The sequence below is a fragment of the Grampus griseus genome (genome assembly GCF_964374135.1).
Source record: "Grampus griseus genome assembly, chromosome: 2".
In the NCBI taxonomy this organism is placed as follows: domain Eukaryota; kingdom Metazoa; phylum Chordata; class Mammalia; order Artiodactyla; family Delphinidae; genus Grampus; species Grampus griseus.
In genome coordinates, this window is record NC_139018.1 from 151,877,709 (window position 1) to 152,020,110 (window position 142,402).

Consider the following 142,402-nt stretch of genomic DNA (forward strand, 5'->3'; position numbering starts at 1 on the left):
TTTGGAAGAAAGTCACTGTGCACAGCCCACACTTAAGGAGTAGGAGGTATGTTCCACCTCCTTAGAGTGGCGTAGCTATGTAAGTTATTTGGAGCTCTGCATGGAAGTTTTATCTATTTGTTTACTTATTCAGCCATTTATATCAGTATGAACATATGGCTATTTATCTTACACTTTGGGTTATAATCCAATATTACTCTATGTTGTTGCTCAAATTGTTCCAGCCTTGGCAATTGGAAGCTTTTGCAGTTGGCAGCTGTATCCCTTTAGCTTTCGACGTCCCATTGCAGTGTGTTGTTTGTTTTTTTAGCACTTCCTTACTTTCTGGAACTACACGATGCTCCAGGCTCACCTTGTCTGTTTCCTGCCATGGTTCCTTTTACTGGAGAGTGGTATTAGGAACCAAGGTCTGGGCATTAGGTGTGCTCATTGCTAATGGGGTGTCACTGCGTCTAGGCCCTCTCATCTGATAGAGCAAGGAAATATATGTGTGTAGATATGTAACCATCTGTATCTATATTAAGGTAAACATGAGTTCATACTGATGTCTGATCTGATTATTCTAGCCTCCTCCACTTGCTCAACAGTAACTTCACACTGCCACGGGGAGAAGCCCCCACTTCTGCCGTCCACTTACTTGTTCAATTCCAGTATACATACGCAGCACCTTCAGAATCGTTCGTCCATGCCCTGTGGGAAACAACTCTATCAACTAGAGTACAGTGCTTTATGTACAGTTTATCATGCCCTTAGTCCTACAGACTACACACATTTCGAAAGTTACTTAGCACTTTATTCCCCTACCCCAACCTTCAGTAGTATTGTTTTATTTGTTTGTAATATATTTAGATTTATTTGTCCCATTCTTCATTTCATCCTGGGATCCCCCAACCTCCTAAATGAGTTTTTAAGAATTTATATACATTAAGGCTTACTCTTCAGGCTGTAAAGTTTTATGGGTTTTTACAAATGCTTAATTTGTAAATTACATTACACTATCATACAGAACGGTTTCGCTGCCCTAAAAATAAAAAAAAATGCCCTGTGCTGCACTTATTCAGATTTCTCCCCTCCCCCATGCCTGCCAGATACTCCTCTATTTACTGTCTCCATAGTTTTGCCTTTTCCAGAAGGTCATGTAGTGAAGTCATATGGTACGCGGCCTTTCAGACTGGCTTCCTTCATGTAGCCCTGTGCATTTTAGAGTCATCCATGTCTTTTTGTGGCTGGATAGCTCATTTTTTATTCCATTACCTGGATGTACCAGTTTGTTTAGCCATTCCCCTATTGAAGGACATCTTCTAGGTTTTGGCGATTATGAATAAAGCTGCTATGAACATTTGTGTGCAGGTTTTTTGTGGACATAAGTTTGTACACTAGTTGGGGGAATATCTAGGAGTGTGATGCTGGATTGCATGGTAGGGCTGTTTACTCTTGCCTCTCCTGTATTTTCACACTCTCCCTGTACTGACAACTTTTCTGAATCATATAAGCATTCTGAAATCTCTCGCTTCTTTGGGGTAAAAAAGTCAAACCCTTGAATTTTAACTCACTCTGCTACTCCCCAGTGCCCCTGCTCGCTCTTCTTTTCACAGCCAGGCTTCTCAGAATCACCTGCACTCTACTGCCTCCTCTTTACTTTGCTCACCCCTTCGATTCAGCCCACACTCAAGGAACGGGGGTTGTAACTGACTACAAGCTAGACCTGTACTTCCAACAGGCCTCCTCCTCAGTTGCTCTGTTAAAGATCACTGTGCCCCGCGTCTCATGGGATCTATTCTGTTCTCTTTCTTGACCTTTTATGACATTTGACACTGTTAACCACTCCCTTCTTGAGGCCTGTGACCACTCTTCCTGTTAGTGTTTCCCTTTATCTCTTACCCTTCTCCCTCTTCCTAGGTGTTTTTTTCCTACTCTCCTGGCCTTTAGTTACTGCTGTGGCCGACACGCATCTTTATCTCTGCCAGTTGTCATTACAAAACTTCAGATCTCAATCCAACTGCCTATTAGATGATCCCTTCCCATCCCACACACTTGTCCCAAACTTCACTCACTTTTCCCCTTTCATACCTGCCAGGTTCTCTAATTTGGGGGAAGCATCACCCAAGTCAGAAGCCTAGGCATCATCCTAGATTACTCCCGTCCCCTTACATCCAGTCCAATCTGTAGTTGAGACCTGTTGATTCTATTTCTTTTCCATCTTTCATGTTAACCCGGAGGAGTTCCTTGATTTCAGACCTCATCATCTCTTGCCTGTAACAGACCCTGGTCTCCGGCTAGACTCCCTGCTCTAATCTTACCCTCCTCTAATCTGCCGAAGCGATACCCCAGCCATTCAAGTTACCCCCAAATATCAGAGTCTTTCGACCATTCTCCACAACCACTCTAGACTCTGTACGTGAGTAAACTGGGGAGTTCTCTCTACCCCGTGCTTACGCTTCCCCACGACACCTTCACCTTATGTTCCAGCAGTGGAAACACTGGCAGGGCTTTTGCTCATGTCCTTCCCTCTGCCTGGAGAACTGGCCCTTCCCCGCTAGTCTTCCAACAATTATTTTGCACCTAGTGAATTGCTACTCATGCAAGGTATTGGCACCATGAGGCTTATAATGGAAAACAACCGTCCTCTGCTCTATACCTCTCCTGCGGTAACTGCTTTTAACTGTTTTAGCTGGTTGCTTCTGGTGTCTGCCTCTGTATTTCTAAATATACCCTCATGAGGGTGTATTTAGAAATATACTGCCCCCCCACTGCCCCTATTCTTCATCCTTCTCTTCCTGAGCAGCCGTCTAAGGAGAATAGTCTGAACTCAGTCTCCACCTCCTTAATTCCCACCACAGCTCAAGGAGTAAATCCAGAAAAGATGACATTGGCTCAGGGAAGCAGGGGACCCAACACAGGAGAGGAGGAGAAGTATTTCCCAGGATGATGGGAAAGGAAGTCTTGGTCCAGTAGCTGTGACGTGCAGAAGGCCTGGAGAACTCAGTCCCCACTGGAGCAGGAAGAGGAGGGCTCTCAGACCGATGTCTCTGGTGGGGTGGGGTGGGGAATGGAATTGATTTATTACATACTCTGACTCAGTTCCAGGAAAAACTTGATGCAGTTAATCACAAGAAAAGTTGTATAATGATGAAAATTAGTCACCGTATACAGTTGGCTCAGCTGAGAACAATATGCAGAATGTCTTAAAAATATAAATACTAGGGCTTCCCTGGTGGCGCAGTGGTTAAGAATCCGCCTGCCAATGCAGGGGACATGAGTTTGAGCCCTGGATCGGGAAGATCCCACGTGCTGCGGAGCAACGAAGCCCGCTTTCTGCAACTACTGAAGGCTGCATGCCTAGAGCCCGTGCTCTGCAACAAGAGAAGCCACCGCAATGAGAAGCCCACGCACTGCAACGAAGAGTAGCCCCCGCTCGCCGCAACTAGAGAAAGCCCGCACGCAGCAACAAAGACCCAACGCAGCCAGAAATAAGTTAATATTTAAAAATATATATATAAATACTAATTTCTGAATTGTTTATAGTGTTGTTGTATGACTAATTTGAAAGAATGAACAGAGAGGGTTAGAAGGAGTGTTTGAAGGCTGGACCCTTTCATTTTCCAGGAAGTCAATGGATTATTAAAATTCTCTCTCGTCTCTCCCGTGTTGGGTCCTCTGTGCTGGATCCTATATCTTCATTTTCTTGATTTCCTCTATCTTTTTGCTGGAGCTTATCCTCTAGTAGTTTCCTAAGAAAAGAGACTTGGGAGATACAGTTTTTTGAAGCTTTGCATCTGAAAATATCTTAATTCTGTCATCATACTTAATTGCTTATTAGACTAAATAGGGACTCCCTGGTTAAGACCCATTTTCCCTCAGAATTTTGAAGGTGTTGCTATACTATTCTCTTCCTATATTGCTGTTGAGAGAATCAATATCATCCTTTATGATTTGTTTTCTTCTCTCTGGAAGGGTTTGGAACCACTGTTCTCAAGTGTCATGATTATGTGTCTTGATGTGCCTCTCTTCACGCCTATGCTGGGTGTTAGAGATGGACTCTTTCAATCTGGAAATTCATGTCCTTTGAATTCATATCCTGGAAATTCTTCACAACATATTGCTTTGATAATTCCCTCCCCTTCCTTCATTGTATCTCTTTCTGGAGCTTGTATTAGTCAGTTTCTGGATTGGTCTTTCTATCTTTTCTCTGTTGTTTGCTGACCTCTGATTGAAGGCAGTAAGGTACAGAAGTGGTTGAGTCCTGGACCTTGAGTCACGATGGATCTAAATTATGGAGCTGCATGTGTTGTTTTATTTTTTTTTTAAGCAGAATATTCTAAAGATTTTTAGATCTTTTGAAGAACAATGAATTTAATAATGATGTTTTATGTAAATGCACATATATTGACAGTATGGGAAAATTAGCAATTTCCTTTTAGAAGTATGTTCTTCTTACTCAGTACTCAGTTATTAAGAGATAGATATTATTTGCTAAACGAAGGGCAACACATAGACCCTATTTTGTGAAATGCTGTTTAGTAAGTTTCCTTCGTTTATCAGCTAGACATTCACAAAATAAGTTTAATTTTTTAAACGTAATCTAAAACTTTTTTGGGGGAATATTTTACGTGTAGAGCGCCTTGGGTTCATACAACTATAATAATAGAGAAAGAGTGTTGTTACATTATTGTCCCTTTAAAAGTTATATGGTCTGCAAATATTTTAAAATATGTTTCAGGATAACAGCAACTTCTGGATTTGGTGACAGCTGGGTCTTTTTCTTTAGCAACCACCTTTTTCCCTCCTCTGCACTCTCACATGATATTAAAAATACCTCTTATTAAATCTCTTCTGTTATCTGCTTCCTGTTGCCCTTTTCTCCCTCTCCGTAAGTGTCTGTCTAAGCAGTGAACACATGAAGTCTTCAAAGTTCTGATAAGCCACATACTGTCCCCATGGGTGGGTTTGGAGCAGAGCCCATGAGTGCGTCTGTGTCCTGCTGAAACCAGAGCTCGTGATGGGAGGAAATGGGTGGACAAGTTGCTAAAGGGAATTCATTACTGGTTTATCTTGGAAAAACAGAAGGAACAAGTGGAATCAGAGCAAGAATATGGCAAAAAATCTTAAACTAGCAAAGACACACTTTGCAGTTTCTTGCAATTCTGTTCTTAGGGTCATAATCAAGAATTAAGAAACAAAATCATGCCGGCTCTGTGTCACTTCGGAAGTAAACGCATGGCCAGTCAGTAAACCACCTTCGATACGGGTGTGAATATGGGTCGTTTACAAGGGACCAACTGTCCTGAGTCATTCTGAACTGAATTTTGCATAATTACTACAAAAATTTGGGTTGGAAAGTAAGTTCAGGGCTGTTGTTCCTATTTTCAGAGCAATTTAAATTGTAAAATTAAGTGCTCAAAGGTTTATAGCAAATTAGACCTGCCCCCTTCGCCGCCAATCCTGTTTCCCCAAGGAAAACACATTCAACTCTTATAACTGTCTTTTCATGGCATCTATTCCCCTGGCTCTAACTCACTTGCTAATAATGCTATTTCTTGACTTTCTATTTTTAGACTTTTTTTTAAGGATTTTCTGTTATGGGAGAGGAGGATTTAGCTCTCTTAACCCCACTGTTGTGTCCTGTATCTCCTTCCCAGTTCTAATATATTTACATCAAAATTTTGTGTTAAAGCAGTAGTCACTCCTAACTTACTAGTGCATAAATATGATCCACTTATGATCCAGGTAGTATATCGTGATTATTTTCTTATATAACTTCTGGGTTTTTGTAGAGTTAATAATAATTGCCCAGTTAAAAAAAAAACCAAAAAACTGTTTAGTGTATGTACTTAAGTTTTTTTTTCCTAATTCTTCCATTGGTTTTTATCTGCCATTCAGTATTTTTACCCCTGGTCAGGTATATCAGTTAATCCATTAGTTTCATATTTTTCCTGGAGCCCTCTCCCCACTGAGTCCTCTGACCTTTTGCCCCAATCTGGACTGGTCACTTTCTAGGTATTTGTGCATTGCCATCTTGAGACCTCCCTTGGCTGTTTCCAGTGTTGGGTCCCTTATTTTTATAGTCTCCTATCTTCTGTGTTCTTGCTTTCACGGAATACATCCCGCCAGGAACTTCATGAGAATTTTGTTAGTTTTTATGTGTCTGTAAATGTCTTTATTCTAACCCCATCCTTGATTTTTATACTTACATACGTGGCTGGGTTTTAAACTGTCTTCCATCAGACTTCTGAGCTGTTATGCCATTTCATTTTAGTTCCTTCAGTTGATGTTGAGAAGTCTAGGACTCTTCTGATTTTTCCTTAAATGTGACATCTTTTTCTCTCTGGAAACATTTAGGATGTTTTCTTTACTCCCAGTGTTGAGAAATGTCATGATGTGGTTGGCCCTTTCAACCTAGAGACTTGTGTCTTTAAAGTCTGGGAAATTAATCTTGTATTATGTAGTACTATTGCTTCATCATTTAGTTTTCTGTTCTCTTTTTCTGAAACTCCAATTAATCAAGTATTGGATCTTAAATTCTTTTTGAAATGTTATTTTGATATACTCTTTCTTCTTTCTTCCCTCCCTCCCGTCCTCCCTTCCTTCCTTTCTCTCTCTCTTTTTACTTTTTAGCATGGCATCCTGGTCTTTCTTTTTTCCCCTAACTTTACCTCTTTGAGGACATAAATGAGGTTTTTTTGTTTTATTATCTCAATGATTCTTTATTAAGCGCTACGTACAGGCAGTTGTCTAAGCACTTGGACTATACATGGGACAAGATAAACAACAACAACAGAATAATAGGACAAGCCATCCTGACTGTGGTAGATTGTTGGTTTCCTACCCTAATACCCCTCACACCCCTTTCCTTAGAAAGAGACCTCTAAGCTTTAGCTGAACACAAAACTGTCCAAAAAATAAAGACTACATTCCCCAGCTAGTGTTCTGGGAAGTGAGCTGGGGTTCCCCTCACTTAATTCAGCAAACTTTCTTTAACTCCCTGATTTCAGCCTAAGGTCTAGACTTTACTCCAAGTTGAGTCTGTGTCCTCAAGTCTGGAGCTGCCCTGATTTTCCTTCGCATGCCCAACAAAGCCCCCGCTCTCCTGCCCTGCGTGCTTCTCCATCCTCCCCTTGCACCGTCACCCTCCCACACCCCTGCACCTGCTGCAGGGCCACACAGAACTTCTCAGAGTTCTTCCACCTTGTGGGGCTTCCACTTTCCCCTAGGTGATTTCTGCTGATCCTTCAGGCTCCAACCCTTAGGTTATAAATGCCTGCTAATACCTGTACCCACAGCTCCACGCTAGGCGTGGCCTCTGCTCCCGTCACCCCCTCTGTCACCCTGTGTCATAGCACTCGTCACACTGTGGAGCGCATGTGGCTGCCGGTCTGTACGCACCCCCGGACTGTGCAGAGAGAGTCCACGCTGCCAACATGCCCGGCATCAGAGAGCATCAGTAGGCTCTCTGATCTCTGAATGAATGAATGACAACTTATTTGAGCTCCGAACATTTTTGGTGTGACTTTTGGATAATTATTCTTGACTTTTTTCTTTTTTATCAGTAAGTTAAGGTTTGTGGTGTTTTAAGGGAATTGATAATATGTATCAATGAACTCAAAGGAAACTTTTGATTTTTTTTTTTTTAAGTTTTTGCAGTCTCCGTTCTAACCTCTGCCATCAGTAAAAGAGGGTTACTATGCCTAAGGGGACACTTGAAGTATGGCAGTGATGCATCAGAGGCATTAATGAACTTGAAGATTGAGAGATAAGTGGAGTCATCCAATGCTGGAAAAAGGGAAACTTGACACACTCATTCTCGTGGGTCGTTGTTGCTGCAGCAGGGAGCGCTGATGGCTTAGGCTGTCGGCAAGGGCTGTGTGTGCCCTTCAGGTCAGCACTTGCCGTTACATCATGAGGAGAAGCCAAGAGCAAGGATGGTGCAGCTTGTGCTAAAAGCACCTCTTACGTGGCAGTCATCCAGCTCAGATTCTGATTATTACTGTTGTTTTCTTTTTGGAGTCCTTGCAGTTATATATCTGGAATTTGGGTGTGGAAGGCCTAGTTACCACAGCTACTTCAGAGGGGTCTAGATATACTTTCCAGGTAGCACTTTGTGACTTGCTTCTGGGATGGCCCAAAGGTTCCTTGCCCAGAGTGGATGGGGCAGGGGGTAGGGAGAGGGGAGAGGGTGAAGAGGAATGACAGAACGAGAGTGAAAGAGAAACTGGGTGTTAGAAAGTAAGCGCTGAGTGATCTTATTAACCAGGCAGTTTTCCTGCTCTGCCCCCCTTACCTCTAGGGTCATCCCCCGGTATCTGTGGGGCATTGGTTCCAGGAAACACCCCCCATACCAAAATCTGAGGATACTCAAGTCCCTTATATAAAATGGCATAGTATTTGCATGTAACCTACCCACATGCTCCCGTACACTTTAAATCACCTCCAGATTGCTTATAATACCTAATAAGGTAAAGGCTGTATAGTTGCCAGCACGGGGCACATGCAAGTTTTGCTTTTTGGAACTTTCTGGAAAGTTTTTTAAAATATTTTTGATCCGCAGCTGGTTTAATCTGCAGATGTGGAACCCGTGGATACAAAGAATCAACTGTATTGCGTTTTTTATCAATTGCGCGGTCACAGAGAGCACTGCTGAATCTAGTGTGAGGTGCAAGGAGGAAGGGTCTGGGCAGAGTTAAGAGTGGAGCTGGTAATAAAACTTTCATCTCCTATAAATCAGTGGAAATCATCAGCCATTTGCCAGCAAAATTTCCCATTCCTGAGTGAACAGTGGCGTCACATGGAAAAAGCAGTGGTTCTGCAGGGTTAGTACAGAGGGTTAGGCTAGGCCTTGTGTAACAAAGACAAAACATATAACAGGAGATGAACTAGTTTCCTGGGGCTGCCATAGCAAATGACCACAAACTGGGGGGCTGAAAACAACAGAAGTTTATTCTCTCACCGTTCTGGATGCTACAAGTCCGAAATCAAGGTGTCGACAGGACTGAGCTCTCTCTGAAGGCCCCGGGGAGGATCCTTCCTGGCCTCTTCCTATCTTCTGGTAGTTGTGGCCATCCCATCACTTCAATCTCTAACACGTGGCGTTCTGTCCCGGTATCTTTCTTACAAGGACACCGGTCATGTTGGATTTAGGGTTACCCTACTCCAGTATGCCCTCATCTTGACTAATTGCATCTGCAAAGACCCTATTTCCAAATAAGGTCACATTCTGAGGTTCTGGAAAGGGCATAAATTTGGAGGACACTGTTCAACCCAGTACAGTAGCTTAAATAAGAGTGTTTTTGTCTTTCACAGAAAAGTTCCAAGAGAAGCAGTTTGAGGTGGCCAGGTGACAGTAAGAGGAACCCAGGTGCTGCCTATCTAATTGCTCTACCATGTTTAGCACGTGCCTTCCACTTCATGGTCTGTGAAGGCTGCTTAAGTTCCAGCCATCACATCTGCTTTCCATCTACAAGAAGGAGAAAGAGGGGTGGAAGAAGAGTTTACGGAGGCATGTGCCAGCTGTACTTTGATAACACAATCCAGTATTTCTGTTCACTTTGCATTGGATGGAACTTGGTCAGGTGCACAGCCAGCTGAAAAGGAGGCTGGGGACGTTGCCTTTTTTCAGACAGCTTTGTGTCCTGCTAAACCTTGCAAATTCTCTTTCTGAGAAGCAGAGGGTGAATGGGTATTAGGTAGGCAACCAGCAATCTTCCACAGTCAGGGTGGCTTGTCTTATTTCCCCAGGACATGTATAGAAAGTCGTTTCTTAAATGAATCTCCGAAAGTTACTGTGCTTGTTTAATGATTTTCTAAATGTCTTGATAATATAGTCTCTTAAAAAGTGATCTATGTTGTAGGAACCAGAGACGTCTGAAGAACTCCAAAACTGACTTTGTTTTTAATGAGATGCAGGCTGTTGCGTTAGCTTGGAAGCTCAAGGGAAGTGATGGTCACGTCTGCTGCTCTGCCAGCACGACTAGGTAGCTGAGCCCCAGCCTCCTGACCTTGCCCAGGCAGCCCTCATTCACAGAGAGCGGCGCCTTCCCACTCGCAGCCGGGTGTCGTGGAGTCTCCTCCGCGCTGCTCTTTTTGCAGATGGTTCTCCTCCGTCTCCTTCCTAGAGGTGTTTCTAAGCCCCCAAAGGTATGAAAGGAGTTAGGGTTTCTTGCAGCAGTTTAATAAGTCTGGACGTTATCAGATAACGTAAGAGGGAAGACATGGCATTCACTAAAAATAAAACCTTTGGTCCAAAGGAGGCTTGGCCGAGGACGGAGGCGGAGAATTTCTCACTTGTGCCGCCTCATGTGGCCCTGGTCCAGTGAGTCCCCATCTTCACGCTGACGCAGGCCTCTGACTCACTTTGCCTGTCTCTGTCAGTCTCTACCGGGTGTTCCCGCTGAGGGGGGCTTTCTGTCTGCGAAGATCGCACGCCTCACGCTCCTTTCGTTGTCACTGCCCCGCCCCCGCCCCTAGCATATTTCAGTGGGCTTGTTGAGGACACGTAGGAGGGGCTTAGACACTTCTCAGCTGAGTCCACAGCTTGGGGGCGGGAGGGGGGCGGGAGCCGGGATGCGCAGGTGGGGACGATGCGCCAGGCAGTGGGCACCTGCCATCGTTAGGCTCCTCCCCCGAGTTCATCCGCGCCCTTCTTCGCCTTCTCGTGGGTTCCTGCTCTTGGAGCGGAATGCCCTCCCGAACAGCAGGGCTGGTGCAGGACGGCCTCCACCTGAGAGCTTCTAGTCAAAGACTCCATGCTTCTTGAGAAGCCGAGAACTAACAATTTCACTTTAATAAGACTTCACCGCGGACAGTTGCTTATACAACTCATGGAGGCTGGTGTATGATTTCCTCATTTGCCGCTTCTCACCAGTTGTGTTATTTTCGTAACAATGACTGTGCGGGAATAAAGGCAATGCTTTTCCCTCCAGGCGATTAGACAAATGCATATCTTCTGACAAAAATAAACCTTCCTCCTCGCGGGTCCTTTTAGGCTAACCCACACATCCCTCATTCGGGAGAGCTAGTCCCCTCCTACTAATGACAGCCCTTTTGGGCAGACCCAGAAGTTGTATCCAAAGACTGAAATACCACTGCCAGCTGGGTGCTGCCACCACTGTGCTGGTTGGTGGCCCTTATCAAGCTTACTCGTGTTGAACTGTTTCATCTTCCCAAGGCTTAGTGGGAAGAAGAGGCTGGAGTAAGATGTTCAACTTCTTTCTGAAACAAGTCAACTTGAAAGTATTGGGTGAGGCGGGGAAGAGTGATATAACTTGCTTTTTCCAGTGTTAAAAGATGCCATCTCTCTGCTTATCTACAAAGAAGAATCATTTAAGCCAAATTACGTAATTTATTTGTTTATTGGGGCAGGTTGAAAAATGTATTCAGGGAAATCATATATTTTCATACCAGTTAGACACTGAAGAAGTATTTATGAAATGCTTACTATACTGTTAGGCACTAATATAAATAAAAACATATATCTATCAGATGTCCCAAAATCATGTTGAAAATGTGGGAACAAATATGGTTCTAAAATATGTAAACCGTAATGTTAGCAAACAGATGAAGGTATAATTGGCCTGAAAATTGCATCCAAGGCATAGAAAAAAGAGATTATTTTTCCTTTTTCCAGCTCTTAGAGGCACATTAAAAAATCCCAAAGCATGACCCCTTTGCCGAAGCCACTGAAGGCTCTTATCCACACCAAAACTTCAGTGTTTACCTGGCTCATCAGTCTTCCTTGAAAGGCAGGTAGACTCCTCCTACCCAGCCAGAGGTGGATGAAAGCCTTGGTTCCACATCTCATCTGTGTTTAGTTCTCAGTCCACCAGCCAGAGATGGGCCACTAGGCATCCTCGGTCAGACGGTAAAGTCGTCACACCGAATTTACGTATGAGACAGCATGTCGACTGTGAACTCCAAGCTAATCTTTGGAATCCGGAACAGTTCATTTTAGTAAGATGTTTTAAAAATCCTTGGTCCAGGACTTCCCTGATGGCTCAGTGGTTAAGAATCCACCTGCCAATGCAGGGGACACAGGTTCGAGCCCTGGTCCGGGATGATTCCACATGCCGCGGAGCAACTAAGCCTGTGCGCCACAACTACCGAGCCTGTGCTCTAGAGCCTGTGAGCCACAACTACTGAAGCCCGTGTGCCACAACTACTGAAGCCCACGTGCCTAGAGCCCGTGCTCTGCAGCAAGAGAAGCCACTGCAATAAGAAGCCCGCACACTGCAACAAAGAGTAGCCCCCTCTCACCACAAGTAGAGAAAGCCCGCGCACAGCAACGAAGACCCAATGCAGCCAAAAATAAATAAATAAACAAACAAACAAATGTATTTAAAAAAAAAATCCTTGGTCCAAGATTGGTGCTTGTCTAAAACATTTGTTTTGAGTAAGTTTCCAGGACTGGGATAGGAAGAACCTTGAATATCCCATGGAGAATGCTTCTCCCAACTGACGTTGAACAGGACTGAAAGGCCTCCAAATGCCCTCCTCTCCATATAGGAGCACTGTGGTCACATGTCATCCCCTAGCCCTCCTTTTCCCACCTGTCCTATTGTAGGAAACACATTTTCTGCTTCTCAGAAGCCAAGCTGTAAGTCTGTCTCATGAGATGAAAGTGGAACTATCTCAGCCCTGTCAGGGAAAGCTTTTGCTTTCTTGGTAAAAGGGAAAGATGAGCTGGTGGTTACCCTTTGTCCCAGTTCAAGTTTGAACCATGTGGCCCCGGTGCCTGGAGGTGCAACAGTGGCTGGACCATGGGCAACAAGCCTACTTGCCGTGGTCGGCAGAACAGAACCTGTAGATTCATCGCCAGCCCTGGACTTCTCACCTCTGGACTTCTTCCACCTGAAAAAGGAGCCCTTTCTTGTTTAAGTCCCAGCAGACCCAGGTTTCTGTAACTTATGGGCAGACACATCCCTGACTGATACAGAATTAGGTATCTGAAAATGAGTGGCTCCCAGGATTATTTTTTAAATTTAATACGGAGCTTAGGAGGTGCTGTTTATTTCACTGCATTTTAACAAGTGTTTACTGAACGTTTTCTGCACGCCACGCATTGTGCAAGACCAACGACACAAAAGGAACAAGATGCATTTAGAGTCCAAGCCACATAGAAATATGAATCCATATTCAGCAAAGGTAGTTTTGTGATTGGCTGGCTCATTCTTGTAACAGTTATTGTGCATCTATAGTGAACCAGACTCTTGGAGCTAAAGATACAGAGATGAATATCATGGCCCTAAGCTTTTAGGAGCACAGTCTTCCAAATATCCATCCTTTATCTACCCAATCAATGTTCGTTGAGAACCTACTGTGTACCAGGCAGGCTCAGAGCTCATGTGTTGAGGAGAAACATCAGTAAACAGGATTACAAAATCATTCTGCTTTTGAATAGGACCATAGGTGCCAGAAGTTGAATTCAGGAAGGAATGAAACAAGGGGAGGGGACCCAGATGGAGGCACTTTGGTGGGTCTGACCGGCATGAACGGTCAGGGCTCTCCCTGCGGGATGACCGGGTGCTCCAGTCCCACTTGGGCCACAAGCCCTCTCCCTCTTCCATGTTTTGCGTCTGGCCGGGCAGTTTCCGCTGGCCCACATCCTTCGCTTCAAAGCCCAATTTCCTCCAGGGTGTTGGCTGTGTAATCAGTGCCTGCATCTCCATCAGTCCACCCAGTGCCCTTGTTACCTCTCCTTTGCCCCCCAATCTGCCTTTCCGTCCCTAATTCAGAGACCTGTAGTGCCAGGGCTGGGAAGCCCCCTTTGAGGTCTTTCAGTCACTTTAGGGTAACTGAGGCCCAGAGAAGGGAAGAGGCTCATCCAAGGTCAGCAAATTAGCTGGTGGCAGCAGTTGGCACCAGAACCTAGGTCTTCTGATGGCTGGCCCTTCCCATAAATCTGTCTATGGTTGGTGAAGCCCAAGGGGACAAGCTGCTCTTCTGAGCCAGGCTTGAGCCTTCAGGAGCGCCCACCCCGCTCCTGGAGTCACAGCTCCTCACTTTGGGAACCGTTCTTCCCCAGCTCGGAAAGCTTGGTTCCTGTCCTAGCCGCCTGCACCTTCAGGACCTCCACGATGGAGGGGGAGTGGGGACACCAAAAACCCCTGCTGTCGCCATCAGCTGTGTCCCTGCACACAGGGGTGGGGGGCTGGTTCACCGTGAAATAAGGCGACCATCAGCAGGAAGAAGAGATGAGAGAGGGGCAGGTCCCGGCTGTGTCCAGGCGTCCTTGTGCCCGTTGTCCCTGTAGCAGGCGGTCATCCTGTCCTGTGGCTTGTCCTAAATAACCTCAGCATTCTTCCAGAAAACTGCCCTTTTGCCTATGCTCCTTTGAGTTAGATATCTGTCCTTCAGACCCAAGAGTCTGATGCCCTTGCCCCGTGGGACTGATTTTGGTGCCTTGCTTTTTCTTTAACCTTATGCAGTCTCATCCTTCTCTCCTTCCCTCTGCAGCCCTGTGCCTGAGGAAGCTCTGCAGAGCGGCTGGCCGAGACCCCAGACACAGCCCTGGATGCTTCTGGCACATGACACCGTTTAGAAATTAATTCCCTGGCTAATTCTTGAAGCCCTTTTGAAGCAAGCAGCAAAGGCCTGGGAACAGCTTCAAAGCTCTTCTCAAATCCCGTTTAGAAACTTCCCAGCAGCAGATCTATAATTTAGCTTTCTTTTTAGTTTTAAACATTTTATTGCAAAAATAAATAACCCCCAACTCTGATCTGGAAACCATTATTACGTGTTATCTATAGGTAACTTCAGTGCCCTGGGACAGAACCCTTGACTCGCTGGTAATGACAATTGTTTCTTTATTAAGTTTCTTATAACCCTGGAAAAGTTTCTATGTAAGCAGAGGAATGTGAAGCAAATTAAACTCATACTTTTGAAAATTTGGGGTTAGTTTAGGTGTTCTGTATTTGGTATTTTAAGAACTTTTAATTTTAAGAGAAAGTGTCAAATTTGGATAACCAATGTAGGAAGCTTGTGACTCGAATTGAGTAATTGATGTAGACGTGTGTTAAGCTAAAAGGTGCAATGCAATTTTATTAAGATTGTAAGCAGTATGGGAACATTTAAGTGAACTCAAGATTCACCATATTCAGTTGGTCAAGACTTGGGAAGTGGGACTTCCCTGGTGGCGCAGTAGTTAAGAATCTGCTTGCCAATTCAGGGGACACGGGTTCGAGCCCTGGTCTGGGAAGATCCCACATGCTGTGGAGCAGCTAAGCCCGTGCGCTACAACTACTGAAGCCTGCATGCTCTAGAGCCCGTGCTCCACAACAAAAGAAGCCACCGCAATGAGAAGCCCGCACACTGCAACGAAGAGTAGCCCCTGCTCACCGCAACTGGAGAAAGCCCGCACACTGCAACGAAGAGTAGCCCCTGCTCACCGCAACTGGAGAAAGCCCGCACGCAGCAACGAAGACCCGACGCAGCCAAAAATAAGTAAATAAATAAATAAAATAAATAAAGAACTTGGGAAGACTTGTGAGCAAACTGAACTATTCTAAAGTTAATTTCATAAATGCAGGTTTAAATTGTTAAGGCAGTTTAAATAACTAAATTTCTAAATGGGACCAGTCATCCAAGTTTCCCTTAACAGTGACAGCTAAATTTTACTATATTTTATAAAATAAAGTTCTAAGTAGAATGATGCAGTTTTAAGCCTAAAAGCTTAAGGAAAACCTAAAATTTTGAATTTGAATAAAATGGATATTAAATAAAAATAGACATAATTCAAGCAGTTTTTTATATATGTAAAAGCCACTCAGTTACAGTAAAAGATGTTTGCCTTACATTAGAACTTTGATGTATCTTTTCTTTTAAGCAGTCGTTTGCTCCTTACATTCAGCCGACAACTGGTATTCTTTGTTGCCGAGATGGGGAATCAGAGGCAGAGGAAGGGAGAAGTGGCCTCGGCAGCAGAACCAGAGCCAGCGCTGGACTTGGTCACGCATCCGCCACCCGCCTCCACGGCCTGACCCGTCCACTGTTTCGTTTGCCTCTTGAGTGAGTGTCCTTATTACAGGTGAAGTGAAACCTATGTCATAAAGCAAATTTACCCTTTTTCTCCAGAAGTGATCATGTGACTCATTGAAATCACAATGACTCTTCATTTCCCCCTTCAGAGGCAGCATCACATTCTTGGACCATAATGGGGTGGAAAGCCGCCACTTGGCCCAGGAGATTTAGCCTGATTTCTGGGAAAGAGGCAGCCTGGCTCCTCAGCCATGAATAGGTTATTAAGACAAAATACACTGAGATCAAATGGCCCCCGATTCCCGGCTAAGCTTACCCTCAGGACTGTGACATCCTGCCCGCAGGACAATGAGGGCCAGGAGAGAGCACAGCTCCCTGGAGAGAGGGTGGGGAGTGAGAACAGTGGCCTTGGTCGAGAGGCCTAGATTCGGAACTCTGTCCTTGTCTGGCCCAGCCACCGGGGCAAACCCCTCCCCCCCGCCCCGGGGCCAGCTTTGTCATCCGAGAAACGGGGTGAATGTTGGCCTCTGCATGAATCAAAAACTTGTCAGAGTGCAGTGAAAACACACGAAAGCCCTTTGTAACATTAAAAAAAAAGCCTGGTTGTACTGCCACAGGAGTGGCTTCCTAGGAGCAGACTGGTTACGCTCAGTCATTTAGGGCTCTGATGTTTTCAGTGGCTCTGTCCTCACCTCAAACCCATCCCTGGGCCCAGTGGGCTTCAAAGGCCGGAGTTAGACTCTGTGAACTGCCGGCCAAGGCCAACCACTGACTTTGGAGCCTCACTTCAGCTATTCGTTCCTTCTGAAGAAAGGGGTGACTGTCCCCGATGGAGCTGGTTGGCCGCGAGGCACATGTTCCCAACAGGCTCAGCTGTAACTGCTCTGTGCTTACGAAGTTGCAGGGACAGTTGAACAAGAAACACAATGGCGCTCTCCTCCCTTGGGGGCATTAATCAAGGATTTGAAAAGGATCGGTCCCCTAGAGACTAAATCCTGATTTCTGAAACTCCAGCTGAAAGGAGGAGAGAGGAAAACTGACCACCTTCCCGCACGGTCAGGGAGTTTAAGCAGGAGGATTGCCTGGGGAGAAAGGAGGCCTCTCTGAGGATCAGCCCATGGCGAGGCAGGGGCCCTGGGGCATCCGCATCCTCACTGTGGGTAGCCCACTCTCCCCGGCCATCACCTGCTGCCAATTCACATGCATGCATTCGGTTTAAGAGATTACTCCCCCGTGGTTGGCGGGCTTCTCCCATGGCCCCCGAGATTCCTGGCCGCGGTGATTCCGGCAAACAGGAGTCTAGGTACCACAGAGGAGGGAATTGCAGATGTAATTAAGAGCCCAAGTCAGCTGACCTTAAGAAAGAGGGATTATCCGGGTGGGCCAGAGTCCTTTAAGGCAGAGAGTTTTCTCCAGCTGGTCCCAGAAGAAGAGGTCAGAGCTCAGAGCATGAGAAGGACTCGTCCCCGCCTTGAAGATGGAGGCGGGAACGCAGGTGGCCCCCGCGGACAGCCAGAGGGAAATGGGAACCCGCGGACAGCCACGGGGACTGAATTCTGCCCACGAGAAAGGGCTCGGAAGTGGGTTTTTCTCCAGAGCCTCCCGGTTAGAACTCAGCCCGGCTGACACCTTGGTTCAGAGAGCAGAGAACACAGTCTCGTTGCATGACCTCTGACCTACAGAACAGCGAGCTAGTAGACGGGCAGTGTTGAAGCCCCTCGATGTGTGGCGATGCTCCTGCCACCTGGCAGTTGGGCCGTTCCTGTCACTGCTAGTAAACACCTGCTAGTTACCTGTCACTAAGGTAACTAGCAGCTGATTACACGGCCGAATCAATTTGGGAGTCTTCTCATTTAGTGAGCTTTCCAGCATCTATAATTACTTTTTAATTTTTAAAAACTTTTCATTTTGAATTAATTTCAGACTTACAAAAATGTTGTAAGCAGTACCAAGAGTTCTCAAATACCTTCACTCCAATTTCCCAATTGTTACATAAACACAGCACAATTATGGAAATCTGGAAATTAACACTGGCACAATCCTATTTAAATTTCCCCGACTGTCCTACTGGTGTCCCCTTTGTGGTCCAGGACGCAGTGCAGGAACCCTTCAGTCCTCCTCAGTCTTTGTCCATTGTGATTTTAACGTTTTCGAAGAAGTACTGGCTAGTTATTTTGTAGAATGCCCCTTATTTTAGGTGCCTGATGTTTCCTCAGGATTAAATTCAAATTATGCATTTTTGGCAAGAACACTGAAGGTGTCCTCCTGTGCTCTTCTCAGTGCCTTGTGTCAAGAGGCACACAATGTCGATTTGGTCCATCACTGGAGACGTTCACTTTGATCCCTTGGTTAAGGCAGCTGCCAGGTTTATCCCCGGTAAAGTTGCCTTCTTCCCCTTTGTCATTAGTAACTACCTTGTGGGAGATACTGTGAGACTGTCAGTATCCTGTTTCTCATCGTATTTTTGCTAATTTCAGCAACCACTGATGATTCCTCTGTGAAACAAGCACTACTGTGGGATTTGCCAGTGACTGTCCTAGTCTACGATTCCTTCTACATTTATTAACTAGAGTTCTTTTCTTTTTTTTTTAGAGTTTTAAATCTTTATCTTTTTATTTGGGATCGAAGCTGGAGAATAGTAAACCAATTAGATAAAAAAGCAAAAAGTCTGAATATCAGTAATTGTGTTCTACAGCTTCTCCACAAAGAACAGTATTAGAGGGAAAACACTTTAACTGAGATAAGAACTTTAATTACAATACAAGGTAGTTATGGAGAAATGCTGTTTTTGATACTTGGAAAAAATTTGAGTTGATGCATTTATATAAATGGCAGGATTTTTTTTAACATCTTTATTGGAGTATAATTGCTTTACAATGGTGTGTTAGTTCCTGCTTTATAAGAAAGTGGATCAGCTATATGTATACATATATCCCCATATCTCCTCCCTCTTGCGTCTCCTTCCCACCCTCCCTATCCCACCCCTCTAGGTGGTCACAAAGCACCGAGCTGATCTCCCTGTGCTATGCGGCTTACTAGCTAGAATTATAATAATTTCTATAAATTTTAGAAATCATTAATTTCTATAAATCCTAGAATTTTTGAGGAAGAGCATTCCCTCTGCTCCCACTTACTTACTCATGTACCTATTTCTTTACGTCAGCTTGGACTCACGGAGTCTTTATTCTATGCGTCAGAACCCACTGCCATCATGATTTATCTTGTTGCTCAAACTCTCCCAGAAGAGCCCTTTCAGGTTGGCCCCCGGGTCTTTCAGACACGTCCCCGTCACTTGTTGGCACCTCAGCATAAAAGTTACTTATTTCTTGGCACCCTAACATGTTCCAGGCTCATCTTTCCACTCCAACCCTCCAAGATCTCCTGGGCCCTTTAATCAGAGAACGGTATTTAGAAACCAAGATCTGTGAGTTAGACGTGTCCATAGAACTGTTCTTTTTTTAAAAATTTTATTGACATACAGTTGATTTACAGTGTTGTGTTAATTTCTGCTGTTCAGCTAAGTGACTCATATATATATTCTTTATATATATATATATAATATATATTCTTCATATTCTTTTCCGTTATGGTTTGTCACAGGATATTGAATATAGTTCTCTGTGCTATGCAGTAGGACCTTGTTGTTTATGTATCCTATATATAATAGTTTGCATCTGCTAATCCCAAACTCCCAATCCTTCCCTCCCCTAACCTCCTCCCCCTTGTCAACCACAAGTCTGTTCTCTATGTCTGTGATTCTGTCTCCGTTTTGTAGATATGTTGATTTGTATCGTATTTTAGATTCCACATATAAGTGATATCATGTGGTATTTGTCTTTCTCTTTCTGACTTACTTCACTTAGTATAATAATCTCTAGGTCCATCCATGGAGCTGCAAATGGCATTATTTCATTCTTCTTTATCCATTCACCTGCTGATGAATGGATTTAGGTTGTTTCCATATCTTGGCTATTTCCATAGATCTACTCTTAACGGTCATAGTTTTCTCTGATACTGTGGATCATTAATCTTTTCATAGTCACACACACACACACACACACACACAGACTCACATTTTGGTAAAACGCAGAGTCACTGGGAGCTCATCCCCCGGCAGCTGGACTTCTCTTGCTGCACTTGACCCCCCCGAACCAGCCCCTATGTTTCCTGGGCCAGCCACACACTCCCACCCTGTGCCTCCCCAGGAGTTCCTATCACTTACCTCCTCTGCTGGGACCCTTCCCATTCATTACCCTGGGGACCCTGAAAGTAGCCTCTCTCCGCTTCCAGCTCTATTAATATTATTAACAGTAACTACCTTTTTGTTGGGTCCTCGTGCTCCAGGCAAACATGAGTTCGAATCCTTACAGCGATGCGCAGAGAAGGCAGTATCCCCATTTATAGACCGACAACAGAGGCTCCAAGAGGGCGTAGCACACAGCCAGAGTAGGAAGCACACTGTGGCGATTCTCACTCCCCACCCCTGCTCTTTGCATCCACCCTTCCCTGTGCTGGCTGTAGGTCTGCCTTTTGGCAAACGCCAAGGAGCTGGAAGCTTAAACCATGCCGAGGGGCAAGGAGTGAGGGGGCGGCCAGGCCATGGGAGCCAGTGCAGTGGGGACAGCCCCTGGTCTCCCCTTGCTGGCAGCTTGGTGGAGGCGGGGGTGGGCCCTGCCCCCGGCACCTTCCTCTTCCTTCCTCTTTCACACACAAACTTCTTTTTACCATTGTTCCTGACCCCCATCAAAAGTTCCCAGTCCCCTTCTTTGGCCTGGGAACCCTTCACCGGAGACAAAGCCTTACATTCTATAATTAGAGAGACAAGGCTTAAAAATGCAGATGCCCAAATACCTGGGAAGGGAAAGGCTGTGGTAGGGACAGTGAGTTGCCAGGGGTACAGAGTGTTAGATCTCTTCCTATTTGAGTGCTACCGTCCCTCTGAGAGGGCATGAAAGTCTTCTGCCTATGAATTGGAAAAGAAATCTGGGTCGGGTACCCTTTTCTTACCCTGCAGTGAGAAAACCAGAGGCTGTGGCCTGGGCACTTCCTGCCAAGAGCCTGGGAACAGGTCACCAAAGCCAGGAGAAAGGCAGCTCATGCCCTGGGTAAACAGAGCCCAAGATTCTGATCTAGCTCCTCTGGGGCCTTCACCTCACCGTTGAGTTTCACTTTTCAAGGGCGGTCTGGAACCAGAAGAACCAGCAACATCCTTATGACCTGGGCACCTTGTGAGTGGGCCAGTTCTTAGGCCCCGCCCCAGACTGAATCAGAAACGGGGGCTGAGGCCCAGAGATCCATGTGGGCAGCCCTCTAACCTCCTCTCTTGCCTGCAAGTTGGAGTGCCTCAGGACCTCAGGTGACCTCAGATTATGCTGCTGACGGTGACCATCCTAAACTGATGATAAACTGAGGCCTGGAGGAGGCCTTGGAGTTTCCTCATGGTTGTAGCAATTAGGCTAGATTTTAAAAACATCACTTTGAGGTACTAAGAGCTCCCTAGGAGAGGAGCAGTGTTGAATCAATAGTGCATTAGATTGAGAACAGAAGTGTCACCAGACACAGTTGAAATTTGGTAAACACTGATGAAATGACTTAGTTTATGACTCATGCTACATTGTTGACAGGGCCTGGGAATGTATTCTCAATTTAAAATTGCTTCCAATCTTTCCTCCACGTCTGAAATCCAGAGGGCCATGACCCACCACCCCAGCCCAATTCCCCCCAGTGCTGGCGGTGATGAGTTAGTGCTTCAGCGAATCCAGCCGTCCACGCCACTCTTATCTCTTGCGTGAACTTGCCTGGGCTGTTTCCTCCCTTCTGCAAGGGACAAGTAGAAGCCCTCTGAGTTATAAGATGTTGACATCAATCCTTGCTGGCTGCCTCTGACTGGTGGTGAAAGAAAAAGTGTTCTCAGGATTGTTAAACAAGCACTACAAAAATCTGAGCGGGCTGCTCTCTGAACACAGGATGGTGACCAGACTGAAAGGAGTCCCTGTGTTCTTTTTCCTGCATGGCGTTAGACTCAAAGCCGAGATCAGGCTGCATGAATCTGAATCCTTCTGATATCAAATGTGTGGGTTTTCCACACCAACAGACAGTTGTCCAGCTCTCTGGACACTAACTGGATGTCCTGCAATTCAACTCCGTTCTGAAACTACCAGGGTTTACCCCACATCCCATAGGTTACGGCCTCAGTCCTGCAAGACTGCCCCACTACAGATGCCCAGGGTACCCATCTTCTGTCCAACTTGGCTACGAAGTCTGGGGATCCTCCAACGCCCTCCTTTCAGGTTTGATAATTTGCTAGAACAGCTCACAGAACTCAGAAAAGTACTTCACTTGCTATTATCAGTTGATTATAGAGGATGCAAGTCAGGAGCAGCCACGTGGAGGAGATGCACGGGGGCAAGGTGAGAGCGCAGAGGCACGCGGAGCCTCCGTGCCCACCCTGGGTGCTCCACCCTCCCAGCGCCTCCATGTGCCCACCAACCAGAAGCTCTCCAAGCCCCGTCATGGTGGGGTTTTTACTGAGGTTTCATTTTGTAGGTATGATTGGTTAAATCATTGGCCATTGGTGATTGAACTCAATTTCCAGTCCTCTAATCATGCTTGGTCTTCTAGCCACCAGCCCCTCTCCTGAAGCTATCTAGGGGCCCCCAGCCACCTGTCCTCTCCTTAGCATACAGAAGATCACTGCAGAGATTCCAAAGGTTTTAGAAGCTCTGTGTCAAGAACCGGTGAAAAAGACCAAACATAAATTTCTTACCGTAGCACAATCAGCCACGTGAGTCCATAGGGCAGTAAAGGTGCCAACCAGAAGGGTGCAAGGCCCGTCGTCTCAAAGTGCATGTCCTCTGGCTTCAGGATGACTCACGGCAGTCTGAGTCAGAGATGTGCGGTCTTGACACTTTATCTGGCCTTAGATACAATTTGCCTTCACTGAGTAAAGTGCACGCCCACCAGGCATTATGGTCACGGCAGGGAAAAGGGCAGAGGGAGCTGACCATTGCTCCCAGCACTGAATCTGGGACTCCCCCAGCATCCCTCACTTCCTGCTCCTCTCAGGCCGACTGATGCCTACACTCATCAGGGCTCACCATCTGGATCTCCAGCTGGGTCCATGCAACAGTGTCCTTCCAGGAGGCTCTACCATGTTCCCAAGCCAGCTGACAATACAGTATCTGACCTAATGGCTACTTCCTTCTCCCTTCAAAAGGGGGTGGGGAGAGTTCGGACTATTAATCATAAAAGACAACAGGCTGAACAACTGATTCTGATTAAGAAAAGATTAAAAAAAAAAAAAACCAAAAAACAAAAACCACTGGCTCTGACTTTCCCAGCTCACCTGGATGGGTTTTTTTCACTATACAGACAGTGGGCCAATTGCTATCTGCATGGGTGCTTTAAATATTAGATCAGGAGATTGTGGTAACACCGGTCTTCAAACCGCAATGTGAAACAGCACTTGTCACAGGAGTTAACTCTTACCTGACTGGAAGGATGTCCTGCCTTTGAGACTTTTGAGTCCACCAAATAATAAAGCATTTTCTCAGGTGCGGGTCTTCCCAAAGGCAAAATAAATAGTAATGTGAGGGGTGAGGCCCCTCCCCCATATCTCTGGGTTATAGTTCCTGAAGTCCCACTACCATCATTATTTTTTAACATATTTATTGAGCTGTGTGTGGGATTGCTCCCCCCAGCCCTCCCTTAATTTCAAGTCAAGTCAACCAGCCTTTGAGCGGACTCCTGGGCCTGAGGACAAAAAGATTAAAATGGAATAAAGTTCCCCAAATACTTCCAGGGATGATGTCCTCCAGCCGCCCAAAGGCGTGGATGAGCGAGTTGCTTTTCTTCCCGATCAGGAGTTTCCTTTCCGCTCAGGGGCGTCGGGAGAGGCAGGCCCAGCTCCGATGCACAGCGTGGGGGGCTCGCGACCCAGACCCCAGCTCGGGCTGGGGAGGCCGCCGGCGCGCTGCTCGGCCGGGAGCTCAGGGGTTAAGTGGTTTCCGCCAGGCCCGCCCCGGGGCCGCGCTTCCCGCTTCGCCGTGGTTCCTCCCTCCGCCGGTGACGCCCCGGCCTTTGCCCAAATATGTCCCTTTCCCCTCCTCCCTCGCCCGGCACCCGGTGCCCGTAGGCACCCCCGAGCCGCGGGGCTGGCACTCGGACGTCGCCCGGCCTCGGTGTCCCGGGCCGGCCCCTCCCGGAGCGCCCCTCCAGGATGCCCTTCCGGAAAGGTAGGCGGAGTCCCCCCGCTAGCGCTCCCGGGCCGGAGCGGGAGACCTGTGCCGCCAGGTGCCGGGGGGCGGCCGGGAGGGCGCGGGGCCCGACCCCACACTGCCCCTCTCCTGCCGCATCGCCCCTGCGACCCCACGTCGCCCCTTCCGGGCACTCGGCGGCCGACCCCACGTGCCGGAGCCGGTGCGCAGAGCCGGCGAGCAGAGCGCGGTCGCGATACTTGGACCGCACCCGGATTGCGCCGCTGCAAGTTCTGAGATCCAGATGGAATCGGGTTCTCCCGGCGGACTGGAGATTTGGGGCGGGGGGTCGATTGTTCTACGGTGTCGAGAGGTTTGCAGCGTGGGGTCCCGGCGGCGCGCTCGGATTGCGGTCCGAGTCTCCGGGAGGGACTGGAGGGCGAGGGGTTGGGGGTGGGCAGCTCGGCGGTGTGGAAGCAGGTCCGAGTACGGGTCCTGCCTTCGGCCTTTTCTACCCTCTGACTCTCGGGAAGTCAGTTAACCACCCGGAACCTCAGTTTCTTCATCCGCAAAACGAGCGCGTGAACCGGGACGACCGTGTGGGGACCGGGACGGGTGAGAGGCGCGCGGCTCAGCATGCAGAGGCGCGGGGAAACGGCCGGCCGGCCAGGCAAGACCTGCCTCCCTGTGCCTGGCAGCTGGCACCCAGCGCCCCACCTGGCCCACCTGCACCGCGGGCTGGGTGCGCGAGGCCTGCCGGAAAATCCCAGATGCTCGCGGGGCCCCAATTTCCGGGCAGGGCGATGGAGGCCCTGCTGTGCCCAGGGCGCTGCAGAGCTGGGCCGGGACTTGCCACCCTCAGGTCGGAGCCTAGGATGGAGGAGACTCGTTTTTACTTTCCGAACAGAGCTGATTGGCTCCTCCTGCTTTTTCTGTTTGTGTTGGAAGGGGCTTGGGCTCGGTGACCCATTGTCACTCTGACCCAAGCTTTCCCCACCCCCACCTGGGTACCACTGACCGGGGCGAACAGAGAGGAAGCCGAGACTCCCTCCCAGGCACCCGGGTACCTGGGACTGGCTGCGTGGCTTCCCGCCGCTGCCTCCACCCCACCTTTCTGGCCGTCTCTTCACTTCTCTCATAATCCCGATTAATCGTCAGGTTAATGCTACGGTTGCCAGTATTACCCTATTGGCCTTTGTCCCTTAAACGGAGGTTGCTAAGGTGCCACTGTGAGGTCCTGGTTGTGAAGATGCATGGTTGGCACTCCCTGTGCTGTGGGGATGTTGAGAAGGAAGGTGAAAGCCACGAGCAGGGACAGAGGGTTCAGGGTTCAGTCGGATCCTGAGCTGATGACGTGTGGTCCCAAACTCACCGTCTTCATTGGCTCCATTATTCCATATATAACGGCAACGCCGTGTCCCTGGACGTTCCCCCGAGTCCCCAGCTGACCTCATTTAGCTGCAGTGTGAATGGTCATTTAGCTGCTGTGTTCTGTGGTCTCTGGAGGCAAACTCCTAGGAGGCAAAGTGCCCGTTTACTTGTCACAGAGCTGGAGGGAGCCTTGTGCAGGAGGCTTAAGTACCTGGGCTGTTGAGTGAGTGTTCACCTGTGAAGGTTTCCCTATGTGATGGCATCATTAGGTCACATGCGATAGACGTCTGTCTGCCCGCCGCCAGCCACGTTAAGCTTTGACTTTTTTTTTTTCTAATCTGAAGAGAACACTGCTGCCTGGAGAGGTGACTCCTGCCCTTCTATTCTGTGAATGCTGATTCCTAAAGGGCCAGGGTGTGAGAAACAGGCGTTGTTGGGTTTTCTGGAAGCTTTGGTGTGAGCCAGGGCAGGGGCCCTGGAGGGCTTGCTTCCAGCCCAAGGCAGAACCTCCCCATTTGGCTTGGTCGGAACCTCCTGTTGAGAAGTGAACACAGTAAGTGGAAATGATGGCAAGGCCAGGTTTGTTCAGTCTGGTGATGAGACGTCATCTGGACCTGCCTGGAGGTGGAAAGCTGGGCCCGTGACCGGGGATATGGCATCCCATCCCTGGAACTGTCCCGGTGCTGGAGACTTCAGTGTATGTATATATATGGAATATATATACAGTATATATTCAGACTTCAGTATATATATACTCTTTTATACTTTTTTTTTTTTTTTTTTTCTCCGTACACGGGCCTTTCACTGTTGTGGCCTCTCCCGTTGCGGAGCACAGGCTCCGGACACGCAGGCCCAGCGGCCATGGCTCACGGGCCCAGCCGCTCCGTGGCATGTGGGATCTTCCCGGACCGGGGCATGAGCCCGTGTCCCCTGCATCGGCAGGCGGACTCTCAACCACTGCGCCACCAGGGAAGCCCCTCTTTTATACTTTAAAAAAATTTTGAACCATCTGAATCTATTAACTATTCAAAAAAAGTAATTTAAAAAATGGGAAATGAAAAGACTTTGCTTCTCTCCGCGCAAAACGAAGAGAAGCCAGATGGAGAAGGACTTCCTTGTAGCTAACGTCTAGAAGGTTAATTGACCGCTGATTCCCTTCCCAGGCTGTATTTCTGTGTCTTGACAAGTAAGACTCGGGGACCAGCTGGGTCAGGGCCTGGCAGGAAGCACACGCCCGCTCATATAGGGCAAGTTGAAAAGAATTTAATGAAGGCTGTTACAAAGGTTTGGGTTAGGGTAGAGGAAAACCACAGGGGATATTGCAGAAGCCCAGGCAGTCCCACCCCAGGTCTGAGGGGTGAGGGTGGAGCAGTCACTGGAGCCAGTGGCCCAAGGCGGGCTGCCCCTCCCTGGAGGATGCAGGCGGCTTGTGGCCCCCGCAGAGGCCCCACGCTGCTCCCTCCCTCTGACCCCAGGACATGGGCAGTCGAGGGCCAGGGAGCCTGTCGTGTGTGTGCAGGTCAGCCTGCGGGGACCGGAGACGGGTGGATTTGCCCTTCGTGACAGCGGATCTGGGGGAACAAAGAGATGACCAGTCGATCTTTGGTACTCGTCCTGGGCCTTGCCTTGATCGATGGCACTGAATGTAATTAGGGCAGAGTTCAGTGACTGCACGCCACTCACTCGCTCGCTCATTCATTCATTCGCTCGTTCATTCATTCATTCATTCTCTAGACAGAGCACCTGCTCTGCGCCGGGCACGCTGGAGGTTCTCGGTGAATGACAGACTTGACAGTTCCCTCACCGCAGTCACACCTCCCTGGCGTGGTCCACCTGCTGTGATAATGGCCAACAGGGACTGTGTAGCCTGAGATGGGTGAATGGTGGGGTGGGGTGGCGGGCAGTAGCCGATGGTGCCCTTTCCCGCCAGCTGAGGGGATGGCATGCGGGCACCGCGTTCACACTCACATCCGCCCTGGCCTCTCTGCTTGGTGGCTCCAGGGTGCTGGGGGCTAGTGGGGCGAACAGAGTCCGACCCTCAGCTGAGCTGCTGGAATTTTGAGATGGACTCGAGTAAGAAGGAAATGCCCTGACGTGGACCATTAGGGAAACTCATGAGAACAAAGGGGTGGGAAGAACTTAGGTGGGCCCCAGGAGGAAGGTGGTGAATGGGGTGATTAAAGCTGGAAACTTCTCTCTCTGGAGGATGTTAAAGGCAGGCTAGATGGTGATTTTCTAGAGGGTTGAGGAGTGCTCTGTTCAGAGACTGTGGTCTTGGCTAAATTCTCGAGGTCCCTTTCAGGTGGAGATGCTGAAAAAAATGTCTTCAGATGGTGGAGTCCTAAGTATTCCTGCACATCCTACCTTCAGTAGGGATGGGGATGGAGTGAAGGTTCTAATAATAAATAACAGTAAGAAACCAAACACACTTAGGGACCACCTTCCAGGTCCTGTGCTGAGTGCTTTGCACATGTGCATTTGTCCTCACAGCTACCCCAGGGGCTATTATTTCCACTGTGAAGGTGAAGGACGTGAGGCTCAGAGTGGCTCCATACACAACGGTCAGCTCGTGTGCTGAGCAGCGCTGGGCTGAGGCTCTGCCTTTCCGGCTTGGACCCCAGGGATGGGCTAGCTTGGGATGTGGTATGATGTGTGTCAGGCTGAAACCGTACAGTATGATAAGTCTGCCGTTATGAACATCAGACGTCTTCCACGTTAGAAACGAGCCGAGAGACAGACTTAGATGCCTGACTCTTCTGAATCCTTGAGAGAGGCAGGTGGAAGGGATGGGACTGCACGTGGGGACAGTCGGGGTTCCCCTGTCTCCCGTGGCCCCAAGGGCACAGCTGTCAGGGGCTGGACTCATAACATGGGTCTGGTGTCGTGGAGATGATACTCCAGCCAGATGACAGGTCACAGCTGCCCAGGAACTGCCCCGTCCCCTGCTGGGCATGGAGGCAAAGACAAGTCCCACTGTTGCAGGAGATGCAGCACCTTAGGGGTTCCTGCAGGTGAGCTGCTTGCAGCGGGAACTCCATCGCAGTTAGGTCAGCATTTTTGGACCCAAACCCGGGACCTCTCCTTCCTTTCACTCCCAGTAGGAGTGCAAAGAGCAGATCTCGACTAGACTCGGCAGGGCTGGGCTGGCCCCTGGTCCTTTCATCCCTCCCCTGAGCTCCGGTGCTGGGCCGGCACCACCCTCCACTCTGGGGCCCTGCTGGCGGGCTCTGTCCTCAGGCAAACTTTCCTCCCTTGGGGTCTGGCAGCTTGCTGGGCAGGACGGGCTCCATTTCGGAGACTACGGCCCCAGGGAAGCAGCCGCCAACCAGGCTGGGCCTGCCCGTTTCCCGCTGGGCCTCTGTCTCCAGGTTTCCCTTCTGAATCCTCTGCTTTGTCTTCTCAGGCCTTTGATCCCTGGGCTGCGCCCTTCCAATGCCTTCCCGTTATCTTTTTTTGTTTGTTTTTGTTTTGTTTTTGTTTTTTTTGCCGTACTCGGGCCTCTCACTGTTGTGGCCTCTCCCGTTGCAGACCACAGGCTCCGGACGCGCAGGCTCAGCGGCCATGGCTCACGGGCCCAGCCGCTCCGCAGCATGTGGGATCTTCCCGGACCGGGGCACGAACCCGTGTCCCCTGCATCGGCAGGTGGACTCTCAACCACTGCGCCACCAGGGAAGCCCCTTCCCGTTATCTTAAAGCGTGTCCTCTGCTGTGGCCCGTGTCCTCAGTGTCCAGTAGTGGCCACCAGCGTCTCTGTGCTCCCACATCTGTGCTTCCCTCCTGCATCCTCTCCCCTCCGAGGACCCAGCCGCACCCTCCCAGGTGCCACCATCCTTCACGGTACATTTGCACACGTGTGGATATACACGTGGGCACGTGTAGGCTTCTGGTGGTTCCTTAAGGCCCTGCTCAAGTTCAAGTCTTCTCTGCGCCGTTTTCCATCTATTCTATGCAGATGGGGCTCTCGCAGGCAGTTACTTGTCCTGACACTTAATTGTACTCCATTTGGGGGAGGGTCTAGATCTCATACTTCTCTCTGGCCAGGTGGTAGCAAGTGCTTCATAAATCCTTTGCCTGGTTAATTTGTCCAAAACTCCATTTTCTTCTGCAGTGGGTAGTTGCAGAGTTGAAGTAAGACCGTCAGATCCCTAATCACCGAAAGATTAGGGTCAGCGTCCCACGTGTAACTTAAAATAAAGACAATACCAAGTCATAAATGTAAGCAAGGCGGACACTCTTCTGATTTCTACTGTGGTCATGATTTTGGTGCTTTTGGGTGAAATTGCAGGGTCCAAACGACAATAACAGCAGCACCTGATGCTGTGTGCCTGAGTGTGGTCTGCACCTTGGTTAGTTCAGACCTGGGGGCCCGGTGCAAGCAGGCACTCTTCTCCTTGTGGAGCTAAAAGTACCACATGCTCAGGAACTGTACCTCCATGAAGCGTCCAAACATGCATCATCCCTTTACCTCCCCTGCAAGGAATGCGAATCTTTAACTTCACAGGACTTTCCCAGGGCACGGCCTGGGTGGTCACCTCCGTCCCAGCTCCTGGCACCTACGTGGGTGGCCTCCTGTTTCCTCCTTATCTGCATCGGATTCCTGGGAGGTGCCGGAATCAGCACCTGGGGGCCCTACAAGAGGCAGGCAGACTGTGTCTTCCCGTCCTTCCCAATTGCTGCATTTAGATGAAAGCTGGATAAAACGAACACAGGAAGTCACAAAGTCACAGGAGAAGCCCGGGAAGAGCAGGGGGAGGGGCACAGGCAGTGAGGGGAGGGGACAAAGGAGGGGAGGGGAGGGGAGGGAGGTCAGGAGTGTTCCCACCCCTGGCCCCTGGCCCGCCTGCCGTTCTGCAGGAGTTGAGGTCTGTCTGAGGTCTGTAACCTAAGAGCCCGGGTCTTTTATAACCTCTGCCGCCGCCCCCAGTGTGATGGCCCCAGGTGATGATCCGCAGAGCCCAGGAGGCGGAGGAGCCAGTCCTGTTTACAGACAGGCTCTTCTCTCAGCGTTTATTCATCATTGTTGGGACAGTCCTGAGAGCGGCTGGGGCAGGGCAGGTACCCACAGGTGGCAGAAGTGACGTGGAAGCTGCAGGAAGCATCTAAGGATGTGGGGCCGTGCCCTCAGCAGGAGTCAGATGTGTGCCGTCGGGGAGACACCCCGGCCGGGCGCTGGGAGACCCAGTGGTGGCAGGTCCACCGTGTGTTGGTGATGGGCTGGGTCTCAGGGCCACCCCTGGATGGCGTTCGGCCTCGGGTGACCCATCTGGAAACAAAGGGGGTGAAGTGAGATTCTCTGCAGCTCCGGCCCAGAGACTGATGCTTCCCAGTTGCTGGGACGCTTGTCACACATGCGCCCCGTCTCCCCCTCCGAGCTCCTTGGCTAAGCCGGGCCATGGGAGACTGGGGGTCCCCGCTGGGCCGGGTCCTCCAGGGACTCTGTCCCGGGCACCCTGGCCTGTCTCTCCAGCAGCTCCAGGCGGGAGGCGAGTGGCAAATGATGGCGTCTTGGGCCTGCGGTCTCTGGTCTCTGCACTCCTCCGGCTACGACTTCAGGACGGAAATTGGACCAAAAGGAAGTCGGTGTTGGAGCCCGCCTTTTGTGGAAGCACACGGAACCCTTCTGGAACCTGCCCGTGATGTCGGGCCGACGTCATCCTGGGTCTGCATCCTGCAGGGAGCTCGTAGCCACCGTCTCTTGGCAGGTCTCCCCAGAGTCTAAAGGAATCACCAGTAGCAGGGCCTTCCGTGCAGAACTTCAGCAAAGAGTGACCGAGCCTCACGTGTCCACAGGGGGCCTGGGGAAGAGCTGTAAATCATGTATATCAAAAATCGAAGCCCCGGGGACTTTCCTGGCTATCCAGTGGTTAAGACTTCGCCTTCCAATGCAGTGAGTGCGGGTTCAGTCCCTGGTTGGGGAGCTAAGATCCCACATTCCTCGGGGCCAAAAAACCAAAATATAAAACAGAAGCAATATTGTAACAAACTCAATACAGACTTTGAAAAATGGTCCACATGGACTTCCCTGGTGGCGCAGTGGTTAAGAATCCGCCTGCCAATGCAGGGGACACCGGTTCGAGCTCTGGTCTGGGAAGATCCCACATGCCATGGAGCAACTAAGCCCGTGCGCCACAAGTACTGAGCCTGCGCTCTAGAGCACGCGAGCCACAACGACTGAGCCCACGTGCTACAACTACTGAGACTACGCGCCTAGAGCCCGTGCTCCGCAACAAGAGAACCCACTGCGATGAGAAGCAAGTGTACCACAGCGAGCAGTAGCCCCCGCTCGCCGCAGCTAGAGAAAGCCTGCGCGAAGCAACGAAGACCCAACACAGCCATAAATAAATAAATGAATAAATAAATAAAGTGGTTCATCTTATTAAAAAAATGGTCCACATCAACAAGCCTTTAAAAAAAAACTGAAGCTGTAGTGTTTCCCACATAAGTTCAATTGTGAGCAACTTGGAAAATGCAGAGAACCGAAAAGAAGAACATGAAAGCTGCTCATCCTTTCACAACCTGCAGAGAACAGTTCCCAGATTCCTCCTGGTGACAAGGCCGGAGGAGGGACGACAGTAAGAGGAGCAAGCCCCCATCCCACTGGCCTGAAACAGCACGTCCGGCTCCTGCCTGCATTGGTGTCCAGACTGAGCGAGGGGGCCCAGCCTGGAGCTGTCACGGCCCTGATCAGGGGCCGGGCAGGTGACATCTGCGGAACAGGAGGGTTTGGGGCTGTGCTGCCCTGGCCCTCCTGCCTGGAAGTGCAGGGATGCTGATGCTTTTGAGAAAACAACCGAGGGCCGATTGCTTTGCTATTTTGATTGTCGGCCTCACCTGCTGCACCCCAGCGATGGGATTCAGGAAGGCCTTCCGCTGAGGCCTCATCCAGAGGCCTGGGGACAAGGGCCAGTCTTCACAGGAAGGGCAAGATTCCATCAGCCGGTGGGGGTCGGACAGGAGCTTAGCAAGGTGCCCCCATGTGGGCTTTGAAGCAGGAAGAGAGAAGGAGAGAGGTCCTGAGCACAGAAAGATGAATTTTGATGCAGACTCTCGGGAAAGCCTGGCCCTGGGCAGCACGCCCCCTGACTGCTGGGGTAGCTCATGCTGCCCGGGAACAACGGGTACAGGGGACCGTTTATCTCATTCCTGGCCACACATTTGGGTTAACTGGGGAGTTTTTTTAAAAAGTCGGATGCTCCGGAAATTCTGATTTAACGGTTCTGGGTTGATGCCTGGGCAGAAAGATTCATGAATCGATCTTATCTGTAGGATACAAGGTACACGGTGACATTTCCAGTCTATTCCATTTCATTAAAGATTCTGGTCGGGCTCCAAAGACCCATTTCAAGGCCATGAATGGGGAGGGACCCACACTCTTGAAAATGCTAGGAAGCCCTCACCGGCACCTCCCAGACTCCCTTGCACCTCGGGTTCTGGGTGTGACTGAGGGTCTCCGTCAGGTCTGGGGGTGCAAGTGACCTGCCTGACCTTTGGGGGATGGGTTTCTGAGCCAGGGGCCCGTGGGAGGAAGCAGCAGATCCATCTAGAGGGAGGGAGGCCCCCGTCAAGCAGCCATCTGCATGGGCCATGTTTTGCTGGAAAACATCAGAAAGTAAACATTTTGGGAATATAGGAAAGGGAGAGTTACAGCTGAGGAACTTGAGAAGAAAAGGCAAGAAACACACTAGGAGGCTGGCTGCGCTGCCCCTGCCTGTGCCGACCGCCCCCAGCCCCGTGATGTTATCAATACTTTCGTTGCCCCCATTAGCCCCTCCCATCATGCGGCAAATATCTGTTCAGCGCCTCGTGGAGCAGGGCTGGGTCAAGTGCTGAGGGTGCAGCAGGGAACTGGACAGAGACACCTGCCCTCGTGGCCTTACGTCCTGACGGGGAGACAGACGGTAACAGATGAGTGAGTACAGTATGTGTCCAGTGGGTACCAGTGCTGGGGAGAAAAATAACATGGGAAAGAAGAGGGAGGGGGCGGGGGCTGCTGTTTTAAGTACGATGATAGGATGGTCACTGAGAGGACATCCGGGCAGAAACCGAAGGGACTGGGGGAGTGGACCACACGGTATCTTAGGAGAGTGTCTGGCAGGGGGACGTGTAGGCGCAAAGGCCCTGTGGCCACAGTGGGCTGAGTGTGGAGGCCAGTGGGGCTGGTGTGTAGTGGGTGTGGGACATGGCTCAGAAAGCGTGGGTCATTTGGGTCCTCGAGGCTGTGGTAAGGCTTTGACCTCCTCCTTGGAGTGGGTGGGAGGCCCTGGGAGGGTTTTAGTGAGGGCGAGGCTCGAGTGAACTTTAGGTTAGCAAACCCTCTGGATGGTCCGTGGCTGCCCTCACGAGAGCAGGTTGCAGGTGGCACGGGAGTCGGCTAAGGTGGCCCGCGAGCGGTGCCGTGGGCTGGGGTCCGGGTGGTGCAGTGGGAGGTTGCGTTCTGAGTGTGTTCAGGAGGTAGAGACCGCGGGGCCTGTGGATGGACTGGACGTGGGGGGAGAGAGCGTGAGTCAGGGTAGCTCCCACGACTGCCCCCTGGCTGATCTGTGGGGATGCTGAGGACGTGAACAGCCTCAGGACCAGCCAAGGGGACAGGTCACAGCAGGGTGGGGTTAGGGGGCCCAGTGCCTGTTGAGTAACTACGAGAGGATTCAAGAGGTTTGGGACTCGGCACGCGGCCCTCTGCGAAGATCCGTTATGCTCCAGGCTCGTCTCCAGATAGATGCTTCTTATAAGAAGCAACTGGCTTCCAAGTCAAATCAGGGTTGACTATTCTTGCCTCACATAAGGGATCCGTCAAGTTTCCGTGTGGCACTGGGCACAGATAGTTCCCAAGCTGGGAGGGAAGCGACTGGTGGGTTTCCCACGGGGCCAGTGTTTCCGTGTCAGTAGTCCCAAAGTAGCAATTAAATTCCTCTCCCTTCCTCAGTTTCCTTAAAGTGTGAAGGCCCCCATTGTGGGGAGAAAAGGAAAACCCCACTCCAGGAAGGCTTCCTGAACAAACTCAGGCTGGCCACCAGCTGACCAAGTTAGCCTCCTAGCGGGGTGACCAGCTCACCGGGGATCACCCGCGATTTCCCTGTTTCAGCCTCGACAGTCCCAAGACCCAGCCACTTCCTCATCCCAGGCAAACTGGGACAGTGGGTCAGCCTCCCCACCTCCAGCCAACCCTCATGCCTTGGGCTTGGTGACCCCTAGACGGCCTCATGTTAGAGAAGGAGGTTTGAAAACCTCAACCACGTTTGGACAACAAATAGAATCCAAGCTAATTCTGTGGCCCTGGGTTACAGCTTGAAAGTATGGAAAATACGTTTCAAAGCAATTCTGCCAACAGCCGCATCAGGAAATCAGAGCAAGAATTTTATCATCAACTTGCTGTAATAACAGCACAGGAGTCTGAACCTGCAAATTGCCTGGTTTCAGTGTGAAAAGCCTAAAACTCAAATGTCATCCCCTTTTCATGAAAATGAGTCAGTCCGCATCCACTTTACCACGAATCGTGTTTGCTGTTGTTGCATCGTTTCCTAGATGTAAGTGGGGAAAAGAAAACAGAAAGCAATTCCAGCTGAAATCATGTTTGGTGCAAATCCTGGATGATATAAAAGCTTTTGGATAAAGTCATTTGAATGCAGTGAAAAGTCATACGGTCACTACTGCTTTAGAGGAAATTGGTTTCTTAACCATATAAAACTCTTACAAATTCATTGTGGATGCCTCCCAATAAGTAATATGTGGCATGACACTAAACTGGTCATCTGCTCTCCAGGAGAACCAGCTGTGCCCAGCAAGGGGACGGGCCTGTGTGTCTCCGCGGCCATGTTCCTTTCTCTGGCTTCTGTTAGAAATAACCAGATGACTGGTAAAAACCTTTTATAAATCAGGGAGTGTGTAACGGGCTGAAAAAAAAAAAGAGAAATTTAGCCTCTTCACTTCTCAGGAAAACACAGATGGAGATCACCGTGGAAGGCTCCCTTTTTTTTTTTTTTTTTTGCGGTACGCGGGCCTCTCACTGCTATGGCCTCTCCCATTGCGGAGCACAGGCTCCGGACGCGCAGGTTCAGCGGCCATGGCTCACGGCCCAGCCGCTCCGCAGCATGTGGGATCTTCCCAGACCGGGGCACGAACCCGTGTCCCCTGCATCGGCAGGCGGACTCTCAACCACTGCGCCACCAGGGAAGCCCGGAAGGCTCCCTTTTACCCTTGTTTGCTGGCAGAAACGAAGTCTGACGTTACCAAGTGTCGGGGAGAATGCTGGTCAGAAGGGTCTCTGATATATTGCTGGTGGGCGAGGGAAACAGTTTGGAATTGTAAAGTTGAAATCCGCACACCCTGTAACCAGGTGTCATTCCTGGGTGTGTCACAGAGAGACTTCTGGGCCGCTGGCGTTCACTCTAAGATTCTATTAGGAATGCCTTTAAACAACCCGAAAGCACATGGACAAGAGAAGAATGAATTCACTCTTGGTATAGTCCCATAACAGAATATTCTGTGGCCGTCTGAATGAGCTGCACTCTGAAGACAGCTACACTCTGTATTATCCATGACAATTAAAAAATTTTTAAAACATTAGATACAGTCAGATACTTTTTAAAAAATAAAATTAAAACAACAAAAACTAAACAATATGCTTTTGAGGAATACCTATATAATAAAATGATATTTCTTTTATGAGATTCAGGAGAATGGTTACTTCTCTCTCGTACAGACAGATGTCATCAGAGCCGGTAATTCAGATGTCGATTGGCTGATAGATTCCTGGTTGTCTATTATATCATTAAAACGAACCAACATACAGAAGAGGGCCATTCAGGGGTCAAGGATGGGAGCATGAGATGAACCAAGGGTTAAGATTAACCCAGTTCTCTATACCCAAATCACCAAAGCATGGAGAGGAACTTTCCTTCCTACTTGTTAAAAAGATCAGCAGCTCCCAAAGCTGTACGTTTTCATGGTTTATAAAATAGCTGTAAGGCAGTTAGATTGCCGTCTGTGCCCACAGAAGGGATCGTTTGCTAAGTGAGTGGACATGTAGCAAGAAGACGGTCAATCCAGGACTGAATGTCACATGGCATCTAAATAGAACATAAAGTCGTATTTTAAAATTTTAAATTCTTGTTTCTACTATTACCAATTATATTTAAGTTTTAACAGAGAAATGAAATGATTTGGAGAGTCCATTTCAAATAGTAGGTACTTTAAAGTATTAGGTCCTTAGAGGGAGGGACCCAGATTAGAGACAGGACAGTAAATGCGGTGGGTGGTCCTGCCCGGGGTGCTGGGCGTGATGGTGCCAATCGGCAGAATTCATTTGGAGCCTGTATCGTATTTGAGTTAATTTCCTGCTTCTGATGGTTGTCCTGTGGTTATGCGTGTAGGCGAGCATCTTTGCTTTTAGGTAAGTATTAAGGAGGAATGGGGCACATTTTATCCTTGTGGTTCCAAAAAAAATTATATGTATGAATATTTAATAATTAAAAATACTATGTGTGGTATTTTGTATATGTAAGATATGTATATATTTATTTAAATAGTGATAACACAGACTGATAAAGTAAATACGGCAACATGTTAACAACTGGTGAATCTGGGTGGAGGATACATGGAAGTTCTTTGTGCTACTTGAAATTCTTCTGTAAGTTTAAAATTATGTCAAAATGAGAAGATAAAACAGAGGTGAGAGATGTGTGGTCACCCCTCCAGCCTCATCGCCTTCCCCTGCCCCTGGTTCCTCTTGGCACTTCCCATCACTCTCCTTGGCTGTCTTCACCCCACTGTGTCTAAGGGTACAGACAAGGGCACTTTAAAAAAATTTTAAAAAATTTTTGGGGGGCTTCCCTGGTGACGCAGGGGTTGAGGGTCCACCTGCCGATGAAGGGGACACAGGTTTGTGCCCCGGTCCGGGAAGATCCCACATGCCGCAGAGCGGCTGGGCCTGTGAGCCATGGCCGCTGGGCCTGCGCATCCGGAGCCTGTGCTCCGCAACGGGAGAGGCCACAACAGTGAGAGGCCCGCATACTGCCAAAAAAAAAAAAAAAAAAAATTTTTTTGGCTGTGCCGCGCAGCCCCCCCAGGGATTGAACCCGCGCCCCCGGCAGTGGATGCGTGGAGTCTTAACCACTGGACTGCCAGGAAAGTCCCAGCAAGGGCACTGCTTATACAAAGGATTCATCGACTGTATAACCCAGCAGTTCCACTCCTAGGAATATGCCCCAGAGAAATGAAAAAACACATCTATGCAAAAAGATATGCGTGCATTTTCATAGCAGCATTACTCATAATCCCCCAAAAGGAGAAGCCACCCAATCTCAGTGGACTGATAAATATTTTAAAATGTGGTATATCCATACAATGAAATACTGTTCAGCAACAAAAAGGAATGAAATATGCCACAACCTAGACAACCTTGAAACACACTCTAAGTGAAAAAGCTATTTCCAAAAGATTGTATGATTTCATGGATACTTACTGTCCAGAAAAGGCAAATCTATAGAGACAGTAAGTAGATTTGAGGTTGCCTAGAAGTTAGAGGGGGAGGAAGATGGGGACTGAGACAGCTGAAGAGTTCTTCCAGGGTGGGGGGGGGGGTGGAAAGGTTCTAGATTTGTGATGTTTGCACAAGTCTGTGAATATACTAAGGAACAGTGAATTTGCATGGTTTTAAATGGGTGAATTAGATCTCAAGAAAGCTGTTCCAAGAAACAAACAAAAAGAATTCACTGTCTTCACAGCGGCTGGTTTCTCAGCCTTTGAGAAGCAAGGTTAGGCTCCACTTCCTGAATAAGCAGAAAGAGAAAGATTTCATAGACCTTGTCAAGGTGATGAGTGACCAGGAAGAATGGCTGAGGCTGCTCCTGGGTTCCAGGCTCCGTCTGGACTTCTGCCTGCGCATCACTTCCTTGTCCTTCTTCCGTGAGGGCCGGCTTTGGGGCAGGGGGGCTTCAGGGCAGGGGTGACATGGACCTTGACCTGGGAGCTGCCTCAGGAGACCTCCGGGAGTATGGGAGTGTGCTGGGCAGGCGGGAGGGACCTGGGTTCCAGTCCTGTGATGTCTCTACCTGTCGAGGGACCTCTGATGGTCGCTTCATCTCTCTGGACCTTCATTCTCTCCTCTATAAAATGGAGGAGTTAACTGGGTCATCTCTTCCAGCAAGTTCCTTCTGCAGTTCTAGTGGTCTTCTTTCATCTCTCATGCTGTTAGGATTAACAGCATTAAACATGCATTTGATTTTTAGCCCCCAAAGGGCTATAGTAATGATTCTTTTTTTTTTTTTTTGCGTCACGTGGGCCTCTCACTGTTGTGGCCTCTCCCGTTGCGGAGCACAGGCTCCGGAGGCGCAGGCTCAGCGGCCATGGCTCACGAGCCCAGCCGCTCCGCAGCATGTGGGATCCTCCCGGACCGGGGCTCGAACCCGTGTCCCCTGCATTGGCAGGCGGATTCTTAACCACTGCACCACCAGGGAAGCCCGCTAGTTTACTGTTTAGATGCCACATATAAGTGATATCATACAGTATTTGTCTTTCTCCATCTTATTTATTTCACTGGGCATAATGCCCTCCAAGTCCATCCATGTTGCTGCAAATGGCAAAATTTCATTCTTTTTTTTAACATTACGTATCTTTTGAAGGTGGCTTCTTTCCATCAACATTCTGACCATGAGATTTTCTCATGTGGTTGTTTGTAGAAGGCTTAGTTCATCCTTGTTGCTGTGGAGTGTTTCGTTGTGTCCTTTCTGTTGTTCGTGGACCTTTGGGTTGTTTTGGGTTTGGGGTTATTACACCCTGAGCTCCGATGAACATTTTATTTGTACCTGCCTTTTGGTGGTGAAAGCACTCATTTCTGTGGACTTGCCTGCTGATGGTGGAGGTGGAGGTTTAGTTCCTCTAGCACCTGGCGGTAGATGAAGTTCTCTCTCCTTTGTGGATTGGAGATTGTGTTTTCTGCTTGATGTTGGCGAAGGATGCTGTCTTCCTTGGGAAAAGTTTACCTTCCGGTGATTTTTTCCCCTCATATCTTCCTTACTCTGCCTTCGCTCTCGGAAACACAAAGTTTTGCAATTCTTTACATTTCTTGCAGTTTCATTGCACGCTTTTCCTTGTGCACACCCCTCACTTTCCCAGCTCTGCTTTTTCTCATCAGCTCCCTCCTTGGATGCATCTGTACCCTACCCTTCAAGGCCCAACTCAAAACACAGGCTGCCTTAAAGTCTTTTTAAAATTTGTCTAGTGTTTTATTTTACTTTTTTGCAGTACATGGGCCTCTCACTGTTGTGGCCTCTCCCGTTGCGGAGCACAGGCTCCGGACGCGCAGGCTCAGCGGCCATGGCTCACGGGCCCAGCCGCTCTGCGGCTTGTGGGATCTTCCCAGACCAGGGCACGAACCTGCGTCCCCTGCATCGGCAGGCAGACTCTCAACCACTGCGCCATCAGGGAAGCCCTAGTGTTTTATTTTTAAAATGTTTATAGGTGTTGAATTCGCTATTACAGTAGGAGCAATTCTTTGCAAAAAAGATCCAGCATTTTCTTCTTTTATTTTTAAATTTAATTAATTTTTTAAAAATTTAGCCTTACAGTCTTCAAGCTGGAGGTAGTCGTGGTTCCTGTGCTGTAATGTGTGTTCATTCCATTTCCCCAGCCAGACTGTAAGCTCCCAGGTAGTGTCCTGTTGTCCAGCCTCGGGCCTGGTAGATGACTGATAACCATATATTGAATTAACTAATCAATTAATAGGAACATTAATACTTCAGTGCACAGAAGAGGCCTCAAAGAATGTCATCTCTGACTTGAGGGTCTTTCTTGCTTCTCGATTAAATCAGAATCTTATCCCAGTCCTTGACAACGATCACACAGAAGGTGCGCTTCCCGCGAAGGAACAGAAGCCCGAAAACCGACACCTTTTCCAGAGTCTCTGGGGTTTGCAGCTGCCTGTCTTGGGAGCACCCAGCCACTAGGCCTTCATGTGTTGTTGACCCTGCAGAATAGCTCCGATGACTTCTTCTGGGGCATTTCCTCGCGTTTTATTCTGCATTGCACCTCTCCTTCATTGCTCCCCCTTCTAACCAAACACCTCTTTTGCAGAGAGAGACGAGTTAGACGCTGTTCTCTCCAAGATGCTTAGGTAGGATCCTGAGTAATTCCAGCCGGGATACCCGCCATCACAACCATGCAGGGTGTCTGGGGGGACGTTAAGAACGAATCAGAACCCCTGAGAGGACCCCCCGGAACACGAGGTAATAGAGTTCAGGTGGTCCTGGGTCTTCTCCTGAAGGTTTGAGAACCACTGCAGTGTGTGTGAGATGAATGGACGGGACAGGCCTGGCTGGCCTCCCGTAACAAAGGAGACACAAAATGCTTAAGTGACAGCAGAAATGTGTCCCAGCACAAGTGGCCAAAGGGAGGCCCAGGTTTCAAGAGACCTTTTCTGTGACCCCCTGTGCCTCCTAATTACCAATGTCCACGTTGTTCTTTGATCTGCAGCAGAAATGGCAGCATCTGCCCTCCTCAAAGTCTGTTATAAAGTGGCCGCCCACTGAGCATGTGAGCCTCCCTAAAGGGGACAACTGCCCTGCTCGGGAGGCGGGGGGCCTGGGAGCAGATGGGAAATCTTTTCCTGCACTGAATGTTGGATAAAACACTTGGGACTCATTTGCCCCAGACGTGTTGCTTTAATTGCATATGTATTTTATTTGTGTGTCTACACAAACATAACACTTTTAACTTACACTTGATGACTCAGGAATAGTTTTCGGCTGCATGAGCATTAATTGCGTGTGTCAGGAAAGTAATAAAAGTGTGTGACGGCAACGAGAGACACTCCTTGCCTGAGGGGTTTTCCATTTCTGTCTCTCTTTTTACTTTAAAAAATGTTAAGCATTTAGCAAAGTTGCACACATGGCACAGGGCACAACCTGTGCCACCTGGATTCCCCGGCTGTTGCATTTTTCTGTGTTATTGTCTCAACCTGTTTTGCTATTGTTGAACCATTTGAGACTTTGTTGCAGACATAATGACACATCATCCCTAAATAATTCAGCGTGTTCCTCCCCAGATCAAGAATGTTCTCTCTCCCTCTTTTTTTTTTTTTCTATAAATTTCTTTTTCTTTCTTTATTTTTGGCTGCGTTGGGTCTTAGTTGCGACGCTCGGGCTTCTCACTGCGGTGGCTTCTCTTGTTGCGGAGCTCGGTCTCTAGGCGCGCGGGCTTCAGTAGTTGTGGCTCGCGGGCTCTAGAGTACAGTCTCAGTAGTTGTGGTGCACGGGCTTAGTTGCTCCGCGGCACGTGGGATCTTCCCGGGCCAGAGATCGAACCTGTGTCCCCTGCATTGGCAGGTGGATCCTGTTTTTTTCTTTTTAACATCTTTATTGGAGTATAATTGCTTTACAGGGGTGTGTTAGTTTCTGCTGTATAACAGAGTGAATCAGCTATATGCACACACATATCCCCATATCCCCTCCCTCTGGCGTCTCCCTCCCACCCTCCCTATCCCACCCCTCTAGGTGGTCACAAAGCACTGAGCTGATCTCCCTGTGCTATGCAGCTGCTTCCCACTAGCTATCTATTTTACATTTGGTAGTAAATATATGTCAATGCTACTCTCTCACTTCATCCCAGTTTACCCTTCCCCCTCCCGGTGTCCTCAAGTCCATTTTATATGTCTGCGTCTTTATTCCTGTCCTGCCCCTACGTTCATTAGAACCTTTTTTTTTTTTTTTAGATTCCATATATATGTGTTAGCATACGGTATTTGTTTTTCTCTTTCTGACTTACTTCACTCTGTATGACAGACTCTGGGTCCATCCACCTCACCACAAATAAGTCAATTTCATTTCCTTTTTATGGCTGAGTAATATTCCATTGTATATATGTGCCACATGTTTATCCATTCATCTGTCGATGGACACTTAGGTTGCTTCCATGTTCTGGCTATGGCAGGTGGATTCTTAACCACTGCACCACCAGGGAAGTGCAAGAATGTTCTCTTAATTTGTCCATATGGATTCGGGGATTTTTAAAATTATGATCGCATGTGTTAGAATCCATTCCCGAGGTGATGCATTTTGATGCTCAAATCGTCCCAGATTTGGCTGAGACCCTTTCACCATGGCTGCCATGTCTCTTTGACACATTCCCTTTGCTTTCTGAGCTCTTCCTTACTTTCTGGCACAATCAGGTGCTGCAGGCTCGCCTCTACAGCCTGTCTCAGCCTTGGGATCAGCCATTTCTCCAAGGAGCCCTGGTTACTTTCACAGGAGGGTGGGAGTTAGAAGCCAGATCTGGGCTCTGGTTTGCTTCCTGCACCTGGGCTACCACTGTTCCTAGGGCCTTTTCAGTGGGCAGAGCTAGGAAACAGATGCTTTCAAATATCATAAATTCATACTGCTCTCTCGCATTCCGGTCGAATACCAGACAGTTCTTCCTCTCCTTCCCCTCCAATTCCATATTTACTTTTTATATTTTCCCCAGGAATCTTTTTTGTTTTTTTTTTAAATCTTGAATCTCCTTTACTCCTGGTGTTATTAATTTGGTAAACAAAATTCCTCATGATGAATGCCTGATTCCCCACGAGCAATGGCAGTGAACGGATCATAAATTCAGTGCACAGGTGGGGGCTGACACCGAGTCTTCTGGGGCCTTAAAAAATATCTGCACAGGCAGGGGCTTCTGGAGGAAACACAACCAGGAATTCTTCATGTTATCCCTGTACCTGCCAGTCATTTCACAATGCATGTATGTTACTTTAAAAATAAGACACAGGAATTTCTAAGGGAAAAGTTCGGGGGATGGGGTGTGGAACCCCCTCGCCTGCTATCCGCGCCCCCACCCCACCCCGGCCTCCTGGGCAGCAGGGCTGCTCCTCACCCGCACTGATGGGAGCAGATAAGCAACAGGCAGCTCAGACCATCAGGCATTTAAAAAGGAGAAAGGAAAAGAAAAATACTGAGGAAAACCAACGCTAGAAGAGAGAAGCCACAAGCTTAACAGATACAAATATTAACAGACAAGATACAGAGTTCTTAGAGAACACAGAGGCAGACTGTGGGATTGATGATTAACATCTTCAGAATGATTAAAGCAGAGTCACATTGTGAAGAGGCAGCAGCTAGAGCCTTGCTTCTCGAGATGTGGTCCCCCTCGCTGTGACCTGGGAGCTTGTTAGAAATCCAGAATCTCAGGCCTCACCCCAGAATGACAACAGGACCTGTAGTTTCCCAAGACCCACAGGTGATCTATATGCCTATTGATGTCTGCAGCGCTGAGCTGGAGGGCCTGGCATTTGAGATTTTGATGATTGGATGGAAAAAATGATTGGTGGACTGGAAAGCAGAAGTAGATTCAGCTGAACTGAAAATTAGTGCGTCAGAAGCCCCAGGTGAGGTGGTCTCTTTTAGTACTGCATCTGAGCTTTCACTGGCAAAACCAGACATTAGGGGAAAACAAGGAAAAATAGTTTTTCTTGGCATCCTATATTTAGTATATAATGTACCAGTGAAATGAGAGCAAAATAAAGACGCGTTTAGGATGGAAAAGATTCAGACAAGTTACTAGGCTCACGCCCTCTGGCAGAGGGTCTGGGGAGTGAGGGGGACTGAAGGATGAGGAAGGTAGCTGAAAGAATTTAATGTTATCAGATACAAGAAACAGTGGTGAGTAACGAAATAGAAAACCTAGGTTTCAGTAACTCTCGATGAGTAATTTTAAAATATGTATAACTAAAATCCTAGATAATCTCAAGATGGAAGGTTGTCAAGATGGAAGGTTGCAGAGGGAAGAGAGAGGAGGGCAAAAAAAAAAGCCCTATATGGATCGGATGCCAACATTCCATCCTACATATTGCAGGGGAGGAAAGAAATTTTCCCTCCACCCTTCTGGGTCGTTGGCTGAGGACTCCCCCTCCAACAAAAAAAAGATTAATAGGAAAAAAAATTTTAAATGATGGACGTACGTGTACCCACAAAGATATGAGATTCAAAAGGCTGCCAGGCAGTTGAGGCTTATATACCCTCCTGAGCTAAGGCCAGGGATGGGGGTCTGGGGACTTCTCAGGGGAGGAAGGCAGTTCGCTGGAAGGCGGGGGGGGGGTGCGGGGGGGTGGAAAGGTGTGGTCCACAGTCCCCCGCCCTGCAGACAGGTGTCTCAGGTGAAGAAGTGCTGCTTCCCAGAAAGAGTCCCCCCCCTTCTAATGTAAATTCCCCTTGTAAAAGGGTAACTTCTCCTGTGTCTGCGGTTTCTCAAAAATAACCAGCTCAAAATAACCCTTAAGCCAAGAGGCATATTTTGGTGTGGCAGATTCTGCCGCCCTTGATACAACTCCTGGAGCCAGGCTGTGGGGACCGAGGTGGGCAGGTACCGTGGGATAAGGCGGGGCAGGCGGGCAGGGCTCTGCGGCGTCTCCCGGGCGGGAGGCCAGGCAGGAGCCTGCAGGTGGAGCCCTGCTCTAGCCGCCGCCTCGCCCTCCTGGGGGCTGATGGCCTGCGCGCAGGTCAGCTGAGCCGGGCCGCCCCTGGAGAGGTCACTCCCGGACACGAGGCAGCGGCGGGGCGGGGCCTGGCGGGCGGGGCAGGACCGGGTGTGCGGTCGGGCGCGCGGATTGGCTGTCAACGCGGCGCACGGGCCGGTCAGCGCGCGCCCCGGCCCGCCCCACGCAGCGTTCACGTGGCGCCACCCCAGCCTGCCCCGCGGCGCGGGTCCTGCACGTGGGTGCGGCGTGTACCGCGCGCTGCCGCGCACCCCGCGCTGCTTCCCCTCCCCGCGGCTTGGTTTTATTTTCCGGCCAAGGGTTTCTTCCGAGAAGGCCTGAGAGTGGCTGAGCTTTGTTAAAGCGCCAGAGGAACTATGTCGGCAAGTGGCTTGCCGAACCCGGGCGGTGCCAGGCGGGGGCGGGGTGCGCGCCGCAGAAGAGGAAGGGGATCCGGGGAGGCATTAAAAAGAGCCCTGGACGCGGGAGATTGCGTAAGCGTGTGCAGTGTTTTTATTTTCGGGAAGTAAACAGTGCAAGTGCCACGCGCTGCGTTTTCCTGCCCGGCAGAAAGACATACCAAACCCGCTGATTGTGCACGCGATGTTCCGTGTGACATCGTGTAAACAGCCCGCACAGCCACCCTGAGAGGACGCCTCCCGAGGGTCGGGGACCTCAGTGAACCCCAGAAACCGCAGCCACCCCTGCATGCAAGCTCTCTCAGCCCTCTCCCCTACCCCCGGGTTGAGGCCCGGGCCTGACCCCGAGCTGAGCAATTCCCCTCAGCCCGCATCGCAGCCCTCCACTTCCCCCAGAGCCTAGAATGAGTTGGGACCGTGGCTACATACGACTCTTCTCTCTGAAGTTAACTTTCGCAGAGTGACTCAGCTAGTGGAGGGTCAGGAAACCAAGTCATATGAGGAGTGGCTGAAGAACTGTGGTTGTTTAGCCCAGACAGGCCTCGGAGGCACACGAGCCCAGCTGCAAATATGTGAAGGACTCTCAGATTGCTCTGGTTCCCCGTGCTGCCTGAGCGGACAGAACAGAGATGTTTACAGGAGGTGAATTTCAGGTCAATTACAGAGACGGGGCAGGGAAGAAAGTTGATGGCATTTTCTCCAGGAACCTGGTACAGCTAGGTGTTTACATGTATCAGTAGGAAAATGGTGGAGCTTAGATTCAAACTCTGATCTGCCAGATTCCAGAGCCCTTGCCGTTTCAGTTTTCACGATGTATCTGCTTTTAATGGGATGGGTTACTTTGGGGGTAATGACAGTGCCAAAGGGTTTCTGCAGTGATGGAGTGCGTTGGACTGGAGGATAGTGGTGTCACTGATTCTCTAGCTCCGATGAAGAGGGAGGTTTTCCTGGGCCAGACAGGATGCCACGGCTACCTGAGAAGGAGGAGGCCCCCTATCTCACCAGCAAGTCAGATTTTCCAGCCACGCACATCTCTGATCCATTGTCCCTGCAAGTGCTCTCACACTTGTTACAGCAATCTTTTTTTTTTTTTTTTTTTTGCCGTACGCGGGCCTCTCACTGTTGTGGCCTCTCCCGTTGCGGAGCACAGGCTCCGGACGCGCAGGCTCAGCGGCCATGGCTCACGGGCCCAGCCGTTCCGCGGCATGTGGGATCTTCCCGGACCGGGGCACGAACCCGTGTCCCCTGCATCGGCAGGCGGACTCTCAACCACTGTGCCACCAGGGAAGCCCTGTTACAGCAATCTTGACTTTGAGTTTAACAGATGGGATCACAGTATCCAACGGTCATCACTCTTTGTCATGGCCTCCCAGTCCTCTTTTTGCATCTGCCCCTCTGCCCCTTGCCCACTCTGTCTGCCTAGACCTGGCTAAAAGTGGGACCAACGCAGTAAGAGCTGAGGACTGGGGGAACAAATAACTCTGACCTGAGTACATGTCAGCCCTCCAGGCAGCATGAGACACAGCGCCCTGACAAGTCAGGAGGGGAGCGCCCGGGCTGGTTGGAGTCTCTCTGTGGCCCTCAGTGCCTCATAGTTCAGACTTTAAGCCTCTAGGGAAGATGCATAGAGGAGGTGGCCCTCCCTGAGGTCTTGGGTTCATTTTTTGAATTAATAGCTTCATGCTTTCTGAAAAGACAAGAGTATTTTAGGAGTCAGTTTTTGTCTCCACTGCATGTATTAAATTGTTCAGTGTATCCCATTGTAGCATCCCTGGGAGGAAGGTAGGGGTGTGAAATGCCTGTAAAGAATCTGGTTTTTCTTGGATCTCTAGCGGACCTGGTTACAATTTTTCTTTTTTTTTTTTTTAACATCTTTATTGGAGTATAATTGCTTTACAATGGTGTGTTAGTTTCTGCTTTATAACAAAGTAAATCAGTTGTACATATACATATGTTCCCATATCTCTTCCCTCTTGCATCTCCGTCCCTCCCACCTTCCCTATCCCACCCCTCTAGGTGGTCACAAACCACTGAACTGATCTCCCTGTGCTATGCGGCTGCTTCCCAGTAGCTATTTTATGTTTGGTAGTGTATATATGTCCATGCCACTCTCTCACTTCCTGGTTACAATTTCTTATTTAAAAAACCCAGTGAGAAAATACCAAGCTGAGCCCTCTTCCCCCAGAGGAACTTGTCTGAGGCTTCTTCTGCCCTGGACACAGTTTTTAGAGCTCTGGAGGCTATTTCTGAAGGTCCACTCTCCTTCCTTTTAGTAAATCTCCTGATTTTTCATCCTTAACCTCCTGGGTCTTCCTCTCTCCTCTGCCTCCAGGGTATCAAGGCGTTCCTCGTCTCCCCGGCAGCCCAGCCCAGCCCTAATCAACAGGGTAGAGAGGGGGAAATGTTTCTGTCTGCCTGCCTCCTTCTGGTCCGTTGCTCCCACAGCTTGCATTTTAACTGATAAACACCCTAGGGTTAGGGTAGGGGCCAAGGTTAAGTCACAGCGCTCTTCTTTCCCTAGCTTCCCACCCCCCCACCCCCCCCACCCCCCCCACCCCCACCCCCACCCCTGCAACGTTCACATCCTAAAGGGCAGCTCGGTGGTGGTGGGGGGTATCTGTGGAGGTGGAGGTGATGAGTGCTTTGGAAGCTAGCTGTGAGACACCCCACTTCTGTTCGTGCTTACTGAGCCAGAGTCCTGCTCCCTGCTCGGTGGTCTTTGTATTCACTTATAATTCATTCAATAAGGGATTCGGTCAATAAGATCAAACCCCCCAGGCTTTGTGCTGGAGGCTGGGATTGCAAGCGAGAGAGGTGGGATATTGCTTCGAGTTCTGGAGTCACGCTTCCTGGGCTCACACACCAGCCGCGTGACCTTGGGGAATTTCCTTCATGTCTCTGTGCCTCAGTTTCCTCCCCCGTCAGCCGAGTGGGGTGGTCCTGAGGATGAAGCAGGAAGCACTCCAGTCTGGGCCTGGCACGTGCTCGGTGCTCCACAGCTGGTGCCCTCAGTCCAGCGATGACAGCTCTGCGGTTGCTGCTGCCACCCGCTTCTGAGTGAGCTTCAGTGGGTTGGATGACGGGGGGCGGGGGGGAGCGGTCAGCACTGCAGCTGCTGCCGCCTGGAGGTCTCACTGCCCTTCCAGGCCCGATTGATCCTGACACCCAGGACTGCCCTGTGGGAAGGCAGGTGGTCCGCGGTGCCGATTGTCTAGGAAACTTACTAGTGATCCATTTGCCTGGGACCGCACCTCCCAAAGTGGTCATCGGCGGAACACCCCCCTGCCCGCCTCCCCAGATTCTCCAGCAGGGACCCCCTCGTGCTTTCCCGAGTGCAGCTGATGGGGTGGTCCCTCTGCCTGGGGGCGAAAAGTTTCTCCAGTTTTCCTCACTCGCACACCTGTGGGGTTGTAATGGGGTCTCTGGTGGCTACAAGCAGAGCTGGATCTTAACTTCAGTGGAAATAGGCGTGAAAGGGGCTCAAAACCGTGCCACAATCATTGCAGTTGCTGGGAGCCGGGAGGAGACATCCATCCTCAGTAGATACAGAGCAGACCTGTGTTCCCGCTGGATTTTTGATTTTGATCTTGGGCCTTTGTTCCTTAGGCCTCCAGCGGGCAGGGTGTGTGTGTGTGTGTGTGTGTGTGTGTGTGTGTGTGTGTGTACTTGCCCTGCTGACTGGTGGGTGTGGGCGAGGAACTGGGAGAAAGGGGTAGTTTTCTGAGGTCCAGGGAGAGGCTCACAAGTGTGAAGAATCTTTAAAAATCCTTCTAAAAAATGCAGCATCCTTAAATGCGGATGTAATGGGGCAAAATCCCCGCCTTTGGGCTTGCTACAAAATTTGCAACAAGGGTCAGAGACCCTAGGGAGGACTGGCCCTGGCCTGACTCCCAATTTTATGTTTTTATGAAGTTTTAGTTTTGTAGATGTGCATTTCCTTAAACCTTCACCAGCCTCTTTGATGTTCTGGGTCTGTACACTAGAAGACTGACGTTCTTACTGGTAGTATGTATGGCTTGCTCTCTGGAAAGACTTGACTTTTCCTATTCCCTGTTTGTACGAACCTTAAATTAGTAACACTTTGGGAATCTTTTTTTGCAGCGAATTTCCTGGATGTCTGTTTGTGGTTATTTTGAAGTGGCAGGGCTGGGGGGATGTGCCTTGGGGGCCTGCCCGCCGGTTCTCTGAGGAGGTGGTTTTGCTTTCAAGCAGAACCAGGTTTACCATCTCCTGGAGCTCCAGAAATAGATCCTTATTCCAAGATAGTAGGCAGCGTGCTAGAAGCAATTAAAAAACCTCTGTCGTTTGATCCGCATCTTATCTTGAGAAACTGCTTGGAGTGTCTGGTGATCCAGAAATCAGAAAGAGTGTGGTTTGCTTTCACATCAAAAGAGATACCTATCTTCCAAGCTCACTCCCACTCTCTTCCACTCCTCATGTATGCTTGCTTTCGTGCCCCTGTAACAAATGAAATACAGAAAGATGAACGTTTAAACGGGAGTGGAAACTTTCAGCCACACATATTCCTGAGGCCATCGGTGGTGCAAATGGGACGGTTAAGGACAAGAGTGGTGGGAGTGATACCGGGGCGTGAGCGCTTGTTGAGAAGCCAGAGGAGAGGACCCCTGCCAGGACCTCAACTGAACCTCCGTGCTGAGTATCCCTCCTTAATCCTGCAGCCGGGAAAGGCAGGGTGTATGCCTGTGTCCTTCCTCAGCCCCCAAAGGATGACTTCAAGTGCAGGAAGAAAATACTGCAACTTCTCTTTCTACTTATTATTAACTCATCCTTTTTAATTTCTAATTTTCAAGCAAGTTTTATAACGTACATAATATATCAGCGCAGTAGCACCTGTATATAATTTACAACTAAAGACGTATCTCATTGGGGGCTAGTGATTTGTGATCAGAGAAGTTGGGAGGCCACTGCTCAGAGAAATGATGACACAGCAGGGAGAGAACAGTGCTTTGCAAACTTGAATGCACGTGACTCATTGGAGATGTAGTTGAAATGCAAATTTGTGTTCAATAGGTCTGGGCTGGAGTTCCCCCTTCTGCAGTTGGAGGGTTGACTCAGAAGGAGGGAAATGGTGTTTCTCCCCTCCCCCCCCCCGTTTTTTTGGCCACAGTATCCATTCATCCGGTGTCTTAGTCATAGAGTGTAACCTGGAAGCCAGCAGGGGGTCAGGAACAGATATTCTGGAACCTCCTCCCCAGAATGTCCCAGCCTTTCCCCTGGCGCTGCATGGAAGTCCCTGTGTGGTAAATATCAAAGAGGTCCTGGCATCTGTTCCCATCAGGGATGTGTCATTGCCCTGGGTCATATGACGTTGCTTTGCTTGGTCCAGATGACCCTAACCCTCTGCAGTGCAGAGGGAGAGGAGGGGGAGGGGGAGGGGAGGGGAGGGAGGAGGTGAGCGAACAGGTACGCCCCGTTAAAGCCGGCCCCCGCCCCTCCTGCCTTCTGTGCATTCCTCGCACTTCCCTTCCCTTGCCGGCCTTGTCTGGGCACTCTGAGACACAGGTGACACGGTTGGTACCTACCGCTTCTAACGTTAACTAACATTGGCAAAGCACATTTCGACACTGCTGCCTAAAAACCACAGCTCCCCGGGCCTAGAATTCCTTTTACCACTTTGTAAATGAGGAAGCTGAGGCCCTGAGTGGTCAGCCGACTCGTCTAAGATTGCAGGGCTGGGCAGCAGTGGAGCAGGGCAGGCTCTTCCCGCTGCGTGCTCGCTTGTTCTTTATGTTGGAGTAAAAACTTGTTTCTATTCTAGGAGCCAGTGAGAGCTAAGAGGATTGAGTTTTTGAGGACTTCAATCCTCCATTCATTCATCAGATAAGTATCTAGGATGTGTCCAGTCTTAAGTGTTCAGAATTCAGGGATGAACAAGGCAGTCCTTGGCCTTAAGGAGGGAAACAGAGGAGCAAAGATGCATCTACCAGCCTGTTGGGTGCCGTGATGGGGTCAGGTCTCTGTGCTGCTGCGGGTTCCCGTTGCCATGGAAGGAGCAGCAGAGAAGGTGAACTGGCGGAGCGTTTAGGCTGAGACCTCAGGGTCTCAGCAAGATAAGGGGGGTGGGGGGAGGGGGATGGCAGCAGGGGACTCAGTGTACAGACACTGGAATTTCTCCTCAATTCGACTGAAACAGAAACGATGGTGATTAATACATTTGAAACTTAGTAACGATAATCCTAATGATTTATGCCGGTTGTTATGTCTTCTTGCTAAATCAGCCTATTTACCCACTAAGGAAGGTCCCTCTTGAACGCTGCTAATATTGTTAGTTCTGAAATTTACTTTGCTGTTAACACAGCAGCTCCCTTTTCTGTTGACTCGTGTTTGCGTGCTCTAGTCCCCCCATCCTTTTACTTTTAATGATGCATGTCTTCATACTTAAGCCGGATTTCTTTTCGTGGGGCTTGCTTTTTCTTTTTATCCAGTGCGATGTGTCTCTTAAGTAGTGTTTGACCCTTTGCACTTAACGTAGCTGTGACTTGTCCTCAAGCACAAGAACAGAAATGTCCCCTCCGGGAACCGAGGTGGGAGGATTTTCTTCCAGTCTGTTCTGGGCCAGAGTCTGGATTGGGTTCGGCCTGCTGGCTCTAAAGAATATTTCCCCAGCATTGGGCCCCAGAGTCTGTGACCTCGGGTCTGGAACCCATGGAACTTGGTCTTCAGGTTTGGGAAAGGAGTTGACTGTGAACAGACAGCACAGTCCCCACCGTCCCCATCCTCACACCCATGTCTCGCCATTTAGAAGCCCCACCTTCCCCCTTCAAACCCCTCTGACTAGAAAAAGCCCACTCAGGAGGCTCGTAAGCCCACTTCCTCCATGAAGCCTTCCTGGGCTGCTGACTGATGTACAAAGGGGTTTGGCTGTGGAAGGCACGCGCGTTCAACACCAGCCTTGTGGTGGCCCAGAGTGTGGTAAGCTTCCCCAACACAGCATGAGAAGAGTCTCTTTGAAAAGAGAATTTCTAACGCTTTCCCTGAAGCCTCAAATGTAACAGCCAAGCCTGGTTTGGCACGTCCTGAAACACAAGGGGTGGCCCTGGGCGTGGGAAAGGTGGACATCCCCCCCTGTGTCTGCAGCATCCGAATGGAAGGTTGCTCTCCAGGTAAACATCTGAATGCCCTGTTGATGCATCCGGTCACCACTCAGCGTCCTTGTGGTTCAAACACTAAATTCTCAGACCCCTAACGAGACCCAGCAGTCAGTGGGCTGGGAGACATAAGAGGCTTGGTTTCTGACAAGGACCAGGAACACATGGCAGGTGATGGGTCACCAGGACCTGGGCACTGAGGACCAAAGTGATTTACCAGCCCCCCAAGGCCAGACAGCACCTGGGAAGCAGCAGCAGGACAAGATCCTCCACCTCCAGGAGTGCTGGAGCACGTCTGCCCTGTCGCTCCCCAGGAAAGGCCCCTCTGTGATGAGCCTGTCTTCACGACCTGCTCAGTCACCAAGGCCCGTTATTCAGGCCTCCCAGGACCCCCTCACACATTCTTCCAACTGGGGACGTCCTCTCTCACCCCTGTGCTCCCCCTTCCCGCACTTGACACTTCAGACTTCCCCTCACAACACTTCCTCCACGAAGCCTTCCCAGACTGCTCGTGGAAGACTTGAGCGTTCTCCTCGCTCCTTCCACCAGGCCCTCACGCACTTCTATAACAGTCACTGCTTGTGTTCGTGTCTGTGTCCACAGCGGCCCATGGAAGGTGGCTGTGAGATTCCGTAGCCTCTGCGTTCCCAGGGCCGAGTGCATCTAAACTGGAGGGAGAGCTTGTCAAGAAGGCTGTGCGTGCTGTCGGCGTCTTGTGTGTGTCTAGCCCGTCAGCGTATACTTTCAGCACCCACGTTCTGGGGGGCTATGCTGCCCGCTGTGTTGGATGCAGAGAGAACATTCAGGCTCTGAACACACACGCACAACACAGATCCACGCATGTGAAAAGGTGCAGACAGGATGCCAGTGTTTGATGTAGTACAGGAAATAAAAGCTCACGGGAACAGCAAGGGAGAGATGCTAAGAGACACGGAGGACATGTAGGGATTGGACAGAAAGGAGGAAAGGGATTTCCGGAAGGTTGCTCTGTAGAAAAGCAGAGACAGGCAGGGGGGGGGGGGGGGGTGGAGGGTGAAGGGGGTGGGGGAGGGCATGTCTGGGGGAAGAAGCAGATCTCTGGCCCAAGTGGAGGAGGCGCAGGGGAGAGAGGCCCCTGCAGAGGACCTGCAGTGAAGACTGAGGAGGTTGGAAGTGGTCTTAGGGGAAGTAGGGAGCCAGTGATAGTTCCTGAGCAGGGGGAAGGACAGAGCTGAAGTACCGTTTTAGGAGATGAGTGTGTGAGCGGTGTGTAGGTTGGACTGGAATAGGGAGGCTGGGGGAGGAGATGGGAAGTGACGACCTGTGGTCTCAGGAGCTTCGAGGGCTTACATCTGACAGGAGACAGTAGGAAAGGAGAACACAGATCACTTGTATGAGTGACCTTACGTAAAATAGGGTCTGGTGACTAATTAGCCGTGGGGATTGGAGGGGCCTGGAGGAACAGGTTATGGTCAGAGGAGGGACCAGGGATCACCAGTTGGGCTTCTAACCTCCCTGAGCCTCAGTTTCCTTGTCTGCACACTCAGGGAGCTGGGGCCTGGTGACTCATCCTGGTCTCCTGGCACACGCCTGCTGTTTACATCGTTTCACTGACCAGGCCTGTTTACCGGAAGCCCAGCCCTCCCTGCTCTCTTCCCGTCTGGCCGCATCACCTACTTTTCCCATTCATCCAGCATGGGGCTTCTTAGAAGAGTCCCAGCACCCCAGCACCTGGCCTGGTCTTGGCCCGGCTGTCCAGGCAGCGTGTCCCCAGGTGCAGCTCAGGTTCCGTCGAGTGAGGGTGGCCACAGCCCGGGCTGACCTCCTGGGCCTGCTGCCTGGAGCTGCCCGAGGCCCCGGCCAAGGAGGCTGAGATGGAGCCCAGCTATCAGGCACATGGTCATCCCTGCCCCGGACCGTGGGGACTGGCCGGCGAGGCCGGAACTGAGCGCTTTCGGTATGGCGGAACGAAGGGCGGGTGTGAGGCCACCTGGCGCTCTGTGGGGCCCAGGGGCTCCGAGTTCCCAGTCTGCAGGCTTTGCGGGTGATGCCCGGACCTGGGGTCCTGGCGAGCCTCAGGCATGGGCCTGTTTGGTTTTTTTCAGTGGAGATGAATCGGACCCAGCGTCTCTCCTCGGACACCAGCATCACCTCTTCTCAGGTTCCCGCACATGAGGGAAATCTCTCTTTTTCATAGGGAGAAGCAGGAGGCCGCTATTGAAGTGGTGATAAATTACTGACAGATTGTGAAAAATTACTGACAGATTGTGAAACGTTGACTCGGTCTTGCTCTGCGCCCTCTGTCCTTTTTCTCTGCAGTTTCAGGCTCTTTCAGGGGCAGATTGCCAGGTGTCACGGTCAGAATCCCAACGCATCGAGCACTTAGTTCGTGCAGGTGTCGTCCTGGATGTTTGCGTGCGCACATTCAAGCTCTAGGAGTGAGGTCCTAGCATCCTCAGCCCCGTTTCACAGAGGGTGTCGCTGGGCATGGGGAGGGATAGAGCCCAGAGTGATGGCCACTCCCCGTGTCACTGGAGCTGGAACGTGACCAGGAAGTTTGGCTCCGGAGCCCTTACCCAGGAAACGGCATTGCTCCATGAAAGTCACTGTGGAGGAAGGAGAAAGAAAAACCAAACAAACCAGAAAGGGCTTTAATGTGGAAACACAGATATACATCTCATTGTGTTCAGAAGAGGAGGCGATCCAAATGGTCAGGAAGCAATGAAAAGCGACTCCATCTCCCTAGTCATCTAGGAAATCAAATTAAAGCCACCATCAGACCCTTGAACAATGTAGGGGTTAGGGGTGCTGACACCCCCCAACCCCCCCCCCCCACACACACATAGTCGAGAATCCACCTACTGCTATCTCTGCCTCAAAAACAGAGGAATTGATAAGTGACTCACCCAAGGGCAGGAAGCTGACACAGTTTGGAGCGAATCAGGACTCAAACCCTTGTTCTTTTGATTCCACATATCATGATCTCTGAGTGCCACAAATGTTTCCCCACCCTTAGTTAATTTAAGGGTCTGTAAAATGAAAACACAGGTACTCTCTTTATTGAAAAAACTCCACATAAAAGTGGACCCACACAGTTCAAACACATATTGTTCAAGGGTCAACTGTCTGTCCCTGTTTCAGCCAGGATGGCTAAAAAGAAAGAGACCAAGTATTGAGGAGACTAGAGTGACAGGAACGCTCGTCTGGAGGTGAAAATTGCTATCATCATTTTGGAAAATGCTTTGGCCATATTTACCGAACTGTGGTCCAGCGGCTCCAGCCCTCGGTGTAGACCCACAGGAATCGTTTCTGTGCCCAGACCTGCAAGAACGTTCCCAGCGGCATTATCGCAAGAGCCCCCCGGTGGAAACCATTCAGCGTTCCAGCAACATGGAGAAAGAAATTGTGGTACATTGTGCAATGGAACAGTGATCACGAAGGAACCACGGCTGTAAGAGGCGACACAAAAGAATCTCACGGGCACAGCGTGGAGTGCATAAAGCCAGACCCAGGAGAACAGTAATGTGCTGCTCTGCTGACGTAGCGCTTGAACCAAACAGACTAATGCATTATCATAAGTGGGTGGTGACTGGCAAGGGCACGGGGCTCCTGGGGTTTCGGGAAGTGACCTAGTTCTTGCGCGGGCGATGGTTACGCAGGTGGGTTCACCTGGAGCTTTATCGAGGGGTGCATTTTTGTGCATATGTTACAAAAATGAGAATGAGATGTTGATTTTAAAAATGGCTCGGGGGATTGGAAACCTGGGTTCTAGCTGCCGCCAACTTGTGAGTGCCTCGGGCCAGCCACCTGCCTCTGGATCCACTTTTCTGGGAAGTTGATGGCCCGGACTAGGTGGTTTGCAGATCTCTCAGGGCCGCAGAACCATCTCTTTAAACAAAACCTCACCTGAAGTCTAAGTACATGAAACAGATCGAGTGGGTTGGGAAGAAATCGGGGATGAAATCAGGACGGGAGATGCAGGTGCTGTCTGGCCAGGGCTGGGGAAAGCAGATGGGAGCCCCCTGACTGCGTGCTCTTGGGGGCTTTCCGAGCTGGGCTTCCTGGGCTGGGAGCACCTCTGAGGCCTCCTATGACTCCGGTGTGCAGCGCTAAGAGCGCCTGCAGGGAGCCACCCCAGCGCTTGTGGTTCTGCAGTGGCTTCTTACAGGACACACTTCCGAGCTCTACAGTCAGCCCGAACCGGGAGGGTTCGGGCTAACTGCGTTGCTCTGTCTCCCAGTGGACAGAAATTCAGCCGCTACCTGGTGACTGACATGCAGCCATTCACATCTTTGTATGAATTCCTCGTACCAGATTCTCTTTCCCCTACACATAAAAGACTCCAGTAAAACCCAGTTAATGGGAAGCTTTGGATGCAAGCATGGGGAGTATGGAAAACTCTGGGAGGTGGAGTGCATCGCAGAGAGCTCCGGGCACCTGCAGGGGTGCACGTGAGGGTGGATGTGAGACGTGGGGCTGGTGTGAAGACTCCAAACATGGGAGGGGCCAACGTACGGAGAAGCTTCCGTCGGACTTGGATGCCACCTGGGTAATAATGGGAAACGTGAGGCATCGAACACCAGTGATGCCCAGACTCAGAGAGAGAGCCCGTTTGTTTATTCAGGCCCCATTGCTTAGGCCTCTGTGGGCACACGCTGCCCAGCACAGCACCACCCGCTCGTCCGGATGTTTACGGCACACCTACTGGGGGCCGGGCTTCGTTCGTCCGGAGGCTTCATTAGCGGCAGAAAGAAACAAAAATCTCTGCCCTCATGGAGGAGATGAGACAATAAACAGGATAACGTAACACGCACGTTAATGGTGATAAGTGCGCAGGGGGGGAAATAAAACAGGAAAGAGGGGTGTGAAGTGTCGGGGGGATGTGTGTGTGTGCTAAATCATAGTGACGGGGCGGGGGTGGTGGTGGTGGTGGTGGTGGTATCACCAAGTGACTTCGGCAGGGGGTGCGGGAGGGGAGGAGGGGGCCTGTCACGTGGACAGAGAGCTCCTCCCGACACAGGGGCCTTTGGCGATTGCACTGGAAGGCAGTCAGGTGTTATTTCTCCTGGGGCAGGGAGTGGGCATCTTTGCCTTGAATTTGTCTGCTGGATCAAGGGATTTATTGCTTTTGGAGCAATTCCAGGCCTCACAGGGCAGGGCACGCGCGGAAGTGTCTGAGGCCCCCTGCGTGTGTTTGGCCCGTACTTGCCTCTTCTGGCCCAGAGGGCACTCTGCGCTTCTGCTTCTGCACATTGGGCTGGTGGGATTTGATGTAGGACTTTGGTCACTGCTGACACCACTTTTTTTTTTTTTTTTTGCCGTACTGCGGGCCTCTCACTGTTGTGGCCTCTCCCGTTGCGGAGCACAGGCTCCGGACGCGCAGGCTCAGCGGCCATGGCTCACGGGCCCAGCCGCTCCGCGGCATGTGGGATCTTCCCAGACCGGGGCACGAACCCGTGTCCCCTGCATCGGCAGGCGGACTCTCAACCACTGCGCCACCAGGGAAGCCCCACTTTTGAAACAAACTGCCTTGGGAAATGGTCTCTAGTCCCAGTCTCCTCCTCCCTACTCTGGTGACCGCTGTGGAAGGCTTCTCCACCACTCCGGGTCCTGGGACAAGTTATTTAATCTCTCTGAGATTGCATCCTTATCTCCAGAATAGCAGTAGTTCCTCCCCGGTTGGGTAGTTCTAAAGATGAGAGATAATCTCTTTTAAGTACTTAACACGATGCCTGGCACATTCAATAAAAGGGAGCTGTGATGAATTTATTGGCTAGCAATAAAAATAGCTAATACTTCCTGGGCTCTATTTTCTACCCTGTTTTACCAGTGAAGAAACTGGGGCACAGAGAGGTTAAGTTCTTGGTCCAAGGTCACACAGCTGGTAAGTGGTGACTTTGAACCCAGGCAGTCTGGTTCCCAGCAGGGAAGAGCAAGAGATGAAGGTGAAGCAGGCAAAAGCTGGAACTTGTAGGACCCTATGCTGCTCTTGAGCTCTCTCTCCAAGTCCCTTACTCTGTGCTGGGAGCTTTCTGATCATTTATCAGCTAACAGTTTGTTCCCTTTGGTGCCGAAAGGCCACATCTACAAGCAGAAAGATTGGGGCATGGGGAGGAGACCCCCAGCTGGAGGAATTTTCCTGTCCCTCCTTCCTCTCCTCTGGGGTGTCACCATCAGTTCGGGCCCTCAGAGGATGGTGTGGAGGCCCAGGAAGGCAACGGGCAGAAGGTGGGGGAAGAGAAGGAACCCATCCCCCTGAGTTCTACCTGTCGGAGGCTGGGTTTTTGAATGGTGAGGAAGCTGGCGCCCCAGGAGCCCGAGGTGGACAGGAATCCTGTTGTCTGAGCGGGTAGGTACGGGAGGCACGAACAGAGGTGTGCATGGGAGCCAGACTCAGTCAAGGCAGACAGCGGTGCTGGCGCTGGAACCCAGTGCTCCTGCCAGTTTGGTGAGTTGTGAGATGACCTCTGAGCCCCCTGAGTGACAATGAGGCACGTGACTAGCTCCAGATGGGGAGTGCCCTCTAACAGGCGTAGAGTGAGATCAATCTAAGTGACAGGTACGACTGCACGGGAATGATTGGACTCTGAGCATTCAGCCATTCAAAGTCACCAGCTTTTAGAAATGTCTGGAATTAGCGCTATTTTGAATGAACAAATGAATGAATGAGTGAGTGAATGATGTATATGTAAGTCAGTGTGGACTCCAGGGCAACAGGCAGTCCAAAGGCATTCAGACCGAGGGAAAAACATAGTACTATTTTTTCCCCCTAAGGATAACGATAATACAGGCTTACTGTAGAAAGGGCAGGAAAGTACAACGAAAGAAAGGCATCACCCGCGTTTCCCTAACATAGAGGTAGCTGTTGTTATCACTTCTGGGAATTTCCTACTTTTTTCCAAAAAGTTGATCATGGGATGTATGCAGTTTGTACTCTGACTGCCTTACTTTTAAGGATTCAAACTTAAGATGGTCTACTCGGTTTATTTGTTCTCCGGAAAATGGCAAATTGTTGAATGTGTCCCTAAAACTAAGGCACATCCTAATCATATGCTATAGAGGCTGACCCTTGAACAGGCGTTTGTACACCCATGCACGTTCACCACAGCCAAAAGGGGGAGGCAGCCAAGTGCCCATCAACGGATGAATGCATTAATCCACACAGCGGGATAATACTCGGCCTTTGTGGAAGAAAGGACTTTGTGACACGTGCTGCAACACGTGTGAACTCTGAGGACATCACGCTAAGAGAAATGGGACAGTCGCGAGAGGGCAAATACATGGATTCCACCTCTCTGAGGAATTCAGAGACAGGAAGTAGAATGCAGGTTACCAGGGCCGATGGAGAGGGGGAGGGGGCTTATCCTTTAGTGGGTGAGAGTTTCGGTTTGGGAAGATGGAAATTTCTGGAGGTGGATGGGGGTGATGGTTGTACCGCACGTGGATGTGCTCAGTGCCACTGGACTGAACGCTTAGGAATGGTGAAATTGGTAACTTGTAGGTTACATATATTTCACCAGAAAGAAGCAAAACAGGGCAAAAGAGTTGGGGCCGTGGAGCCTGGCTTCCAGCCGTGGTGTCTCTGCTCGGGTGACTCTTCGTCCCCCTCCTCCCCGCGGCTGCCTCTCTAACCCCTGACCCGTCCTCTGGGAAGTGCGAGTCTGTGCATCACACACAAGAAGAGGGGAGGAGGAGGGGCAGGTAGCAGAGGGGAGCCCGGCACACACTTGGGGCGGCTTGGAATCCTGACACCACCTCTGGGAGAAGCAGGGCCTCCCAGATCACAGGCCCGATGCCTCCCACGGGCTGGCTCTCCGCCCACTCCTGCTCCTCCAGGCTGCGGACATGGAGCCTGGCTCGGGGACCCGTGGGGGCCAGTGGAGGAGGCGGCGAGTTGGCCCCAGGCTCTCCCTGGCTCAGCTGGACGATGCCCAAGTGTGGGTGAAGTTTGTCATCCAGTCCAGGGTCTGGGGCCAGGGTCAGGAGGGCAGAGGGCCGAGTCTCTGCCAGACAGTGCAACCCCATTGCCGGTGCCCCAGGGACCCCACTTGCTCCACGGCAGGGTCAGCCGGAGTGTCCATCTGTCCCTGTGGACCCACCCTGTTGGCCTCAAAAAGTGGGCATGGCCGAGCCCTGCAGGGTCTGAAGCAGCAGAGCCCTGCGTGCACACGTGTACATGCACACACACACGCATGCACCCAGGCCCATCCCTAGGTGACTTAGTCTTTACCTGCCACCCCAGCTGCTCTCATGGGGGGTGGGGAGGGGACTCCCAGTGATTCTCCTCGTCTCCGTTGGGTGAACGGACCTCGTGGGTAAATGACCTTTCGGGGGACTTTTCTAGCCTAGCAAAGCAGGTAGAAGGGAATTTTCTCTGGAAACTACCTAGTAGTTGAGTATCCTAAGAATTTATCCAGCCTTCTTTGAGAAGGTCAACGCAGTTCTTCATTCTCAAAAGCAAAACAAAACAAACAAGGACAAGTTTCAAGGCTGGTAAGTGGCTGGTCATAAGGCACGGAAAAGAAAAGCCTGCAGGGCTTCCCTGGTGGCGCAGTGGTTGAGAGTCCGCCTGCCGATGCAGGGGACACGGGTTCGTGTCCCGGTCCGGGAAGATCCCACATGCCGTGGAGTGGCTGTGCCTGTGAGCCATGGCCGCTGAGCCTGCGCGTCCGTAGCCTGTGCTCTGCAACGGGAGAGGCCACAACAGTGAGAGGCCCGCGTACCGCAAAAAAAAAATAAAAACAAAAACAAGAAAAGGCTGCAGGTGTAGCAGGAACACCGACACCGAGAGGTTCACTTATTCTAGATTTTTTGGCTCACAGATCTCTCCAAAACACCAACAAACTCCATGGCGATTGTGTCTACTAGTTGCTTCCCATGCAGATATGTCTTGTTTCCTGAACAATACATAAAGCATTTGTAGTCAGATGCCACAAACTTCTCCCAATCCCGTGGCCCCAGCCTGAAGCTCAGCATAGGGCTGGTTAGGTGTGGTGCAAATTAGGATCTTGATTTGGCTAGACATAGTGATCACTTGAGAGGCTCTTAAGAAACTGCAAAGCCTAAATCCTGCCCAGCAGTTCTGACCAAATGGGGTTTACACATCGGATGTTTGGAAAATGTCCTCTGGATGGTTCTCATGTGTCCCTGATGCTGAAAACCAGTGATCTGTATCATGGTTCAGGTTAAGTAATCAGTTTTGCATATTCACTCGTTTTTTCCCCCCTAGATTATCCAGCCTATCAGCCTGGGATCTCAAGTTATTGAAACCCAGGACATAACAAACCTGATTGAAATAGCCAGGAGGCTAAGGCCTGGCTTTCCATGAGGCTCAGTGGAAGAAACGCGTGGGTGACCAGGTCTTGCGCCAGAGGGTTTCCTGCTGAAGTTGCTTCACTTCAGCAACTCTTATTGGCCCATGAGGCCTTCCAGTTCTCTCCATACATCCTCATTTGATCTCTCATTGCTTTGGGAGGATTATGGAAACGACTGCTGTTTTAACCCACGGTCCATTTACAAGGCATCCCGGGCCAGGCTGTTTCTGCAGGGAGCTCATCCCATCCACGTTACCTGGAGGCTGTAGCACCTGCCAAGACCCATAAGTTTCTTCTCCTTTTGGTGCCTCTCCTCCAACCTCCAGCATGGAGCTCTTGAGTTCCCTTGTCAAAAAAAAAAAAAAAAAAGGTAATCAGAAGACACCCCTATTTATAGTTGCTAATATGCTAGTCATTTACTGTATCCCTTGTTTTTGTTAAAGTGTTATTTAACCCAAACTTGCACTGGAGGTCAGACTGAGAAATGAGAGCCTTTGTCTTCCTCCAGGAAAACTGTCTGGATCAGCAAGTAGGTGAGAAGGGGCAGTGAGGTCTGCCAACCTCAGGCTCCCTCCCCGGGGAGTTAAACCTCAGGGGCCTCTTCCTTTGGGTGACACGGGGGCTCCCAGTGGCCCCTCCTGCCTGAGGGTCACCAGCAGACCTCCAGCCCAGACCCGCCGTCCTTCCCGTTTTCTTGCCCCCATTAACCAGTTTCACCCACACATATATATTTCTTTTAAAAGGGTTTTATTTCAGGAGGCCGATGGGGCGCAGTGGTTAACGGCAGCGACTGTTAACTTTGCGGCAGGCACATCTGGGTTTGAATCCCTGTCGTGTGAGCTGGTGCAGGATTTCTACCTCTCAACCTGGATTTCCTTCTCTGAAAACTAGTGACACCATTACTTACCTGATTGCATTGTTGAGAAAATATATGTAAAACTTGAGCATAGAGCTTGGCCCAGATTTAGTGATTGATAAATGGTAGCTGTTTTAATAATGATTACTATTATGGTTATCAAATAGTTGTTATAGTGTTGTATTCTAGTCATTATAAAATATCTTAAAATACATTCACAAAATGAAAATCACCTATAATTCAACCACCTAGATCTATCATTTCTGATCTATAGACACATCTAATATATTCTAGAAAGTTGAGATTCCACCAGCATTCCTTTTTTTTTCCCCCGTTGCGGAGCAGAGGCTCCGGACGCGTGCAGGCTCAGCGGCCATGGCTCACGGGCCCAGCCACTCTGCGGCGTGTGGGATCCTCCCGGACCGGGGCACGAACCCGCATCCCCTGCATCGGCAGGTGGACTCTCAACCACTGCGCCACCAGGGAAGCCCGCCAGCATTACTTTTTAAAAAAAATTTATTGCAGTATTGGTATAGTTGATTTACAATGTTGTGTTAATTTCTGCTGTACAGCAAAGTGACTCATTTATACATATATATATTCTTTTTCATATTCTTTTCCGTATGGTTTATCACAGGATATTGAATATAGTTCCCTGTGTTATACAGTAGGACCTTGTTGTTTAGCCATTCTATACGTAACAGTTTGCATCTGCTAACCCCAAACTCCCATTCCGTTCCTCCCCCACCCCTTTCCCCTTTGGCAACCACAAGTCTGTTCTCTATATCCCACCAGCTTTATTTTATGTGTAATTTCCTTGTCGCCGTATTCTGCTATCAGCAGTACACCTCATATATGGCACGTGACAGTGTCCAAAAGACGCACTCACCGCGGCAGTGACACCATCTGGGTCCAGTGACTTCTGTGTCTCTGGCTTTTATCCTTTTCCTCCTTATTCCCTGGTGCTGAGTTTCTGACCACTCACTGTGGAGCTGGGTCATCAGGTTGGGTCCCCTGCATTGGCTGTTCGTCCATGGGGGTGTTTTCTACTCTATTTGTGCACCCAAAGGACGCCCTTGGAGCCGGTGCTCTGCCTCCCTCTTGTTCCGAGTGAGTAGGGTTCTCCCTGCACACTTCTGCCTGGCAGCCTTGTGCCTCCGCCTCCTTCTGGGTGTGGGTGTCTTTCCAGCTCCAGAAGCAGCAATCTGGGGGGGCCCAGGCCAGGACGCTGAGTGGCTCGGGCCAGTTTCCTAAAGACCAAAGCAAAGAGAGAATCCCCCTCAGCAGGCAGACATGAAGGGACTCAGGGATCCCCCCCGGAAGAGACCAGCCCCTGGAAGCAGATGTAGGCCACGAGAGGCCAGTCCTGAGCCCACCCACCGCGTGCAGGGCCTCGGGATCTGTACCTGATGTGCTGTCTCTTCAGCTTAAGGGCTCGGATGCCGGTTAAGTCAAGGACCACGGGAGGGGCTATGCTTTGAGCCACCCAGCAATCATTGATAGTCTGATGGGGATGGGGTGCAGATTCTTTCCTGGAAGCAAGCTTGATAAGGATGAAGAGAACAGGCCACAAAAACTGCCCAACTGAGGGGGCGAGGAGGGCGGTGGAGGAAGGCCAGGGCCTCAAATGTGGTCCCTCTGGTCCCATCCATCTTCCCTCTGGTGTGGCTGGACAAGTGCTCAGTCTGGGAGCTGAGGCAAGTCACTCTGTGGGGCTCAGGCCTCACCCAGTTATACTATCAATAGTTCCTTCCTCCTTTATTACAAAAACCCCGGAACCCTTTCCACAGTGATGTAAGGTCTTGCTGATTCTCCCGCAAGAGCAGGAGCCCTGTCCAAGTTTTCTGGGGTGGCTCCAGTGAAGCTGTTGGGGTCTTCCCTTGCTTTCAGGGATGCAAAGAGGCCAAAATCAAAAGTTTTTTTTTTGTTCTGGTGGTGTTTTTGGTGGTATATAAAAAGAGAAATGACTTTAAGTGAAGCTCTTTTGTTCTCAATTATATTATTAACATAATAATTGTGTATGAAGTCTGTATTAGAATTTTGATGGTGCTCATGATACATCTACCAGTTAGGAATGCTTTTGGCTAGAACTCACAGAATTCCTGACCATCAGTAGCTTAAACCTAAAGGATGTTCTTTATTGTTTTCCATCGAGAACGGGTCAGATGGTCACAGCCAGACCTGCCAGGGGGAGTGGCTTGCGGATGGGACGGGAGGCAGCTTACCCTGAAATTGGGGATTTCCGCCTCCCCCATCTGCCCAAGCGAGGTGCAGGCAGCCGGGGAGAAACGGAGGGGCTGCAGGGCGGGCAGTGGGCCACGTCTCCACATCCACTGAAACAGATCTTCAGCTTTCGGTATTTTACAGCTAACACATGCTATTTGATTTACTTTGGTTATGGAAGGGAAACATGAATTTTCAACAAGTGAGTTCAAGAATAGCATTGTAGGGACTTCCCTGGTGATCTAGTGGTCAGGATTCGGCACTTTCACTGCTGAGGGCGTGGGTTCCATCGCTGGTCCCGGAACTAAGATCCCGCAAGCCACTCAGCGTGGCCAAAAATAAAAAATTTAAAAAAGGCATTGCACGACTGTACCCGTTTGGGTTGGAGACGGGACATATAAACCTCATTGGTCTCGTCTGAGTGCAAAGCTTAATAGCTTTCCCCACTCTTTTTGTAATAAAAGACTATGTCTCCTGAGAGGGGTTTGTTGAAAAACTGTGTTATCCGTAAAGGATGCCATGGCAGAGACTGCAAGCATTCCCCCAACGTCCACGGGCCCCCCTTTCTGAGCAGCAGAATCCTGGGCATTTGGTCCAGATAAAAGACTGAGTTTCCCTCCTGACTTTGTGGCCAGTGTGGAAACCACGTTCTGGCCAGTGAGGTGACGGGGAGGAGTTCCAAGACTTCTGCAGAGTGTTTTTGTTTTTGATTTTTTTTAATATTTACTTACTTATTTGGTTGCACCAGGTCTTAGTTGTGGCAGGCAGGCTCCTTAGTTGTGGCATGCAAACTCTTAGTTGCGGCATGCATGTGGGATCTGGTTCCCTGACCGGGGACCAAACCCGGGCCCCCTGCATTGGGAGCACAGAGTCTTAACCACTGCGCACCAGGGAAGTCCCCTGCAGAGTGTTTTAAAAGTAAAAAGCCAAGTATCCTTTATGCCAGTATATTTTGCTCTACATAACTTTATAATATTTAAATAGTGTAATATGTACAACATAGCGTATGTTACACTGTTTAATATAGTGTAATACATCTGACATGGCTTATGTTACACCATTTAAAATATAGTAAATGAGGAGAGAAATGTTAGGCAACTATTCTAGGCTGCTTCTCTACAGATTACCTGTTTCCTGTGTGGCAGGACTTTTCTTTTCTTTTTTTTTTTTTTGGCCAAGCCACGTGGCTTGTGGGATCTTAGTTCCCTGAGCAGGGATCAAACCCAGGCCCTTGGCAGTGAAAGCTCGGAGTCCTAACCACTGGACCGCCAGGGAATTCCCATGTGGCAGGTCTTTTGTTGCCAACAAGTGAAAAGTTAAATTAAATGTAATTGCCATTATACATTATCTTTCAACATTAGGTTTTGAAACATGAGAGATGCCGTGATTTGATGAGATGCGTGCAAATTCCAACCCTGAGGAAGAGCCTCTTGAAGTGAATGTGCAGAATTACTACCATTTTAGGTGCTCCATGAACTTAAAATTCTTTTACTACCATTTTAGGTGCTTCATGAACTTAAAATTTTTTTTGAGTTTTGTTTTTTGTTTTGAAATAATTTCAGACTTACAGGAAAGTTGCAAAAATAGCACAAAGCCTTCCAAGATAGCCTTTATCCAGATTTTGCAAATGTTAACATTTACCCTATTTGATTTCTGCTTCTCCCTTTTTCTCTCTCTTTCCCTCACTCCTCTGCCTGTCTGTCTCTCTCTCCATCCATCCACCCATCTGTACATCCTTCCATCCACCCTACCCACCCTAGGTGTACCATGTAAGTGGAATCATACAGTATTTGTTCTTTTATGACTGGTTTATTTCACTCAACATAATGTCCCCACAGTTCATGCATGTTGTAGCAGACGTCAGAATTTCCTTCCTTTTTACAGGCTGAATAATATTCCACTGCGGATAGACCATATTCTGTGTATCCATTCATCTGTGGATGGACATCTGGGTTGTTTCCACCTCTTGGCTACCGTGAAGAATGCTGTTTTGAACATGGGTGTGCAAGTAACTCCTCGGGATCCAGGCCATTTATTTCTTAGAATATTCCCCTATCTGGGTTTGTTTGTTGCTTCTTTATGATTAGATGCAGCCTCTACGTTTTTGGCAGGAACACCCGGGGAGTAGTGCCGTGTCCTCGGGGTAGGTCTTTGTGTGGTAGGTCTTAGTCTTATTCCTGCCCATGTTCACTTTGATCCCTTGTGTAGCATGGCGTCTGCCAGCTTCCTCTACTGTGAGGTTTCTATTCCTCCTCTGTAATTAATAAGTGTCTTGTGGGGAGATACTCTGAGATGCTGCAACTATCCCATTTCTTGTCAAACTTTCAGCCACTCGATGACTCTTATCTGAAATAATTATTACCAAGTAGTGCCTTACAAATTCATCATTGCTTTTACGCTTATTTGTTGGCGTTCTGTGTAAAGAGACGCTCTTTCATCTCCTGCACCCATTCATTCATTCGTTTTATTTACAGATGAATGGATTTGGGGATCCTCATTTTACTCAGGGTTATAATCTATTACTATTATTCATTTTGTTGCCCAACTTGTACCAGATTTGACCCGTGGAATGCCTTAAAGTAGGCCTTTGTGTCTTTTTTGACATCTCCTTATCATTTTCTCATGAAGTCGCATGTCAACGTCAGTGATTCTTGTGGTTCCCATCTTTACACAGTCATCCCTACAGGGTATACATCAAATACCAAATAACTGAGACTAAGTTCGTCTAAAGCTGTACCGTGGCCAAAGCCCTCAGAGCAGCTGCCGATAGTTCATCTGAGCAATAAGCCAGCCAAGCCTCAAGAGCACACTCATCTTGCGCCCTAACTTCCGTGAACACCGTACACGCTCGGATGCTCTCAAGCTGTTTTATTTTGGGCATGTGTGTTGGTTGGGTCCTCGGGAAGCAGACAGGAGTCAGAAGTGCAAGAGATTTATTGGGGGTAGTGCTTGTGAAAAATAAAGGGAGAGGGTTGCAGGCCTGATACCTGTGACCGGCGAGCTGGGGGGGTGCGGGAAAAGGTGGAGGGCGTCTCTGAGAAGTCTCTGCCAGCCCCGGTGGTAAGCCTCAGTGCAGAGCTTGCCCGTTGTGGGCAGAAACAGCCAGGCCCTGGTGCCCTGCTGGGCTCAGTCCTTACCTGGGAGCTGCCGGGAGGGGCGTGGCCTGGGCTCCGAGGCCACCACGGATCCCGAAGTGCTGTGGCTGGAGACTCATTTAACTGCACCCCTCATAGCTGATGAGCAAGTTCTTTCTTAAAGGGAGACCGGAGGGGCATACCTCTAAGGCTGCCGTAGGAAAAATATTTAAAGATTGTGTTTGTTGATTCAAACATGAGAAAGTTGAAACAGAACTAATTTCTACACGGGGGGTGAACATCCTCTTGGGGTCCCACACGTTTGTCATTCCCTGAGATTTCAATCATCACTAGATGGGAAACGCTGGTCTAGGTGTCTAACTCCGTTCTCGTCTGGGGTTTCGAGCTGGCGTCTCTGATTGGTTCAGAGGGACCGTAATGGTCTCAGTTGCCCCAACGGGTGACTAGAAAGAATGAGTCGTCAGCCGGGATCACCGGAGGGCTGTTGTATTCCAAGGGGCTTGTCAGAGTAATGTTCCACCCAGTCTGTGGCTCCTGGCCCCTTGGCTACCCAGGCTGATCAGATGTGTGATTAAATGCTGGGTCAGCAGCTTAGTATCGTGGTTCACGATTCACTTAGTATCGTGGTTCTAGACTTAAAGACTTTACAACGGAAAAGGGCCACTGAGATCATGAGGTCGTTCCACACTTCAGGTGTACAGAAGTGCCCTGCCCCAAGTCACCAAGTTGATGAGTTGGGCCGGGGGCTCACAATGGGGCAGGCACTGTGTCATCGTTCTGTCCCATCATGGTCCCCCGTAGCCTCCAGCCCACAATCGGGCTTCCGCTCCCGGGAGCAACACAATGCAAGTCAGCTCCCCTGTATCGGTACCTGTTTATCATTTTATCTCATCATCTTGTTCTTTATCTCACATCTAGTTCTTTAGCCGTTCCTCACAGAGTGGCTTCCAGATGGCTGGGGCCTTCTGATTGCCTTCCTCTGGACGTGTCTGAGTTCGTTACCGTTCCCTTAAAAGGCGTCTCCCAGAACCGGACACATGCGCAGCATGGTCTTAGCACAGCGATTACAGACCCCCCGCCCCTCTAACTTGAACGCTAGGCATAAGCATGGCCCAGCTGCTGTAGGCTTTCCAACATCTACTCAGTGCTGTTTCATAAAACCTGCATTTAAACTTTTTTTTGGCTTGATTTGGCTCTATTTTTAGAATGTTTTCCACCGGGAGAAGGAAGAAGTCCAAGGGGGAACAGAGAGGGGAAAGGATGTCAGCTCTGATTCGGCAACTGCAGAGCTGCACGCGCCATGGGGCATAAGCAGGCTTGCGACACAGCCTACTCCCCACTTTCTCAACCTCGGCTCCTGGTGCGTCGCCCTGGGCGCTCACCACACGGCAGAAGGTGGCTGCCTGTCAGTTCTGTCCTCACCAGGGTCCTGGGTCGGGAACCTCGGTTGTTTTGACTTCGGCTCTTCTCCGTGTGCGTGTGTGTGTGTGTGTGTGTGTGTGTGTTGAGGAAACCAAGGGCTGGAGACCAGGTCACATGTGTGTGTGTATGTGTGTGTGTATGTGTGTGTGTATATGTGTGTGTGTTGAGGAAACCAAGGGCTGGAGACCAGGTCACATGTGTGTGTGTGTGTGTGTTGAGGAAATCAAGGGCTGGAGACCAGGTCACGTATGTGTGTGTGTGTGTGTGTGTGTGTGTGTGTTGAGGAAACCAAGGGCTGGAGACCAGGTCATGTGTGTGTGTATGTGTGTGTGTTGAGGAAACCAAGGGCTGGAGACCAGGTCATGTGTGTGTGTTTGTGTGTGTGTGTGTGTGTGTGTGTGTGTGTATGTGTGTGTGTGTTGAGGAAACCAAGGGCTGGAGACCAGGTCGCGTGTGTGTGTGTGTGTGTGTGTGTGTGTGTGTGTGTGTGTTGAGAAACCAAGGGCTGGAGACCAGGTCGTGTGTGTGTGTGTGTGTGTGTGTGTGTGTGTTGAGGAAACCAAGGGCTGGAGACCAGGTCATGTGTGTGTGTGTGTGTGTGTGTGTGTGTGTGTGTGTGTTGAGGAAACCAAGGGCTGGAGACCAGGTCATGTGTGTGTGTGTGTGTGTGTGTGTGTGTATGTGTGTGTGTGTGTGTTGAGGAAATCAAGGGCTGGAGACCAGGTCATGTGTGTGTGTGTGTGTGTGTGTGTGTGTGTGTGTGTTGAGGAAACCAAGGGCTGGAGACCAGGTCATGTGTGTGTGTGTGTGTGTGTGTGTGTGTGTGTGTGTGTTGAGGAAACCAAGGGCTGGAGACCAGGTCATGTGTGTGTGTGTGTGTGTGTGTGTGTGTATGTGTGTGTGTGTGTGTTGAGGAAATCAAGGGCTGGAGACCAGGTCGTGTGTGTGTGTGTGTGTGTGTGTGTGTGTGTGTGTGTGTTGAGGAAACCAAGGGCTGGAGACCGGGTCATGGAGCCTCGAGGAGAAGAAGTCTACTAGCACGCCTCTGCCACCGCCTCGGGGTGGGCCTGGATGATTCAGAAAATGCTAATCTTCATGTATGTGTTGAGTACTAGAGTGTTTGCATGAGCACTTTTCGTGGTACCTGATTTGACCCCCTTCCCCACCTCGCAAGGTGCACAGGCAGTGATTATCCTGATTTTCCAGATGAGCCAGGTGCTCACCAGGGCGAGCGGCTCTCTGTCCCTCTCTGAGCCCTGGGGTTCCCTGAGTGGTTACGGAGGCTACTTCCAGCCCATGATGTGAGCCATATAGCATCACTGCAAATACATTTTTCCTTCATCCAACATACTGAAGATGTCCCATGTGCCTGACATGATGGCAGGCTCTGGTGATACACAGATGAATAGCTGTCTGTGTTTTAAATGCTTATAGTCTAGTAATTGCAACCCAGTTTCTATTTGCATTTCATTGAGAGCAATTAGAATCCTTGGAGAAGTGGAGGAGATGCTTCCAGACCATCTAGAGGGCTCATGGGCAGAGGAGGGAACTTGGGTCCAGAGAGGGCAATCCCGTGACCTGGTACAGACAGGGTCAGGGCGGGGTCCAGGCTCCCAGCCCTAGCCCACACCCCTCCCCACCCTGCAGTCTCTTCCGTGCCCCCCACTCCCGCTGAACAAGCTTTGGAGACCAGACAGGGCTGGCTTGCATAGTTGAGGATCCAAACCTGGGTTATCCATAGGTTCCCTAGAATTGCTTTTTGCCAGTCATTTCAAGAGCCTGGCTGTGGTATTAGCAGTAAGTTTTATGGTGTCAGTCAGCATTCACTCCTCCCTAGAACCTGATTCCTTTCACATCATGGGGCCAGTCCACTCTTGCTCTGCTGTGTGCCGTGGAAGGCTGTGTTCATGCTGCTTTAAAGCCTAGGAGTGGGCTTCTGAGCCTGAAGAGTGCCTGTCTCATGGGGACACGACAGCTGCTCACACAGGTTGGAGGGTGGGCATCTGCCCTGGAGGAGGGGGCAGGTGGCAGAGAATTGAGGAAAGTTGCAGGAAGGGACATTTGTCTGTCTGGCCCGCAGCCCATCTAATAATAGAATGACTAGGCTGAAGCCACAGGTTCAAGCTGAGGCTTTGCGGGAGGGCCGTCAGATTTCTAGACTGGGGTTTCTAGATGCGGTGTGGAAATAGCCTAGGGAGCATGCAGGGTGTGGAGGGCGGGGAGGTAAGCTTTTCCAGCAGCAGAAGAAGGTGCCAGGTGCGGGCGGTGGAGCGGCTGGGAGCCTGACCCTCTCTCCTGGCTCCACCTTCGCCTCCCAGCTAAAATCATCCTTTAGCCGGGAGATTGTTTAGCTAAACACTGGGGTTCTGCTGCTAAGGATGATGGGAAGAGTGGCTACTGGGGTGAGTGATGGCTAATTTTATGTGTCAACCTGACTGGGCCAAGGGATGCCCAGGTAGCTGGTAAAACATGATTTCTGGGTGTGTGTGCGTGGATGTTTCTGGAGAGACTGCCTCTGATTCAGTGGACTGAGTAAAGCATATGGTCCTCCCCAAAGTGGTGTGCACCATCCTGTCTGGTGAGGGCCTGGATGGAACAGAAGCATGGAGGAAGGGCGAACTCGCTCTCTCGGCATGAGTTGGGGTGTCCATCCTCTTCTGTCCTTGGACATCGGACCTCGGAGCTCCTGGTTATCAGGCCTTCAGATTCTGAGTGAATCCCACCTGATTTCCTGGGTCTCCAGCCTGCAGACGGCAGATAGTGGGACCTCTTAGCCTCCAAAACCATATAATGAGTTTCCTTTTGTACATACATACATATTTCTCAGGAGAACCCTGACTATTACAGGAAGTAATGGAACCTCCCAGCTATGTGATGGATTTCACTGAGCAGGGTGGAGTGGGGGAAGGAATTGGGGAACCTGTTTTCTAGCTTAGATGCCACCACCTGGCTGAGAGTTCAGGGAGAGGTGCAGGTTCTGGAGAAAGCTGAAGGCTCGCTTTGCACAGAGCTCTTGGCTACAAAATCATGATCCCACTGTGTGCCAGGGCTCTGCTGTGCACTCTTCTTATGAAAACCCCATTGTATATAGGTGGGCATTGTCCCCAATGCATTGTTGAGCAAAGCCACTCTGGTACAGCAGGTCACACCCGCCTGCTGTGAAATGAACACGATGTGAAATGATTTTGTTCGGTCTCCTCCCCTCTCCTCCTTCCCCACACCTTGGGTTGTTGATGACGAGGGGCCTGGGTTAAGGAGCAAAGTGGGGGAAGGCTGCCAGTTGGCAGGTGCAGACCGGGCTGTGGATGCAGAGGTCTGGGCTGACCGTGTCTTTTCTGTTTTTCTCTGGTCTCTCGAATTTGTTTTGTCCTGGTCTTTCTAGCATCCTCTTCCCCTCTGTCTTGTTAACCACCCTGTCCTAACTTCAACAGGTTTAATATCTTCATGTTTCAGATCGCTCTCTGTCTTCCCTCATCCGCTGTCTTTTTTTTTTTAATTGAGGTGAAATTCACATAACATAAAATGAACCATTTTAAAGCAGACAATTCAGTGGTATTTAGTACAGTCACAGCGCTGTGCAACCCTTGCCTCTCTCCAATTCCAAAACGTGTTCATCACTTGGAAAGGAAGCCCCACCCCCAGTGCGCAGCCACTCCTGTTCTCAGCGGCCCCTGGCAAGCACTAATCTGCCTTCTGTCTGTATAGATTTACCTATTCCGGATATTTCCCATTGATGGAATCACACAGTACAGAACCTTTTGTGTCTGGTTTCTTTCACCTTGCATAATTGTATTAGTTTGCTCCGGCTGCCATGACAAATACCACAGACTGGGTGGCTTACACAACAGACACTTATTTTCTCATGGTTCTGGAGGCTGGAAGTCCAAGATGAGGTTGGGTTTCTCTCTCCTTGGCTTGCAGATGCCTGGCTTTTTGCTGTGTCCTCACAGGACCTTTCCTCTGTGGGCATACACACCTGGTATGTCCAAATTCCTCTTCTTTTTTTTTTTTTTTTTGGCCATGCCACACGGCTTGTGGGATTTTAGTTCCCTGACCTGGGATTGAACCCGGGCCCTCGTCAGTGAGGGCACGGAGTCCTAACCACCGGACCCCAGGGAATCTCTAAATTCCTCTTCTTATAGAGACACTAGTCAGATTGGATGAGGGTCCATGCTAATGGCCTCATTTAACTTAATTACTTCTTTAAAAACTGTATGTCCAAATACAGTCACATTCTGAGGTACTAGGGGTTAGGGCTTCAGCATATGAGTTCTAGGGGAACACAACTCAGTCCACACCTGTAATGTCTTCAAGGTTTATCCATGTTGCAGTGTGTTTCAATACCTCCTTCCTTTTCTTTCTAAATTTTTAAAAAATTTATTTATTTATTTTTGGCTGCATTGGGTCTTCGTTGCTGCATGCAGGCTTTCTCTAGTTACGGTGAGCGGGGGCTACTCTTCGTTGTGGTGCACGGGCTTCTCATTGTGGTGGCTTCTCTTGCTGCGGAGCACATGCTCTAGGCGCACAGATTTCAGTAGTTGTGGCTCACGGGCTCTAGAGCGCAGGCTCAGTAGTTGTGGCGCATGGGCTTAGCTGCTCTGCGGCATGTGGGATCTTCCTACACCAGGGCTCGAACCTGTGTCCCCTGCATTGGCAGGCGGATTCTTAACCACTGCGCCACCGTGGAAGTCCCTCTCCTTCCTTTTCACGACCGAATAATATTCCACTGTATGCATGGACCACATTTTGTCTTTCCATTCATCTCTTGATGGACACTTGGGCTTTTGGTTCTTGTGAAAAATGCTGCTATGCCCACTGCCTTTTTACATAACGGAGTTACTGGCACTGGGGGATGGGTGGCAGAGGAGGGCCAGGTAGTATGTGTCCACTGTCCCCAGGGAGCTAAGTGTCTGGGTGCAGATTCAAAGTCCAGCCTTCTGTGTCAGGGCAGCACTGGCCCTCCTAAAGCTGGTAACAGGTATCTGACAGGCAGCTGTGTTGTGAGCTTGCCTTGGGGCAGTGAAGAGCTGCTGGCTTGTTTGAGTCTTTAGTGGATGTAATCACTGTCCAGCTGTTTGCACACTCTCCCTGGCATCTGTCTGGCCTCTTTATCCACCGTGACTAATGGCTGAGTGATAGCTTTCTTACTGATAAGGAAACAGCAAGAACTATCAAAAAGAATAACTCCAGAGTTGTCCAACTTATCCTCAGTTTATCTAGTGATGTACTCTGAAAATCTTTCACCTACTGAAAGTCATGCAGCCCTTTTCTCATGGCAGAGGTGGGTTTTTGCCTGTTTCTTTTCCATCTGTGATTTGGGAGAGAGGGTCGTGCAGGTCCTAGAAGACTCTCGGACAGGGGACATCCGGAGTGGCTTAGTAGCTGCCATGGTTTTCCCTGCTCCACAGTGAGTTTACCCAGAGCTGCTACATCAGTTCATCTGGGTCTTTCTTCACTTCTGGATTGTTTCTTCGATCTCTGTTTTGTGTTTGTGTCCATAAAATATTGTCACTGGGAAACTTTTCTGACAAGAAACAAAGCCACAAGTGTTCTAGGGCCTATATCCTTGCTCACAATGAAAACAAACCAGGTTGGTGTCAGAGAGGAACGGGTGGCCAGCCTTGTCTGTGTGGGGTCCCTGTGCCCTGGTGTCTAGTCCTCAGATTTTCTTCTTTAGAAGCTGGATTTTAGCCGTGCAGCCAGAGATGGTCAAGCCTAGGGAGACCAAGTCACAAACCAAAGTGGTGAGAGAATGGTATTTAAACTAGATTGCCCACTTGGTACGTTTCTAGGAGGATCGTGGCTGCTGGTCAGAATAGAACATTCAGGTCTGCTTGCCAGTGGGCTGTCTGTGAGGGCAGGTAAGCGGGAGCTAGAGGGATTCTGTGCCTGGCGGGGCAGAGAAAAGAGCATGTGGGTTCCTGTCAGGGCTGCTCCCAGAGCTATGTATCAGAAACGGATACATAGTTTCTCAGCAAAGCACCCATTAATTTATCCTCACTGCACAGGGCAACTTTTTCAGGATATGAGGGCCCTTTACCACAACGTATAGTGTGGTTACGGATCCCAACATCCAGTTATGGGTTCCAGCACCCTGATCTTTTTCTACCCCACCCCTGCCTCTTGTTTTAAAGCCTTGGAGAGGAATTTTCCAGAATAAAAGTTTCTGGCCTAGACTCCTCTTCTGGTTTCATAGGATAAATGCTCTCCGGGGGAGGAGTGGAAGAGAAACTGTCTCCACACAGGGGCCTGTCTCTTGAGCTCCCCTTGACCCCATCTTCCTTACAAACCCAGAGTGGAGATCCTGGAGCTAACGGTTATTTCAGGGTCCCAAGACCATTACCTGCTTATTATAACCTGTTCTTAGCACCGTAACCAGAGGCCAGTCTTTTTTTTTTTTTTTTTGCCACTGTGGCATGTAGGATCTTAGTTCCCCGACCAGGGATCGAACCCGTGCCCCCTACATTGCGAGCACGGAGTCTTAACCACTGGACCACCAGGGAAAGTCCCCAGAGGCCAGTCTTTAACCAAACATGCATTCTGTCAAGCAGTGTTGACGGATACATGCCACCAGCCCGGCTCTGTTCTAGGCCCCTCGGGATGGAAACAGCTGTGAAAGCGAGGAAGGTCCCTCCCGTCCTCTTGCTCACCCTTCTCAGTGCCCTTTGGGGGACTTCCTCTTTCTCAGAACAGGAGTCAGTCGTCCTGAGGGTCCACAAGGTGCCCCCTGACTGCCCCTCCCCCTCCTCACTCTCCAGTCCTCTCTGTGCCACCCACCCGGCTCTTCCCTGAATCCAGATCCCACCCCAGCGCCTCTGTCCGTGTTGTGTCTCCACTTGGACGCCTCGTACTCCAGATACCTGGAAGGGCGACCGAAGATGCAGGATACAAAATGGAACGTGGACAATCTCGCCAGCTTGTTACAGCACGTGTTGAAGGGACAGCATCTGGGCTGTGTGAGGCCAACTAGTATCTAGTGCTGCTGGTAGCTTCTCCTGTTTCTTCGCACAACTGGAAAATCTTAAGCCAAGGTTGCCACTCCTATGCGCCGGTGCTGCGCTGCAGCTACGGTGATGTCATGCTGTTGACAGCCTGGCCGTAAAGATCTTATCAGCAATAGAAATTTGAAGCTTATCGAAGAATTTGAATAGTGTCCGAGAAATAAGATCTTTCTTTTCTTCTTTCCCTTTGCTAATCAATTAGGACATCTTTTTTTTTTTTTTTTTTTTTTTTTGTGGTACGCGGGCCTCTCACTGTTGTGGCCTCTCTCGTTGCGGAGCACAGGCTCCGGACGCGCAGGCTCAGCGGCCGTGGCTCACGGGCCCAGCCGCTCCGCTGCATGTGGGATCTTCCCGGACCAGGGCACTAACCCGTGTCCCCTGCATCGGCAGGCGGACTCTCAACCACTGCGCCACCAGGGAAGCCCAATTAGGACATCTTAAAACCTTTGAGAAGTACACAGAAAGCCCAAGGCCTCCTCTACCTCTTTAAAAAAAATTTTTAAAGCTGACTCAGTTTTATTTCATAAAATAGTAATTTCTTTTTAAATTGGCTCAGCCGTGGTGTCGACCATGAGCTTTTTCTGCATCAGTAGGGGAGGCTGTCCCAGTATGAGGGCTGGGACTCTTTGGGAGGCTGTCTCTCTGTCTTCATATGCTAAGTAGCACTTTACATTGTAGGTTCATTTGCAAGTTTTTAGTTATTAATCTTCATAATCGTTTCTTAAGACGATTCTTATTTCCTCATTATATCCAAATACTAAGTAATTTAGACATTGTCATAGAAACCACTCGGATCCAAAGTATTATTGTTGACTTTGTTATTGAGAAGAAGACTGAATGTTCTAGTTGGAAAGTAATTTAATTGCGTGACACTTGAAAGAGTACCAGCCTAGCCGGAGGTCTTGTTTTTTATTCCTTTGCTTATTAGCTGTGTGATCACAGGGAAGTAATGTAATATTTCTGAGCCTCAGTTTCATTAACTCCAAGGGAAAAAGGTAGGGGCGCACGCGCGCGTGTGTGTCTGTGTGTGTTTGTGTGTTAGGGACACTGTGAAATTCAAGAATGAATCCATAATTCTGACAAGGACCACATCTCACTTGACTCTGGAGACCCCTGGACAGTTGCTTTCGGTGAATACTTGTTTAATGTGGGAAGAAATGAGAGATACTGACTTTTAGTTCCATGTTTGCTCTTGGGCTTAGCAGAGAAACGCTGAAGGACGATGAAATGGATATGAAATTCCCCGCGGACCTGCCCCAATTACACGCAAACTTTCCTTATTCTCTCAACCTGGACTTTACCCCGAGCCTGCATTGGGCATAACCTTACCCAACACCTCTCTCTTAGTTCCCTACTTGTATTCTAATTCGTGTACATTTCCCCCTCTGGTCTTCAATTGCAAGCTCTTGGGCGTGGGAGATCTCTCTTTGTCATACTCGGAGTGAGATGGAGCCCGGAACACTTTGATGACAGCTGTTCGATCACCTGCTCTTCCTGGCTGGACCCGAGATTGCTGTGGTTCCGGTGCAGCCTGTTCTGTGTAGTGTCTGACACGCAGCTACTGCTTGTGAGCATCTATTAAATGTGCCAGAAGATGGACAGTGGGCTGCTCATCTCTGTGGCTCCCCTTCCCTCCGGGAAAGACAGGCTCAGCATAGCCGTCTGGAGTCCTCAGCTGAAGTCTGCATGTGTCTTCTCTTTATTTTGTGTTGTGCCTGCAAGTTGGTGACAACAAAGACTACAAACCCACCGATATTCTCCCGACGATCTGTGCAAAGCCCAGAAATCGAGTCGTCCCCCCACCCCAAGTAAAACACAGGTTAAACTTGATTCCATGTTTCCACAGGTGCAGGATTTGTGCAAATCCTGTTTGTATATTTGTGTCATTTGCAAGAAGCAAAGGTGTTAGGAACACGTGCAAATCACTACAGAGTTCTTGGCTACCTTTCCGTCAGTTCCCTTCTCCCTCAATGCCTGGATCTATACCATCTATGCTTTTCTTCTTTTTTTTCTCTGGAATTTGAGCAAACTGAGCTATCACCGATTTAATATTTGGGGAGTTTTAAAAAAACTTTTTGAAATTTTGAAATACAAGAAGTTACAAAATAGTACATAGAGTCCCATGAACCCTTCACCCAGCTTCCTTTAATGGTGACATCTTATATGACTGTAGTAAAATAGCAAAACCAGGAAATTGACGTTGGTACAAGACTGTTAACTAGGCTGCAGAATATCTGAGTTTTTAAAAGCACACAGATTCTGAAGTCATAAAGTAATGCTTTTAAACACAAATAACATATGTCTTCATATAGGGTGAGGAGGTTGACAGGGAGTGTAAAATGCTCTCAAAGCAGGAGCCTGGTGTGATGCTAGGTGTGAAACACCCAGGGGCAGTTTTAATAGCGTGGTCGGTCCCAAGGTCAGGGGCGTACACTCAGAAGAGGAAAGGCCTGCAGGAAGTGGAGGACCGCGGACTGGGCAGAAGGAAAGGAAACTTGCTGGTTCAGTAGGACTTCAGTTGTGACGATTCACCCAGAGCCAGGTCGTGGCCACGTTTAACTGTCCTGATACTCTCGTAACGAGATGGGTAAGTCCCCTCATTTGGAGAAAAGTGTACATGACATTTGTAGAAGAGGAATGATTTTTTAAAAATAGACTTTATTTTTTAGGACAGTTTTAGGTTCACAGCAAAATTGAGAGGAAAATATAGAGATTTCCCATGTACCCCCTGCCCCTACTCATGCACAGCCTCCCCGGTTATCAACGTCACTCACCAGATGGTACATTTTTACTAAGGGTGAACCTACACGGACACATCATTGTCACCCAAAGTCCATAGTTTACCGTGGGTTCACTCTTGGTGTTGTATATTTAATGGGTTTGGACAAATGTATAAAGACATGTATCCATCATTGTAAGATCATACAGAGCAGATTCACTGCCCTAAAAATCCTCCTATTCATCCCTCTTTCCCCCCAACCCCTGGCAACCATTCATCTTTTTACTGTAGTTGTACCTTTTCAGAATGTCATAGAGTTGGAATCATACAGCGTGTACCCGTTTCAGATTGGCTTCTTCCACTTAGGAATAGGTACTGACCGCTCTTCCATGTCTTTACCGTGGCTGGCAGCTCATTTCTTTCGGGCACTGAATAATATCCCATTGTCTGGAGGTACCACAGGTTATTTTTCGTTTCACCTGCTGATAGACATCTTGGCTGCTTCCACGTTTTGGTGATTATGAATAAAGCTGCTATAAACCTCTGTGTGCAAGTTTGGAACTGGGTTTTCAACCTGCCGTTGTGGCATCGTGTGGACGTCCGTGCCTGTGTTCCCATTCACATGAGTTACATTTTATTTAGGAAAAAAAAAAAAAAATGTTGCCCTCTCCCCTGTCTTTGGATGGGCGATGAGGTAAGGGCTTATTTCAGTCTTTTATTTGGCGTCTCTCTTCACTCTCTCAGACACAGGCTTGTTCGCAGGAGCAAATGATGACACTCTGTGTCTAATTAGCAACTTCTGATTGCTCACGCCTGCCATGGCTTGTTCTGCCTCCTCTCACTGGACGGAAGGAGGTGGGTTCCAGCATGGTTTCAGTGTTTCAGTCTGGCTCCCTGGCTTCTGATCGTGGAAATGGGGTTGCTTTTGGCTGAATTCACAGCAGCATGGGGGAGCAGGGGTGAGGGTTAGACGCCTTTGGCCGGCAGAGGGAACTGAGAAGAGAGAGGTCATGGAGAAAACCCACCCCCATCATCCTTTCTGAGTCTGGAGCTAGTTAAGGAATTCGCTATAAATAAGCACCGCAAGAGGCACTACTGTGCAGGAAGGGCTTTCTCTGCTCTCTCCTGCCGGACCGCTCAGCTGTTCTGGGTGAGATGGTCTGAGTCACAGTGTGCTCTGCCCCTCATCAGGACTCCACTCAGCACCCCCGGGTCAGGCTGTAGTCATCACAAGTCCCTTGGGGGCCATCTGCCCACTGTGTCAAGTAGAGGGTCCTAACTGGCTGTGTTCCTTGACCTTTGGCCTAGTTCTAACGCCTCTAATCGCTAAACTTCCCTTTACTCATTTAAAAGGATGACTGGATTATCTGGAAAATTCCTTCTAGCCTTAAGAATGCCTAGGACCACGGGTCATAGGCTCCCCCACCACCTGCCCCAGTACTTGGAGCTGTCCTATCTGCAAAAGCATCATCGTATTCGAGGAATTTTTACATTCTCTGCTGCCTTTCCTGAAGGACGGCGTTCTGATCGTCTGCTTGGGGGTGGGGGGTGGGGGTTGGTCAAAGCCCTGGATAGTTAGATACAGATGCGGTCTTTGGCAGAACTAGGGAAAGAGGTGGACGTCTGAAACAGTAAACACTGAACCAGTACGTTCTTGGAGTTCAGATGCAGTTGGGTTGTTTGTAAACGGCATTGCAGTCAATCAGCGTCAGCTTCCAGAAGGATGCTACGCTAATGTATAGCACTTGAGGATTGCAAGGGCCACACCAGTTCTAGCTGCCCCCCCTTTATTTTAAAGTGTACATTTGTCCGAGTCCCCCACTCATTCCCAGTTTGTTTGCACTTAGATATCAGAAGTGGGAGGGGGATTACTTGAAACTTCCATTTGCTGGCCCCCATTAGGTGTAGGAGGTGATGAGGGAGAGAATCTCTGCTCTGTAGCCAGAACGCCTGAGGCTCTAGGCGTTACCGACACCCGGGCCGGGAAGGCACCAGGTCTGGGTGTGGAGTGTGAATACTTAGCTAGAAGCTCCGAGGAATGTCAACCGCCTCGTGCCCTCAGAGCTGGACCCTGGTCGGACACATCATCCGGATGACGAGATTAAAGATGTGTCTTCACTGGTGCGGCCGCTCTCCGCTGAACTGAGACCCACAGTTGTTTTCAAGTTTGGACCCCCATCCCCTGCCTTGCCCTTCAGCGTGTGCAAAGAAATCGGTGGGCAAGTACAGGCACGCGGGTACACCAGGTACACTGGGTCCTCCGGGAGAGACAAGTGTGCAAGCCTGTAGGGCTGCAGCCGTCCCCACCCCGGCCCCAGCGATCTGGAGGCGGCGACTTTCCGGCGCGGGCGCCAGCGCTCCCTCGCTGCTATTTTCCTCTTTGGATCAGACCATTCTTATTTCAGGAGTGGAGTGGGACTCTCTCTGGGGCGCTATAGGGTGTCATCTCTGGCATTTGCTCCCGGTACAGAAAAACAAGTCCAAATGCAGTGCACTCGGGTTTCTGAACAGCTGCCCAAACGCCGAAACCAGACTGTCAGCAAAGCTGTGGGAGGGAGGAGAGCAGGGACTCAGGAGAGGGAGGTGGGGGTGGGAGTGGGGGGATACCCAGGGTGGGGGCGGGGGGAGGAGGAGGTCAAGGGCACCCTTTCGGTAGGCGACGCTCGTCCCTGGGCTGGGATGCGGGGAAAGTGGGGGATTCCCGGGCTAGTAGGGTGCCTAGAGTGGGCGTCGGGGCGTGGGGAGGGGTCGGGGGTACCGCCGGGTGGGCAACACTGGGCGCTCCGCGACCCTGGGCGGGCTGGGAGGGGGATGCCTGGACGGGGGGTGTGCCTGGGGTGGAGGTCCGGCTGGGGGGTGTTTTGGGGCACCCGCCCGATGGGCGACGCTGGGCGCTCCCCGCCTCTGGGCAGGCTGGGGTGAGGGGAAGGGGGAGGCCCGGGGGGGCGGGGCAGGCGGGAGCAGCTTGACGGCCGCCAGGGAGCGGGCGCCGTCCCAGCCGAGCCATGCGGTACGTGAGCGACGTGTGGCAGCCTCTGCGCAGACTGTTCCGCGGCGGTGTGGGTTTCAGCGAGCGCCGCCTCCTTCCAATCACGGCGCAGCCCAGCGTGAGGGATACACCTCTGCAGGGCAGGGCTGCGCTGCGCACCGAGGCATCGCGTTCCAAAGTCACATACATGCCATGCCCTGTGCGGGCGGCAGCTCCCGCTCAAAGCAGCCCAGATCTTCACGGGGCGGCCACCGACCTGACTACACGACTGCCACATGTCGCCTGCTGATGCAAAGCTGCGGGGACCGGGGATGCAGAAGGGACACATACACCAAAAACTGGCGAGGAAGAGATGCAGTAGGGCTGCGCCGGTTAAATGGCACGAATTTTAGGGGTTTGCACAATCATGGTGACGCCTCCCAATAGTTATTCCGGGGCTTGCAGCCAAGTAATGAATTGCAGGTCGGAATAGGATCTATTTTTTTTACTCGGAGAGATGAAGGTATATCGAAAATATTGTAAACGGTGACCGTGAAAACCAAGATGCCACGTTCCATTTTGGTCCAGCCTCCGGGTCTCTCCCACCCCCTCCTCGTGCCCGACATTCCGGGACCCGGGGTTCCAGGTCTTGGGGGCTGGGTGTCGGGGGAGCAATGTTCAGCACTAGTTGGGGTTTCTAAGGAATTCAGGAAATTGGGCGTGGTGAGGACGAAAGACCAGGGAAGCCCTCTCCCCGTGGGTGGCGGGGCCTGTGGTGGGTGACTCACAGGTATTATTAGGGAGCAGCTCCGGCAAGGAGTGACCCACAGGCGCTCTCAGCATCCTCCCTCTGGCTTCCCTCTAGGGTAGCAGAGACAACACCCCCCACCCCCGCCCCCGTCCCCTCTAACCTCTCTGCAACCTTTAACCCGAAACCCGCGTCTTCACCTTGACTGTGCCTGACCCGGAGCGCGTGCTAAAAATGCAGAGTATGGGGGTCCCATTCCCAGAGAGACCGAGTCCGCAGTATGCATTAAGCATGCCAGGTGATTCGGCAGAGGGGCTTTGTGGACCACAGTGGACGGTGCTGTTTCTTTCCTTCCAGCGCAGTTGAGTTGATTATTCTGGGAGGCTGCGCAGGTCGCTTTTAGGGGATGATAGAAGGAGGCTCACGGAGTAGCACTTTCAGCCAGGGCTGGTTTAGGGCGTTATCCGGGGGACCTCAGTAGCCGGGCGCGCCGGTGTCGCCGGCCTGCAGGGGGCGCCAGCAGGCTGTCTCCTGGCTGGGCCACCCTCCTTCCACGTGAAAGGGGGATGGAACACGAGGAATGCGTCCCCGCCCCGGGGCTGACGTGTGCGTCTCTGCCGGCCCGGATTCTTAAAAGCCCGGGAGGAGCGCTGGGCATCCCAGCAGAGCCAGAGAGGAGGCGAGTTGATGTGGACCGCGGCGCACTCGAGCCAGCGCACAGGGACCGCGGCTGTCACGGCGCTCCGAGCATCCCGGGGCTTCCCGAGCGGAAGAGTCCATCCCTGCGGGAGCTAAGGGTGCAGCCCCAGCCCTCCCGCTCCTCTCTGGGAGCCTCACGCCTCGGGCGAGCGTCCGTGATTTAGCACAAAGCACGTTTCCAAAAAGCCGCGCTCTCACGCACGCACCCCCTCCCCCCTTTGTTTCGGGGGTCGCCAGACCGCTCTCCTCCCCAAGTCTGAATTCTTCAGAAGGGGCGGAGGGCCGCCGAGTCTCGGCTGAGAAGATGCCCCTGGAGCTGACTCAGAGCCGGGTGCAGAAGATCTGGATCCCGGTCGACCACCGCCCCTCGTTGCCCAGATGTGAGTGCAGACGTGCGCGGGGCCGGGCTGCCGGGGAGGGCGCGCCGTGTGGACAGCGAGGCCATTGTGTGGCGGGCGCCGGCCGGGCGCTTTTGTGCCGGCTCCCCTCCTCCGGCGCGCTCGGGCGGGCCGGGCGCCGCCCTCCACGCCGTCCCCGAGGCCCGGCCCGGGCGCCCCCAGCTCCTCCCCGCCGGCCTCGGCGCGAGGCGGGGACGGCGCGGGCGCTGCGCCTACCCTGGCCGGCGTCGGGGGCGCTGTGGCCCGGCCCGCGGTCTCCGCGGAGCTCCACTCCGCTCGCGCCGGGAGCGCAGAGGGACCCGGAAACAGCGAGCGCACGGGACGGGAAGCGCGGAGCGCGGCAGAAGGTCTCCGCTTCGGGGAGGCGTGGGAAGGGACGTCTGCGTGTCCCCCGGCCCGGGCCCCGCTCCTGGGCGCCCGCCGCGCCTCCGCGGGTCTCAGCCCCCTTTCTCTGTCCGTCGCTACCTCCCCTCCTCTCTCTCCCCTTCCTTCCCTCCTTCCTTTTTACCTCTTTCCATCTCGCCTTTTCCTCCTATATATTTATCTCTCACCCTCTGTATTTCCACTCCCTCTCACTCCATCTTTCTATATGTTTCTCTCTCTTTATATATCTCCTGTATTTCTCTCCTTCTTTCTATGAATTTCTAATCTTCTCTCTCTAGTTCTGGTTTTTACCTGTCTTCTCTCTCTTTACTGCTGTCTACCTCCCTCCTCTCTTCCTTTCCGCGCTCCCACCTCTAGCTCCTGTGCTGGGGTCTACAAGAGAGTTGTCTGGAACCAAGTCTTTGTGCAGGTTTTGGGGGGGGGGTGTCTGCGGATGGGTGACTGCACAGTTGGCAACGTTTCCCACGTGCGCGCGCGTGTACACACACTCACTGAGCTCGGAATTTGCTGGCAGTTCACCTCCTCGCCCTGTCCGTCGTGGCCCATGAATGCTTTGGGAAGGTTTACCTTGGGCTCCGTCCCCAGCCAGGGAGAGAGCACCTCTTAAAAGGGTGGTGCGGGTGGTTTGAAGGCGACACTCCTCCTCCAGGGAACCCGCCCAGGAGCCTGTCAGGTGGCCAGGCTGAGATAGCCGTGTTTTGCTCCAGGTCAGGTCAGGTTGCCTGAGAGGTAAACGTGGGCTTCCAAGTGCAAACCCTCCAGGTGGTTTTTAGGCATCCACAGAGCCTGGGCACTAGGTGGCCTGCTGACCTTCTCTGCTGCCACGTTTCTCAGGGGATGGTCACCAAGGCCACGATGACAGCTCCTCTCCCCAGGCTTTGCCCAGGTGTGAATCACCCCCCCCCCCGCCCCCCACCAACTCCGGACCTGCCCCAGGAGGTTGGGAGAGCTGGCCCTGGGGTGCTCCTAGGTCATCCTGTTGATGGGGACCTGGCCAGGTGCTCCCCACACTGGGGGCGGGGGGGGGGTGCTCCTCCACCAGCTTGACCCCTCTGGTCCAGCGGGCTACAGAAGCCTGAAGGACAGCTGGGCTTCTTTACAAGGTAGCCGAGGGCTGGGGGCCTTGCAGGTGTCTTGTTCCACCAGCCTTTCAGGTATGCTCTTACATAGCTCGCTGAACAGGCTGACCACGGTCTGGTTGTATTTCTGTAAAACCTACTGGTAGTGAGGAATGCCCCACCTGAAATCCTGAGGGAGATGGCGAGATGCAGAAACAGCCCCAGCCTTTTTGACTTTTGAATAAAAGATATTGATGGAGTGCTCGGTGAACTGTAATGGGTCATACAAATACGGGCTGGTTCTGTAAACGCCTGTATACATACATACAAATGCGCACGCACATGTAGTCGTTCCCTGGGGTTCACGGTGGGGTGAGAGCTGGGAGGTCCAGCCGGGGCCGGGGTGCTGAGATTGGCTGGCGTCCGCTCAGCCGCGTGATTGTGAGAGACACAAGTATGCAGCCATGCTTTTCCTCCAGGCTTCACAGACGCATCCATTAGAATCTATCAGTCTGCACGTCTCACACGCAGATGAGAGATTTGCCTGAAAATCCCTGTCGGAACAATTCACGGCTTGAGGTGGGGGGTGGGGGGGGCTTGCTAAAGCTGATGGATTAAGTCTCCTGTCCCCGCCCACTCCTGGAATCCCTGCCTGTGGCTGTGGGGTTATGTTTTTTTCTTATGAAAATATCTGTACCCTGGATATTTACTGCTTACGTGTCATTATTTTAAGTAGCAGTGTCTGTCACCGTTTATATAGTCACATTTGTCTCTCATCCAATAGCGAAGAGAAGGTATCCCTTCTTGGCGTCTTTCCAGATTCCCTGCCCCTGCCCCCTTCTTTCGTGGCATTCGGAACCCTGGGTGGATTTTCTCCCTTCTGAACCTGTTCCCGTCTTTCTAAGTGCTGTCCTAGTTGGGGGTGTACGGCAGCCTCCTCTGAGATGTGAAAACTACAAGAGGGCAGCGGAAACACTACTGCTGATGTATAAAGAGCAGTCAAACAAGCACAGTACAAAGCCCCAGATTGATTCGTTTGGTGGTATTTCCACCTCTGAAACACATCGGTGAGGGGCCCCGTTGCTACACCTTCATGGTGGTAAGGGCTTCTTACAAAACCTGCAGCTTCCTTCAAGCGCAGACCATAACTCAGGGAGACTTACTGACTTGGTGAATCAGCTAAGTGTACAAAGAAGTAAATCCTCGACTGGCGAGAGCTGGCGATCCTTTCTGTTTGTCATCACAGAAAGCTGAGAGTTCTGTGTACAGGTCTGGACTTACTTATCGTTTCCCCACTCGGAATCCAGTTTCCTCATCTCTGTAAAGTAGGTTGTGTACTGTCTGCTGAGAGAAGGTTTCATCTCAGCAGGGGCTTAGCTCCACTGATGGTTTTCCAACCTAAAGAGGGAAGGAAGGGAAGGAAACCTTCCAGAGAAATCCTGACCTTATCCTTGGGTGGCCACTATAATTTATAGAGGTGATTCTTGGCCCTGACTTCACATTAAAATCATTTAGGGGAGACTTTGGGGAAAAAATCCATGCTGGTACCCCACACCACGTGAGAATTGCTGCAGGTGGGGCCCGGGCATCCTGGTTTTAAAAAGCTTCTTAGGTTCAGCCACTGGTTGAGAACCACTGATTGAGGAAGGAGGGACTGAAGGATTGCGGGTGAGAAAGACGGAGGTGAGCTCCAGGTCTGTCCCTCACTGCCTGTGCAGGGGGACCTCCTTCACTTGTGGGTCCTAGTTCCCTCGTGTCTGGGATGATGAAGCCTTAATGGCTGACGGAGGCCAACGTAGCAAGTATCTTACACATATTATCTTGTGATTAATCCTCCTGAGAACCTTTCTGAAGCATCCCTGCATTTCACAGAAAGGGAAAACCGAGACCCTGAGAGATCAAGTAACTTGTCCACGGCCCGAGGAAGTGTCAGAGCCCGGCTTTGAACTCTGCTTGGCTCTAGACCCTCTCAGCCACCACGCTCTTGTGTTGTCAACTGATTCACTAAAATGCCCATCCCTCGCTGTCTGCCGGAGAGCGTGTCGGGTCGGGAGGGCCGTTTGCTGCACAAAGGTTAGGCGCGAGTTAAAATGTGCGTGCAAAGCAATGAATGAGTTTGGCATCCACCACACAGTCCAGAAGAGCTTTGAAAAGAGATTTTGCTGAGCTGGGGTCTCTCTACCCCGCAGAGCCTCAGCCCACCTGCCTGGGGCAAGCTCACTTAGATGTTTTGTTTTGTTTTTTTTAAGATTTTTTTTTTTTGATGTGGACCGTTTTTAAAGTCTTTATTGAATTTGTTGCAACATTGCTTCTGATTTATGTTTTGGTTTTTTGGCCACGAGGCATGTGGGATCTTAGCTTCCTGACCAGGGATCAAACCCACAGGCCCTACATCAGAAGGCGAAGTCTCCACAACTGGACCGCCAGGGAAGTCTCTAGATGTGTATTCTTAACACGGACCAAGCAGACTCTCTGGGCTGGTGTGATCTCAGGAGAGGGTTTGTGTCCGGCGGAGCACAGTCCAGGGCCAGTCACATGGACCCACTCCCCAGAGAGCCCTTCTTGGGCAGTGGCATCACCGCAGGGTCACAGCCCTTGCCGGGCAGCGGCAGGGGAGCAGGTTGCCATGGTTACTGTAGACACCCGGCCGTGGAACTTCCATGGGGCTATCCTGAGCACTGGCCCTGTCTACAGCTACAGCTTGGCCGTCAGTCTTCCATTAGTTCCCCTGAAACTCGGCACTGAAACATGACTTACCGACTCGTAGGGAAAGAGCACAAGTGATGTGGCATCTTTTTGAGGTTAACATTTAGGAGCGCCTCTGAGTAGAAGAAAGCTTGCAGGAGGTATGGGAGCAGCGGCAAAGTGTCTTCCATTGGTTTCTTTTATTTTCTGAGCCTGCGTTGTGGTGTCCATGCCGCGGGCCGGGACAGCTGTCCTGCCTGCTTGAGGCAGTGGGTTACATAGATCGGAGAGGTTAGCAGCTCAGTCAGGGAGCAGGGCTGGAATTGGAACCTGCGAATGCAGCCTCTGTCCAGGGGCTTCAGACGATTGCTTCTTTACCCCACTAACCTCTGTGTATCCCCTTGCACACAAGTACTTTTTGGAAAATCTTGTGAAAATCCCTGTGCTGTTGGGGAGGAAGACGAAAAGGCAGAGCTCCAGGGAGGAAGGTATGAGAGGTGGGAGGGTTAAAAAGGTCTGCAGAGAAGAAGAAACTGAGAGTCAGAGGGGAACTGAAGCAGAGGCAGGTGATTATAGGACCGTGAAAGCACTTTGAGATGTATGGTGAGTTTAAAAAAAAGAGGGTGCAGGGATGAAGAAGAGTAAAACCCGAAGGTTTAGCCACAAGGTTTTGTGGTTTCCCTTCTGTCTTGGGGACCCCTGGGCGGAGGGGCAGCTGCAGGCACCTTTGGCCATCCCTCTGGCAGCTCTCTGAATCTCACGCAAGAAGCCAAAGGAAGAGAGGAATCATTTCTGCTTCGCCAGACAAAGGAGGGATGGTTTGTTTGGGTTTGAGATCCAGCTTGAATTTTTGGCTTCAGATATCTACTCTGCCGTGTCTTTATGGGTTTTTTTTTTTTTTTCCTCCCCAAGTGTCTACTGCCAGAGCTTTGTGCATACAATTAGTGGATATAGAAGTAATCCCCGATTTGATAAATCAGTCAGCCTCTGTCTCTGTTTCCTTGGCATGAGTCCAACAAAAGTATTCCATGTATGTGCACAGCTGAGAGTGTGTGTGTGTGCGCGTGCACGTGCGCACGTCTGTCTCTGTGTGCGATGCTCTTGAGAGCAGTGGCATGTGGGGACATCAGATAAGACCAGGGGAAAACCGGTGGCTTGGGGGAAGGGTGAGCAGAATGAGTATCGTTTCCAGGCACAGGCGAGGACACTTTCACTTTCTCATGTGTCACCTGCAGTTGCCGGAGTGACACATGGCCGACCGGCGCGTCTTTGCCCCACTCGTGTGCTGACGCAGGGCAGGGAAATGGCCTCTGTCTTCTAGGAACCTGTTTGTTCCCGGCCGATGGCTGCTGGGGAATCCCAGCCAGGGGTTTCTGTGGCTCCCTCATGTCTCTTGGCCTCCCGATGGCCTTTTTCCTTCTCCTCCTCGCTCTGTGTGGAGAAGGTCACCGATGGTCTAGAAACATGAAAGGAGACACAGCCCCTGTGTGCGGTGCTGGCTGCCTCTGTGGCCCCAGCCTGCAGGTCCAGGAGCAGACCCTGCAACAGCACGGCCGGTGTTTGGACACGTGACCTCAGTTTGGCCCCCCCAGGCCCAGCATCATGGGGCTGTGTCGGGGTGTCCAGCTTAAGAGGAGGCATCTCCTCAAGCCTGTGCTGTCAGTGGCCTGGCGGCTCTCCCTGCCTCCCATCTGCGGGTCAGGGAGCGGGCAGGCGGCTGGTCTCTGGCTCCCATGGGCAGCCCCAGGCTCGAGAACACTCTCGTCACCATGATGCCGGAGCATCTCAGGGGCAAGACGCCAGCCGAGGAAACACTGCACCTGAAATGTCCAGAACAGGGTTCTTTGGGCTGCTTTCTTCAAAGCCAGTGAAAACCTCTCTCCCTGCTGTTTTGTTGAGATTCTGAGGAACATGGGACAGTGGTTCAGCAGCAAAGTCAGGAGGGGATTTTGCAAATCCCCTTTGACTTTCAGCAAAGTCAGGCAAGACGCTCTGGGTTTCCGGGGCCCCTGCCGGGGCCCATGTGACCTGGTGGAAGCGGGGAGCAGGAAGGGACAGGAGAGTCTCAGGGACAGATAAATTTGTGGGAGTCAGCCTCCGGGTCCCTGACCTACTTGCATTTGATAAACTCTTACTTGTGAAAATTGCCTTTTAAAAATTACTTATTTTAGGAAGGCCATGCAGACTTCACGCATGGCGGTGCGGACATTGACAATAGGCTTCTGTCTGTAATTTGGCCACCGCTGGGGCCCCACCCCCCAGGGCTCCTACTTGCCGCCTCGATTTACATGTTATGTTGCATCAGAAACAACCTCTCCTACTGATAACCTCATCATCACTGGTGAGCCTTACACCCCCAGGGGTGCTGTCTGCTCTGGGGTTAGTAATTTGTTCCTGGTTGGGTTTTGGGCCCTCAGGTGTCAGGCTGGGAATTTGGGGTCCCTGCCGTGTGGACCTCAAAGCAAGAGGGAGCTGTGTGACCAAGGGCTCTGGCCCCCAGGGGCCCAGTCCCGCTGGATTGTAAAATGTAGGGGCTTTGAGGTGGGAATGAAAGCTGTGTTTCCGTGGAATTCTTTCTTTTCTTTTCTTTTTTTTTGCCGCACCGTGAGGCTTGCAGGATCTTAGCTCCCTGACCAGGGATCGAACCCATGCCCCCTGCATTGGGAGCACGGAATCTTAACTGCTGGACTGCCAGGGAAGTCCCTCGTGGAATTCTTTAAAGCCTGTTGTGGGCCCTGCTGGCTGCTTTATCCATGGCCCTTTCTGTGTTGCTCTCCCCAGCCTGTGGGCCAAAGCTCACCAACTCCCCAACGGTGATCGTCATGGTGGGCCTCCCAGCCCGGGGGAAGACGTACATCTCCAAGAAGCTGACCCGCTACCTCAACTGGATTGGCGTCCCCACGAAAGGTGAGCCTGCGCCCCCAGGCCGGGGCTGTCAGGCTGAGGGCACCCTCCTGCTTGCCATGACCACCCCCCCCCCCAAAAAAGAATGGCCTTTCCCTCTCCAGCTGCTGGGACTCTCTTTGCAGGGCCATCTGACAGGGTGCTGTCCCTGTAGTCGAGGGACACACTTTCCTTTCCGGCTGTGCCGCCCTCCACCCTGCATGCTGTGTATGGGAGGGGGAGGGTCTCTTTTCACCGGCTGCTGTCTGGTTCCCACTGCCCTGCATCCTGCCCAGCTCAGCCCTCACCTCCTCTAAGAAGCCTTCTCTGACCACCGCAGTCTGTGTGGATCTTTTCCTTTAAGTTCCCCAAGCCCTTAGTTGTGACACTCCTCCACTGACCGTCATAAAGTGCTGTGTACTATTGATTATATTTTTGCGAATCTTTGCCGGTCTTCCCACCTCCACGGGGGGTGTTGAGCACGGGGACTGATTTTTCACGTTTGCTGCCCACCCCGCCCTGTGCCCAGAGCAGTGCTTCCTATACTAAGCACTGGCTCAGCGCCCACTGCCCACCCTGGGCGCGGGCTGCTGATCTGCAGAAGGGCTGCTGTGGCCCCGGCCACGCATATGAGCCCTCACTCTCTCCACCCCCAGTGCGCTGGCGAACATCACGGCCCCGATCTTCACTAGGCCTGTGGCTGCCACCTGCTCTCAGGCTCAGGCTTCAGCCCCGGCCTGGAGAGGCCGGCCTGCAGGCTGGGCCATGGGAGGCAACCCTGGAGAAACAAGGTCCTGGGTTTGGGGGAGCTGGGCAGCCTTGCAGGCCAAGCGATACCAGCGCAGGACGCAGAGCCCACTGTCTGGTTTCCGGGTCTTATCGGGATCTTATTCAAGTCATGTGCCGGCTTGCTTTTCTTTTCTGGAAAGAGCGATCCTGACCGTGGGAGGCCCTTCTGGTGGTCAGCGTGGTCAGCTAAGGGACCTTTCTTTTCCATCCAGTGTTCAACGTGGGCGAGTACCGCCGGGAGGCCGTGAAGCAGTACAGCTCCTACAACTTCTTCCGCCCGGACAATGAGGAGGCCATGAAAGTCCGCAAGTGAGGCCCGGGCTGCGGTGGGCGGAGGGGGCCGGGCGCTCTGTAGCACCAGGTTGGGGAGAGAGAGGCAGCTGGTCCCCCTCCTTGTGTATCAGCAGGAGCCTCTCGGCCTCTGAGCCTCACTGATCCCGCTGTCCGACAACAACATCTCATTAGGAATGAACTAAATCATTTTCCTGGAAAATCATCTGTTTACGTGGGAAAAGGATTTTCTTTTCAGCTCAAAGTGACCAGGGAACTGAAGTGTGACAGCTGCACTTTAGAATCACTTGGGAGCTGGGCACAGCCCTGCCCAGATGGGTACAGTGGGCATTTGTGGGCAGGACCTGGGCATCCATGTTTTGAAAGCTCCCAGGGGAATTTCAGTGTGCAGCCGGCACGAGGCCGAGTCCCAAGTGCCGCAGCCGTGTGTGCGGGGCTCCCATCGGGGGCCTCGGGCCTCCCATCGGGGGCCTCGGGCCTGACGGTCCTGCCTGCCTGAGCAGTTTAGCCGTAGAATCACAGGTCACCCCGCTCGTTGGGGTGAATTGGGGGTGCCTGCGCGTCCTCCTGCGACGGCCCGGCTCTGATGCGCCCATGCTCTTTCTGTGTGTTGCAGGCAGTGTGCGCTGGCTGCCTTGAGAGATGTCAAAAGTTACCTGACGAAGGAAGGGGGCCAAATTGCAGTAAGCCTGGAGTATAAGCCCTGTCTCCGATCCCAGCGGGATGGTGCCCTGGGAGGGAGGGAATGTAGTCAGAGCTGCGTGGGGACACCTCCAGTTGGGACAGGTGTCTGGCCTGAGCTGTGAGGGAAGCAGGGGGCAAGGGCAGCACAGGGACTCGGGGGGGAAGGTGATCGTCCGGCGGACTCGGGGGCACAGGCAGCTGGACCTGGGGTGGCTGCAGCCGAGGGAGCTAGCGTCCCTTCCTTGTGCTCCCTCCCCTGCGTATGGCTGTCGTTCCTTTGCTTTAAGTTCTATTCCCATCCCTCCCCTTCCATCCTTGAGTGCAGGAGGAGGCAGTGGGGGGCCTGGGAGGGTGAGGTCTCTCCTGGAGCCCCAGGAAGTACCAGGCCTGACCTCTGGTGGTTTGGTAAACACTGTTCAACTCAAACTGGGCTCTGTTCACTGCCCTTCTTTCTCCCTGCCAGGTTTTCGACGCCACCAATACTACTAGAGAGAGGAGACACATGATCCTTCATTTTGCCAAAGAAAATGATTTCAAGGTGAGCCTGATTTCTCGTCTCGCCTCGGAGCGCGCAGGAGCAAGGGAAGCCCCACAGGGATTGGCTGGTTCCTGTGTCTGGAGCACCTGTGCTCCATGCTCGGGCCTTCCCCTCCCGCTGCCTGGGTTTTGCTGCCTACAGATTGGGCCTGACTGGTGGGGGCTCTTGGGGGTTACAGCGACTAGGGAGGGGGAGCATCCCTCTATTGGGGGCGGGTGCAGAGGACTCAGGACTGAGTGGCTGGTTCCTTTTTCTGTATTTGGGGATTTATGAGTGGGGTCCTTTCTGCTCCAGTGTGGTAGTGACATCACAGTGATACCAAAGTTGGCCCTTTGTGTTACCACATTTGTTGTTTCTTAGCGTTTCTGTCTTGCTTCGTCCCAGGTGTTTTTCATTGAGTCTGTGTGTGATGATCCTACAGTTGTGGCCTCCAACATCATGGTAAGACCCTTTGTAGTGTGCTAATCTGAGAAAAGTGAGGGACTGGGTCGGCCCAGAGAAGCCAGCCTGAGAAAGAGCTGGCTCTCCCAGCTGGTTGTTGATTTTGTCTGAGGAGGGATCGGGGGGTCAGAAGTACAGAGCGGTATTTAACTTAAAAGCACATTCTGTGACTTGGACTGGCTTCATCAAGGTCCTTTCAGATGGTTGGCAGAAAGCTGTCTTTGTGGGACATAAGAGAGAAATTGGGGAACCTCGAACAGTTTCTGTTGGTGGCAGGAGCCTGGCAGTTGGGGGGTGATGGGACTGCTTAGGGCAAAGAGCACCTCACCCCTCTGGACGGGAGGGGAGGTAGCAGGCTGGTCTCTTTTGCTCTAAAGGCCCCTGGTAGGTAAGAATGGTTGTGTATTGACAAAAGCACGTAGGACTCAGTGGACAGAAGGCAGAATTCCCAAATTTGGGAAGAATGTGGGTGGTTAAACCATCTTCCTGCTCCTCTCCCTGTACCAAGGGGAAGTTGCCTGGGTAAATTGAGGGTAATTGGCAGTTTAATTTGATTAATTCTTAAATTTTATTTGATAGCAATAGCTCATAAACGGAAACGGTTACTATGAAGACTTCACCGCAGTTCCCTTTCTTATATCGTAGATAATTTCTTCTCCAGCTTAAATACATCAGAGTAAGACGTTACCTGTAAAGAAAAGCTGGTCCGACACTTCTGCAGGGAGCGCTAGAGTTTGGCCGCATACAAGTGCACATCCTTTAAAGGGATGCTGGGAGTTAGTTAGCTTTTGGTGTTGGGCCTTTTCTCCAAGGCAGTGGGAATATTTACACGCATTTCTCAGAAATGAGTTCATATTTCAGGAAGAGCTATTGAAATGGTAGAAAATCAGTCCAGATTGGTTTCAGTGGCCCCAAAGGAAGAGGCTCAGAGTAGGAGGAAACGGAAGTTTCCATGCTCTAAACAAAGGGTTTTGCTGTATTTCTTTGGTTTGGTTCTACCATTTCCACTTGCTAGGGAAGCAGAGTGCAGCTGCAGAATCGTTTTTCCCCAGTGAGCCGTCTACACTCGCTTTGGCCAGAAACTCTGTCTCATCCTCTGTGAATCCGTGGATCTGTTTGCCCCGACCCTCTCTGTGTTCAGAGATCTCTTTCTCTGATGAAGCCTCAAAGCAACTTTGCAGTTTTTAGGCCTTTCTGTTGTGCTTTTTATGCAAAGGCTGTGCTGGAGAAAGGGGTTTGTGAACTGAGATTTTTTTTAAAATCGTGCTAAAATATACATAATATAAAAGGTACCATTTGGGCCGTTTTTAAGTGCTCAGCTCCGTGACACTCAGCACATTCACATTGCTGGGAAGCCATCCCCAGCATCCACCTCCAGAACTTTTTCATCTTCCCGGAACGTAACCATGCACCCATGAAACTCCCCGCTGAACTTGGATTTTGCAGCGTGCCTGCCTCTCTTTTATGGTTGTGGTCGTTGTTGAGGACGAAAAGAGCACATGCATTAACACATCCTGGCAGTTTCCCTGAAATCTGCCAGGTTGCTCAGGCCTATTGGTCAGTTATAGGGGATGGCAGGCCCGAGGGGCATTTCTCCTCCGTCTCTGTCCCATGAGAGCAAGCCTTGGGCAGGAGGACAGGACACGCAGTCCAGGCGGAGAAGCATCCACTGGGGACCAGTGACAAGTGCGTGCTCCCCCCACCTCGGGGCAGTGGAGGAGGAATCCTGCCTGGCACGTGGGCCCAGGGCACCGCCAGCACCTCCCGGTGCACTTTTGCTTACGGACAACCTCCGCTTGGTGGGGTGAACGCTGTAGGTGCTTATGGGGACTCAGCTGAATTGAAGGCTGGGTTGTCTGGTGGTGACCTGGCTCCTGGATTGATCCCGAATCAGGGCCCATTCAGAGGGGCTCATTAGAATCTGCGTGGATTTCCCGTGTTCGCCCTTCCAGGCTGAGAGGCTCTGTCTGCCCTGGGTGCTCTCCCCATGGAAGCATGGGGTTATGACTCAGCGTCCAGCCATATCTCTTTTTTTTTTCTCTTAAAACGCTGGGTAGGGTCATCATCGTTCTGAGCCCGTCTGTGCTTTTCCCCGTTTGCGAGCCCCAAAGCCTGCTTCATTCTAAGCAGAAAGCCTTCCAGCATGATTTATCAGCTGCCTCTTTGTGGTGTTACAGGAAGTGAAAATCTCCAGCCCGGATTACAAAGACTGCAACTCAGCAGAAGCTATGGACGATTTCATGAAGAGAATTAATTGCTATGAAGCCAGCTACCAGCCCCTCGACCCCGATAAATGTGACAGGTAATTCCTAAGAGGAGACCGTCTGAGCCACCTGCTTCAGGGCTTTGAATATTATTCTTGATGTTCCCACGAAGCATTTGCTCCTGGATACTTTTATAAACTGTTTTTTTAAGTATCTTAAAGAAAACTCTTGATGACATATTCGGTGTTGTAGACACTGTGTACAAGTGTGGAAAGGGAATATTAGAGCCCCGTCTTGCTCCTGTCCTTTGATGTTTCGCTCGCTTTCTTTTCCATCCTCTTGCTTTTCTTTCCCCGTGCTCTGGGAGGCCAGCCAGCCTCTCCCGCGCTCACTCCTCTGCGGGAATTACAGACTCAGACCCCCTGACTCTCAGAGAAGAGAGGTTCCGTCTGTGTCCCCAGGAGCTGACACTGCGGATCGGTTGGGGCTGAGTCTCGGCAGTGGGGCTGGGGCGGTGTCGGGGCCTTGCCCCGGCTGTGCTGTCCAGTGTTCTGACGCGCTGGTCGCCCTCCTGTGCAGGGACCTGTCCCTGATCAAGGTGATCGACGTGGGCCGGCGGTTCCTGGTGAACAGGGTCCAGGACCACATCCAGAGCCGCATCGTGTACTACCTGATGAACATCCACGTGCAGCCCCGCACCATCTACCTGTGCCGGCACGGGGAGAGCGAGCACAACCTCCAGGGCAAGATCGGAGGGGACTCGGGCCTGTCCAGCAGGGGCAGGAAGGTAGGAAGAGTGCGGGGATGGGGCAGGAAGCCGAGGGGTGGGGCTGTGCGTCCCTGTGTGCGTCTCCGTGTGTGTGTGTCCCTGTGTCTCTGTGCCCTTGTGTGTACCTGTGCATGTATGTCTGTGTGTGTTCCTCTGGGTATGTATATGCACGTGTGTCTGTGTGTGTACGTATATGTGTCTGGGGAGGGTGGAGGGTCTCTTGAGCCTGTGGGGAGGGGTGTGTGTGTGTGTGTGTCCAAGGGGAGGGGGTACATGTGCAGTGGCTGCTCCCAGGCCCCCCCTCACCAGCAGCGAGGACAGTGTGGCCAACCCCGATGTGCACGGGGACAGGCCCTGCACTGTTTCTCTGGGAGGGAGGGGCAGAGCTGGTGGTCCGGCGTGAGGCCCTCATCCCGTCCGCCGTCCCCCCCCTCCACCCCCAGTTCGCCAATGCCCTGAGTAAGTTTGTGGAGGAGCAGAACCTGAAGGACCTCAAGGTGTGGACCAGCCAGCTGAAGAGCACCATCCAGACGGCGGAGGCCCTGCAGCTCCCCTACGAGCAGTGGAAGGCGCTCAACGAGATTGACGCCGTGAGTCCGGGGCCGGGAGCCGCCGGCAGTCCTGAGCGCTTCCCACCTGCAGGGGCTGCGCTGGCCAGGTCGGGGCGGCCGTGGCGGGTGTTCCCTCGAGTGACCTCTGGGTGTTCCCCCCAGGGCGTCTGTGAGGAGATGACCTACGAGGAGATCAAAGACACCTACCCCGAGGAGTACGCGCTGCGCGAGCAGGACAAGTACTACTACCGCTACCCCACCGGGGAGGTGCGTGCCGCCCGCTCCCTCTGCGTCTCTGGCTCGGGCCTGTGTGCGCTGGGCGAGTGATGGGCAGGTGGCTGGGGTGCTGTGGGCAGGGAGCTGAGCTGGTCCTTCTGAGGCTACTGTGTCTGGCGAGGCTGGGGAGGCGGGCTGCTAGGGACCTGGAGGGACCCGTTACTGATGACTCCGGGGAGGAAGGGCCCCTGCGTCCACCCCGCTACCCTGTACCGATGCTCGCCCTGGCCCGTCTGCCTTTGAATCGAGTCTTCCCGAGTTGGACCTTGTAAACAGCTCCCAGAGAAGCACAGTTGTGTTTCCCACAAGCAGCAGGGACAGATGTCTTTCTCTAATGACGTACATGACAACTCAGGAAAGAAAAACAGTCTTGGATGGTGATTCACTGGACACAAGGGCCCCCTTGACTGTGGGCGACATGGCAGACACGTCAGCAAGTCACTTGTACTGACTGCATCGATGCTGGTGGAGGGACCCTGAGGCTGTGTGGCCCCCTCGGGCTGAGCGAGCAGCTGCCTGCAGCACTGAGTGGAGAGTCCGGCCGTAGGCGGTGCTCTGGGGTCTCCGCAGGCTCAGCCTGGTGACACCCAGTGGGGGTGCTTTCCGTCTGCGGTGCTTCCTTCCGCTCAGCGTGTCAGTTCCCTGGAGCCCAGGACGCTGTCCCTCGTCCCTCCCAGGCCCTTGTTGCCTGGGACCTGCTTAGTGAGAGAGGGGACTAGGGGTGGAGGGAACCTCGGTGGTCTTAAAGGTACAGGCCTACCCCTTCTTTTTCAATTTTCTTTTATTGAGATAAAATTCACATCATATAAAAGTCACCATTTTAACCAAAGTGTACAGGTCAGTGGTTTTTCTTATATTTCACAATATTGTGCAGCTATCACCACTAATTCTAGAACATTCCATCGCTCCATAAATAAACCACAGCCTTTTAGCAGTCAGTCCCAGTTCCTCCCCCCCAGCCCCCGACAACTGTGAGTCTGCGTTCTGTCTCTGGAGTTCCCTGTTCCGGACGTTTCACAGTGGAATCGTACACCCTGTGGTCTTTCACTCTGTATAACGTGTTCAGGGCTGTTATGCGCTGTAGTGTGTGTCAGGGCCCCGTTCCCTCACTTTCCCGGTGGAGGGTGAGGGTCAGGAAGGAGCAGTGAGAGGGAGAGGGCAGTTGGGGTGGGTCCCCCAGTGCCCGGGAGGAATGCAGCACACAGATGGTGGCGGAGGGGGGGAGGTTGACGGAGGATCCATCGTGTGGTCTCTGGTTTATAAGTGGGAGAGGTGTGGCCACGGATGCCAGGCTTCTGCTCCAACTCGGTGCCCCGTCCCTCTGCCTTGCAGTCCTACCAGGACCTGGTCCAGCGCCTGGAGCCTGTGATCATGGAGCTGGAGCGGCAGGAGAACGTGCTGGTCATCTGCCACCAGGCCGTCCTGCGCTGCCTCCTGGCCTACTTCCTGGACAAGAGCGCAGGTGCCTGGTCCTCCGATGCATCCTCTCCCGGGGGGTCAGGGGGTTGGGGAGCCAGTCACAGCCCCCGCAAAGGAGAGAGGGAGAGGAAACTGGCCTTAGAGCTGGGGTAGCCTGCTGCCAGGGGTGAGGAAAGGCTGCGTCCCCTCCCCCTCCCCCCACCTAGCGCTTCCTTGCAGCCCCTGGAAGACACTCAAGCAGTTTGATGCTGGGTGGGCTTAATGGCTTCGAGAACCAGCCTCCCGGAAGCCCTGTGTCTCCACGTCTCAGGGGCTGTGGGTCGGGTGGGGAAGAGGCAGCCCACCTCTAAGGAGTTAACAGCCCAGAGAACTCTGACGTTACTCTTAACACTTAAATGTGGATCCTGACACCTAAATCGTTTGGGAAATTGACTCTTTTACTCCGGCTCGTTGTGCGAGCGTTTGGGTTTGCTTCGGTTCTGTTCTTTGTCGGGCCGCCTGCCTCGAGCACAGCAGGCTCGCGGCCGGGTTGCGGGAGTGGGGGGGGGGGGACACCCTGCCCAGTGAGGCCTCTGCAGGTGGTCCCCACGTGGCAGAAGCTCTCACTGAGGCCTGGGAATGTCCCCCCTCAAGTCTCCAGTCTCACCGTGGGCCCTTCTCTCCTTCTCAGAGGAGATGCCCTACCTGAAATGCCCCCTTCATGCTGTCTTGAAGCTGACGCCTGTCGCTTACGGTGAGTGTGGTGATGCAGCCCCTCCGAGACCCGTCTCCCTGGTGGGGTGGCGGTGAGGCTGTGAGCGCGGGGCCCCTCTCACCGGTCGCCAACCTCTTCCCTGCCCTCGCCCAGGCTGCCGAGTAGAATCCATCTACCTGAATGTGGAGTCCGTGAGCACGCATCGGGAGAGGTCAGAGGTGAGTGCGAGCTCGCTGCCCCCACCCCACCCCCGCACACTCCTGCCCTGTCCTCCTTCTGGGAAGGATGCTGGCAGGCGGCAGCACCGGTGGGCGCCAGCACTGGGGACGCCCCCCCACACCCCCGGCGGCTTGCTTGTAAGGGCTGGCTGTGTCCGTGGGTGGATTCTGTCTCGTTTGGAACAGCGGCCTCCGTGGCGGCCCTCCCTTCCCTCAGCGCCCGCGTGCCCCTCCCTGCCCGTCGGGTGGCTTCTCGGCGTCGTCTTCCTGTTCTTTCTTGCCGCGCTTCTTCCCCCCCACCTGACCCGAGAAGTGAGTGTTGAGGAGAAAGACGTTCTTGCTCTTTTAAACGTAACCGTAGCCCAGTTACTGTCCCCTTTTCCTCCGGGGCAGCTAAACGATGGCAGGTTCCAGAGTCACGGAACCCACAGATCCACTCAGTCATCTGCATGCACTCAGGTCCCGGATTCCCACGAAGACGATGAGAGTGAAGAAGGGGTGGGACTGGGAAACACAGCTGTGATTCGGGAGTTAGCCATGGGAGCAGTGGCGGGTGGAATGCTTTTCCAGGAGACCCCAATGCCTGGCCGCACCTGACCCCCCCTCTAGGGTGGGGTCTGGAATTCGGTGGTCAGCCTGGCTGGGCCTCCCGAGGGCGGCGCAGGGTTCTGCCCAGGCGTACATTGTGAAAGAAAGTTTGAATTTACTCTATACCGACTGTCAAACTCCAGCTCTCTGCCAGCATCAGTCCGACCCTTTCTTTTACACCGAGTGTGATGTTCTTGTCCCTGTTCCCAGGGAGCTTGGCCAGAGGATTTTGGCATTAAAATCCCAGCTCCCATGGCAGTTGCCTGGCTGGTTGACCGAAGCGAAGGCGGACGGCTTCCCTTGGCTGTGACGGCACCTTCTGAGCCAGGGTGGCAGGATGCGCGTTTGCCCTCCTTCCAGGGGTAGCAGCCTCCCCGCCGGACTGCCAGCAGCCGGGTTCTTGGGGTTGGGCCCGAACTGGGCTCTGGTGGCCCCTGAACACTTCACTTGTTCAGAGCAGGGCAGGCAGGGGCTTGCTGGAGACAGACCCCAGCTCAGGCTCCTGGGCCACGAGCTACAGAGTGACAGGCCCTGGGGGACTTCAGAGGTCCCCACTCCACTGGAGTTGTCACTTCGTCGGAAGGCTGGTGTTGGGCCCTCGCGGTTTCCTGCGTCTTTGGTCTCCTGGCTGGGGGAGGCTTGCGTTTCCTGTCCTAAGCTGGGTGTTCTCGCCAGCAACAGGAGCTGTGAAGATCCTGGCTTGAGGTCAGTGGGAGAGGGTCCAGCACGACACCTGCTCGCCCCCCGCCCCTCCTGCCGCCCCCAGCGGTCGCCCAAGCCTCATGCCCAGGACCCCTGCCTCTGTGTTTTTGGAGGCTGGCAGCAAGGTCCTTCTTCTGATCTCTTCCCTGCTGTAACTGCATCACTGTCTGTGCAGAACCGTCCTGCTCGTCCTCCCTCGCCTGCTTTGCGAACATCGTGTCTGTCTGAGTGGGTGTCTTGGAATGATCGGGTAGGGGGTTCGGGAGGAGAGATCATCCCTTGTTCTTGCCGAGGGCTAGACACAGGACGAGCCAGCAGCACCTCGGTCCAGGGCCGTTCACCGTGGTCGGGCTTGTGGTCTCAGTGAAATCTGGAAGCAGAGAAATGTGTTTGGTTTGGTTTTGGATTTTTTGTTTTGGCTTATTGACTTCCTTTTCCTCGTAACTGTCGCCTTCTCTCTTTTGTCTTTGTCTCGCTTAGGATGCAAAGAAGGGACCTAACCCGCTCATGAGACGCAATAGTGTCACCCCACTAGCCAGCCCCGAGCCCACCAAAAAGCCTCGCATCAACAGCTTTGAGGAGCATGTGGCCTCTACCTCCGCTGCCCTGCCCACCTGCCTGCCCCCGGAGGTGCCCACGCAGCTGCCCGGACAAGTGCGTTGACCCCCTTCTCCTTCCTGAGTCGAGTCTCGTGCAGGGTGGGGAGAGCGTGCCTGCTGGGGAGGAGTGTGTCCGGTGGGGCGGTGGTGGCCTCAGGCCCAGGCCCGCTTGGGGGTGTGCGGGGAGAGGACATGGATGCCGCTCTGAGTGTGGGACCCCCGGATCCGTCCTTGAGACCTTGGCTGTGTGTGCACACGCCCGTTCTGGGGAGGTGGTGTTGCCCGGGCAGAACCAGGCAGAGCAAAGAAGTGGCCGAGTGTCCGCGATCCATTCACATTGGTGAACAGTTTCTTCTAAAAGTTGAAGGCAACCCCCAGTTCAGGAGTCTCCATCCAGCTCTGGGCTGTTGGCTTCTGTGTGTCCCGGGGACGTCTTTTCTGTCCCCACGCTGAGTATTCTTCCTCACTTGCTCCCTTGCCATCGTTCCCCGTTAGAGAAAAGCTCTTGTCAGATGGGGCCCTGGGAGCGTGTACGGAGCCAGCATGGCTGGGCTGGAACCCGGGCCGGAGGACCTGGAATTAGCCACTTTCTCCTATAACGTAGTAAAAAACCCCAAAGCAGAAAACCAATTAGATTTCATTCTTAGGTTATTTCATTCGCTGTGATGGTGAAAGGCTAAAAGATACTGGCTACTGGGCATTAAGATTTTTTTTCAGAAAACCACCCTTTTCCTCAACAACACCCGAGAATCCTGGCCAGGATGTGAGACGTAGAAATCCCTGGGCACAAATTTGGGTCCCACCCAGTGGTCTCCCCCACCTCCAACCCGCCACGCCTGGCCTCTGACACAGAAATCACAGGCTCAGGTTCGAATTGGATTTGTTAATGAGCTGGGTGCTGAAGGCCCACAAGCTCTTCCTGCGTTTCCCCCAAAACGCATTTAAACCGTGTGTTGTCTGAAAACGTGTTGTGTTGGGGTGGGGGGGTGCTGTGCAGCCCCAGCAGGCCATCGTACCTCTTCAGGCCTCAGTTTTCGCATCTGTGGAATGGGGGAGCAGCAGCTACTGCCAAGGGCTGATCAATGGGGTGATCGTGCTGAGACTCTGACATGGTGGTGTCTGCTCCTGGCGCCGGCTCTGGGCTTTTATTGTCAGGTTCCGTCACCTCCCCGGGCCTTCAGTCTCCCTGTTTTTTAAAATGAGGGAGGTAGACTGACTGGGAGATGTCTAATTAGTGCTCCTTTCAGGTCTAACGTCAGAGGTGCTTTTCATGAAAACTGAGAACTGAAGTGGTGTGTCAGTGATATCCTGCGCTGGTGTAAACGGTGGGGTCATAGTTGGAAGGTTAGAGGCCGCAGTCACAGATGCCGTGGGGACCGGCCGGGCGGGGGTTGGGCAGTGTGCAGGGCCACTGGCTGGCCAGGCCGGGAGGGTCCAGGGCTCTGTCCCTGCGGAGGCTGCCTGGTACCCGATGACCTGGGCCCTCACCCTGTCCCTCAACTGACTCTCTCTCCCACCTTTTCTCTCTGCAGCCTTTGCTAGGGAAAGCCTGTTTGTAAGTATTTTTCTCTGAATACTTTTGCTTTTTGCATCTCTTTCTCCTTGCTTGCCAGTTTGGCCTCCTACCTGTTAAAAGTGTTGAGGGTAATGCCAGTTTCTGTGACATCTGAAGGAGGAAGATGGGACGGGAGGAAGAATAAGGGATTCATGGATTTTCAGAAAAGGATACAGGAAGTCGGCGGGTTTTTGGTGTCTCCTCCTGCTGCCGCAGCCACCGCGGGGCCGGGGCGATTGTTAGTATTTGCAGTGCTTGGTGGCTGGATGTCTATCTACTTTTTCCCTCTTAGAGTCAGATTTTGGCGGGAGCTGGGTTTGTGCCTACTGACGTTGTCTTTTAAGTTCTGGGCCTCTCCCGGGAGAGCCCTGGAGAGTTTACCCAGAGCCTAACCTGCAAAACAAAGAGTGGAGGACCCGAGCGTCTCCCTCCTGTCCTGGCAAGGACCCCCACCTTCAGGGGCTCCGGGACCCCCAGGCTCTGGAGAGGTCTGTTTGGGAGCCATCATTCTGCATCGGGTTGTCCTGTATCACAACCTGCTCGACATTTACGGTCGCGTTCAGGATGGGGTGCAGCTTTTTCTCTGCAGAGAGTTCAGTGTTAGCAGCTGCTGGATAATCCAGCGCTTCCTCTGCTCCGGTGGCCCCCAGCCCCAGAAGGAACTGAGGCCTTTATGTTGCAGAGTTTTAATAAGAGACACCCTGAAATATCATCCCCAGCGCCACGAGTCACACCCACCCCGCGTCCCTTTCGCTGGTTAGGCTACCTGGACTAATTCACGCAGAAACGTGGCTTATTCTTGGAAAATAGGAGCTGTTGGGCATCATGCTTGGACTAGGTGGTACCACCTGTTGAGAAATGTATTTCATCACTTCACGGCTTGTACACATCCCGAGTCTTTGGTCCTTAAAATATAACCCCAGGAGGTCGCAAGGCAGTTCCTGTCCCTGTTGCCCAGATGAGGGTGAGTCTCTCACCCACGGTCACCCAGCTGGTTCGTAGCAGAACCAGCCCTCGAATGGGTCTCCCAGTCCCAAAGGCTGGCTGTTTTCTCTCTGCTGGTTTCCAGAACACCGAGGGTCCCATTCACCTGCCTATCCTGGGCACCTGACATTTGCAGCCTGTGGGGCGTGGCCCCGAGCTGTTCAATTTCCTTTCTGTTTCTTGCAGCCTCTCCCCTGCAGCTGCTTCCCGTGGCCGAGATGTGTTTATTTAATGGTGGGCCTGCCCGTTACATTCAGTCTTTAAGAGTAACAGTCCCACGTCCGTTACCGCCTTGACACCAGGCGTTGCACCCAGGACGCCCTGGGATCGAGTTCTCCTTGTGTGAAAACTAGCCTTTGGGTTTGGAACCTTATGGTTTTGCATCTGTGTGTATCCTGTTCCTTCTGACCCATGGCCTGATGCTGCCAGGAGAGAAATCTTCTTGCTGGGAGGGGGCCATTCAGGCACATCCCCCAACCCTCTAAGGTTGAACTTGGCCATCTCTAAGGCTCATGATGCCTGTAGCCAAAATCCCTTCAGTTCAGCAAAAATGTGTTCTCCGGACCCATCACGCCTGCATCCGCTCAGGTGACCCAGCGTCCAGGTGTTTTGATGATGAGAATATGGATGTAGCACTTAGCAAGATACCTGACGTGTGGTCAGGGCCTGGTGCACAGTAGCTGTTCCCGTGGGAGGTGTGATGCCCTGTGCTTTGGTGGTTACATCCAGGGCTCTCTGGTCTGTGTTCCCTCCTGCACAGGCCAGGGGGATTTCTCCTCGTGGGCAGCAGGAGCGCCTAGGGACTAGGGAGTGGGGTGCCCCTGGGGTCTTAGGGTTGTGGCCCGAGGATGCCGGTGATGGTAGTGCTCTGGTAAAACAGGCACGACAGCCAGGTGGGACTCAGCGCCCGCCCTGCAGTCCACTCTCCACGGGCTGCACTAGGGCTCGGGACCAACGGACCATCTGACCCTCACGATGCATCCTTGACTTTTAAATTTCAAATGCACGCTAAGAAGAGAATCCTACTAAAGATGTTTTGTCTTGTTTTTCTTTCCCAACATGTTTCTTCCTCCCCCCCCCACTATGCTTGAAAGACGAACTGTCTGTCATATTTTCTCAAAGTTTTCTCCTTACTAACCTTGGAAAGGTAAATGGCTCCGTGCATGCCCTCCTGTCCCCTCCACGTCTCTCTGGGTCATGGCATCTCAGCCCTTGGGGCGTCTCAGTCTGCGTGAAGACTGGCCATTGTGAAGTCTGTGACTCATACACCCTGTGCCCCAGAACTTGTGTGCCCCATTGTCTTGAGATCCTCCATGTGTCCAGAGCCAGGGGCACCATGAGCGAATGACGTGGCCTGTGCCTGTGGTCCCCCGTGTCATCATTGCATTGCCATCATTCGTGGGTGCTCCAACCTTGGGCATGAGGTGTCCCAGGGTGGGTGGGAGCCAGCACCTCCATCTCTGACCCCACAAGTTGACTGGGTCCTCTCTGGCTGCGAGACTGGGGGTCTCCCCAGGAGACAAGCCGCTCACAGGGGCTGTCTGATGCACTCGTGGTCGGAGGGTCGGTCACCTGGGCTCCTGAGTCCGGCTGAGAGCAGGGTCAGATCAGGCACTGGCTTCCGTGCTGCCAGCCCTGCGATGGTCCTCTGTAGAGATTCTCCACCTCAGCCCCCCGGTTCACGCGGGAGGGGAGTGGGCCTTGGTGATGCTTACATTTCTGTCTGCCTGGGTTCCACTCTCCCTGCTGCCCCTTTGAGACAGTCTTGGTGGAGACACTCAGGATGCAAGAGAACACTTTTAAAGATTCTGCTTCCCTATCCTGCAGTGTGGCTTAGTAGGGAGGGTAGGTCAAGAGACTGCTGCTGTGTGGTGGCAGCCACCGTCTGTTCCCAGCTGATTGAAAACTATTTTTTAAGGGGGTTTGGGTACTGGCCAGCATCTTTGGGGTGGGGCTTCTGGGCAGGATTGCTTTTATTAGAACGGGGTGAGAGCTTTACTGACACATGCCTTCCCTGCCCGGCTCCCTTGCTTGAGTTCCAGCATCCGAGCTGTGTTCCTGGAATCCAGGTCCCTAGGTCTGTTGTATACCCTGCTGGGAGGAGAGTCCTGATGCTTCTCCAGATTTAACCCCACCCCCACTCCTTCCTCTGCCTGACAGCGAAGCCGGGAAGCCTTGGGCTCTAAAGCGTCGTGAGCCGGGGGCGGGGCGGGGGGGGGGGGGCTAGGTGCTGGCACCCGTGCTTCCCAGGACAGCTGTGACCCACAGGAGCTGCCTGCCCTCCCCTCCCTGCCTCCCTGCCTCCTTCAGGCGGACGTCAGGGGCCCTCCCGGCCCTTCTCCCCTGGGACCCCCGGGCTTAGCCTCCACCACGTTCCTGGGCCACTGTTTGGTAATGATGCTCTTCAGGGCCGTGTTCTTTGTTGGGGAGAGGGGGGCACGTCTCAACTGCATGGCTTTCGTCTTTGCTTTAGAACCCTAGTCAACAGGAATGGTAACCGGCTTCCCCGTCTTTTCTCCCGAAAGCAGAACATGAAAGGCTCCCCGAGCGGCGCGGAGGCCTCCAGGACGCACTGACGCAGCCCCGCCGGCGCCCCGCCCTTTCGCTCCCGCAGCTTTGCTCCTGCCCTTCTGTCTGCCCAAGGCCAGCGATCCCGAGGACATCTCCCGGAGGGCGGCATGGAGGAGGGGCTGCTGCTCCAGGAGGACCGGGCCCCCGCCTGCCTGTGCTCCCCTGGCCTTCGGGCCACGCGCCCCGCGGACCCCTTGAGGCCCGGGAAGGACGATGTGCAGTGGAGGCGGGACGGCGGCGCCTCCCCGTGGGCTTGTTCATCTCGTCTCTGGACCTTCCGTGCTGGGGAGATGACACTGCCCCGAGTCCTAACCTTAAATGGGGCCTGGATCTCAGCTGCTGAAGGTTAAGGGACACTGAAGACTTTCAGAAGGCTCTTGGTGCCTCTCGGCCTGGACGTTGCCTCCGGCAGGGAGCCCTTGGCCCGTGCTAGGTTGGGGTCGGCCGGGAGAGCCTGGAGCTGGACCTGCTGGTCAGCCAGGCAGTGACCCTCCGCGTGTCGCGTATCCTCCCGGGTGTGTGTCCTGTCTCTGAAGATGGTGTGGGACCGTCTAGCTGCGGAGGCAGGAGGAAATACATTGCCGAAAGATCACCGGGGCCTCGCCTTCCAGGGAAGGCTCCTGCCTGGATTCGAGGCGCCTGGGACACGGCTCTCCCAGGGCTGCTGGCTCGTGCACTTTTTTTATGGCAGAGAGTGTGACCTGAAAGTCACACCTTCAGGAACTTAGATGTTTGCATTTTGCGCCCTTGGGGTTGGAGCTCTGAAAGGATGTGGGAGTTGGGCAGCCTGTGGGGAGGGGAGGGACCCCTCACCCCGTAAAACGGCCGGGGAACAAGGGCCTGGCCTCCTCTTTTGGGGCCTTCATCACGTCCTGTGTTTCCCTGGTGGGGACAGTGGCCCAAGCCAGGCCTCGCTCGCGGCCACTTCCTCCGAGAGCCTCGCTCTCCACTGTCTCCTGGCAGGATTCAGCTCGGTTCCCTTGTGTCAAGCGTCTGCTGTGTGCCCAGCGTGGAGCTGGGTGCCTTGGGCGATTCTGGAGGAGAGAATGTCCTCGTTTGCCTTCGTGGCACCTGTGGCATTTTGGGGGCGTGGTTCAAGGCAGGGCTTGTGGACACGTGGTTCTAAACACCTGTAGTTTCCGCCTGCGGGTTTTCCTCTGAGGCCTCCGAGGACTGGGGGAGGGGGGGTGTCGAGGCCCAGGAGGATGGATTTGGACTCAGCGGTAGAGTTTGTCCAAATGACCCTTTTCAGGATTTCTGAAAGCCGGTGCCAAAGGTCACCTTCCCTTCCCTTCTTGCCTTCTGCTTTGGGGTCCCACATCCTTACCCCTCTTAGCTTGTGCAGTAGTCACTGGGGGTAGAGGCAGGGGCGTCTAGACAGCTGGAGCTGGGAGTGGGGACAGGAGCTGTTTTGGGGTTTTTGTTTGAGAGGAGCTTGTAGAAAAATTCACGTTCCTCTGGTTGGGAGAAATGGGCACACGATTCAGACACCCTACAACCAGGTTTGTGGGTTTCACACAAAACCATTCAAATCCTCCCTTCCCTTAACTGGCCATCTTCCCAAGACAATGTCTCTCTGTACATTCCTGTGCAAGACTGGTTACTTTCTCTCTTTCGCGCTGTCTTGTCAGACGTGTGTGTGTGTGTGTGTGTGTGTGTGTGTGTGTGTGTAGGTTTGTGTTTTTAGATGGAGGGACCTGCGGCTCTGCTCTTGAGAATGGCTCTCTTATGTCCACCTTGTGGTTCCTTCTCTGGTTGTCGGAGCTGACCCTGAATTTTGACTCTTCTGGCTGGTCTGAGTGGGGTCTTCATGAAGGTGTGTCCCCCCTTGCCTCTGACTGCCCGAAATCAGTGCATCCACAAAAGATGCGCTTGGCCTAACCCGGGACCTTGGTTTTCAGGAGCCTCAGTGGGGAGAGAGAACATCAGTACGGGCGGGGAGGGGAGATGGGGAGAGGGCGGAGGCTGGGAGACTGGAGACCAGGGGCCTGACATCTGAGGAGGGAGGCGGTGGACAAGGATGTGTCTGAGCCACAGTCTCAGGGCTTCTGCAACGCCGACCATTGACTCTCACTCCCTCACCCCCCGGAAAACATCTGGGACCAATATTTTTAACTTTGCATGTTTGTTTTGGGGGCGGGCTCACCCCTCTCCTTCTTCTGTCCTGAGACTGTGGGCAAAGCTCTTCGTTTGGGGGAGGGGGGAAGAAAGACTGTTGGAACCACGCCAATGACGTTTTCGTTTCTAATACTTGAAATTTATTTTTTTATTATTTTGATAGCAGATGTGCTATTTATTTATTTAATAAGTATAAGGGATCCTGAAGACGGAAAGCTGTATAGATGGGGTCTTGTTAGTTGGTTGGCTTGGGGGCCTTTTACGTGTGATTTCTGATTTCTCTGTGTTCTGTATACATTTGTCTGAATTAATTACCCGGGATGAGGCTGTGCCAGCTTTCAAACAGGGGATGCCTGTCGGAAATTTGTATATTTTGCAGTTGCCAGAACAATAAAATACCTGGTTGAAATACACGGATGAAGTGCGTCTCTGGTCCTTTTTGGGGGGCGGGGAGGAAGAGTCTTTCATCACACTTGGGGTCAGTACACCAAGTTTCTACCACTCAGCCCCATCGCCTTCCTTCAAACAGGACTTGCAGGGAATTCCCTGGCGGTCCGTTGGTTAGGACTCTGCGCTTCTACTGCAAGGGCCCTGGGTTCGAGCCCTGGTTGGGGAGCTAAGATCCTGCAGGCCGCGCAGCGTGGCCAAGGAGAAAAAACAAAAGGGGACATGTAGATTCTGATTGCCTAATGTCTGCATTTGCGAAACAATGTTGTGTCACCTTTAAAAAAAAAAAGAATAGCCTTTAGTTTTAGAGCAGTGTTAGGTTTCCAGAGAAGAGCAGGTAGTACAGAGAGTTCTTGGATACCCCCAGGTCCAGGTATATGTCTCCCCTGTTATTAGCATCTTGCATTTGTGGTGCATTTGTTACAACTGATGAGCCAATATTGATGCGTTATTATTACCTAGAATCTATGGTTTCCACTAGCGCTCACTCTGTTGTGTGGTCCTGTGCGTTTTGACAAACACGTACTGATAGGTATCTACCATCACGGCATTCAGAATGCCATCCATCCCTTCCCCCAGCCCCTCCAGTCAGCAGCTGTTCTTTTTTATTGATTTATTTATTGATTTATTTGGCTGTATCTGGTCTTAGTTGCGGCACGTGGGCTTCTCTCTTGTGGCATGCCAGCTCCAGAGCACGAGGGCTCAGTAGTCGCGGCACGTGGGCTCTCTAGGTGTGGCGCGGGCTGTACAGCGCTCAGGCTTAGTTGCCCCGCAGCATGAGGGATCTTAGTTCCCCGACCAGGGATCGAACCCACATCCCCTGCATTGGAAGGCGGATTCTTAACCACTGGACCACCAGGGAAGTCCCAGTCAGCAGCTGTTCTCATACAAGCCCTGCAGATGGTGTTGGGGCCCTGGATAGAATCACAGGAAGGCATTTCATCTTAGGTTCTTGGTCCCTTTCACTTCCCTGCCCTTCCTCCCACCCCCTTGTAGCCCCTTTCAAGGTTCCAATGGGAAGAGACTCAATCCAACTTCCAGGACCACTTTGCCACAACTCAAGCCTGTCATTTTGCTTCAGCATCTTCGTCTCTGCGATGAGGGGACTTCCTCAGGTGAGTACGGGGCTGGGTGAGGACATGCGTGTGGTTATAAGGCAGCACTGAGCACCCCCATCGGGCATGGCCTTTGTGACCCGCAGGGTTCTCACCGTGTCTGATTTTCTTTTTCTTTTGTCCACAGCCCCACTGCTACGCTCCAGAAATAGCCCTCACTCCCAAATTAGTCCTTCTGCATCCCATACGCTTTCCAGCCCTACCTTGTGAAGAGAGTAGGACTCAGCAGTTTGGCACCTCCACTGTGAAATGACTTCGGAGGTTGCCACCTGTCACCGGCATGACGGGGCACAGTGCTCATTATGCATTGGGTTCAGGGCTTAGAGAGGCAGCTTTCGCCTTCCACTTCATTGGAAGGCTGCCCTAACAGGATATGTACATAGTTTAAAGTCCCAGGCCTGTTGGGAGATGGGAATCCATGACAGTTCTGTGGCCTTTTGGGCAAGCTGAGAGTCATCTGTGCGACAGTGATGGTTATTGAAAAAATACTGAAGAATGAGTCACCAGGTGGACGCATGGTGGGTGAAGGGGTACAGAGAGCTGCAGGAAGGTGAATGCTGGAAGGACACTCGTTAGGGACGGTCTAGAGCCAGACTGTGGCTCTTTGTACGGGAAAACCAAGTGAGGGATTCCCCAGTGCAGATAAAGTCATTCTGTCAAACAGGAACAGCTGCAACGCCTAAGACTTAATGGTCTTAAGGAGATCCTTACGCGGCCTGAGGGGTGAGGCAGTTCCTGTCTGCCGTTTTGCAGATGGAGAATCTGACACTCGCCAGAGGTAAAGAACTTCCGCAAGGCTGCTTAGCAGGTGAATTTCAAGGATTCAAATCCAAGTGCCTGGGACACTAAGGTTTGTGGCTTTAACCGTTGTAAAATTTCCCCTCCTCCTATTTCTGGTCTCTCCAAGTTAATGGGAGTTAGCAGTGGAACAGGTGAGAGGTCAGGTCAGTTTCAAGCTGCCTGCCCGCTGGGCTGGGAGGCATGGGCCGTCTTCCCGCCTTGCTCCCTGGGGTGCCCAGCTGGTGGTCAGACGGTCAGGGTCTTCAGGGAAGTCAGCAGTGGCCCTTCAGGAGAAGGTGGGCGCCCTGGTCCAGATTCTGGACTCCCCAGGTAATATCCAGAATCCTCCTTGCTAATCTTTCCTCCCAAGAAATTGACTAGCACCTTTTAGAGGCAACAGATCACAGGGTTGCATAGAGAGGGGATGCCTCGTGGGGTGGGGAGTGGGCATGCGTGCTTAGAGAAGAGTTGCTGCAGCAAAGTGACCTGAGTGAACAGAGCTGGTGGCGTCCCTCTCGAGGGCGGGCTGTGCCTGCACTCTTCATGCCAGGTGCTCACACCTGCAGGCCCGTGCGGCCGGCAGGAGCCTCCAACCAGATTGATTCTCATCTCACTTTGCCCTCGGCTCACTCTCCACTTTTCCCACCAGCACAGTTGAGAGTCTCTTAACTTGGAATTACTTAATAAACTGTAGCGGGAGAATTGGCCAACTATTTGGGAAGAAAAAGCTAATCAGATCATGTGTTGCACCGTCCATCTAAGTGTTTTTAAAAAAATCAAGCTAGGGCTTCCCTGGTGGCGCAGTGGTTGAGAGTCCGCCTGCCGATGCAGGGGACACGGGTTCGTGCCCCGGTCCGGGAAGATCCCACATGCCGCAGAGCAGCTGGGCCCCGTGAGCCATGGCTGCTGAGCCTGCGCGTCTGGAGCCCGTGCTCTGCAACGGGAGAGGCCACAACAGTGAGAGGCCCGCGTACCGCAAAAACAAACAAACAAAAACAAAACAAAACAAAAAAATCAAGGTATTAACAAAGGAGAAGGAAATGTTGGTGAATATCTAATTTTTGGTTGGACGAAGACCAGGCTTAGAAGCAATAAGATTAACTACAAAGGAAATACTGAGATTTCACACCCTGTGAACATTTTAAGTTCAATGTCATAGAAAACCTTGAACATGAGTAAAAGGAAAACAACAGGCTAACAGATATTTGCAACAAATCCCCAAATTTTTCTAAAATGTAAATTGGAAACACATCCAGAGCAGTAAGAAAAACGTGGAGACTCTTCTAGATCCTTGGACAAAGGCTTTTATTTAATCCTTTCCATTTAAAGATGTGAAAACTGACGTTTGCTGGAGTTAAAAGTTCTTTTTTTTTAAATAAATTTATTTATGTTTGGCTGCATTGAGTCTTCGTTGCTGCGTGCAGGCTTTCTCTAGTTGCGGCGAGCACGGGCTACTCTTCGTTGCAGTGCGCGGGCTTCTCATTGCAGTGGCTTCTCTTGTTGCGGAGCGCGGGCTCTAGGCATGCGGGCTTCAGTAGTTGCAGCATGCAGGCTCAGTAGTTGTGATTCGTGGGCTCCAGAGCACTGGCTCAGTAGTTGTGCTGCCCGGGCATAGTTGCTCTGCGACATGTGGGATCTTCCTGGACCAGGGCTCGAACCCGTGTCCTCTGCATTGGCAGGTGGATTTTTAACCACTGTGCCACCAGAGAAGTCCCTGGAGTTAAGTTCTAATGGCTGTTTTAACAGATTCAGTTGGAGCTCACATTTTTTTGACACAGTGTGAGTGGTTTGGGTCAAGTCTTCAGCCAGTGCGTTAATGGCTTAGGCACTGGTTTCGACCCACAGATTCTGACATACTACTAAGATCATGTTCAGAGGGAACTCCCATGAAGACAACAGAAGCATGGGGGATTAAGAGGTACAAACTCTTATGTATAAAATAAATAAGCTACAAGGATGTGTTATACAACACAGGGAATATAGACAATATATTGTATTATATGTATTATATATGTATTGTATGTATATGTATTATATGTATTAGACAACACAGGGAATATAGACAATATTTTATAATAACTATAAATGGAGTATAACCTTTAAAAATTGTGAATCACTATGATACACACCTGTAACTTATATAATATTGTACATCAACTATATCACACAAAAAAAGTAAAAAAGAAAAAGATAGCAGAAGCACAAAACAGAGTACTTCAGCCACTTAGGACTGAAGGGGGCCCTCCGCACACTCCCTGAGAGATGTCTTTGCATGTATTTAATGGTGTGGACGTCCATGGAAGAAGCCTCATTTTTTTCACGCATTAACCACACAAGATTCAACCTCTAGGGTGAAAGGAAGCCCAGGGACAGGCTGGCTTGGGGGACTGTTAGAACCTGATGGTGGTGGGGATGAGGGTGGGCAGTGTGCGGACGTGTCCCCCATGTATAAGATATTTCATAACGTTGCATTGTCAATAAGTGCTCTACACCGGGGGTGCAAGCCGTCCATTTTCAGTTCCTTGAGGCCTAAACTTCAGCTGCAGGCATCAGAGCAACTCTGCCTCTGACGTCGGGTTAACTGCGCAAAAGATGTCTCACCTGGATATTCTGACACCTACATTTGGTGAACAGAGGGGTAGAGGGGGCACTCGAGGCCTGGGTGGGCTCAGTTTATTTTCAGAAGTCTGTGCCTTGTGGCAGAATCAAGGGGAGAGGGGAGACTACCAGCCCAGTGCAGTGAATCAATAAGATGACCTCAGGCTTTGGAGAAAGATAGTCCTGGGTTCACTTCTGTCCTCCCACGTTCTTGATGTGTGGACCTGGACAAATTACTTTATATTTTTAACTTGTTCTCCATCCGTAAAATGGGGGAACTCATACCATATTTTCCGTAGAATACACCATCAATTTATTAACTTTTCCTACAAAAGAGAACTAACCACACGCACAACCAATGCAAGACAAAATTCAATTTTGGATGTGTTAAAGGTAGACCAAAAGTCTCCTTAGAAGTGCAGCAATACTGTAATGAATTTTCAGGCTTTTTGTGAGGACTAAATCTTATACATGAAGAGCCCTGGACAGTTCTGGCATAGAGTAAGCACTGGAATGGCTGTTATTAATCTAGTCACGGGTGCCGGGTCCTTTAAATGCAAAGTCGATGCTGTGAACCCCACTTTACAGGTGAGGATACGAGGCTGGGAGAATTTACGGAGACTGCCTGTTGCCGCCCAGACCTAACTGGTGGTCAGCTCCAGGTGTCAGGGCTGAGCCAGGCGCTGTCAGATGAATCCCATGTTAATTAGCAAACGGGCTTTTGTGTCCCTGGGGCTATGGAGAGGACTGTCTGTGTCCAAAAATACGTTAAGAAAATAGGATTTCTTTAAGGGGTCGTGATTCAGGATGCCCAGTCTCTAAGATTCTGTGTTTTCCCCTTCCCACCTGTTTTAAACTGGGCCTCAAGACCATCTTTTGGAGTACCCAATTCCTGGGGTACATGAAGGCTTTCTCAGGAGTTCACCTGCATAGGTTAAGGTTACGTTTTAGGCAAATAGGTTTCCAGATCCTCAACTTCCACATTTGCCCTTTCCAGATAGCCTGAGAAGTTTGCTTAGATTCACAAATAGTCTTTCTCTACTTTGCAAACAAGACAGAGAAAGGCAAAGCCCTCCGCACCCCAAAAGCACTCACGACAGTGCATTGCACCCAGGGTGGAAACACCTCCAGGGCACCCAAGAAAGGGAAGCCTCCTTTAATGATTAACTCAGGCCCTACGCACCCCCAGGGATTTCTTTCCTACCGTATCTCCCTGTTAAACATGAAACTCAGCTACTATTGGAACGTTTTGAATTTAGAACAGTTAACGCAATGTGTTAATGCAACAGTTCTCCAAATTTTTGATCTGAAAGCGCCTTTACAGTCTTAAAAATTATTAAAGACTCCAAAGAGCCCTTGTTCATGTGAGTTATATCTATTCATATTTAGTGTATTTGAAATGAAAATGGAAAAAAATTTTAACTATATTTTAATAATTTATTTAAAAATAATAAACACGTCACATGTTATAACTAACCTATATTTAATGCAAAATAACTACAATTTTCAAAATAGAAATTTTTAGGGAGAAGAATGGCATTTATATTTTTTAGAAATCTCTTTAATGGCATATTCTCGTATCTGATTCTGTGTTCAATCTATTGTGATATGTTGCTTGAGTTGAAGTATGTGCAGAAAATCTAGCCTCACACAGAAATGTAGTTGAAAATGGGAGGAATGTGTTAATAGCCTTTTCAGGTAATTGTGAGTATTCTCCTTTGATCCTACACCCAAACTGGACAAATTATAGTTTCTTAAATGTTAGTTGCAGTGCCAAACCTGAAACCATGTCAGTGAACTTTTTGTACTTTGTTACATTAAAATCCATTTGATTGGGCTTCCCTGGTGGCGCAGTGGTTGAGAGTCCGCCTGCCGATGCAGGGGACACGGGCTCATGCCCCGGTCCGGAAAGATCCCACGTGCCGCGGAGCGGCTGGGCCCATGAGCCATGGCCACTGAGCCTGCGCGTCCGGAGCCTGTGCTCCACAACGGGAGAGGCCACAACAGTGAGAGGCCCGCGTACCGCAAAAAAACAAAAAAAAAAAACAAAAATCCATTCGGTTGATCTTGCTCTTTGGATTGATTTTTTTAAACCCACACGTGATTATATAACATCCAACACTGGTCATTTGGAAAATATTGATTCACTGAGTTATGAAGATCTTCCAGTATTGACACATTTCATAACACAATATTTAAAAACAATCATGTTGATTCATCTCCCTCTGATATCATCTTCTTAAAGTATTGGAAAGCAATTAACCTTATAGTGATGGATTCAAGTTTTCTACAGTTCTAATTTTTAGTTGAAAACTTAAAATGGCCAACAAATACTGTCAGTTGTTTTCCTTAAAGTGATAAGCTCACTTCATTCATTTTTGAGGAAATGTCTGTAAGTATTGTTTTATAATTTAAAGGTTTTTAAGGGAAATCTGATAATTCCTATGCATAAAACCTTTCAGGGACCACCCATTCATTTCCCACAAAAAAGGACAGGACGTTAGTGTGGCAGGCAAAGCCCCCAAGCCAGGGACCCTTCTGCTTACCTTCCAACACCTCCCCTAATGACCTCCAGGCCTGGTTACCCCAGCTCCCACTGTCTGATCCTCTGTGATTTTCAGAGTGAGCCATGTTTTCTATTCTTGACCCTCTCCACATTCTTCTCTCTCTGCCTGGATCACAAATCTTTACCCCCAAATTTAGCCAAGTCTCACGAATCCCTTAAGACTCAATTTTAGGTGTCAGTCTTCTGGACTGTCTTCCTTCATCCTTGTGATGGTTAATTTTATATGTTAATTTGATTGGGCCACAGGGTGCCCAGATCAAATGTTATTCTGGGTGTTTCTGTGAGGGAGTTCTTAGATGAGAGTCACATTTAAATCAGTAGACTGAGTAAAGCAGATTGCTCTCCCTCATGTGGGCGGGCCTCATCCAATCAGTTGAAGGCCTGAATAGAGCAAAAGACTGACGTCCCCTGAGCAAGGGGAATTTTCCTGCCTGACGGCGTTTGAGGTGGGATATGGGTCTTCCCCTGCCTTTGGACTCGGCCTGAAATGTCGGTTCTTCCTGGGTCTCCAGGCTGCCGGCTTTTGGATGGGAACTACATTGCTGGTTCTCTCGGGTCTCCAGCTTGGTGACTCAACCTGCAGGTCTTGGGACTTGTCAGCCTCCTTAATTGTGTGAGCCAGTCCCTTATTATCTATCTATCTATCTACCTATCTATCTATCTATCTATCTGTCTATAGCTCTCTATCTCTCTTTCATTATACCATTATATAGCTGTATGAAAACATGAAGTTTAAGTATGGGGTTCTCTGAGCATATATAATATTAAGGATTGTATTAATTGATCAAGGTTCTCCAGAGGACCAGAACCAGTGGGTATACATATACATATGTATATATATATATATACACATATACAAACATATATATATATACACACATACATGATAAATACATGATAAATAATAACCAATCTCAGAGCAAATACGCTGATGGTGAATGAGTGAAAGAAGGGCTACCATTTGAGAACTCTCGTCCTTCTGTTTCAGGTTACTTCAGACATTTCTATCTTTTATTAACCAAATTGTTTTTCACATGATTAATCACAAATCACATTCTTGGCTGCCATTCTGATCATACGATATTTATCAGATGCTGCAGTGGTGACCAATGGACAAAATGACACTCACCCAACTCTGCATTTCTCTCTGAATCTCAACTATTTTTAAAAAAATTTTTATTGAAGTATAGTTGATTTACAGTGTTTTGTTAGTTTCTGGTGTACAGCAAAATGATTCATATATATATATATATTCATATATATATATATATATATATATATATAGTCTTTTCCATTGTGGTTTATTACAAGATATTGAATATAGTTCCCTGTATATTCCTTTCCTCTACAGTAGGAGCAATGTTCCTTTGCTATACAGTAGGAGCTTGTTTATCTACTTTATGTACAGTAGTCTGTATCTGCTAATCCCAAACTCCTAATTTATCCCTCCTCCCCCACCCCCTTTCCCCTTTGGTAACCATAAATTTGTTTTCTATGTCTGCGAGTCTATTTCTGTTTTGTAAATAAGTTCGTTTGTATCGTATTTTAGATTCTGTATATAAGTGATATCATATGATATTTGTCTTTCTCTGTCTGACTTACTTCACTTAGTATGATAATCTCTAGGTCCATCCATGTTGCTGCAAATGGCATTATTTCATTCTTTTTTATGGCTGAGTAATATTCCATACATATGTGTGTGTGTGTGTGTGTGTGTGTGTGTGTGTGTGTGTGTACCACATCTTCTTTATCTACTCATCTGTTGATGGGCATTTAGTTTGCTTCCATGTCTTGGCTATTGTAAATAGTGCTGCTATGAACATTGGGTGCATGTATCTTTTTGAATTAAAGTTTTCTTCAGATATATGCCCAGGAGTGGGCTTGCTGGATCATATGGTAACTCTATTTTAAGGTTTTTTTTTTTTTTTTTTGCGGTATGAGGACCTCTCACTGTTGTGGCCTCTCCCGTTGTGGAGCATAGGCTCTGGACGTGCAGGCTCAGCGGCCACGGCTCACGGGCCCAGCCGCTCCACAGCATGTGGGATCTTCCCGGACCAGGGCACAAACCCGTGTCCCTTGCATCAGCAGGCGGACTCTCAAACACTGCGCCACCAGGGAAGCCCTATTTTAAGTTTTTAAAGGAACCTCCATACTGTTCTCCATAGTGGCTGCACCAATTTACATTTGCACCAACAGTGTAGGAGGGTTCCCTTTTCTCCACACCCTCTCTAGCATTTGTCATTTGTAGACTTTTTAATGATGGTCATTCTGACTGATGTGAAGTGATACCACATTGTAGTTTTGATTTGCATTTCTCTGATAATTTGTGATGTTGTGCATCTTTTCATGTGTCTATTGGCCATCCTTTGAATCTTGACTCTTGATCATGTCGAATGGGGATGGGGGTGGGTTATCTCCTTAATCTCATCTCCAAGAAGCTGGGTTCAGTTTACCTCCTTTCTCCAGTTTAACCTCTTCTTTGCCCAGATGACCATGACTTGTTCAGGACAGTGGCCTTTAAACTGGTTGAGGTTTCCCCTGGGTGTTTAAAGGAAGACCTTCTAAGGTGTTAAGGAGAACAGCAATAGTTTCGAGCAGTCCCAGACCTTAAATTCCTTAAATTGTATTCTTTTGCAAAATAATGTGTCTGAGAATGTGCTTCTTGTCCATTTCAAATCTCCCCTAGCTGCATTGCCCTAGTGTATAAAAAAATTCTAGGGCATGAAACAAAAAAATGACTCCGTCAGATATTAATCAAGGTACCCTGAACCCTGGAACGTCCTGCCTTTCCCTGCCTTATAGATATTTCTTTAAAGGGAGAATCATTTTGTTACATTATTCTGAATGGTATATGATAAAAGGAAATGGAAGAAATAATAATTTTGTTTCAATGTCTTGGCCTCTTCCATTTCTCCAGTAGTGTCCAAGGATACAACCCTTCTGAAAGAGAGTTGCTTGAGAAAAAGCAAAGAATATCAGTAAGAAATACTGAATGCTTAAAATTAAAAAAAAAATTTAAACATAAGTGATTATTTTCAGTTATTCTCAACATTATTCTCCAGCTGGAGAGAAAAATACCTTTAAACAGAGCAGCCATGTAGGTTGTCATAAATATTCTTTAAAATGTAACTGGAATGTTTTCTAGGGCTAATACAATTTGTAGAAAACATTGCAAAAAATCCCCACAGATAAAACTTCTATGTCATCTCTTACACTGCTGGTTACAGGGCTGTGATGTCTCCAAACGTACAACTTACGCAAAAAGTGGCTGAGTGAAAATTGACCTTGGGGGTGGGGAGAGGGAGAGAGAGAGAGGGAGAGAGGAAGGATGATAAAGCAAATGGGATAAAATGTTAACAATAGGTAGACCTAGGTAAAAGGTGTATAGTTTTTTTTTTTTTTGGTTCCATGCTTATTCTTACAACTTTTCTGTATTTTGAAATTATTTCCAAAGAAAAAGTTAAAAACTTTTACATGTTTCTGTGTGTTTTGTTAAAAAAATAATAAACATACCTTTGCTGATGTCATTACAAAACTGATTACATTAGCGGCAAAAAAGTGTTCCTTGAGTTGATGTCAGAGGCAGTTACTCTCTAAAATGTTAAGTTAAACAAGGTCCAACATCAATATCAAAATGTTAAATTTTACATTGTCTTTACTACTTTTGATGTTCTGAACAATTTTACTGAGCAAAATAAAATAGAAGATTACATGTTTATTTTATCTTCGGGAGTGTCAAGGTCTAATTATCCAAACAATTTTTATTATAAAACTGAACTTTGAAAGTGTCTGTAGAGTTTGGCTTTCCCCCCCGCTCTTTAAATCAGCAGTCTAACAAGGAGTAGAAAAGATAAAACTCTCTTCAGTGCTTCTGACAAAGCAGAGTGAAAACAGAAGCATGGAAACATGTAAATTGTATGAAAATTTCTTCTTAAAGAATTTCATGAATTCTTTAAATGTCTGGGGCATTTAATGAGCCGGTTAAAACCTATTCTATCAAATAGTATCGTGAAATGTTTATTCTGATGGTCACCGGTCCTCCTTTTATTTTATTTTTAAATGTGTAGTGATGTCTACCACCTATTAATTAAAATTAAAATTAAAACTATGTGCCAGCTTCCAGACAGGTTAGATTTTAGCCATGTTAACTTTTCTCTTTCACTAAACATATCTAGGGAAAATCTGAATTTCATGGTTAGTGAAAGGAAAGGAGCTACTTCCTGTTTTTATTTTATTTCTGTTTTATCTTTTAAAAACAAAACTTAAAAAAAACACTACTGGGCTTCCCTGGTGGCGCAGTGGTTGAGAATCTGTCTGCTAATGCAGGGGACACGGGTTCGAGCCCTGGTCTGGGAGGATCACACATGCTGCGGAGCAACTAGGCCCGTGAGCCACAACTACTGAGTCTGCGCGTCTGGAGCATGTGCTCCGCAACAAGAGAGGCCGCCATAGTGAGAGGCCCACGCGCCACGATGAAGAGTGGCCCCCGCTTGCCACAACTAGAGAAAGCCCTCGCACAGAAAAGAAGATGTGACACAGCAAAAACAAATTAATTAATTAATAAACTCCTACCCCCAACATCTTCTTTAAAAAAACAAAAAAAACACATTACTTTCATTACTTTATAGAGTCAGTATTTGTAAGGACTTGCCCAGGACTGCATGGCCAGGATGCCCGGGTTCTAGGGCCATTAGAATAAAGTCCATGTAATTAAAGGACAATTTATCAAGCACTTACCACATGCCTGGTGCTAGGATACTGGACATTTGCATGTTAGCATCCCGAGATTTCTTATATATAAAATGAAGAGCATAGACTAGATAGATTCAGAAAAACTTTTCATTTTTGAATATTTTTAGATTTACAGAAGAGTTGCAAAGATTGCACAGAGAGTTCCCACCTACCCCTTACCCAGCTTCTCCTAATGTTAACGTCTTACAAAAACATGATACGTTCATCAAAACTAAGAATTAACGTTAGTATAATACCATTACCAAAACTGCAGACTTTATTTGAATTTCCCCAGTTTTTCCACTAATATCCACTTTAGGTTCCAGAATCCCATTCAGGATCCCACATGGCATTTAACCTCCTTCAATTTGTGACAATTCCTCAGACTTTCCTTTTTTTAAATGACTTTGATTCTTTTGAGGAGTGCTAGTCAGGTATCTTGCAGAAGGCTCCTCAACTTGGATTTGTCTTAGGTTTTCTCATGATAGGACTAAGCTAATGCCTTTTGGGGGAGGTGATTTTGTCATCATATCATATTGGGGGACAAGATAACAACACGACTTATTGCTGGTGACGTTAACCAGTCATTTGGTGAAGGTGGTGTCTGCCACATTTATTTTTTTAATTTTAAAATTTAATTTAATTTATTTTTTTATACAGCAGGTTCTTATTAGTGGTGTCTGCCACTTTTCACCGTCAGGTTAGTGTTTTTCCCTTTCAATTTTCAGTTCTTGAGGAAATTATCTCCATCTCTGAAGGGAGGAGTAGTAAAGAATTTGTGGACATGTGTTAAAACCACCACAGTAATTGATCAAGACTTGGGGGGAGACACTTTGAGTATATACAGATATCTTGTTTCTTCTTAAAGTTTCACCCTTGGACTTTAGCATTCATTGGTGTATTTTCTTTGCGGATGTTATTAGGGTGGTGTCTAATGGCAATTTTCTATTTCCTTCCTTTCTTTTACAATGATTGTGTGTGATTCTTCTGTAAGGAAAATTAGTCACTCCTCCCCATTCATTTACTTACTCAATCATTTATTTATATCACTGTGGACTCACAGATATTCCTTTGCAGATGAGTTTTTAAGTTTCTTACCTGCTCTGTAGTTCTTTGATTTCCATGAACTATTGCCTTCCACTACCCAGAATGTTTAGCACTTCATATTCCTAACTGGGATGGAGGTGGTTACCTGTTTCCATGGTAACTGGAAGGTCAGCATCTTCCTGGCTCAGGGTTTCCTCGAGTGCAGTAACTGCAATGGAAGATTTCTCTCAGGTGTTTGGGTTGAGCATGCAGGATGAAAACATTCTCAATGTAATGCCCTAAAAACAGTTTTTGTTTTGCTTTTTTTCTTTCTTTTTTTAAAATTGAAGTATAGTTGATTTACAATGGTGTGTTAGTTTCAGGTGTACAGCAAAGTAATTCAGTTACAGATGTACACATATATCTATTCTTTTTGAGATTCTTTCCCATTATAGGTTATTACAAGGTATTGAATATAGTTAGTTCCTTGTGCTATATGGTAGGTCCTTGTTGTTTATCTATTTTATAAACAGTAGTGTGTATCTGTTCATCCCGAGCTCCCAACTTATCCCCCCCCCTTTTTTTTTTTACAGCAGATTCAGTTACTGTGCAGTCTAGAGGGGCTCATTCACTAGAACGTGAGGCTTTCCCATATGACTTGGAAGGGGCTTATCCCTCCCAACAAGTATCTGTTGAAGGTGTGTTATGTGCAAGTCATTATTTGAAGTACTAGAGACAGTAAACATTTTAAGACTGGGCATCACCCTTTCTGAGCTAGCAATCTGATAGATTCACTGGGGATGCCCAGATCCTAAGAGTTCCAGTACGGCTGAGGTGTCAGCCTAGAGAAGAAGGCAGGACCTTCAGTGTCTCATTAAAGAAAGAAAAAGGTTCCTTTACAAACCACACTGTCATGATTGGAAATGGAGCAGTGGCTGGTCCCAGGGCAACACACTTAGCATTTTTGTCCACCTCCAAGATGTGAGTCCAGAGTAGACTTGACCATAGCCTATTACAAATATACACAAAATTCCTAGATGTAACTAGATGTTAACTCCCCACCCAAGGCTCTTTACTTTGTTATTAAAGTCCCAGAATGTCTCAGTGGATGAAGTTGGTGAGGAATGACAGGGATGGAGCGAAGAATAAGGAAGGGGAAGTAAACGCCCTGTGACAGCATCAGACGAGCCCTCCCCGACCCCCCCAGGAGGGAGCAAGGACACGGCCATGTGCTCAGACTGGCCTCTAAGTGCCACCCCTCTGATCTTGTCTGCACATCTGAGCTGTCAGCTGAGGCAGACGTTTTCCTGGGCTGCTCCCCCGGGGCCTGGGACTTTTTCTTACTGGGGCCCGTTCTCTTTCTCTAATTCACTTTGCTTCTCCCCCCTCAGTGGGGTGGAAAAGGTGTGAAACAAATTATGATTTGTCATTTTGTAACTCCAGGGTTTTGGAGTTGAACGTGTTAGCTCTTAGTTTCCTCAGCCCATTGAGGGGACAGTGTAGCCTCAGCTCAGCTGTTGGGGACTTTCTGGGCCCCAGGTGCCAAATGAAGAGCATGACACCACTCCACTTACCAGGATAAAAAAGCGGATACCCAGGGAGTGTGAGTCCAGTGCATGTAGTGAAGATCAAACCCTCATTTCTCCAAGGGAGCCGGACCACCTCCAGCCACAGGAAGACGGGCTTGGTCAAGACAAAGGGACTTTCTGGAGAGATGCTGTCCTCTCTGGAGCAATCTGGTTGCTCACTGTGTTTTAGAAAGACACTAACCATATTCCAGTTCAGACCAGGCCTGAGAGTGTGGGTACAGTCTCCCCCAAAGAGCTGTGCTCGGCGGATGCTCTGGGTCAGAGGGACCTTAGCCCAGTCAACACTCTGGGCTTTCTCACACAAGAATAAATTAGTTCTGTGGCGAGCAGAGTACATCTGGACGAGTAATTCTTTTTTTTTTTTTTTTCCTGATTTGATCCGTTTTTTATGTTAAATCATAAATTGGAGTTGATTTAACAGAATGTGGGGTTTTTTTGCATGTACAAAAATTGTGCTTTTTGCCCTTTTATCTATTGATGTGTTGTATTACGTTATGAGAGCCTTTACTGTATCCTTCTAAGATATACCCAAGTTGGTCATTATTTATTTTTAAAATACATTGCAGATAGACATTGTTAGGAGTTTTGTGTATATGTGTAATAGGCTATGGTCAAGTCTACTCTGGACCCAGTAATGCAATAAAAACACAATGCTTCAAAGACACAAAATTGTGGACCTTGTAGTGGAAAAAGGAATTGCTTTATATAGTAATAGATAGACCCTTGAGTAATGATATGACCCCTCTCCTTTTTCTAGAGCACACATGGAAGAAAACTGGTGACTTGGGCTCTTTGATGTGGTGGATTTCTCATCCTTCCCTCTCTTCACAGAAAACAAAACTTAGGAAGCACGTCTCTGAGAAACTAGGCAAGAGTTGGGAAGCTGTATCCACTTTCTTACTTGTGTCTTTATCTTGTATATTTTGTGTTTTATTTGTTTACTGATTCAGGAGGAAACTGAAATGAAGGTCACCAGGAATTAGATTTCAGTCATCATTCTTAGCAGTCTTTACTAAAAGCAAGCCTTTTGGTTCTAACCTCACACCACATTAAATGTGAAACTGGCTTATAATTGTTGTTTCTTATACTGTTCTTTCCTGATTTTGACTCAGACTTATATTCGTCTTATAAAAAATCACTTAAGTGTTTTTCTTTTTCGGACGTTTGGTATACTTTGCCAGTAGAATTACTTGGCCTTGGACAAGTAATTCCTGGTCTTTAAAATCCACAGCTCACAAAGGATTAGGTGAGTGAGAAGCTGGAAAAGGGCAGTTAAGGACAAAGGAGTATTGTATTGGGGCCTCCTCACTCAGATGGAGCTTCTCGGGAGTGAGAAGAGTGGGTTAAATCAGGTTCGTTCCTTCATTCACTCACTTGGGGTTCATAGAGTTCCTATTACGATCCAAGACTGCTAAATGCTAGGAGAAAATTTTATAGGAGATGAATGAGAAAAACATGAGTTCCTATCAAGGAGAATTATAAACACATCATCATATGGGCCTTTTAGTCTTTGAAGCCATGATGGCTCGAGCTGGGGTCTTCAAGGTCCTCTAGTTCAACCCTAACACTTTACAAAGGAGGAAACCGAGTGTCACAGAGGGGAAGCAATTGCAGGCATGATAGCAGCTGGGACTAAACCGACTTGACTCCTGATCCAGCTCTTTTTTCACTGAGAGTTACTTCCCTGGAAAGAATGAGAGAGAAAACAGTGCCCCAGGATGTGTCAGAAGCTCTGTGTGGCATTAAAGCTCTAAGCTGCCAGCTACAGCCACTACCCACTACTACTAACAGCTGAGAGCAGCTGAGAAGACAATTTCCTTCCTCTCCTGCAAGCTGACCCTCTTCCCCCTTCTCAATGATGCTGCATGGGGTTCCTCAGCCCCAGTGCTCTCCTGCGTTGCTTTTTGGTGCCGGCTGTCAACCCCGCTGGACCCAGGCTGCTCAGAGCCTCCTGTTTAAAGGGTGAATTTGCCATGGGACTTGCACTAAGAAACTTAGGCAATATTTATTTCCCAAAGAAAGGGCTGAAGAAGTTTATACTCAGATTAAAGCCATGGAACACAATGCTTTAATCTCAGAGAAGGTGATGACTTGAGACAGCAACAATGAGAAGTTCTCAGCAGCTCTAGAACTTCAGAGAAAAATCCATCAGTCTTGCAAAGCTGGGCAGCAAAGAAACCTCCCGAGGTGGTGACAGTGAGCACACAGAACCCAGCCACTGGCAGGGTTTCCTCTCCCCGTGAGTCTGAAATGCAATACACCCCAAAACAAAGGAAGGGAGAGGGCTGAGGCCATCGTGTAGGTGAACCAAAGGCGATCTTTGCTTGTGTTCATTCACTGGAAGTAGAAACAAGATGTCTAAACGATTGTCTTCATGCTCTGATTTGCTAGCTGGGGTCTCACCTCCTGGTATTTTGATATCTGTAGGAGTCACAGTGGGGCCTTTCTCGGGGGTGGAAATCTCCAATTCATTGTCTCAGGGAGAAAACATTGTCAGCTAAACGAAAAAGAAGCGATATTCCTTTTACTTGGGGGCCCAAACCTTGATCTAAAATGGAAAGGCTTTGCCTCCCAGCCTGATTTAATCGCTGAACAAAGCCCTCTTCTTGTGGGGAGGAAAGATGAGGACTCAACAATTAGCCCTCTCAAAGTGTAGGTCTGTGAAAACAATTGGGAGGAAATAGGCAGAGACATCCATCCGCCCACCGCTTTGGGCTAGTCGGCAAAACACAGGAAAACACATCCAGTTGGTTCAAGAGTTCAGCTCTCCCTTCAGTAAGGGAAAAATCCGTCTTTCTTTCCCCCAACCAGCCCAATTTCCGGTTCCACTGCTGTGATGTGTTATCTTTCAGACCCGTCCTAACTGAACCCTTTCTGGTCTTGATGGGGGAATCACCTTAGCTCTTCGGTGGCCAGTTTTGGTGTTGGTTGAGTTCTGGGAATCAGGACTACAGGCAAGGACTCAACTTGATTTAATACCACAGAATATATGAAGACATATAATAATATATATATAACATATAATATAATATATATTAATATATGAAGACATATAATATTCTATGGTCCCCAAGAATACACAGAAGTAGTATTTGAATGCCCACTATGGGCTAGATGTCTAGACTTGAAACTTTGCATTGAATCTTCCCCACAACTTTATGAGTTAGTTCTATGTTTTTTTTCCATTTTATATTGTTAAGAACAAGTCAACAGGCCCAAAATGGAATCACTTATGCCAAGCGCCACGTCACCAAACCCATACTTAATTACAGTTTCCGCTCTTCCAGAAACGGAGTCTTAAGTCAATCAGGAAACACCTTATCTGCACTAGTTCTTCATCTGCCTGATAGCCCCCGCATCCCCTACAGGAAAGTAACCTTGCAATAACCAACCCGCTTTTTGCCTAGAATAACTTCCTTGTTCCCACTCCCTTCTGGCTATAAATGTCTTTCATTTTGTACAGCTCCTTGGAGCAACTTTCTATCCGCTGATTCAAGTCAATTTTTGTTCAAATAAACTCTTAAAAAATTTAATATGCTTCAGTTTATCTTTTAACAAGATATATGAGAAAACTCTTTGCTAGATCCAACTTGATTAAAGTCAGTGAGTTTCCAGAAAGAGAAGAAAATCTTTTGAGATGGGGAAACAGACTTTTTCTTTCATTTTTATTGAGGTGATTTCCCTGGAAATGTATTCATTTCCACTCTCCTGGGCTGATGTAAAGTATAAGGTGTGAATTTTTCTGGCTTGGGTATGTCCTTCTCTCTCCTATATTTGATGTGTTCAATTTGAAGTTGTAAGAAATGCATTTTGTTCCTGACGTTGAGTTCCTAATGACTAACTCTCATGGGAGTGTATTTAATCGATCACGTCAAGAACGTTTATCAAATACCTACTACATGCAGAGCACTTTGGTGGATGCTGTAAAGACACAAAAGTAGCCGAGAGGTAGCCTGAGCCCTCAGCAGTGCGAAGGAGATAAAATAGTTTAACACATGAGGATCTAATCTAAAGTCTAAGGAATGATAGAAGCGTGTTGAATTAAACCAGTGCTTCTTAATGTTGGCTGCATCCCAGAATCACCTTGGGAAATTTAGGAAGTGCTGAGGTCTGGGCCTTGCCCGCAGAGCTTCTGTTTTAATTGGTTCGGACGTCCCCTTGCCCTCCCCCTGCACCCACGGAACGTATTTTTAAAAGTTCCCTAGTGATTCTAACATGTAGCCAAAACTGAGAACCTTGAACTAGAATAACCTAAACTATTTTTTCCAGCTCTCAGATTGCATAAACCTGAACGGATGTGAGTATACCTCACGTGTTCAGGGGCAAGGGTTGGGGTGGGAGGGAACCACTGCATTTACATGTCTGCTCTCGGTTAATCTTCACAGGGATCATCCGTCACCTCTCTTCTGTCTACAGCACACTCACCCACACAATCCTTCCTCAACTCAGCCAGCACTTCTGAAACAAAGTGTCATCTCTGATCACGGGGCGGAGCCCCCTGGCTCCCTCTCCAATTTAGTGCCTTTAGACTTTTTTTGAATCTGTGGTTCCCAGTAGCTTTTAAAAAATATGTTTTTGTTCGTTTATCCAGTTTTTCTTCTTCTCCTTTCCCCAGTGTTGTTGGTGGGCGTGATGGTCTGTTACAAGCTTCTGTGTTCCAGTCGGACATGGAACTCTCTCTCAGGCACTGGAAGCCCTTCGAAGGGAGGGATGTGAACCGGTGCAGGGGAAGATTAGTCTGGTGGCGAAGGCAGGATGTTTGAAATTGAGAGCTGAGAGGCAAGGGGAGGATATGGAAAGAAGGGAACAGAAGTTGATAAACAGAGGTATTATGAGAGAGTAAGCATCAAGTTGTAGAGACAGATTCAAATCTGTGTCTAACTCCAGAGCCTAAACCTCTGGTCTGTATCTTCCGTGTCGCTGGTCACAGGATGCAGCTGCTACTGCTGTGTGGCTAATACAGAAATAATTCTCTTTGGCTTAAGTTGTTATCCTGGGGTATTTGAAGGATACACTTTTGGGACTCCTATACTCTGTTTTATGAGAATGAAGGAGATGGTTCAGAAAGCTCAAGCCAAAGCTCATGGTATAATTGGTAACAGATACCCAGAATGTTCTCTGTAAATTTCCTTCGTGATTTTTTTTATTTTTTTAGTGTTGTTTGTGATTAACAGTAGTATATACTTTCTGATTGGTAGTTGAATAATTAACCATGTAAGACTTTCGTTTTAAAAAGTTTGTCTCTTCCAGTTTAGTGGTTCAGCTTCTAGATATCTGTCCTAAGACATAAATGCAGGCAAATACTTGTATAGAAAGTTATTTATAATAAGGATAAATTTAGAAATGATGGAAGTGTCTTACATTAAGGAATGATATATATTATATACTCATATATATATGCATGTATATATGATAAAAATATCTGAAAGACTTAAATGGCCATCAATATGGAATTGGTTAAAAATTATAATATGGTCATACTATGGAAAACTGTGCAACAATGAAAGATAATGAGATAAACATATACGTACAGATTTGAAAATATCTCTAATACACATTATTATTTGTCTGGTACCATTTATGTCCTCATTTATATATATGTTACATGTAATATGTAAAATTTTTATATATTATATAATTTATATACAAATTTTATATATTATATAATATATTATATATCAATTATATATGTAATATATATTATATATAATTACACTAATTATAATTATATATAATTAATTATATATGTAATATATATATATATTTTTTGACATTTCAGGAATTTTAATTATGGAGCAGGTACCAGGTGATATCAATGAATTATTGTTGTTAAAAGTGATAATGACACTGTAGTTAGATAAGAAAATGCCCATTTTTTTTGGAATTTTTCTATTTTATTTTATTGATTTTTTTTATACAGCAGGTTCTTATTAGTTATCCATTTTATACATATTAGTGTATACATGTCAATCCCAATCTCCCAATTCATCAAACTACAACCCCCCAATTTCCCCCCTTGGTGTCCATACATTTGTCCCCTACATCTGTGTCTCTATTTCTGCACTGCAAACCGCTTCATTTGTACCATTTTTCTAGGTTCCACATATATGTGTTAATATATGATATTTGTTTTTCTCTTTCTGGCTTACTTCACTCTGTATGACAGTCTCTAGATCCATCCACATCTCTACAAATGACCCAATTTCGTTCCTTTTTATGGCTGAGTAATATTCCATTGTATATATGTACTACATCTTCTTTATCCATTCATCTGTTGATGGGCATTTAGGTTGCTTCCATGACTTGGCTATTGTAAACAGTACTGAAATGAACATTGGGGTGCATGTGTCTTTTTTTTTTAATAAATTTATTTATTTTATTTATTTATTTTTGGCAGAGTTGGTCTTCGTTGCTGTGCGCGGGCTTTCTCTAGCTGCAGTGAGCGGGGGCTACTCTTCATTGCAGTGTGCCAGCTTCTCATTGCAGTGGCTTCTCTTGTGGAACACAGACTCTCGGTGCGCGGGCTTCAGTAGTTGCGGCATGCAGGCTCAGTAGTTGTGGCTCACGGGCTCTAGAGCACAGGCTCTGTAGTTGGGGCTCATGGGCTGAGTTGCTTCCCGGCATGGGGGATCTTCCTGGACCAGGGCTTGAATATGTGTCCCCTGCATTGGCAGGTGGATTCTCAACCACTGCACCCCCAGGGAAGCCCACATGTGTCTTTTTGAATTATGGTTTTCTATGGGTATATGCCCAGTAGTGGGATTGCTGGGTCATATGGTAGTTCTATTTTTAGTTTTTTAAGGACCCTCCATGCTGTTCTCCATAGTGGCTGTACCAATTTACATCCCCACCAGTAGTGCAAGAGGGTTCCCTTTTCTCCACACCCTCTCCAGCATTTGTTGTTTGTAGATTTTCTGATGATGCCCATTCTAACTGGTGTGAGGTAGTTGTAGTTTTGATTTGCATTTCTCTAATAATTAGTGATGTTGAGCAGCTTTTCATGTGCTTCTTGGCCATCTGTATGTCTTCTTTGGAGCAATGTCTCTTTAGGTCTTCTGCCCATTTTATGATTGGGTTGTTTGTTTTTTTAATATTGAGCTGCATGAGCTGTTTATGTACTTCAGAGATTAATCCTTTGTTGATTCGTTTGCAAATATTTTCTCCCATTCCTAGGGCTGTCTTTTCATCTTGTTTGTAGTTTCCTTTGCTTGCAAAAGCTTTTAAGTTTCATTAGGTTCCATTTGTTTATTTTTGCTTTTATTTCCATTTCTCTAGGAGGTGGATCAAAAAAGATCTTGCTGTGATTTATGTCAAAGAGTGTTCTTCCTATATTTTCCTCTAAGAGTTTTATAGTGTTCAGTCTTATATTTACGTCTCTACTCCATTTTGAGTTTATTTTTGTGTATGGTGTTAGGGAGTCTTGTAATTTCATTCTTTTACATGTAGCTGTCCAGTTTTCCCAGCACCACTTATTGAAGAGACTGTCTTTTCTCCATTGTATATCCTTGCCTCCTTTGTCATAAATTAGTTGACCATAGGTGCGTGGGTGTATCTCTGAGGTTTCTATCCTGTTCCATTGATCTATATTTCTGTTTTTGTGCCAGTACAATATTGTTTTGATTACTGTAGCTTTGTAGTATAGTCTGAAGTCAGGGAGACTGATTCCTCCAGCTCCGTTTTTTTCCCTGAAGACTCTTTGGCTATTCGGGGTCTTTTGTGTCTCCATACAAATTTTAAGATTTTTTGTTCTAGTTCTGTAAAAAATGCCATTGGTAATTTGATAGGGATTGCATTGAATATGTAGATTGCTTTGGGTAGTATAGTCATTTTCACAGTATTGATTCTTCCAATCCAAGAACATGGTATATCTCTCCATCTGTTTGTATCATCTTTAATTTCTTTCATCAGTGTCTTATAGTTTTCTGCATACAGGTCTTTTGTCTCCCTTGGTAGGTTTATTCCTAGGTATTTTATTCTTTGTGTTGCAGTGGTAAATGGGAGTGTTTCCTTAATTTCTCTTTCAGATTTTTCATCATTAGAGTAGAGGAATGCAAGAGATTTCTGTGCATTAATTTTGTATCCTGCAACTTTACCAAATTCATTGATTAGCTCTAGTAGTTTTCTGGTGGCATCTTTAGGGTTCTCTATGTATAATATCATGTCATCTGCAAACAGTGACAGTTTTACTTCTTCTTTTCCAACTTGTGTTCCTTTTATTTTTTTTTTCTTCTCTGATTGCCATGGCTAGGACTTCCAAAACTATGTTGCATAATAGTGGCAAGAGTGGACATCCTTGTCTTGTTCCTGATCTTAGAGAAAATGTTTTCAGTTTTTCACCATTGAGAATGATGTTTGCTGTGGGTTTGTCATATATGGCCTTTATTATGTTGAGGTAGTTTCCCTCTATGCCCACTTTCTGGAGAGTTTTTTATCATAAATCGGTGTTGAATTTTGTCAAAAGCTTTTTCTGCATCTATTGAGATGATCGTATGGTTTTTCTTCTTCAGTTTGTTAATAGGGTGTATCACATTGATTGATTTGTGTATATTGAAGAATCCTTGCATCCCTGGGATAAATCCCACTTTATCATGGTGTATGATCCTTTTAGTGTGTTGTTGGATTCTGTTTCATAGTATTTTGTTGAGGATTTTTGCATCTATATTCATCAGTGATATTGGTCTGTAATTCTCTTTTTGTAGTATCTTTGGTTTTGGTATCAGGGTGACAGTGGCCTCATAGAATGAGTTTGGGAGTGTTCCTTCCTCCACAGTTTTTTGGAAGAGTTTCAGAAGGATGGGTGTTAGCTCTTCTCTAAATATTTGATAGAATTCACCTGTGAAGCCATCTGGTCCTGGACTTTTGTTTGTTGGAAGATTTTTAATCACAGTTTCAATTTCATTACTTGTGATTGGTCTGTTCATATTTTCTACTTCTTCCTGGTTCAGTCTTGGAAGGTTATACCTTTCTAAGAATTTGTCCATTTTTTCCAGGTTGTCCATTTTATTAGCATAGAGTTGCTTGTAGTAGTCTCTTAGGATGCTTTGTATTTCTGCAGTGTCTGTTGTAACTTCTCCTTTTTCATTTCTAATTTTATTGATTTGAGTCCTTTCCCTCTTTTTCTGGCTAATGGTTTATCAATTTTGTTTATCCTCTCACAGAATCAGCTTTCAGTTTTATTCATATTTGCTATTGTTTTCTTTGTTTCTATTTCATTTATTTCTGCTCTGATCTTTATGATTTCTTTCCTTCTGCTAACTTCGGGTTTTGTTTGCTCTTCTTTCTCTAGTTCCTTTGGGTGTAACGTTAGATTGTTTATTTGAGATTTTTCTTGTTTCTTGAGGTAGGCTTGTATAGCTATAAACTTCCCTCTTAGAACTGCTTTTGCTGCATCCATAGGTGTTGGATCGTCGTGTTTTCATTGTCATTTGTCTCTAGGTAGTTTTTGATTTCCTCTTTGATTTCTTCAGTGATTTCTTGGTTATTTAGTAACGTATTATTTAGCCTCCATGTGTTTGTGTATTTTACGTTTTTTTCCCTGTAATTGATTTCTAATCTCATAGCATTGTGGTCAGAAAAGATGGTTGATATGATTTCAATTTTCTTAAATTTACTGAGGCTTGATTTGTGACCCAAGATGTGATCTATCCTGGAAAATGTTCCATGCACACTTGAGAAGAAAGTGTAATCTGCTGTTTTTGGATGGAATGTCCTATAAATACCAATTAAATCTATCTGGTCTATGGTGTCATTTAAAGCTTGTGTTTCCTTATTAACTTTCTGTTTGGAGGATCTGTCCATTAGTGTAAGTGAGGTGTTAAAGTCCCCACTAGTATTGTGTTACTGTCAATTTCCTCTTTTAGAGCTGTTAGTGGTTGCCTTATGTATTGAGGTGTTCCTATGTTGGGTGCATATATATTTATAATTGTTATATCTTCTTCTTGGATTGATCCCTTGATCATTATGTAGTGTCCTTCCTTGTCTCTTGTAACATTCTTTAAAGTCTATTTTATCTGATATGAGTATTGCTACTCCAGCTTTCTTTTGATTTCCATTTGCATGGAATATCTTTTTCCATCCCCTCACTTTCAGTCTGTATGTGTCCCTAAGTCTGAAGTGGGTCTCTTGTAGACAGCATATATATGGGTCTTGTTTTTGTATCCATTCAGTGAGCCTGTGTCTTTTGTTTGGAGCATTTAATACATTCACATTTAAGGTAATTATCGATATGTATGTTCCTCTTACCATTTTCTTAATTGTTAGGGGTTTGTTTTTGTAGGTCCTTTTCTTCTCTTGTGTTTCCCACTTAGAGTTCCTTTAGCACTTGTTGTAGAGCTGGTTTGGTGGTGCTGAATTCTCTTAGCTTTTGCTCGTCTGTAAAGCTTTTGATTTCTCCATCGAATCTGAATGAGATCCTTGCCTGGTAGAGTAATCTTGGTTGTAGGTTCTTCCCTTTCATCACTTTAAGTATATCATGCCACTCCCTTCTGGCTTGTATTGTTTCTGCTGAGAAATCAGCTGTTAACCTTATGGGAGTTCCCTTGTATGTTATTTGTCATTTTTCCCTTGCTGCTTTCAATAATTTTTCTTTGCCTTTAATTTTGCCAGTTTGATTACTATTGTCTTGGCGTGTTTCTCCTTGGGTTTATCCTGTATGGGACTCTCTGTGCTTCCTGGACTTGGGTGGGTATTTCCTTTCCCTTGTTAGGGAAATTTTCAACTATAAACTCTACAAATATTTTCTCGGGTCCTGTCTCTCTCTCTTCTCCCTCTGGGACTGCTATAATGTAAATGTTGTTGTGTTTGATGTTGTCCCAGAGGCCTCTTAGTCTGTCTTCATTTCTTTTTATTCTTTTTTCTTTATTCTGTTCTGCAGCAGAGAATTCCACCATTCTGTCTTCCAGGTCACTTATCTGTTCTTCTGCCTCAGTTATTCTGCTATTGATTCCTTCTAGTGTATTTTTCATTTTAGTTATTGTATTTTTCATCTCTGTTTGTTTGTTCTTTAATTCTTCTAGGTGTTTGTTCTTTAATTCTTCTAGGTCTTTGTTAAACATTTCTTGCATCTTCTTGATCTTTGCCTCCATTCTTTTTCTGAGGTCCTGGGTCATCTTCACTATCATTATTCTGAATTCTTTTTCTGGAAGATTGCCTATCTCCATTTCATTTAGTTGTTTTTCTGAGATTTTATCTTGTTCCTTCATCTGGTACATAGCCCTCTGCTTTTTCATCTTGTCTATATTTCTGTGAATGTGGTTTTTGTTCCACAGGCTGCAGGATTGTAGTTCTTCTTGCTTCTGCTGTCTGCCCTTTGGTGGATGAGGCTATCTAAGAGGCTTGTGGAAGTTTCCTGATGGGATGGACTGGAGGTGGGTAGAGCTGGGTGTTGCTCTGGTGGGCAGAGCTCAGTAAAACTTTAATCTGCTTGTCTGCTGATGGGTGGGGCTGGGTTCCCTCCCTGTTCGTTGTTTGGCCTGAGGCGACCCAACACTGGAGCCTACCCGGCTCTTTTGGGCTAATGGTGGATCCTGTGAGGGCTCACGCCAAGGGGTACTTCCCAGAACTTCTGCTGCCAGTTTCCTTGTCCTCATGGTGAGCCACAGCCACTCCCCGCCTCTGCAGGAGACCCTCCAACACTGGCAGGTAGGTCTGGTTCAGTCTCCTGTGGGGTCACTGCTCCTTCTCCTGAGTCCCGATGTGCACACTACTTTGTGTGTGCCCTCCAAGAGTGGAGTCTCTATTTCCCCCAGTCCTGTCAAAGTCCTGCAGTCAAATCCCTCTAGCCTTCAAAATCTGGTTCTCTAGGAATTCCTCCTCCCATTGCCGGACCCCCAGGTTGGGAAGCCTGACAAAGGGCTCAAAACCTTCACTCCAGTGGGTGGACTTCTGTGGTATAAATGTTCTCCAGTTTGTGAGTCACCAACCCAGCAGTTATGGGATTTGATTTTATTGTGATTGCACCCCTCCTACCATCTCACTGTGGCTTCTCCTTTGTCTTTGGATGTGGTGTATGTTTTTTGGTGAGTTCCAGTGTCTTCCTGTTGATGATTGTTCAGCAGTTAGTTGTGATTTCAGTGCTCTCGCAAGAGGGAGTGAGTGCACGTCCTTCTACTCTGCCATCTTGAACCAAGAATCTTATATGTAATGTATGTTATATATAATTATAATAATTATAATTATATATTGTATATAATTAACATATAATTATATAAAATTTATATATAAATTTATTTATATATAGTAAATTTATACATATATTTATATATAATGTACATTTAACATTAAATGTAATAATATAATTACATATAATAATATGTAATATATATTACTTATATATAAAATTTATATTTAATTAATATAATAATATAATTATAATTTAATAATATAAGTTATATAAAATACCATATAAATCATATAAATATAACTGAATAATATAATTGTATATTAATTATATATAAAATGTATAAAGTATATATATTATATGCCAGTGCATAGAAAAAAAGACTAGAAGGGTACATATCAAACGGCCTAATAGAGGTTAAGTTAATTTTGGAAGTGAAGGTGAAGTGGTTGGGGATGATAGAGTAGGGCCTTTACGTTTTACTCTATAAACTTCTATATTTGAAGTTTTTACAGAGAGAACAATTACTTCTATTACATCTGTAACTTAAATTAGTAAGACCTTTAAAAGACTTGACTTTTCGTTTTCTTCCTAAGCGCCTTCTCTTAAAGCTTGCCTGCTTACTGCAGGGTAAAAAAAAAAGTTACCCTCTCTTCCAGAAACCTAAAGTGGTAGCATAAAATTTAACTAATTGGGCAATTGCCTTGAGGTGAACTGGCTACCCGATGAGGTCACCCACAAGTTGCATGGAGGTGGATGGCTGTGGGTGGCAGGGTGTGTTCCCCTAAGGCAGATGGATCTGGTTCAGGCAAGGGTGACGGTGTGTCATCACCCAGTAGCCAGGAGTGAGGTGTGTTCTGTGACATGAGTTGTTAGCTCAGAAAAATCTCTCCCATCCTTGGTTCCAACATCCTTCTACCTTGGTCACTGGCGTAGAGAAGAGACAGAAAAGGCTGCCACAGCCTGGCTTTGGGGTCCAGGGGATCAGGAGGGCGGTTGGTGTACCATCAAGGCGAGAGAAAGAGTACAGTCTCTGGGAAGCCGTTACTAAAAGGTGACAGGCTTCACTTGGGGCAAGGAATAGAGCGTCTTTTAATTCACGTACTTTCAGGTGGTTTGTTTTTCCTCTTTATCCTCTTCTGATTAACCACTCAAGCCAACCAGTCCACAATGTGCTCCTTCCTATTTAGGGGTTCAAGAATGGAATTGCTGGGAGGGACCCGGGTCACCCCATCTAAGGCCCCTGGCCAGCAGGGTGGTCTGTGGATATGCGGAGAGGTGGCCTATGCATCCAGGTGCAGGGATGGCACCTGCACCCAGCATCCTGGAGCCCGGACGGGTCCTTTGACTCCTCCTTCACTGCTCTGGCTCTCTTGACAGCATCTCCTCAAGATAACCCAAGACAAAAGCGAGCCTCCCAGAGAAGGTTTCCTTGTTCTGGGGTCATCTTGTGCTTTCTCAGATCAGTGTCAGCTGCGTAAAATATAAGTTTTAGTGTCTTCTATACTTTTGGTATCAGTATAGACCTATTGAAAGTGATTGTTTTCCATTAACCTATCATTTTATACTGTTTGGGCCCCATTTACAGCGTTATGTTGAAGGTTCACATCTATTTCTGTTTCTTTCTGACCCCCATGTAAATGAAATAAAATTTAATCAACCTCTTTAAAAAATCCATAAATTTTAATAAAAAACACAAGGTATATTTTTCCTGGATAAGATCATTTCAACAGGTGTCTCCCTTATCTGACTGTGTAAACTTGAGAGACAGTACTTTTTTGGTTTAGCCTGGCTGAGTACGCAGATCTCCTCCAGGTCAAGCAAACAATGGTGTTGGATGGACTGGCTTTGCGGGGAGCCAGCTGGGATGTGTGGATTTCAGGAGGTGAAGGCTCTGGGTTCTGAGCCTCCTCTGGCTGGTGATGCTCTGAGTTTTAGGCCGAGAGGGGCGGCCTGGGCGGGCGTGATGCTGAAGCTGCTGGCGAAGTGGCCCAGCTGCTTCGCCTTTGGGGCCTTTATCTCTAGGAGGTGGGAAAAAAGTGACAAGTCTATAATAATAATGATGACAATTATTATTATTTAAAAAGTAACTGACAGGTGATGGGAGCCTTGCCCTGCATCTTCCGTTCTCTCCTGTGTTCTTTGTTTCTAACAACATTAGCAATGCATTTTGGTGGAAAGAGCCCCAGGCCATGAATTCAGAGACACTGTCTGAAGCCTCTGACTTGCCACTAATGAGGCTGTTTGGGGTAAACCACCTAAACTCTGAAAGGTATTCCACCCCACAGCCCCCTTCATAGTCTGATTCCCTCCTACCTCTAAGACTTTAGCATCTGTGCCCTCAGAACTTACTTTGTCTTTTGTTCTTAGCATCAGGACAGAGATGACTCCCTGTAAAAGATTTCATTCTCCTCTTTGTGGGTGGTTTGGCCCAGTATGTATTCCTCCAACCAGAGGATGTGAATTCCCAGGGACTAATTGAAGATTTTTTTTCTTTTCTTTTCTTTTCAGAATGGGAAGGGGTGTGTCAGCAGGAGACCGTGAGCAGGTCCAGGTGAGTCAACCTGTTTTAAGTTTGTCATCCCTGATGAAACATTTCAAAAAGGTAGTACTTGCTGGCATGTAACTGATAACACACAGAGGAGGCGGCTGTGTCTGGACCCCGCTGGTCCTAGGGTTGTGATAATGAGATTGTGTCTTCAATGACTTCTCACATTCTATCACGCAACCCAGAGCTTGCAGCCACTACCCTTTTATTCACATGGTCGTTGTGTGTTTTAAGTGGACTGACTTCATTAATTGTCCCAGAAAGCTTTAAGAATGAGGTGGGGCTACTGGCAGGTATATTTAACGTGCTGGAGATCTGTTGTCCCGAAACACCGTTTGGAACTATTCTGTGAGTGGAAACCCACAGCCAGAGATGAGAGGGGCCTTTCAGACACTGATAGATCAAATTCACACCTGCGAGGAGGGAAAAAAGAAGGAATCCAATGATTCCTGCCTTAGGTTCTGTGTCAAGAGAACAGTGTGGAGGAAGTTTCTACTCTGGTGATTTCCCCAGAGAGTAAGATAGTTTAGCTTATTTTTAGAGGTTTCCCAAACGAAAAGGTTTCAAACAGATTTCCACATGTCCTCGCTGCTCATTTCAAAAGAAATAGGCAAGCCTTTTCCTTGCGGAAATTCCCAGAAAATTTCACAGTAGTATCAATAAATGAAGTCCCTCCATCATCAAGATTTCATCTTTTTCACTTGGGACCATCCAAGGAGTTAGGAAGAAGTTAGACACTGGGTTGTATGACCTCGTAATTTCTCAGACAAAGGACCCTTTCTTAGTCATTGATCTGAAAATAGGGGACCCAGTCTCTGGGGCGGGTGTGTGATAATAACCATTGATTTCTTAGGAATCTGAGAGCAGTTCGGGAAGTTGTGTGGGCTGAGCCCTTTGATCCTAACTTAACTCCAGGAAAAATAAACAAGCCTGCTGAGTCATTTTTCTCCTTGGGACTAATAACGGTAGTGGGTTCCTTGTGGCCGTGTTTACATTCTTTTTTTTTTTTCCTTTGGTGCGGTCCTTCTTTTTATTTATTTATTTTTAAAATTGACGTATAGTTGATTCATAATGTTGTGTTAATTTTCGCTGTATAGCAAAGTGATTCAGTTATACATAGGTATACATTCTCTTTTTATATTCTTTCCCATGATGGTTTATCCCAGGACATTGACTAGAGTTCCCCGTGCTAGATAGTAGGGCCTTGTTTTTTATCCATCCTATATATAATAGTTTGCATCTGCTCATCCCAAACTCCCAATCCTTCCCTCCCTGATTCCCCCTCCGCCTTGGCAAACACAAGTCTGTTCTCTATGTCTGTGAGTCTGTTTCTGTTTTGTAGATACATTCTTGTTTTTAAACTCTGATGGCAGGAGGCCAGACAACTGACTGGACCAATTCCTAAGAGTAGGGGGGCGGGGGGAGGGATTAGGGACTGCTGTAGGACTAGTGTGCAATTACGTATGCAGTGTGGTCTGGGATAGGAAAAGTCAGAAATAACACAAAAATCCACTCACAGGAGACCGGTTACATGGATTAATGCACATCCTATACCACGGAATATTGTGTGTGATGAGTCATCTTCCCCAGACACACCTTGCGATGAGGACTCATCTGCGTGTCATTTATTAGGGACATGTTCCAAGACAACCCCATAAAGGAAGGTCGGGACAGGAGCGGGGGAGGGAAAGACACCAAGTCAGGGAGTGATTTCAGATAAAGGCCCAGCACTCACCCAATCTTCTGGGGGGAGCTCTGGAGTATAAATTGTACCACCTGGAGGCAAGGAGCTGGGCCTTATCCTGCAGGCCCTCCTAATTCTCAGCGCTTCCAGGCAGATGGCTCCAGAAGCCAGGGCGGGCCTCGGGAGAGAGATACAGGTGCAGTCGCTACAGGAAAGCACACATAAGCCAGGGGGTGGGCATATGCTGGAACGGAAAAAGGATCAGAAGGGCTCTGGTTAGGGAGTCTGCTTTCCTATGCAAAGCACGAAAAGAGTGAAGTACAGTGCAGAGTCCTTCCCATGAAAACTGTTTATGAGAAGCACTGAGCAAAGAAAGCAAGTTGTCCAGTGGGTGTTTCCCGACACCAATCAATTCTCCAACACCAGCTGGGTATCAATGGTTCCGTTCAATTCTGACTCTGCCTGGAGTTACTGTCAGATGCCACAAGTCAAAGGGCTCCGTTCCACAAGCTGTCCCCACTCGAGATGCCAGACCCCGGTTGGCGCTTGTCCTTGGTTGATTGGCTACAAGTCAGGGATTCCAAGGACTCTCTCTTCAGGTTCAGTGGTTTGCTAGAACGGCTCAGAGAGCTCAGGAAGGCATTTTACTTACACTTCCAGGTTTATTATACAGGGTACACCTCAGGACAGACAAATGGAAGAGATGCATAAGGGCGGATACGTGGGAAGGGGCGCAGAGCATCGTAAGCTCCCAGAGCCTCCTCGTGTTCACCAACCTGGGAGCTCATCATATCTCGTTGCTCAAGAGTTTTATAGAGATTACTCTCCAGGTCTCCTGCCCACTTCCCCTAGGTCAGTGGGTGGAGCTGGAAGTTCCAACCCTGTAACACTTTGTCTTTCTCGTGACCAGCCCCATCCTGAGGTGATGTGGAGCCCGACCTAGATCACCTCATTAGCATAAACTCAGGTGTGATCAAAAGCGCCTCTTTATGAATTAAAAAAAAAGAGATTCCAATCACTCAGGAATTTCCAAGGGTGTTAGGAGCTCTGTGCCAGGAACCTGGGACAGAGACCAAATATATTGGTTATTGTATTATACATATATAGTTTGATATCATTTTTTAAAATAAAAATAAATGTGTGTGTGTATGTAAAGAAAAACGTTGGGAAGGAAATAGATCCAGTTGTAATTGTTGCGACAGGACTGATTGGGATTGGGGAAGAGGAATGGAGGTGTAGGTGGAGATGTTCAGAGTTTGTGAGCGAGCCTATTACGCCTTATAATAGGAATAAGAAATCAATCAATGTACACGGCCTCTGCCATGTGACTGTAGCATATGCGTCAATAGTTGACAGCCTTCTTGGTCTGCAGTTCTGAGGACCAGACAGGAGCATAGTGACCGCTTGGTGAATATAATGATGTTTCTTTTCCCTGTGATGAACAAAACTTTGAAGACTGCAATTACATACAATACTGGCCTGGACATTGTGGCTTCAGTGGTCTCCATTCCGGATGCCTGGTTGTCATTTTAGGCTGTCTTAGGAAAACATGTTTTTAGCCTAGTGAATCCCTGTCCATTGGATGAGCATTAGTTTAGCCTCTGCTTGCTGTGGGAGACTGTGTGCGTAGAAAAACTACTCTCATACTCTGCCTTCAGACTAGATTGATAGCCCCTGGCAGAATGCTTAATTTGTAGGTAAAATAAATTACCCACTTGGTGGTAGATACTATAGATCCAGGTTGATATTAGCCCTTTCCCTGGCTAGTAAACAGCCAGTAAGGACCATGAAAAGTTCTGCAAAAATGGTCACCAACTTCCCTGGTATCACAAAGCCTGAAACTTTATTGTATATGATGTGTGTTAAGATCTTGGAGCTGCAAGATTTGCATCAGACTCTTTTTTTTTTTTTTAGATTTAATTTTATTCTTATGTTTTTGGCTGCTTTGGGTCTTTGTTGCTGCGTGCGGGCTTTCTTTAGTTGTGGCGAGCGGGGGCTACTCTTCGTTGTGGTGCGCAGGCTTCTCATTGCAGTGGCTTCTCCTGTTGCGGAGCACGGGCTCTAGGCGTGGGGGCTTCAGTAGTTCCGGCACATGGGCTCAGTAGTTGTGGCACTCGGGCTCCAGAGGGCAGGCTCAGTAGTTGTGGCGCATGGGTTTAGTTGTTCCACAGCATGGGGGGATCTTCCAGGACCAGGGATCGAACCCGTGTCCCCTGCATTGGCAGGCGGATTCTTATCCAATGCGCCACAGGGAAGTGCATCAGACTAAC

At 49.3% G+C, this 142,402-nt stretch overlaps 1 protein-coding gene across 6 annotated transcripts; it reads left to right on the forward strand.

Annotated features, from left to right (window-relative positions):
- Nucleotides 1-24,081: 24,081 nt before the first annotated feature.
- Nucleotides 24,082-109,343, forward strand: PFKFB3 (6-phosphofructo-2-kinase/fructose-2,6-biphosphatase 3). 6 transcript variants are annotated; one of them, XR_014296311.1, is made up of 16 exons: nt 83,510-83,911; nt 90,838-90,963; nt 91,941-92,037; nt 92,636-92,702; nt 93,167-93,241; nt 93,626-93,682; nt 95,860-95,984; nt 96,466-96,673; nt 97,099-97,245; nt 97,369-97,473; nt 98,815-98,944; nt 99,572-99,634; nt 99,749-99,813; nt 101,584-101,757; nt 103,235-105,388; nt 106,767-109,343. XR_014296311.1 is itself a non-coding variant. In XM_082647639.1 (16 exons), the coding sequence occupies exons 1-16, from the start codon at nt 83,836-83,838 to the stop codon at nt 106,774-106,776; spliced, it is 1,548 nt and encodes a 515-aa protein (XP_082503765.1). In that variant the 5' UTR covers nt 83,510-83,835; the 3' UTR covers nt 106,777-109,343. The 6 variants fall into 6 exon arrangements, 5 of the variants coding, with proteins under 5 accessions (XP_082503767.1, XP_082503765.1, XP_082503766.1 ...); XM_082647639.1 differs by having other exon boundaries at nt 103,235-103,257; XM_082647640.1 differs by having other exon boundaries at nt 103,235-103,257; nt 106,770-109,343.
- Nucleotides 109,344-142,402: the final 33,059 nt, after the last annotated feature.

Excerpts from the sequence above, each read along its gene's own strand:
- PFKFB3 (XM_082647637.1), top strand. The coding sequence starts at position 83,836 with ATGCCCCTGGAGCTGACTCAGAGCCGGGTGCAGAAGATCTGGATCCCG. Across the intron at positions 97,246-97,368 it reads CGCTCAACGAGATTGACGCC|GGCGTCTGTGAGGAGATGAC; the intron begins GTGAGTCCGGGG and ends TGTTCCCCCCAG. Across the intron at positions 97,474-98,814 it reads ACCGCTACCCCACCGGGGAG|TCCTACCAGGACCTGGTCCA; the intron begins GTGCGTGCCGCC and ends TCTGCCTTGCAG.